Here is a 144,179-nt window from a genome sequence, read left to right as displayed (position 1 = left end):
CACATTAGTAACACTCTTCCCCATTATGTCAATGCAGACATAACTAATCAGTCACCATCTAGGCACAGTCTACCACTCTGAGCCCATCTCCACCTCTCCTGATATACTGGCCTTGCCTCTGTTCCTTGGACATGCTGACTTCCATCCTACCTTGCAATCTGCACATTTGCTGCAACCAGATCGTCTCATGACTAGACCTATTTTGTCATTCAGGTCTCAGCTCAAATACCACCTCCTCACAGAGGTTTTGGCTGACCCCCATATCTAAAGTAGCATCACTTTCTCTGATTTATCTTTTGTAATATCATCATCTTTTTTTTTTTAAGATTTTTTTTTGATGTGGACCGTTTTTAAAGTCTTTATTGAACTTGTTAAAATATTGCTTCTGTTTCATGTTTTTTTGGCTTTTTGGCCATGAGGCATGTGGGATCTTAGCTCCCCGACCAGGGATCGGACCCACACCCCCTGCACTGGAAAGTGAAGTCTTAACCACTACACCACCAGGGAGGTCCCTATCATCATCTTTTAAATGTGATGTATTTAGTTGTCTGTTTTTGTTATTATTGTTGCGGTTTCCTGAGAACAGAAGCCTCTTCTGATGTGTTCACCTATCCCCAGTGCCTAGAAAAGTCCTTGGTACTTAGTAGTTGCTCAATTAATAGTTGCTGAATGAGTTAGTTAATCAAGATGCATTTTTCTGCTGAGTCCAGGTATGGCATTAAAATCCTTCCCATCGCAGCATTATGGCCATTCGCTGCCAGCAATCAGAATTGAGACAAGGGATGAAAACTTTTTTCTATGCCTAACTTCTTTGATCCCCCATTTTACAGATGGGGAAACTGAGGCCCAAAACAAGAGACATTCCTTTCCCAAAGCCACAGAATGAGGGAGGGGCAGAGCTGGGACTGGTACCGGCTCCTTCCAACACTTTATCCTACCCACCCCTCCCCAGCACATAGCCATGCTGGAAAGAGTTTCATAAACCATCAACCACAAAGCAGAAGAGCAGGCCCAATGTGCTCCAGGAGCTTGCCTATGAATTATGCACCTAATTACCAGCTGCCTTTTTTTCCCATTCTGTGGGTAAAAGTCTGATCACATATAAGATTCTCCCTGTGTTTCCGTGGCTACAAAGCGATCCTAATTTCAAACTCCCTTGTAAATGGCAAATGAGTGAACTTAATTTTAATAAAAACAAGGAAAATCATACGTGTGAATTTAATAAAATCTAATTTGGGCAATTTGGAGCTCATAAAATAAAACCTTTATATAAAAACTAGCAATTAGCTTTATGAAACAATACAGTGAATCTTTGGCATTGGGGAGGGTTGGGAGCCAGAAGACTCCAGAGATAAGGAAACGTGACAATAATATGGGAAAGCTAAAGAGGCAGGGGTACATGGTTCTCAGTGTCGGATGATTCAAGTTCAAGACCCCAAATTACCACTTTACTCTGTATCCTTGAGCAAGTCACTTTCCCTCTTTAGACCCTGGTGTCCTCATTTTTAAAATGGGGTTAATGAAACCTACTTTACCTAGTAGGATGGTTGTACACACAAATAAGAAAATGAATGGGCAAGAGCTCTGCAAAAATGTTTAACAATTGTTATATCATCATCTCACCCATCTACATTCTTCCCAGCGAGGAGGGGAAAGGAGGTTCATGGACGTTATAACCTGGGTCAGGGGATACGGGTGAAGTGGGCTGGAAGGCAGGTGTGTAACCCTCCACATTCACCTTGCTTTAAGGTGTCAGGGACCTAGGACAGGCTGAGGGGGCAACTCCCAGAGGTGGTTTACAGGAACCAGAAGCAAATCCAGAAGTCAGACTGAGCCTGGGGGATGTCTTGTCTCCTGATAAGCAGTCACCAAGGCCCCACACATCTGTGCCTCTGACAGATCCCCTTCACATACAGTTCTTTGCCAGCAAGCTATATCATTCCCATTTTACAGATGAGAAAAATGAACCTCTGGGAGGTGCTGTGGTTAAACTCAGGTCCCACAACTAGGTGACCCAGTCCAGAAACCATAAACAAGACGAAAAGACAACCCTCAGAATGGGAGAAAATATTTGCAAACGAAGCAACTGACAAAGGATTAATCTCCAAAATTTACAAGCAGCTCATGCAGCTCAATATCAAAAAAACAAACAACCCAATCCAAAAATGAGCAGAAGACCTAAATAGACATTTCTCCAAAGAAGATATACAGATGGCCAACAAACACATGAAAGGATGCTCAACATCACTAATTATTAGAGAAATGCAAATCAAAACTACAAGGTATCACCTCACTCCGGTCAGAATGGCCATCATCAAAAAATCTACAAACAGTAAATGCTGGCGAGGGTGTGGAGAAAAGGGAACCCTCTTGCACTGTTGGTGGGAATGTAAATTGATACAGCCCCTATGGAGAACAGTATGGAGGTTCCTTGAAAAACTAAAAATAGAACTACCATACGAGCCAGCAATCCCACTAATGGGCATATACCCTGAGAAAACCATAATTCAAAAAGAGTCATGTACCACAATGTTCACTGCAGCTCTATTTACAATAGCCAGGACATGGAAGCAACCTAAGTGTCCATCAACAGATGAATGGATAAAGAAGATGTGGCACATATACACAATGGAATATTACTCAGCCATAAAAAGAAACGAAATTGAGTTATTTGTAGTGAGGTGGATGGACCTAGAGTCTGTCATACAGAATGAAGCAAGCCAGGTTTTCTGATTTCACTCTCCAGGCTGTTCACCATCACCTCCCATGGCTACAAAAGCACCTGACGGTGAGACCAAGAACCTGGTCTCTGTTGTGTCCCTTCTTCTTCCCCAAGGGCACTTGCTGCTTCTATCAGAGCTGCTGGGAGCCACATCCCCAAAGCGTGTGGTCTTCATCACAGGGGCTCCAGCAAGCAGCAGCTTTTCCCAGTCCCTCTCCGCAGCAACCACCACTCCAGGCAGAAAGCAATTTTTTCCTAGTGCCTTCCCAGAAGCAAAGTGGGTAATTAATTGCACTGAATAACACATTAAATGTACTAATAATTGGGTAGTCACAGCAAAATGATTACTTTGAAGAAATATTACCAATTCCCTGTTGTACTTAACATTTCTCCTTATTTATCATTACCATTTTAATCAATAATAGTCACAATACTAATAAATCCATCTTAATTTTAATTGTGTTCAATTGGATGTACCAGTACTTGAGTATTCTGAGCATACTTCATTATTTATATTAACTTAAGATCACTTAAAGGCAAATTACAGAGTTTGTACTTTCAAGTGGGTAGGTAATTATGACAAAGTTTCTCCAGATTCAGCATTTTCAAACACTGAGGACGGTGAGGTGTCAGACACCTGTCCTTTTCTGTTAGCGCGAGGGTCAGAGATGGAGAAAGTGAAAGAAGACTCTCAAGCCCCCACTTGAATTAGCATATCCTGGTCTTTTTTTTTAAAGGCTGGGGTCTCTGAAAGTATGATTAATGGCTCAGCAGCTTTGCCTTTGCTTATGCTGTCTCGTCATGAACTCAGCACTCATCCATTCATCCACCAACGACAGGGTCAGCACCACGCCAGGCACCAGGAGACAGGGAGAGCAGAGTGAGACGAGGTAGAAAGTGTCCAGAGGCCCTGAAAGAGGTTCACATGAAGGGTGGCAGCGGTCAATAGGCAGATGAGGTTGATAACATGCAACTGAAGGACTCAGGGAGTACTTCTAGAGCAGGGGCATCTTTCTAGGTCCTGAAATGGCTGGGAATGGGGCAGCAGATTTCAGCTTTGACAAAGAGCCAGCTCCAAGGTTCTCAGCAGAATGAGGGTTTCCAGAGGTAACGCAGAGGTGGCAGTAGAGAATGGCCAGAAGAAGCATGGCAAGGGCAAAATTGTCCCTGGGACATGGCTCTGACTGGATGATTGGGGGTTAGTGATGCCAGAATGAAGAAGGAAAGCCAGGAGGAGGAAGCCAGGTGTAGGAGGTAAGAAGATGAGTTTTCTTAGGGACACGCCTGAGCTTGAGGGGCCAGGGAGCAGCCAGGTGGAAACACCTAGCAGGTAAAGCAGAGACGCTGGCTAAAGCCCAGAGGAGCAGCCAGCGCTAGAGAGAGAGGTCTGGGAATCCTCAGGAAGAGAGTCCCTTGGGAGAGAAGGGTGACACTGTGGGCCTCACTTCACAGGTAAGTACATGTTAATGTCCACAGCCCCACAGTCTGTGAGCCCCCTTGGAGCGCCCAGCCTAGGAAGCTCCTTCTCCCCTTCTCTGCCCAGGGCCTAGCATAGAGGGCATATCTTTTGAGTCAAGCTGTATTGAATTGAAACTACACAACAGCTGTTTTGTCATAAGCCCCCTTCTGTGAGGACATCCTGGTGTCTGAGGGAGTGGGTGCAGGGGTTACATGCCCTGAGCAGTGGTTCAGAGAGCTGGGGTCTGTGTGGGCTGTGTCTCCATGGCCACTCTGCATAGCGGGGGCCTTGAAGCCCTGGCACCTGCAACAATTTGCTAGGGTGGTTGCAGCTGATGCTAATGATTTCTAGAAACCTAGATCTTGTAGAAGGAGAGGAATTCAATGGGAAAGAGGCTCCACCTCCTGGTAATAATTCAAAACCAACATTTCCTCAGCGCTTTACAGTTTATAAGCTGTCAGCCTTTAAAATCTCATTTAGCTCTAAATCTTGATCTGGGTGATAGTTACCTGAGTATATACATATATGGAAAGAAAAATTATCAAGCTTACAGTTAAGTTTCAGGGCACTTTATTCTGTTAGTTTTATGGCAATAAAAAACTCTAAACATATAAGTGGATAAATAAATAACATCTCATTTCATCCTTGTAACCATCCTATGCAGTCAGCATCTTTGTTATCCACAAGTGAAAGAACCTGAGGGTGGGTGACTCACTCTAGATCGAGGGCTGGTGTGCGGGGTGACGGCGAAGCTGGAATTGACTGGCACGAATCCCTCTGGCCTGATTTGGATGCTGGGAAAGATACCGACATGACCAAGGCTTGGAAGGGCTGAGGAGGGAGCACTCTTGGTGCCAAAAAGCCCTGTGGAGGTCTTTGGGACTGAAATCTGTCTCCAGCAAACCCTTTCTCTCTCTCATACCCAGGTTTGGCCTGGGAAGATATTTCTTCTGCGTACACATTTCTGTTTGGATAGAAACTCAGGATGGGCAAAATTCCAGGAGTCTCAGCATCTCACGAGTCCTCCAAGTTGCTCCCCACTGGTCTCTCAAAGCTCCCTCAGGAGTTTGTACGAAATGAATAATACAAAAGAAAATCAACCTGAGGTTGCCAAAAGGTTAGACATCACGCCTTAATTGTTCATTCAAAAGGGAGCAACAACCAAGCATCAGAATCTACCAGGTCCTTGGACTTCTGGAAGGGAATAGGGCTGGCTACTTCCTTCTCTGCCTAGTGTGGGAAACAGACCCTTAAAACAAACAAAGGCAATAGAATATGAGAAGTTGAAGAATATGCAAAGTGCTGTGGGAATCTTGAGCAGAAAGTATCCAGTTCTGCCAGGGAGAGTGCAAGGGGTGTGGCTTGAGCTGGGCTTCTAAGTATAAATAAAAGTTTCGTGGGCAGGAAGGAAGGATGTGCATAATAAGCACATCCTTGCTTGGGCAGAGCATAAGCAAATACCCAGAGGTCAAAGAGCATCAGATGAGGTTGAGGAGAGAGGAGCTGGGGGGAGGGTGGAAAGGAAAGGAGGGCGTCAGTCAAGAAGGGCCCAGGAGTCTGGTTCCTCTGCCTCTATCTATGAGGACCCACTCAGGGTACCCCTGTGCCTCCCAGAGGCTGGAAAAGAAGTGCCTATGGTCTCAGTGGACCCTTAAAAATGTCTGCAATCCAGATGTGGCAGGCTTCTGTTCTTGTCTTCATGCCAACAGCCAAGCCATGTCTTGCCACACACCGACGTGGAGCTGTCTAATAGCGCTGTTCATGCGGTTTATGGTGCTGCCTTTGATACTGGGGAACTTTTCCCTCTGGAGTCTGAAAAAATTAGTCCACTTCATTTCTCTCCAAGTTTCTAGCCTCATGATGGGATTGGATCTCTGTCGGGTAACAGCTTTCAGTGTGATGAATGGGCTCTTGGTTTCTGTCTACATGTCTGGAAGGTCCAGGTTCCCAGCTGGGGCAACTGATCCACCTGGGGAAAATGGCGTTTGACAGACATGAGGGACAGAGACTGACCCATAGCTCCCCGGGGATTGGGATGCAGTTGGGGCTCTGACAACAAGAAAAAAAAATTAACATCTTTTTGCTAAAACTAGATGCTCTTGTTTTCTCCTGGAGAAACAATATTCTCCAGGCTCGACAGACCAGGGATTTATTAAGATATCAGCAACTGACTGAAATAAATCACATTCATAGCTTTATGTTCTTTCTCACTCATGCTTCTCCACCCGCCTTCACCCAGCCTACCTCTCTCCCAGCTTAACCTGATGCACACCAGGTAGGGCAGAGAAAACTCCAGACCTCTATGCTGAAGATCAGAGTTCAAGTCTCCTGTCTGCCAAGTTTAGTATGAGGTCTTAGGCAAGACTCCCTGAGGGGCCTGTCTCCTACCTGCAAAATGGATGTGAAAGCAGCGCCCCCCCCCCCGGGGTTGATTGATATGTTATTCATCTAATTCACTGTATGCCTCCGTGCCACACCTGGTGTGGTAAATTACACCAGGGTGCAGCTTAGTTACCCATATTAATCCAGGGATCTGACACTCAAAATGCTTGCGGGAGAAAACCACAATCATGTTTAGGAGTAAGGGCTTTGGAGTTAAACGTGAGTCACTTACTAACTGACCAGCATAATACCCTTAAACTTTCTAGCATTGGTTTTTTCATCTATAAAAAAAAGAAAATGGGATCAATAATAGTTATTTTGGCTGAGGTTTGTTTGAAGGAGGAGTTGGAATAACGCACCTAAAGTAGTTTACAGAACTGGCTGGTACATCGTAAGCACCCAACAAATGTTAACATGATGATGAGCATTATTTTAAGAGCATAAGATCTAGCGCAGCTGCCTGAAACCACTTTCCTTACCCGGAAGGAGATGAGAGTCTGCGAGCTGGGCGTTGAGCAGTGCGCCTTGGGTGCCACGTGGTGACACGGGTTTCTCTGTTTATCCCTTGAGGCTTCCTTTCAGCGTCTTCTTCCCCAGCAGCTGCTCTGTCAACAGTCCATATGCCGCCTCAGCTACGGAGCAGCTTTCAACATAGAGCTGCCAACCCTGTAGGAGAACTTTGACGAGGAGTCCAGGGGCACGCGCGCACTGTCATCAATCACTCCGCCCCCTGCTCTTCCAGCCTCCGGAACCCCTCCTGGAAACGGAAGTGGGCAGGAGAGCTGCAAGCAGCTGGGCCTGGTTGCGGGCAGGGCGTGCGTGCACGTGGCAAGGAGGCCAGCTGGAGGAACAGGAGGGGACAGATGCCACGGGGGCCCAGATTTGTTCCTGCAGGAAGAATGCGAGGAGCTAATTGTCTCATCACCCTGTTGTGATCTCTCCATGGCCCTGCCGTGCCATGAGGAAAGAACTTCCCAGTGTGTGCGTGTCAGAGTTGATGGGTGGCCCTGGGAAGGAAGAGGAGGCTGGCCTGGGCCTGGATTTCTTCTAAGCGTGTGCTGTAGAGCAAGTTCTAGCACTGGGCCCCCAGGCCTTGGAAATACCGCTTCAAAAAATTCAACCACGGCTCCACATCCCTTCAGCTTAGCTGACCTCCCCGCTCATCACCCTTGACGTGAACACACACACACACCCCTCATACCCTGTCGCTGGTCATTTACCCTGAGTGGTGATCTGGTTTCCAGTCCATTCTTTAACACATGAAAGTACTTGGGTCCTGGCCTACCTCTTTTCTACACTGGTTCTCAGCCTTTGCTGTCCTGGCCCCCCAGCTCTGTACCCTCCTGTGTACTCAGCCTTCTGTGTCTATCCATCATGGTCAGCACCATCCTTCAGGGGCCAGTTCAAAATCTGCCTCTTCCTTAGACTTTCATTATATGTGTTTCCTGCCTTGCTACCTCTAATTTCAGACTGCCTGGTATTAAAAGAAAGTTAACTGACCTTCCTGCAGCTCCATAGCTTTTACAGATTTCCACCCACACGCTCCCATCTCCTCCTTCTCTGTGACAGCCCTGTGAAGTAGGCAAGAGGGTACGTTTCCCTCCACCTCACAATGCAATCAGATGGTAGATGCAAAGAATATTTACAACCCACTACAACATGCTGTCTGCTTTGGGGGAGCCCTTGAAACATAGGAGACTAGACCTTACGTATCTGCCAGCCCTTGCAGACATAATTCTGGAGTCCTGGCTGTTGACCACTGCTGGGATCACCCTTTCCAGGCTCCTACCACGCATTAAGAGAATTTTGGCTAATAATCTCACGTCCAAGGCACAGGTGAGTTCATCAGTAGGGATTGCATGTAAGAGAGACACAGTTACTGTGTGTTTAACCAAAGAGAAGGGACTAATTTCTTTCTTACTTAAGTCTGTATGTCCACCTCATTGCTACAAGACGGTGCTTCTAGTCTCACATTCACATTCTAGAAAGAAAGGGGTGGTGGGGGGAAGAAACAACCAGATGGAAGGGGTAGCACCAACATCAGGAAAGCAAAACTTTCCTGCAATACCCAACAGACTTCGTTACCTTTCAGTGGCCAGAACGTGTCACGTGACTATCCTCAGCTGCAGGGGAGCCTGGGAAATGTCATTGGTTAGTTGGACATATTGCCATGCCAAACAGTTTCAGAATTCTATTAACACAGAAAAAACGGAAATGACACAAATGTGTGATTGTGACTTAAGATGTGTCTTCCTTACTAGAGGACAGGCTCCACAAGGTCAGGGAGCCTGTGTGTCAGGCCCACAGTTGTGTTCCCAGAATCAAGTCTAGTGCCTGGCACACAGTGAGTGCTCCATAAATATGTGCTAATTGGTGGAATGACTGAAAGAAATGACTGCTGAAGTCATCATTTCTAAAGCCTTTTAAGATCTAGATGGGCTCAAATGCCAAGCCCCAGGTTGATTCCTGTCAACACTTCTATACATGCCATATTTGCCAGAGTTCAAAGGCCTCCTCCCCTCCAGGTTCTGACAGCATCCCCCTGTGTTCTCTGTGTGTCACCTGGATAACCTCTAATGCCCATTCTTAGATCACAATAAATCAAATCTGCAGCAGCTCATTCTGGGTTACCTGGAATATAGGCTGCATATTTTAGTTCATAAATTAATAGCTGATTATGAAGCACAAGATAAAGAGTACCCAACATTGGTACATATCATCTGTAACTACAAAGACAGGATCAGGTGTGTCTGTGCATAACAATTGACTGGAATTCAGGTTTTTAATGCAAGCATTTATTGCTAGATACATATCATTTTGAGGAAAGGCTGGTTTTATACCCCTTAATAGAAAAGACACCTGCGTAGATAAGAAATACCATCTTCATAAAATACTGCAAATTTGATAAATGAACAAAGGATAAAATTTAGCCAGAAGTGCTCTAAGATGAACAGGTTTCAAAATAGTTTCAAAAAATTTAATGGCAAAAAGAATAGGACATCAAATCAGATGTAGAGATCCTTTTTAAAGGATTAAGCTTTAGATGAACTGTTTTTAGGAAAGAAAAAAAAAAAACCCTGCTTTAGTGTAATTAACCAGAACCTCCAGGAACTGGTTGTGTGAACTCTAGAAGGCTAGGACAGCCCAGGCCAGAAGAGGTCGGGGTTTGATGGCCTCTTGGTTCTGCAGTGGACTGCAGTGTCTCCAGGAACAGGGTCGGAGCTGGGGAGTCTGTGTATTCTTCACAACACCTGGCAAGGTTGTTAACTTGACCCATTAACAGCACTTCATTACAATCCATTCAGGATTTCATTGATTCCTCAGACTCTTGCTCCTTTGAGATAACGGAAGTGCAGCCTTATTAGCCTTAATTTAGGAAGCTCAGTTTCTTATCTATACAATAAGAACAAAAGCAATCATCCTGTCAGCCTTTTCAGTGCATAAGGATCACATAAGAGGAAGAATGTGAAAACACAGTGTCGAAGGTAACACACTGTATCTGTGAGCAGGATTTTTAGGGTCAGTAATGATTTTCATGGGGAACATCCTCAGTAGGATTGTTTAGTTGGGCGATTACATTCCCAGTACTGAACATGGGACATCCAGTAGATATCAGTGGCATGCAGGTTTATATTCATTCAGGGTCAAATAAGAAAGGACCATTGTCCACTAACAGAGGCTATGTGACGCCCAGGAGTCTGGAAATCTGAGCTCTCATTCTGCATCTGACACTCTCTTGCTCTGTGACTTTGAACTAGTTGTTTCCATCCTGTAAACCTAAGTCTGCTCATCTGAACAATGGAACTAACTGATCTCTGAGGACTCTTCCAGCTCTACTTAGTACTTCTGATGCTGCAGAATCCAGAATCCCAGCATGGGGTGGGATTGGGAATGGTTCAGATGTACATTCACCCCGAGACACTCTGAGGCCCTTTTCCACTGCCCCTGCCTTGCCTATGTCAATGTTTCTCCAGTGATTTTCTCTAGCATCTCAGCACTACTCCTCTGATTAAGAACCTTCCAGAGCCCCTGGGACAGAGCTGAAATGCCACCTTTGTCTCAAGCTGTGTGGGAAGGTTACTGCCCACAAACAGCATGACTGAGGGGTGTCAAGGCGACATTCAGGACTTCATCAAAGCAGTTCCAAGAGTGTGCAGACAGGTGCTGGCTTGTTAAGAGAAATAATTTCTGTGTCTCCCCACTCTGACCACATTAGTCATTCAAGTGCTGAGGAACAATATAAATTCCTGTCATCCTGGTTTATGTGACCACTAAGATTTATTTCAAGTGACAGGTCATTAAGGTTTCTTCTCTATTTTTTTCTTGGATTCACTGAAAACTCATATTTCTGCTCCATGTTATGGACTGCTAACAGCTCTGTTTTTGGTCAGGGAGTTAGCAATAAATCTGAATTTAATAAACTGACAAAACGTCACTATCCCAGAGACAGTGTGAGCCCCTATTCCTTGTCTCCTTTTATAAAATGCTACTGTATTGAGACATCTTCCACATAAAAGTCACATTTGCCATCTAAATAGTCACCTCCCCCGGTAGATGTTTTGCTGTCCCAAGGCTGACCACATAATTACAGGTTGTTAGGGTCAGAGGCCTAATAACAGTCAAGGTGGGGAGGGATCTGCCCGTCCCCAACTGTGTGACCTTGGCATGTCAGTAAATCTGAGTTTCCTCATCTATAGAACAGAAATCATAATCTTCATCCTGTCTACTTCTTGGGGTACTGAGAAGATTAGATTCAAAGGAGGGCAGGATGGGAACCACAAAACTCTATGCAGCTGGGGACGATTGTAACTGCTTTGTTAGTTTTAAATTTTCAACTTGTTAGTGCTGGGAACATCTTAGCGTCTTCAATTTCCCCTAAAAAAATTGAGTTATCAGCAAACGGACATCTACCCCCAGGGACCCGATTCCCCTTTCTGGTGTTCTTTCAGCTACACCACACTGCGCCCCCAAGTCCCTCCTGCTTGCTCTAGATGCAGGGTTTAGTGGAAGCATTCTCTGAAGTTTTCTGGGAAGCCTTAACCTGCTGCAGACTGCTTGGCCACAGGGAGGCTCTAAGAACTTTCCGGCTGGGACTTGAGCCCTCACCACCCTGTCTTCGTCCACCCCCTATCCAGTCGTGAGTGCCTGAAATGCAGTCCTTCCATAGAGTAGGCATTTAAGAATGGCTATTTGAGTGAATTTCAAATTAATCCATGGGGGCTGATGTTCTGGCTAAACTCCAGCGAGCATTCTGGGTGGCTGGGAGGTATCTGTCCAAAAATCCTAGCATCCCTTCCAGAAGCAGAAGCACTATCCTAGGAGATGAAGGTCTAACCCCTTTCTTACTGGGGCTTTCAAATATACCCTCAGAACTTGAACAACTCCACTTCCAAAATTGTGGAGCAGAAAAATAACTTTTAGAAGATAAGCATGCAAACAAATACTCAAGTTCTCTATGAACTTCTGTCTTCAAACCATCTATAAACTGCTGCCTTCTAGCCCTCTGTAAACTCCTGTCTGGATTTGTAAATAACAACCATATAAGGATTCTCCAGTAAACACTGGAGGCAGAAATGTAGAGACATTTCCGAGAGCCTGTTTCTGCCTAGTTGAGCAAAGCTTATAAAAGTTATACTGTGTGCTCTGTCACCCTTCTGATTGTTTTGTAACCTCAGCCATAAACCCAGAACAATCCTTATTTACCAGCTCTTTCCCTGCATGTTTCTGTAGTCTCCAACCAAAATTTGATGCAAATGGTAGAATTAATTGTACTGCATACAATTAGAAAGTTCTAAAAATAGAGCTGTCTTTAAAAATAGAATAAGCTGCCCTGAGCAACAGTGAGTTGAGTCTCCCAGCACTGGAGGTATGCAAGCAGAGACTAAAAGAGTATCTTCTGAATGATCTGAAAAGGAATTCTTGAAATCAGGTGGGGAATTGGGTTAGACAACTCTCAAGTCCCTCCAAATCAGAAATTCCGGGAATCGAAGATGTCCGTTCACTCAAAGCTCTTCTGAAGGCCTAGTCTGTGCCAGACTGTGTCCTGGGGAGAGATGAAGTAAACCCAGCCCCTGGGAACTCTGGGTGACATCCCAGATTTATAAGAAGACAGACAAGCCAGCAACTAACTCAAGTGCAAGGCAAGGTGATGCCAAGTGTTAAAGGGAGGTGACCAACAGCCGGCAGAGGTGGCTGAGATGAAGAACCACCTGGGATTGGAGAAAGTTCCGCATAGCCTGCTTCCCTGGGCTGGAGGGCTCTGGCTGTGGGGAAACTGTCCACATATAATAATATATTTTATTGAGCACTTATTTGGTGCTGGGCACTTAACAAGATGCCAGTTAATCTGTATAACAGTCCAATGAAGTAGGCACTATTGTTTTCCCCCATTTTATGTATGAGGATATGAAGAGTAGAGAGGTTAAGTGATGTGCCCAAGGTCACACATCCTAGGAAGAGGCCAGGCCCCAACATGAAGCCAGGTGTCTGCTTCCAGACGTTGCTCTTAATGCTGTTCTGTTCCCTGGGCTAGTTCCCATCATTCTCCAGGGTTCAGTGTCCCTATAAGAACAATGAAGGGTTGCACTAGGCCCTGTGTCATGCCCAGTATCCTGGAAACACCAGGAATGACCTACATTCCCCTTCCAGGATGGGACTGGGAGGGAAGAAGGGCTTCCTTGGCCAGGTCAATGCTGCATCCAGTCTCTTAGGTAAGAACTCCTGGGCCTTGAGCTCCATGGTAGCTCAGAGAGGCTCCTCACACATGGCTTCAGCTTCCTAAAACTGCCCATGAATCCGGAACAGAGAAGAGAGCCTTGCTCCATGAGAGTCAGATACCACCAGGAGTTGTCCATAAATTCCTCTGACTTCCAACTGGAATCAGGTCTGGTTTCCCAGAGCCAGGTCACAACAGGAATGATAGCTTCACAAGCCCTGGGAGGGAGGGCCAAGCTGAGAGTGCCTGGTGCCTGTGGGGAAGAGGTTCCCACTAATGCAGGCAGGCACTGGGCCAGGTGAGGAGCTGCAGGTGAGCTATGAGGCCACCGGGCAGCCTGTGGCCCTGGGTCAGTGACTGAGCTGCAGCCTCAAAGGGAATAGAGGTTTACAATGTCAGTTTAGCTGAGCTGGAACTGTGTTTCCTAGAATTCACTCCTCTGTGTAGTTCCTGGTCAGCTTTGGTCACAGGAACATTTTCCCTGAGATTTGGAAGGTGGAAAGGAAGTAGCAGCCACATTCTTTCTTATGCTTAGAAGGGCAGGGCACAAGGCCTCACCCACCTTGTCGCTGTCCTGCGGGCTCACCGGGGTGGCGTGGGACAGCATCCAGACCCACAGTGCAGCCCTCCACACCTGCTCGTCCTGCCCATTTTAATTCCTGATTCCCTGGGCCAGCTGAGGGTTGTGTTCCACAGGGAAAAGCAAAACTTTTCCTGTAAGTCACCCCTGTCGTCAAAGTCGGAGTCTTGAAGGAAGTGAGACACCAAGTGGATTCCAGCCCATTCCTGCAGGTTCCAATTTGTCCTTGATTCCCTACTTCCTTCCCATCATTCCCTCCCACCTCTCTGCGCTGCTGACTTGAGGCTCCAGCACCAGACACAGAAGTGACAGCCTCCCTTAGACTGACCGGTTCCCATGATTAGGTAAGGTCAAATCCCTATACTTAATCCCTTATTGCATACATTTTGCTAGTGGCTCTGCTTCTCTGACTGAACCCCAAATGATATGCAGGGGGACAGGTAAGAGGAAAACAAGGCTGGGCCCTGGAGGGACTGAGGGAGGGACGGGCTTGATGCCAGGATCAGAGCAGAAGTCAGGTTCCCAGAAGCAGGGCATGGTTAAGCCCCTGAGCTCCTGAATGTGGGCTAACTGGCTACCTCGTAGAAATAGAGATCTCAGGACTTGAAGAAAACTGAGCCCATCAAGGAACAAGTGGCTTCAGTTGTGGGGAGGGCTGGACAAGCTGGGGTCACAGCAGGGCCTTGTATGGCTTAGATACGGCCCTATAACTGCTATAGATGCACACGCACGTGCTCGTGCATAAATACGCAGCATGTATAGTCTTCCCTAGCCAAGCAGTACTTTCAGAGCTTTCTTTTATTCCTCCCTCCCTTTTCCCTCCAGTCAATGCTGGAAACTTTAATGATATTTTTAAGCCCTAAAATATAATATATATTGAGACTGAGATTCTAGCGAGGCAGCCTCTGGATAAAAGACTCTCACTCCCTTTCCCTCTCGCTCCCTTTCTGGAGAAAGGCAACAGCAGGGCAGTGAGGCGGGAGGAGACCGGACAGGGCACCTGAGGCCACCAGCTCACACGTGGAGGATGGCTTGTGCACCTGGAGGGGCCCAGCGTGTGTGGTCCTGGGAGGGCCGGGCCGATCCTCCTGGCCTCAGAGGACCTGCAGGGGAGCAGGAAGCAGGATGACTACTCCTGGTCCCTGAGGCAGAGGGGCTGCTCCATGGTCCTGGAGAGAGGTTTGCTCAGAAGCTCCCTTCTTCTGCTCAGGATAAGCTACAAAGCTTGGCCATTGTGTTCCCCACTGCTTAATGAGACCAGAACCGCCTAGGCCTTGCCAGCAGGAGACAGATTCCAGTGATTTTACCCAACAGTTGATCCAGCGAAATCATGAACGGGCTAAAGAAAAGAGTAACTATTTTAACCAGCATTCAGTAACCAGAACAAAGTAGACAAAGCAGAGCCTGAAGAGCAGGGGCCCCACTGGAGCAGAATCAAGTGTGACAATTAAACAGCTGTAAGAAGAACTCTTAAGGAGATCCAGTTAGAGAATAAAAAAAGACTGTCTGGGTCTAAAAGTATAGCTTTCTCATTGAAACTTTTAACACATAAACTGAAAGAAAAGATAGTTTTTCTGAAAACAAATTTAGTAGCCTGTACAAGAAGTATCTCACAACAGAGCAACAAATTCAAAAAAATGAAAACCATGAAGGGAAAAGATATAAGACTCTTGGAGGACAGGTACAGGAGACCTAACTGGCAAGTAAGGCAAGTTCCAGAAGGAGAGAAAGGTGTTTTTATCTTAAGAAAGATAAATTTCAAAATTAAAAGAGGTTTTCATGTCTCAGACACAATTTTTTCCAGTTTTATTAAAGTATATTTGACAAATAAAAACTATATATATATATATATCTAAGGTGTACAGTGCAATGTTTTGATTTACATATACATTGTGAAATGACTGCCGCAATCAACCTAATGTATCCATCACCTCACATAGTTACAATTTTTTTGTAGTGAGAATACTTAAGATCTATGCTCTTAGCAAATTTCAGGGATTCTATACTGTATTATTATCTATAGTTACCCTGCTGTGTAGTAGATCTCTAGAACGTATTCACCCTGCATAACTGAAATTGTGTACCCTTTGACTAACATCTTCCCATTTCCTCCACCCGCAGCCCCCAGACACAATTGACTAAAGAAAGAAATAGACTTTGACATAGCTTGGTTTAAAAAAACCTGAGTTTCAGTTTCTCCACGGTTAACTACTGTCTTTTGCCGTGCAACTGACAGAAAGGAGAAATTAGATAAAAAAGGAAGGAGAACTAAAACCAGACTAGAATCAGATTTTTCAATCACAAATAACGAGCTAGAAGAATAACACCTACATGGTAAATAAAGGTATTTGAAGCTATGCAAGAATTCTGAGGGTGTCACCTGTCTGAGGAACATACTTAAGAAACTGTGCTAACCAAATGGCAGCTCCAGGAGAAAGATAAAAAAGAGGGAAAATGGTGGTGGGCAACACTGGTAACCATGCTTGTTCATGGCTGCTATCAATTCTGCTAGGTTGTTAAATATTTTTAATACAACCTGTATATATGTATGAATGTATGTATAGGTAAATAAATAGCATGAGTGGAGTTTGTTTTTTTTTTTTTCGTACAGCAGCACCATAAAGCCTTTTAAATTTTATTTATTTATTTATGGCTGTGTTGGGTCTTTGTTTCTGTGCGAGGGCTTTCTCCAGCTGTGGTGAGTGGGGGCCACTCTTCATCGCGGTGCGCGGGCCTCTCACTGTCGTGGCCTCTCTTGTTGCGGAGCACAGGCTCCAGACGCGCAGGCTCAGTGATTGTGGCTCATGGGCCCAGTTGCTCCGCGGCATGTGGGATCCTCCCGGACCAGGGCTCGAACCAGTGTCCCCTGCATTGGCTGGCGGATTCTCAACCAGTGCACCACCAGGGAAGCCCCCTGTGAGTGGAGGTTTTTATCGAAAGTTTTAAGTGAAGAATTTTAGAACAGGTAAAGCTAAACCTAATAATAGCCTTGACCAAGTGTTTAAAAATCACTTGAGCAAAACCTAGAAATGAAAAATAAAGAGAAAGTTGCAAGTAAAGAAACAAAACCTTTCTAAATATTTCCTTTCATTTTGCTATGAGGAGAGAGGCATAGGTAAATAAAGCAATTTGGTGGAAGCAAGTTGATAATTACTATCATAGTCAGATATGAGGTAATATATGAAATGATGATTCTTGGGATGAAAAAGTAACCACTTGCAGAATTGAAAAGCAGAGAAATGCTTCCAAATTAGCAAAAAGGAAAAAGGGAATGAATAAAAACTTGCTCCAGCAAGTTAATTAATTGGTTAAAGAGAAACAGAAAGCAGTAGCAAAGTAAAACACATAGAAAACATAAGATTACATGGAAGGGTATTTCTTATTACCCTAAATGTAAATAGACTGAATTCCTCCATTAAAGTACAATTAAAAAATAAGAAACACAGTTAAAGAGATAGGGAAAGAGTTAAAATGAAGGGAAACCAGGCAAATTCAAATAAAATGAAAGCAAAAGTAGCAATATTGTATCACAAAAGTACATTTAAAGTCAAAACATTAAACAGGATAAAGTAATGAAACTTTCTGCCCTCCAAAATATTGCAGCTAAATATAAGGCAAAAACTAATAGAAATACAAAGAGAATTTGATTTTTAAAATGTAACTTTTGTGAGAGATTTTAATATGCCATTTTCAGAAACTGATATACTGGGAGTAAATGAAACAAAATACAACAATAAAAGACCTAGCAAACATGACTACAACCAACAATATACATCAGCAATTCAAATTATGCCATAGATAGAAAACTCATACTTCTACAAATAGAAACAACACATTATCTCTTGAACACTGAAGTATTTCTAAAAATCAACCATATAGTTGACCAAAAAGAAAACCTTAATAAAATTCTAAAAGTAGAAATTTTATAAGCCACACTCTCTGACTGCACACAAATATAAAGATAATGAAAATTTCTTAACTACTTGGACATTGTAAAATGTACTTCTAAACAATGACTGCATCAAAGAAAGTCTGAATTATCTGGAAAGTAGTAAATAATTACAGTATTTCACACCAAAACCTGTAAGACTCAGTTGAAGCTATATCCTGATGGAAATATATAGCCTTAAATATCTTTAAAAACCTTTTCTGAAATAATTTTAAACTTAAAAAAGAGTTTCACAAAGAGGAAAAAGAACATCCATAAACCCTTTATCCAGGTTCATCTATCATCACCATTTTTGATTTATCATTCTCTCTCTCTCACACACACGCCTACACACACACAATTTTTTTCTGACACTCTTCACAGTAAGTTGCATACATCAGGGATATTTACCCTAAATGACCAATAAGAAATGATGCTTAACCTCAAAAATAGTCAAGGAAATGCAAAACAAAGCAATAACACTATGCCATTTTTTCACTGGTAAAACTGGAAAACATTTTAAATTAAAATGCCAACTTCTGGTGAAAATATGGGGAAATTGACACATTTATACATTGATGGTGAGAATATGAATTACCACATCCCTCTCAGAAAATAATCTGCCAATATTTACTCATATTTAAAACATATCTGTTTATTGACCCAGCAGAAAGTTTTCCTAAAGAATCACATAGTACATACAAGGATGTTTTGTGCAGCGTTATTTGTAGTGGGGGAAAACTAAAAATAGGCAGTCATTAAAAAGAATGAATGACTTCTGTATCCATTGACCTGAAGGGTTGACCAAGAGGTATTATTAAATTTAAAAAAAAAGAATTTATAGAGAGATGTCTTTAATAAGGATCCAGTTTTATAAAAAGGAAACAACAAAAAATCCTATATATGGATATATGTCTTTGCACAGGGTTATATGAGAATAGAGAAATGTATGAAAGGATATATACCAGGTCATTTCCATTGGCTGCCTTAGGGAGGAGAGGGAATTCAGAAGATGCCATGAGAGAAGAGAGGAGATGGGGAAGAAAAAAAAGTCTGTAGCAAAATAAAGTCTGCCAATGTAATGATGTTGAATATACCTGTATGATTTTGTGTGTATTTGTGTTTATATATTTTGCTCTTTTAGTGGATTAAGCTTATCAGAGATTTGTTTATTTTAGAAAAATCCGTTCGTAGATTTTGTTTCCTAATTCATTAATATCTACTTTTAACTCTTTTATTTACCTCCTGCTATTATATTTAGTTTAATATTTATCATTTTAAGAAGGTATAAAATTGCAATTTTCTCCATATCTGAAAATATTTATTTTTACAGCTACACCTATTTAGAATATTTTATTTATTATTATTTCAATTAGAAATAGCACTGGAAGGAACATCTTTGAGTAATTATTTCAGAGGAAGTATGTATGGTATACTTTCTGAGACCTGTTATACAACTTAATATTTCCAGTTTCTTCATGCATGAACATCTTGACGGAGTTTAATTCTTGGGTCACAATATTTTTCTTTCAAGCATTACATGTATTAGTTCATTGTCATCTAGGAAAGTGTTTCCCAAATATTTTTGAAGGAACACTGGTTTTACATAATGTTTCTGAGAAAAAGAGTCTGACAGTCAAAAATATTTGGGAAGTGCTTCTTGTGTGGTACCATGAAACATGTTCTAGTTCAAATTCTAGTATTCGAACATTTGGCATGAATGCAAGAAAATCTGAGAACCGCTGACCTGGGACTTACATCTGGGAAATCCTCACCTTTTGGAGTGCATCACACTTCCCATCACCAGTCTCGTTTCATCTGTAACTGTGTCATTGTCAGACTGTAATTAGATGAAGGGAAGGAGATTCTGGGGTCTGCCCTGGATGCCTTCTTTTTTTTTTTTTTTTTAAGTTTTTTATTTATTTATTTATTTTTGGCTGCATTGGGTCTTTGTTGCTGCGCGCAGGCTTTCTCTAGCTGCGGCGAGCAGGGCTACCCTTCACTGCGGTGCGTGGGCTTCTCATTGCGGTGGCTTCTCTTGTTGCGGAGCACGGGCTCTAGGCGCACGGGCTTCAGTAGTTGTGGCTCACGGGCTCTAGAGCGCAGGCTCAGTAGTTGAGGCAAACGGGCTTAGTTGCTCCGCGGCATATGGGATCTTCCTGGACCAGGGATCAAACTTGTGTCCTCTGCACTGGCAGGCGGATTCTTAACCACTGCGCCACCGGGGAAGCCCTGGTGGACTTCTTTTGGAAATTTCATTTCTTAGTCTGAGAGGTTCTACCCTGAGGAATAGTGTATACCTCAGAAACCACTGCAGTGTCTTTAGGAGAAATGACACTATAAATGCCTGGAGTATAACACAATGAATGATAATTTGGTTTATATACCTCAATTTTAAATTCCAATGTATTTAAAGTTCCAAATATATCTCAAGTAAATATGCCAAACTCTACTAAAAGTTTGATCACCTTTTAAATTCACACAGTTGGTCTTTTCTCTGGCATTTCAAAAACAGGGCAAATGATAGTCAATGATGAACCTCACATAAAACAGGAGAACTTTGTTATCCACATTTAATTTTTTATAAAGCAAAGCAAATAACTTGATGCTTCTACCCAATTTTGTTAATAAAAAATTACTACCCAATTTTGTTAATAAAAAATTACTATCTTGATAGCAAGATTAAAATCCTTTCATAAATTGTTTATCAATAAAGTCAACATATATCCTAAAAGCAGATGAAAATTTTAAAGTTTTTTCCATTAAAAAAAAAGTCTAATTTCAGACCCAGCATTGCTGGTTCACCATCAGGACACACTAAAAAATTTTTTCCCAATTTAGTTCATTAACTTCAAATAATTTTGACACAGCTCGAAAGACATCATCAACTTCGATGATGGTCTCCAAGTCTTTAATTTAAAAAGTAGCACATCTTATTCAAATGTATCTCTAACCGTGCATTAGGAAATATACTCAATTCCTGTCCTCTGTGGATTCATCACAACTAAAAGCAAAATAATTTAAGATCAGCTCTTTTGCAAAGCTTGAAGTTTGATATCTTCAACAATACATCAGTTTGATTCTTGACTATAGAACAGAATAGAAAAAATATCCCAGTATTTTATCTACTAATAATTCTTGGCAGTATCCCAAATGCAAAATTGAGGAGAGTGTCTTCATTAGAGGAATAGTTTTTAAAGTTAGTCTTTGTGATTAAATGAGCTATTTCATACAACAATTTCACTTTTGTGCATTCCTAATGCAATATTATATGTTACAGGGAAATCCAATTTGTAGAAAAATCCACTGCCTTTTTAATTATGTCAGTATGATTTTACTTGAGTGTTATTCAGTTTGAGAGATTCTCAAGGCATACCTGCTCTTCATTTTTACACTACTGATGCTAAGGAAGCTGGACTTCTCTTTTTCAATATATAAGAATCCATATGTATTAATTATCTATTGCTGCATAACAAAACAAAAAAACCAATTCTAATTCTCTTGCACTTGTACATCTTTTGATCTTTTTGTTTATTGGCCTTAAGGACTTTTCTTTATGTTTAAAGTTTAATAGTTACACTAGAATATGTCATAGAATTGATCCTTATGAGTAAATTTTCCCAGGTACCTAGTGGACCCTTTCAATATGTAGATCCTGATCTTCTTTCATTTCCAGAAAGTCTCCTTGAATTATCCTCATCAGTGACTCCAATTATATATATATTGTTTCTTTTTTGCATTTCAGTCTACCATTTCAACTACTTTCTCCCTAACCCTTTTTGCTTCTTTATCTTCTTTTCATTCTCTTATATGTTTTCCTGCCTTTCTTCAATTTCTCTAATTAAAATTTCATTTTAGTCTATTCTTTCTTGGGCACCTTGTAAAAGGGCACTTAATCTTTTCTTTTCCAATTTCTTTTTTTTTTAATTGAAGTATAGTTGATGTACAGTATTATATAAGTTACAGGTGTACAATATAGTGATTCACAATTTTTGAAAGTTACATTCCATTTATAGCTATTAAAGAATATTGGCTATATTCCCTGCGTTGTACAATGTATCCATGTAGTTATTTTATACATAGTAGTTTGTACCTCTTAATCCCCTACCCCTGTGTTGCGCCTCCCCACTACTCTCTCCACACTGGTAACCACTAGTTTGTTCACTATAACTGTGAGTCTGTTTCTTGTTTTGTTATATTCACTAGTTTGTTGTATTTTTAAGATTCCACATGTAAGTGATATCATACAGTATTTGTCCTTCTCTGTCTGACTTATTTCACTTAACATAATGCCCTCCAAGTCCATCCATGTTGTTACAAATGGCAAAATTTCCTTCTGTTTGTGGCTGAGTAGTATTCCATTATAGTAGTATAGTAGTATTCCAATATATATATTGCACAACTTCTTTATCCATTCATCTGTTGATAGACACAGGTTGCTTTCATATCTTGGCTCCAAGTTCTCGAGGGGAATTTATTTTTATCATCCCATATTCTCTATTCAGTGCGTCTATAAAGGCATAATTAATCATTCTTGTAAATTCCTGGCAAATGTTGGATGTGACAGTAGATCAAGCTAGATATTTAATTGAAGACCTTTCCAGGCATGCCTTGACCTCTCATTTCTATAACTCATTCAGACATTTTTTTTACTTGCTGACTTGTTTTGTTATCTATCTCATATGTATCTCTTGCTTTCCTAGGAAGATAGTAAATTTCCTTTTTTTTTTTAAACAACTTTATTGGAGTATAATTGCTTTACAATGGTGTGTTAGTTTCTGCTGTATAACACAGTGAATCAGCTATACATATACATATATCCCCACTTTTCCTCCCTCTTGCGTCTCCCTCCCACTCTCCCTATCCCACCCCTTTAGGTGGACACAAAGCACTGAGCTGATCTCCCTGTGCCATGCGGCTGCTTCCCACTAGCTATCTGTTTTACATTTGGTAGTGTATATATGTCCATGCAACTCTCTCACTTCGTCCCAGCTTACCCTTCCCCCTCCCCATGTCCTCAAGTCTATTCTCTACATCTGTGTCTTTATTCCTGTCCTGCCCCTAGGTTCTTCAGAACCATTTTTTTTTTTAGATTCCATATATATGTGTTAGCAAACGGTATTTGTTTTTCTCTTTCTGACTTACTTCACTCTGTATGACAGTCTCTAGTTCCATCCACCTCACTATAAATAACTCAATTTCATTTATTTTTATGGCTGAGCAATATTCCATTGTATATATGTGCCACATCTTCTTTATCCATTCATCTGTTGATGGACACTTAGGTTGTTTCCATGTCTTGGCTATTGTAAATAGTGCTGCAATGAACATTGTGGTACATGACGCTTTTTGAATTATGGTTTCCTCAGGGTATATGCCCAGTAGTGGGATTGCTGGGTCATATGGTAGTTCTATTTTTAGTTTTTTGAGGAACCTCCATACTGTTCTCCATAGTGGCTGTATCAATTTACATTCCCACCAACAGTGCAAGAGGGTTCCCATTTCTCCACACCCTCTCCAGCATTTATTGTTTGTAGATTTTTTGATGATGGCCATTCTGACCAGTGTGAGGTAATACCTCATTGTAGTTTTGATTTGCATTTCTCTAATGATTAGTGATGTTGAGCATCCTTTCATGTGTTTGTTGGCCATCTGTATATCTTCTTTGGAGAAATGTCTATTTAGGTCTTCTGCCCATTTTTGGATTGGGTTGTTTGTTTTTTTGATATTGAGCTGCATGAGCTGCTTGTATATTTTGGAGATTAACCCTTGATCAGTTGCTTCGTTTGCAAATATTTTCTCCCATTCTGAGGGTTGTCTTTTCCTCTTGTGTATGGTTTCCTCTGCTGTGCAAAAGCTTTTAAGTTTCATTAGGTCCCATTTGTTTATTTTTGTTTTTATTTCCATTTCTCTAGGAGATGGGTCTAAAAGGATTTTGCTGTGATTTATGTCATAGAGTGTTCTGCCTATGTTTTCCTCTAAGAGTTTGATAGTGTCTGGCCTTACACTTAGATCTTTAATCCATTTTGAGTTTATTTTTGTGTATGGTGTTAGGGAGTTCTAATTTCATTCTTTTTCATGTAGCTGTCCAGTTTTTCCAGCACCACTTATTGAAGAGGCTGTCTTTTCTCCATTGTATATTCTTGCCTCCTTTATCAAAGATAAGGTGACCATAGGTGCGTGGGTTTATCTCTGGGCTTTCTATCCTGTTCCATTGATCTATATTTCTGTTTTTCTGCCAGTACCATACTGTCTTGATTACTGAAGCTTTGTAGTATAGTTTGAAGTCTGGGAGCCTGACTCCTCCAGCTCCGTTTTTCTTTCTCAAGATTGCTTTGGCTATTTGGGGTCTTTTGTGTTTCCATACAAATTGTGGAATTTTTTGTTCTAGTTCTGTGAAAAATGCCATTGGTAGTTTGGTAGGGATTACATTGAATCTGTAGATTGCTTTGGGTAGTATAGTCATTTTCACAATGTTGATTCTTCCAATCCAAGAACATGGTATATCTCTCCATCTGTTTGTATCATCTTTAATTTCTTTCATCAGTGTCTTATAGTTTTCTGCATACAGGTCTTTTGTCTCCTTAGGTAGGTTTATTCCTAGGTATTTTATTCTTTTTGTTGCAGTGGTAAATGAGAGTGTTTCCTTAATTTCTCTTTCAGATTTTTCATCCTTAGTGTATAGGATGCAAGAGATTTCTGTGCATTAATTTTGTATCCTGCTACTTTACCAAATTCATTGATTAGCTCTAGGAGTTTTCTGGTAGCATCTTTAGGATTCTCTATGTATAGTATCATGTCATCTGCAAACAGTGACAGTTTTATGTCTTCTTTTCCAATTTGGATTCCTTTTATTTCTTTTTTCTTCTCTGCTGTGGCTAAAACTTCCAAAACTATGTTGAATAATATTGGTGAGAGTGGGCAACTTTGTCTTGTTCCTGATCTTAGTGGAAATGGTTTCAGTTTTTCACCATTGAGAATGATGTTTGCTGTGTGTTTGTCATATATGGCCTTTATTATGTTGAGGTAAGTTCCCTCTATGCAGGACACTTAATCTTGATTTCTGATATGATTTTGTCTTTGTTTACATTTCTTTTCCGTTTTCAACCAATTCTCTTTAATTCCTAATACAAGGGTGCCCTTTTTATGTCCATGTGTCAGTGCAGAATATCTTTAAAAGGTGGCTTTTATTTTTTGTGGTTGAGGAAGGAATTGCGTGTCCTTCAGTTTTTTGGTTCTCTCTTATTTGCAAGACTCAAAAATGTTCCCTTTGCTTCTTTTCCCCATCACCACCATATCTGTAAAAACCATCTCTCCTGGCCTTTTCACATTCTCTTCCCTCAGAAGCAGTGCCTTTTTAAAACTGCTACCTCAAATAACATATGTTTTTATATTCCTTCCTTATAGCAGGTACTGTGGTATACCAGGACTCTTTTTCAGAATTTTCCCAACTCAGAGTAGACTTTGTCTTTCTAGGAGTGATTTTAGATCAAGCCTGGGCCTGTCACTATCTACCCTCTTCACTCTTCCATGTAGCATTTCCCCTACCACCCTTGGTCTTCGTGGATGCTAGTGGGCAAAGCATGAAAAATAATTTCCTGGCATTTGGAGTTTTTATCTACTTGGGGATAAATCTGAAATTTGTACATTCTCTTTCTCCTGGTTATGCTGAAGACATGGATTTTGTGGTTGTATTTATCCTTCTTGTTGTTCTCTATTATTTTTGAGAGATTCAGGTTTTTGTGGCCATCATCTCAGCTACCCCTAGGGCTAAGTTAGAAAGGTTTCTTATATCTTTTATATGACCCTATCAACCATAAAGATTTCATTGAGCTTTACTTCTTACAGTTTTCTCTAAGAATATATTAGCTATTTTTTGTTTTCCAGACATAAAATTATATGATAATATTGAATATGTTCTCAAACTACATGCCCCTCAGCCCATAGATTCTAATATTATCCTCCCCCAGGAGACATGCTTCACTCTCCCCACTCCTTATTTTCTGAGAATCACTATTCCAACTATTATACTTAAATCTGTATAATGCAGAATCTGTAGGTGATATGTTACAGGGACCCTGGAGTAACCAACAGAGAAACTCCTCAGAATGACATGCCCTAGAACAAAAGGATTTCATAAACCTTCCTGATTTTAGGCAGGAAAAATAATAACACTCTATGAATGTGGGGAAAAGGATGCATCAGATCAAATCCACACCCACTCTTCCCAGCCCCTGAGGGTATTAACATCAGGACATGACTGTTTACATATTGCTATGAGAGAAATAAAAGCAGAGGTAATTTTAAAAATTGAAAGTGGTAAGAAAATAATGAGTATTTCACTTTGGATATATGTACGGAATAAGTCAAAAAATGCCATGTGTATCTTTCATTGTTATATACTATAACTTTACATCAGTGTATACACATTAATAACTGGTAGAAAGTCATTTTAGACTTAGCAACAAATAGATTCATGAGCAGTTGTGCAAAATCCAAATTTTTTTGTTGATGGAGGAGCTTCTGGATCCAGTTTAGTCTGTGAGAATTTTCTCCATTTTTCAACCATCTATCTCTATACCTTTTCTGATGATCTCTTATCATGAAAGGTTTTTTTTTCAAACACTATAGAAGAGATCAAAAGGATTTTTGGAACATTGGGCTACAGGTTAAGCCTACAGACTATCAGGCAAAGTCCTATTATATAGCTGTTTCAGACCCACTTCATTTGGCTTGTACTTGTTCTCTTTACCCCAGAACCAAATATTATGAATCATACCTTTGACTCCTCTTCAACCAGACCCAGCAATTAGCTATTGGAATCGATAACTCTGCAAATTAAAATCCCACTGTCAAACACTGAGGTTTTGTTGGTAGTGATGGTGTTGGTGGTGGTTGCTTTGGTTTTGTTTTGGTTTCTCTTTGCTTCTGAAATTAAAAATCATGGTTATGGAACTGGACTTATGATCCTCAGGTATGAGGGTAGAAAAATAAGGCATCCACTGGGACATTGTTACTCTGTCTCCAGTCTCCTTGTTTGTATTTTAAACAAATAGCTCTTGTCTTTTGACACCCTAGCCCAGAGCAGCACTGAAGCATCCTTCCTACATGACAGGTGTAATTTATCATCTGCCAGGGTCTGGTGCAAATTATTACTCACCAGCCCTAAATGAGACAGAGCGGACTGTTGAGGGAGGGGCAGCAGGGAATAATGAGAAAATAAAGCATTGGAAGGCAGGAGGCTGGATCATAACCTCAGCTCTACCTCTGGCTCATTGTTTAACCTGGGGCAAGTCCCTGCCCTGCTCTTGAGCCTCAGATTTCCCATCTGAACTGGATGCTGTCTGGAGAGACTAGCAGCTCAGAAGAGCGCAGCCCTCTTCTAAAAGAGACTTTGGTTAGAAATTGCCCTCATGGCCTCCAAGAGCTTTGTAGGTCTTGTGGAGTAGTGCCTACACAAGCAGGAGAAAGGAGTGGTCCAAGACAATGGAGGCCTGACCCCTCACCCCACAGCTTAGACAGGTGAGAGAGGATGAGAGAACACTCTCTATCACCTAGTTATCTAGCCCCTGCCATATCATTCACGCCAAGGGGCCAACCAGTCTCTCTTTGTATACCACCACCAATGATGAGTTCACTTCCTGGCAAAGTAGCCCCTTTCCTTTTGCATTTTTAACGCAGTAGAGATGGAGAGAAGTGGGTACTTTCAAGAGATATTCACAGGATAAAAGTAACAGGAGGGAAGTGTCAAAGATGAAGCCTAGTTTTCTGACTTGTGAAAGTACATGGACGGGCAGTGCATTCACTTATATAGGAGCAGATTAAGGGTACGTAGAAGAAGATCATGAATTCAGTCTTTGACATGTGACTTTGAGGAGCCATTGAGACATCCAAGCAAAAGCAAGTGACCAGTAGGATATTCAGATCCAGAGCTCAAAGGAGACATCCAGACTGAAGACAAATAAATTAGAGTCGTTTTCCTAAAGACTGATAGAGGTAGTTATTGAGGAAGACAGTATGGAATGAAAAGGAGAAAAGGGACCTTAGATAAGAACTTGAGGAATACCAATGTTGAAAGTGTGGATGCATGGGGAATTGATGGGCAACCAGAGAGGTGAGGGGAGAACCAGGAAGGTGGCACTTTGGAAATCACTAGAGGAGAGTTTCAAGAAAGACCAAGTTGTCAATAGTGTCAAGAACTGCTAAGAAGTCAAGTAAAATAAAGACTAAAAACAGCCATTGAATGCAATGAAGTAGTGATGCTTGATGACTCTATTAAGAACGATTTTGGTAGACTTATGGGGCCAGAAGTTAGGGTAGAGGGTTGAGGACTGAGTGGGAGGTGAGGAAATGAGGCAGCAAGTGTAGACAATTCTGCGAAGGCATTTAGCTGTGAAAGGAGAGGAGAGAAATGGGCAGTACTGGGGTGGGATGTGGAGCATTAGATGCTTTCTTAAATGGGAAAGGATTTATCATGGTTCCATGTCAATGGGATGATCCAGTTGAAATAGAATGATTGACTGCACAGGAGAGAAAAGGTTACTGATAGTTCCTTAGAAGACAGGAGGGGATGGGATCCAAAGAACAGAGGGAGGGGTTGCTTCATCAGTGTTTCAAAATTCTTACAGCCGGGTTTCTACCAGGGCTGTAAAGTAAATAACTGGTCTTTGGTTTCATTTTATTTGTAGTACTAGGTCAATTTTTTTAAATTACAATTTTACATGTGTATCGTCCTCTTTTTGCTCTCTTCACATCTCAAAAGTATTCAATTCCTATGAAACATGTTTAAAATGAAATAAACATCTGCAGAAGTTATGATAGCTAAAAAAATGTTATATTTATTCAGAGAAATGAAATTCAAATATCTTAGAGAAAATTCACAGAACTGTATTTCAGTATACTTTGTGAGAATATTCTCCAATCTCATCTTCTAATTGACTGAAGGAAATCTAAATGGAAAATAAGACATCAATAATTTGTGTGATTATCACTTAGCCATCTTTTTCTTCAGAGAAGAAGCATTGGGCCAACAGTGATCCAGACTGCTCTGATCCCTGGTCAGCACCCATGTGGCCACCCCAACCGTCTGACTCCCTGCAAAACCCCTGACTAGTAGTCTTTTACCCCTCATACACAGGCAGTTTATGGACCCTCATATAGATTCAGAGCCATTCTCATCTCAACTCAAAAGAGAAAAAGTCTCTCCATGGGAATCATCACTCAGAAGAAGTACTCACCTTTCAAGGTCAAGCACCACAAAGCCACTGAGGACCTCTTTCTTTCCTACTGGGGACTGCGACACATTTCTTCACAGCCCGTTCATTTAGAAATTCCTTCTCTATTCATATTTCCTGAGACCCTTCATGCAACTCATAGAGAAAAAGACCACAGGGGCAAGTGGATAATGCAGATGAACACAGCCCTTCACCAGTTAAGTCTTAGATTCATAGATTCCAAGAAGATTCTAAGAAACCATGGGTTAGTGGGGATCATCTAGTCCAGTCTCTCACCTGTGGGGGTTCCCTTTTCAGCTTCTCTAACAATGGCACTGTGGCCTCCATTTGAACCCCTCAAGTGACAGGGTTCTACCCCGTGAAGCGGATACAAGAGAGAATATAACTAACACAACATTGTAAAGCAGCTATACTCCAATAAAAATTTTAAAAACAAAAAATAAAAAAATAGGGCTTCCCTGGTGGCGCAGTGGTTGAGAATCTGCCTGCTAATGCAGGGGACACGGGTTCGAGCCCTGGTCTGGGAAGATCCCACATGCCGCGGAGCGACTAGGCCCGTGAGCCACAACTACTGAGCCTGCGTGTCCGGAGCCTGTGCTCCGCAACAAGAGAGGCCACGATAGTGAGAGACCCACGCACCGCGATGAAGAGTGGCCCCCACTTGCCGCAACTAGAGGAAGCCCTCGCGCAGAAACGAAGACCCAACACAGCCATAAATAAATAAATAAAGTTAAAAAAAAAATGCGTTGATACAACCATGTCTCACTTTAAAAAAAAAATAAAAAATAAAAAAATAAAATAAAAAAATAAAAGACCTATATCAAGTGAAAAAGAGAGAGAGAAAGAGAGAGAGATAGGACACTCTCTTTGAGTTTCTAAAGGGTTCTCCTTAGGAAGAGGGGCCTGACCTCCAGGAACCTAGGATAGAACCTCAAAAAAAGCAGATTTCAACTTCATACGTGGCAGAAGACCTTGAGAGAAAGAGTTGTCCAAACTGAGTTCATGGTCTCATCCTCAGTTGTTCTCTCTCCTTCCTTCTGATACAGAGGGTCCTCCTGCCTAACCACCTACAATCCACTATTTTTGTTGGGAAAGACTTCCTGGTATGGAGCCACAAGTCCTCAGGGAGCTTCTTCTGGTTTGTCCTTTTTTATGCTCATGGAGAAATAGTGGCCATCCCGTTCTTTTAATAAGAAGAAACCTTCAGAATTTGCTAATGGGGTCATGTCTTACTTTAAACCAGATTAACAAGAAAAGGGAGTCCCACATCCACCCAGCAGACTAAAGAGAGAAAGAATCCTTAGTCAAGAGCCCTCCCCTGACAGTGATGGGTTAAAAGCAGAGGATGCTGGTAACCGGGGCTGCCTCTCAGCTCTGCCAGCAGTCATGCTGCTTAGCCTCCATCAACAGGGCCCCCACCCATCCAAGCAGAGGCACACAGCTTGATTGCAGGGGTCATGGTTTTGTTTATATAAATGGATCAGACATCACCTAAAGTCCTGCAACTTGCTTTTTTTTTTTAATTTTATTGAAGTAAAGTTGATTTGCAATGTTGTGTTAATTTCTGCTGTACAGCAAAGTGATTCAGTTATACATATGTATATATTCTTTTTCATATTCTTTTCCATTATGGTTTATCACAGCATATTAAATATAGTTCCCTGTGCTATATAGTAAGACCTTGTTATTTATCCATCCTATATATAATAGTTTGCATCTGCTAATCCCAAACTCCCAATCCTTCCCTCCCTTACCCTCCTCCCCCTGGGCAACCACAAATCCGTTCTCTATGTCTGTGAGTCTGATTCTGTTTCATAGATATGTTCGTGCAACTTGCTTTTTTAAGTAATGGTTATGGTATTATTCATTTTTTATTATTATGAACATCTTTATCTGTACATATAGGCCTATCTCATTCATTTTACAGGCTGAGTAGTAGTCTATGAAGCGGATACACATAATTTATTTACATAATCTGCTTTTATTGGACATCTGAGATATTTCCAAGTCCTTCCAAAACTACAGTGACAATTCTATGCATACATACATTTGTGTGCACTTCTGTTAGCATTCTCTAAAATATGTGAATATCTTTTCCTTCACTTTTTACTACAATAAACAGTTAGAACCTTTTTACATACATCTCTGGGCACAAGTGTAGTATTTCTAAGAATATATCCTCCAAAGCAGAATTTGGATCGGAGAATTCCGAATATTCAGAGGGGATGAATATTTTTAAAATTTACTGCCAAATTGCCCTCCTAAAGATCTTACCAATTTATATACTTTCACGAGTAAGAGTATGAAAGTGTCTGCATCCCTCATATACACTACAACTCTGGTTATTTTTAACTTCTTAAATTTTGCTGATTTGTTAGGTAGAAAGGTGACTTTTTAAAAAAAGAATTGCATTTCCCTGGTCATTGGTGAGGTTGAGCATTTTTTAATATCTTTGTTGATATTTTTACTTCTTCTTCAGTGATTTGCCTGTTCAGAGACTTAGCTGGTTTTTCTTTGTCTTTTGTAATATTGATTTACAGGAGCTCTTTAAACAATTAATGCTTTCTTAATACTTTATCTGTTTTATATGCTATAAAAATTTTCTCCTGGTCTGTCACTTATCTTTTAATTTTGCTTATCTTTGCCCATTTTTCTGTTGACTTATTTAGATTTTCCCATTGATTTGTAAAGACTTTTTCTATCCTAAGAATATCCATCTTTGTCATAAATCTTGCAAATATGTTTGTTTTCTTTTCTGTTTTAGACTTTCTTGAGTGGAGGAGATGTTTTATGTTTGTTTTGGCACATATAACTTTGTATATCATAAGTCTTTAGAAAGATTTTCTCCACCCTGAGATGCGATATTCACCAATATCTTCTTTAGGTTTTCCTAGCTGTGATTCTTTAATCCATCTGGAATTGATTTTGTTGTGCGATATGCCATAGGAATCTCATTTTTTTCTTCCAAAATAGTTGGTCAAATTTCCCAATATCTTTCATCAAATTAGTCATCCTTTCCTCTCTGGTTTGTAATCCCAACTTAGTCATATATTTTTTATTTGGACTTGAAAGAGGTAGAAATTTTTATTATCAGCAATCTTGACTTCATTTACAAGGGAGAGATGAATTATTTGTTTTGCATGGGAAAGGAGAGTGTGGTGGCGGATAAAATCAGGAGAAGGCAGTTAAGATAGTCATGGAATTTATTGTGAAAAAGGAAAGTCTGAGGAAAAAATGGGGAAAGAGAAAACTACTGAGTCATAGAAGGAATGTGTTATCAAAACAGCAATGGCCACAGGGAAGGAATGTTCGTGAGCGTCTCACAAAGAGAAGGATGCAAGCAGAACTGAGTTGGCTGTCCTGGGCTCCCAGCTGAAGGGAAAGGTCGTCAGTCAGCTCCCCTTGCCACATGACCTAAGTGGCTCTCACTAAGCCTGGCATAGAGTGCGTGTTAAGTCAGGGCTCTTAATTAATTAACAACTATGAAGAACTGGCATTGGGGCTATATATTTAACATATATGTGAAGGTTGTCCTGTAACATTTACATTATGTGTAAAATACATATAAAGCTTTACTTTAACGCTGAAAGCTATTTAAACTTTAAAGCAATACATGTCCGTTATTAAAGAGAGAGAGAGAGAAAATAGAGGACAGAATAATGCTAGGGTTAGGATTAGCTTTTTTGAGCACCTACTAGGGTCCAGAACGTTATTAGCTGCTTTACATATATTTTATTTCATAAAGAAGAAAATTAAAACTCCTGTAATCCCACGACTTGAGATTAACCACCATTAACACTCTGCTGTATTTCCGTCCAGTCTGGTTCTTCTGATAAATGTTTTATAACAATATCTAACATTTATTGAGCTGTTACATGCCAGAACTAATAAAAAACGCTTTACTAAACCTCATGACAATCCTAAGAGATAGACACTATTATTATTTTAATTTTATAGATAAGGAAATGGAGACTAGTGAGGTTAAATAATGGACCCTGGTTCTGTATAACCAGTTTTGTAGATTACTTTTTATCACTTATGCTTATATCAGGAATTTTTTCCCACATTAACTATCCCACAGAAGAGATCACTTAATAGCTACGTAATATTTCTGTTCAATCGTTAGTGATTTTTTAATAGAATAAATACTGCTGGTGGTGCTCATTTTGAAATGTATAGAAATATTGAATCACTATGTTGTGTGCCAGGAACTAACATAGTGTTGTAGGTCAATTATACTTCAAAAACAAACAAACAAACAAACTCAGAAAAAGAGATCAGATTTATAGTTATCGGAGGCTGGGGTGGGGAGGGGAGAAATTGGATGAAGATGGTCAAAAGGTACAAACTTCCAGTAATAAGATAAATAAATGCTATGGATATAATGTACGACATGATTAATATAATTAGCATGTCATATGTTGTATATGCAAAATGATAAGAAAGTAAATCCTAAGAGTTTTCATCACCAGGAAAAAATTTTTTTTTCCTTTTTTAAAATTTTATATCTCTAAGAGATGATGGATGGTCACTAAACTTGTTGTGGTAATTCTTTCAGGACGTATGTAAGTCAAATCTTTATGCTGTACACCTTAAACTTGGGCAGTGCTGTATGTCAGTTATATCTCAATAACACTGGAAGAAAATAAAAGTAAAATAAAATAAAAGAATAAATACTGCTGTTAGGAACAACCTTGTACTTAAAACTTTGTGCGTATCTGAGCGCTCAGATTAAAAAAAAAATAAGTGGAATTACTGAGTCAACTTTTTTTCAGGCTCTTTCTACATATTGTCAAATTGCCTTCCAGAAAACTTCAACCATTTTACACTCCACCAGCAATAAATGAAAGTACCCATTTAACGCCCTAGCCAACACTAAGTATTATTAATTTTAAATTCTAACCAATTTAAATGGGTAAGCAATTATAAATCATCATTTCAGGTTTCTTATCATAAAGGAAAAACAAAACAGGATTTTGTTTCTTTCAAAATTTTAATTAAACCTCTCTCATATGCCAGGCACTCTTCTGGGGGCTAAGGATGGGACAGTGAACAGGACAAACCCTACCCCTGCCTTCGTGGGACTCAAACCTAACATAGAGGTACATTCAACAGGTAATGAATAAATTCCAGGTGTTAGCTCTATAATAAGTACTTAGAAGCACTTAGTGTTTATCGGCCCCTTCTAAAGTAAAGCACTAAGAACTCATTTGATCCTCACAACAATTCTTTTGGGTAGGTACTATTATTACCCCCATTTTACAGATGAGGAAACTGAATCACCAAGAGGTCAAGTAACTTGCCCAAGGTCATACAACAAGTAGCAAAGGCAAGATTCAGACCCAGGCAACCCCGATTCAGTGGCCTTTACCTCTGCTATCCCTCTATTGAAGGACAGAGTATAGGGCATGCTGAGACACTGAAGAGTAGAAAGAAGATAAACGAAAATAGAAAAATTAAAACAAAGTGGATTCAAATAAACGGTAAAAGGATCAGAAATGGAAGTCCACTTGAGTCAGAAATATTACTGTGAGGTTCTGAACTGTGTCTTTGCCCTCCTTTATTCAGAGGAGTAGGTGAGAATGACACGTGGCAGAAACCTGCAGATCCTGCACACATGGGACAATAAACCTGGAACAGTCCAAAGACAGAGGAAAGGAATGGTCTAAATTCTCCTGCTATGAGGCAGCAGAGGAGGGAAGAAGGGAGCAGCCCCTGCCTTCCTAGACCTTCAGGAATGGGAAAGATAAAGGGCTCAATCCCAGCAGCATTCAAAACTGAACAGATGAGGAGAAAATAGAAACTTGTACATTTCCTGGGCTTCTGGCTAAGTGATCTCCCAGCTTGGCCTGAGGCTACCACCCCCACTGGCAGGACCTGTGGTTTTGAAGGAGACCTTGGGGTGACGCTGCTGTGGGATGCAGCGCCATCTAGCAGATGTGACAGTGAAATGGCACCAGAACCACTCGGCCGTTCTGAAGTCCCTCGAAAGACAAGTACTGTACCCCACTGTGCTAGGTGCTGAGGTTGCCACAATGAATAAACAAGCCTCTGTCCTTGAGAAGGTCACTGTTCATCTGAGGAGACCATCGCAGGTTCTAGAGCAGAGATCTATGCAAGTGTTTAGGGAACAGGGGCTAAGGAGGCTGACCTTCCCTGCGGTTCAAGGAAAGCTACACAGAAGAAGCAATATTCAAACCAGGTCTCAAAAGATGAGGAATTATTTGTCAAGCAGTAGACAATAGAAGGAACTTCCAGGCAGTGGGACCAGAAGTTCAAAGGCCCAGAGATGTGAAAGAGTTCAATGCATTCAGGAAAGGTTGGAACATTCAAACCACAAGCCACTGTCAACCTTACAGACCAGCTAGTTCCATGTTTAATGGATGAAGTTACGAAGATTCAGGCAAGGAGGGGACCTCATGCAGATTCACACCCAAGTTAGGAGTGTCCACACTGGAACCCATGTCTCCTGGCCACAGGAGATCAAGGCCTGCTACCAGCTCTCTGGAGAAGTCATGGTCACCTGGCAGGGCCCAGCAGTAAGGCTGGGCACCTGGAAATTTGACCTTGAACTCAAGAAGAACTGCTTGCATTCAGAACCTACCTCTACCCCTAGCTAGGTGAGGTTTTCAAGTTACTTATTCTTTTCAAGTCTCAGTTTTCTTATCTGTCAGATGGGAACCATCATAGTCCTCACCTCATATGGTTGTTGTGAGACTAGAAAGAGTTAATCCATGTTAAGTGCTTGACACGATGCCTAGTATATGCTGAATGCTTGGGGATCAGATACTAAGTCTGCAATTTTAATATTGTCACTTTTTATTGCAGTATTATGATATTTTTATTATTTGAAAGCATTTATTATTATTAATTGATTGTTTACTATTTATTATTTTTACTGTTTCTTATTATGTACTAAGAACTTACTGAAGGAGCTGGAGCTATTCTGTGTGAATAAGGGTAAACACAGAAGCCACAGTCCTGTTTTCAAAACTTGAAGGGTTGTGCTAGAACAAAAGGAGTAGAAATCATCAGAGGGGCCCCGGGGGCCCAAGCCAGGCACAGCGGTTGAGAGCTTCAGGAAGGCAGACTTTAGTGTAGTGTAAAGAACTTTCCTACCCTTCAAGTGGCCCTGGGCGGAAGTTATTTACTTGTTGGAAATGTTCAGTCTGAGACCAGATGACTATTGATCGCTACCATGCCCCACCTTGCATGGGGCAGGAAGTCATCTAGCCCATTTCACTATCTGATGCCTTAAACATCTAATTGAGCTCTGCTTTCCAGGGGAATATGATTTGGTAGGTCATCTGGGAAGACAGCTGTCTATGTTTATAAATTTCAAAGTCATGAGCAATGCTCAAAGAAGTCAGGATCCAAAATGTATAACCCTGTTTTTCAGAGTAATTCATTAGATTTAAGCTAAATGTGAGGAAAGGCTGAGATGCCCATGTCAGCCTGGAGACAGGGGGAATGGGCCAGAGAAACTGAAGGCAGCTCAGCCTTATTCCCCAAGTGCTGCCTGGAGAATGTGTCTTCATTCTGAGGAGATGGGAAGGGCTCTTACGATCCTGACAGCCATAGAGGGTGCAGAGGTATCGCCTCAAATCATTAAATAACAGAACACATCAAATGCTCACTATTCAAACATTTATGCAGGGTCTGCTACGTGCAAGCACTTGGAATATAAAAGTGAATTCAAAAACCAGAGTCTAGATGAGGCCAGGAGGGTACAGTCTAGGAAGGTAATAAGACCTGGGCACAGAATAATTTCAGTCCACAATGGAAAGGACTAGTGTTAATAGACAGGCCCGTGGGGTCACATGACTCTCACAGGAGGCAGCAGTGGAGGAAGTGATATTTGAGCTAGGCCTTGAATAACACGTAGGATTTGAACCCAAAATGATGAGAGGGAAGAGCTTCTCAGAGGACACAGCAATGTAGGCAAAAGCGTGGGGGGCCTAAAAGCACGGCTTAGGGGTGGATAGAGCCCCACTGTGGCTGGAGTTTAGGGAGTGTAAGGGGTAGTGCAGGATATAAGATCAGAGAAGGCATCATACAGCAATTCACCTCCCTGGTGTGTACCCAAGAGAACTGAAAACATGCCTCCACGTAAAAAACATGTACACTAATGCTCATAGCAGTATTACTCAATAACAGCTGAAAAATGGAAACAACCCAAATATAGTGTAGTATATCTACACAATGCAATGTTATTCAGCATTCAGCAAAAAGAAAAAAGGAATGAAATAGTGATACATGCTACAGCATGGATGAAACTTGGAAATGTGCTAAATGAAAGAAGCCAGGCACAAAAAAAACACCTGTCATATGATTCCATTTACATGAAAGACCCAGAATAGGGAAATCTATAGAGATAGAAAGATTGGTGATTGCCTTGGGCTGGGGCGGTTAGGAGTTGATGGCTAAAGGGCATGGGGTTTCTTTTGGGGATGATGAAAATGTTCTAAAATTGGTTATGGTGATGGTTGCACAACTCCATGAATATACTAAAAACCATTGAATTGTACCCTTTAAATGGGGGAATCGTGTGGTATGTGAACTCTGTCTTAGTACAGCTATAACAAGCAAGCAAACCAAATGGTCCTTCCCAGAGTCAGCGTGAGAATCAGTGGGATAGACCACAGAAAACACCTAATCGACCTCCCCCCATGGTACAGAAGGGGACATTAAGGCCCAGAGAAGGGAAGGATTCACCCAGGGTCTCACAGTGAGTCAGTGACAGAGCTGGAACTAGACCGCACGGCTCTGCTGCCTGACTCAGGTTCCCTGCTATGCCCAGCGCTATTCTCCTTACTTTTCCACTCCTAGAAATGCAACCCTCAAGCAGAATTCATAGCCACGGCTGCCTGACAGTCTACCTGGAGAAACAGGGAAAGAGCAGCAGAATCATAAGATTTGTTTCCTAACTCAGGGTTGGAAGAAAGGCCATAGATGAGGTTGATATCCCCTTTGTAATATTCTCACCAGCTGATCATCCTGCAACCTTTGAACATCCTGGGTGACAGGGAAATTGGTACCTCCAAAATATCCTCTTTCCATCTTTGAACAGCTTTGTGGTAAATAGAATGCCATCTCCCTTTACTCCATGTATAGGGAGGTCTAAGGGGTGTACTTTAGCCAGACTTCTGTGGGAGGCCTTAAAATGAACTGCGATTGTGTTTGCATCTCTTTCCCTCACTTGGTCAGATGTTTCTAAGGGCAGGGGCTGGGTCTGAGTTTATATCCCAATGTCCCAAAATAGAGCCAGCACAGAGAAGGCAGTTCTGAATGTTTGGTGAAAGAATGAGTGAACCAAAAAGAGGAACCATAGGGTTTGATGCTCTCTAACCAAGCCCTTCCCCTGCAGAGTTTCTCTTTCCTTGGTTTCAGTGACGTGACCCAATCTTGATGCTCCATGCATTTTGGGGCCCCTCCACTGCCTTCAACCCTGTCTTCTGCTCATGAATCATAGCATTTTTCAAAGGGTACACTTCAGATTTTCTGGCTCTTCCCACTGTTAGAGAATTCCTCTACTCTCTCAGCTCACTCCAGGATGCTCAGCCAGACTCACCACTTGGGTGAACTTGGGTGGCCACCAGACATCCCCATTGAATGACCCTCATCACCACAGATGTCCAAACTGATTCATCATACCTTTGCCAAGAGACGTACCCTCCCAAGGTTTTCCTGCCTCTTATTAGTACCAAATACAGCAGAAAAATATTTCCTTACATTAGCAAGTACAGTTGCATTCTCATTTTTTTTAATGCACAGCGCTTCTCCCATTAAAACAAAATCAGGAAGCTAAGACATTCAGGACTTACTGCCTCAGAACAAATCCGGCATAGCTGAAATGTAAAGGGAAAGCAAAGAATCAAATTCTTGGCTTTTGACATTCATAGCAAGAAGAGTCTTAAAAGCCAAGATTCTGGTTTGAAAGAGCCAGGCTTTTTCAGATAGACTAGAGCTCTGTCTTGTAGAAGCATGATTTGGGGCATAAAAAGCAGAGTTTAAGGAATTGGGACTTTAAATTCCAGCCATTCATGGCTTTTCCTCCTCCCTTTAAATATCAGCTAAGCTACTCTCCCATCTTCACTCCCTCTCAACTGCACTGCTCCAAGCTGAGCCCTCCCAACTCCAGGCCTGGGATATTGTAACTGCTCCTTACCGAGCACAATGGCTCTACCCCATGCTCCCCCATCCACCTTACACAGTCTACTGCAGTGGTCCTTACACATCCTACCTCAGACCCTTCCAATGTCTCCTCTTTGCCCTCTAGAAACAATTTACATCAATTCAATAAATACTTACCGAACAGGATAAGTATTCTTATCAATCTAGCAGAGATTGGGGTTAGCCAATTAAAACCCCTGGACCAAATCAGGCCCACCAACTGGTTTTGTAAATAAAATTTTATTGGAACACAGCCCCACTCACTCATTTACATATTGTCTATGGCAGCTTTTGTGCTAAGAAGACAGCGTCAAGTAGCTGTAACAGAGGGAGTATGGCCCAAAACACCTCAAATATTCACTACCAGGCCCTTTACAGAAAATGTTTACTGACCCATGTGCTAGATGCTGAGGATTCCACAGTGGATGAAATACACATGGTCCCCTGCTGCTTATAGATGAGGGTGTCCCACCCCAGGCCCTTGCCTACCACTTCTGCCCTGTCTCCCACCGCCCTCTATCCAAGTCCTCTGAGAGTACACCGGTTCCTAGATTTTGGAATTCACAGATCAATGAAAACAATTTTTTTAATCACAGAGGATTAACATAGGATTATCAGATAGGTACATTTTTAAAAACCAACTACCATCTAATATCACCATCCTTTTATAAGGAAAAAACATTTTAACATTAAAAAGCAGCAAGGATATCTCTAAAAATAAAGAAGAATTCCACAAGCTACATTAGTTTTACAAAATTCATTCTGTGGACTTAATTTTCCCCATTGCTATGAATGATGACCCTTCTTCACTAATCATCACAGGTCTGTGGGCAGTCATATGGGACCTTTGATCTAGTCTAGGCAAACTGGTTTACTTTGTATTACCCAAATTTGCTATGGCTCTTCCCATGCAATTTTGCATCGGGAAAGCTCTTCCTCCTATTCTGCTCATTGTTCAAAGCCCAGCTCATTAGCAGCAGAAGCATAAGCTTCCCTCCAGCAGCAATCTAGAGACCCAGCTGGGCAAAGTTGCACGCAGGCTGTCAGCAGCGCGGATGAGTGATATGGCTGGGGTAGCTGTATCGGCCACAGAGCAGGGTGACAGGAGGGCCAGGAGGGCCACCTGGAGTGTGGCCCTTCCACTGGCACAAGCAGGTGAAGCCATTTGACACAGGCATGCTGACAGCTCCACAGCGAAGGCTCGCAAATGCCCGAGAGGTGAACACCAGCCTCCCGACAAGTCTCTCACGAGGGCCCCAGGCAGCAGCCAGCTCCCGATCAGCAGGTGGTGGCAGCAGACACTGAGGGAGGTCGCCTTACTGGCAGGCAGCCCCAGGATACTGGGTACTCACTGCTCACGTGAAGCTTCTGGAATCCCCTTATACAATCCTGAGGTCTGTGGAAAACAGATTATGGCTCTGTGATGAAGATAATCCCAGCAAGGCCTGGTGCCAAGCATACTTTCCTGCCTGACTTTCCTTCAGGGACAAACATTCTCCAGCCTCCCCTGATGTGTCTGTGTGTGATCACTTTTGCAAACCCTCCACCGTGGGTGAGATATGAACGGTAAGCACCCCATCTCTTTTTACCAACCGGAGTGGGGCTGCATTTCTCTAACTGCTCTCCACAATAGGGTGAGAGGTCTCCTTGTCCTTCTGAGACGGTTTATAGCCAAGTTGTTTTGCTTCTCAGTCATTTAATCCATTTGAGACAAACAGGAAAAAAAAAAGGTTAAATTTCCAAGGGGAAATTAGAGACCCTGAGGCAAAACTGGAAAGAAGTCTTGGGATCACCTGGCTCAAACACCTCCCACTACAAAGAAGGAAACTGAGGCCCAGACAGGGAAGAGAGTTGCTCAAGACCTCACAGGGAGACCTGGCACTAGAAATAAAACCTCCTTGGTCAGCCCAAACCTCTTCAACTAGACGCTGAAATGTCTAGATTGTCATTCCCTATAATCTAGAATTAAGGTAGTATTCCTTCTAGAAAACAGGAGAATAGGTACCAGCTCAGATTAGGACGTGGTAAGGAAAGGGAAGGCTCGGTGCAGAGGGAGAATGTCCCAGGCAGCACATAATGACATGTCAGACACTCACCCTTCGTAGTAGCATTTCTGCTAAAGGCTGGAGGAACAGGGTCCCCAGATTTTAAGTAAAGACACCACAAAATCTGTTCTCTTAAGACCTTCATATTCAGCCCAGAGGGGGAAGCCAAGGTCTGAAGAGGGGGGCAGGAATCAAGTGAAGGTCACACACCACCAAGTGGAGGGTGGAATTAGGAGCTTGGCCTCAGAGGGTCTGGTGCAGCTCTCTCCTTGGCAGTTGGTCAGACTATCAGCCATCCCTGTCCTGGGGCTACCGGCCAGTCTTGAACTTGGGACTTCATCTCAGCTTTCCCTACACAGAGTCAGCTGTTCTTTCGGGCCAGTTGGTGCCAGGCTGATATCGCATTCCTCTCCTTGGCCCCCGAGCCAGGGACACGCTTTCCTGCAGCCCGATGCCATCCCCCATGGCGTGATTTCTGTGTGGTGGCCCAGGGAACAGCTGGTTGGAGGGTGGCAGGCTGAGGCTCTGAGTCAGGCCTGGCTAGCTCTATGAAGATCACCTGCCCACCAGGAGGGCTTGGGTTTTACTGCCCTCTGGCCATGTGTCACAGCAAGACATGCTAAACTCTCCCTGTGACTTGAGGACATGGCTTGGGCGGTCTGGGGCAGGTGGGGCAAGGACACTGAAAGCAATCCAGGCAGCACCCCTTTCCTGGGGGTGTTGTCGGGCAACGCAGCAAGGGGGTACTGGTCCTGGCGCCTGCCCTCATGCAAGGGGAACAGTCTTGACCTCAGAACGCCCATTCCAGACCCGTGTCCAGCATTGCCAGGCCTGTCTAGGAAACCAGCAGACCAGCTCGGCAAAGGGTAGAGAGGAGAGAGGTTCCTTTCCCTAAAGAAAGAGTCCAGAGCATCAGAAAGTAGCACCCTGGCCCATGGCCCAGATCCCCCAGCTTCTGTGGGCCAAAGGACCTCAAAGATCTTCTAGCCCAAGTCCTTCATGGAACAGGAAAGAAAACAGAGGCCCAGAGAGGGGAAGGAGTTTTCCCTGGGTCACACAGCAACTTACAGCCAGGACTGAAATCCAGCCCTGCTGTTCAGTCCAGTTCTCAACCCACAAATGCTTTCAGAGCGTGGAGGTGACAGATCTCACTCTGGCCCCCAAAGGGTCATGAGGGAAACATTGCTAAGAGCCACAGGTGCCCTCACGGGGTGAGTACTAAGTGTAGTTGCCCTGTACAGAGTTGGGATTGCACAAAGCATATATATGCATTGCCTTTTTTAATATGTTCAGCAATCCTATAAGGTAAGTGTAATTATTATCATCATTTACTTGAAAATTAACCAAGAGGCCTTCATTGGACCCTCTCTAGTCATCCCTTGTCCTTGTTATCCCCTCACTGTCACGTCCAGTCAATGGACCAGTAAAGCCAGCCATCTCTAGAGCACCCCGGGAACAGAAGGGAAGGGAGCTGTAAACAGAATTCCAGGTGCCCAAGGTCTCAAGGACCACAATACGGACTCTCTGCTAAACATCATTCGGAACTCTGCTCCGACCACTGAAGCAGAGCAGCCTGGGAGCATCCAGCGCTCCCCCCCGGGGGGATCACCCTACAACCAGCACAGGACCTGGTGGGCTCACCTGAACCAGAGTCTCCCTGCGAACATGTGCTGGGAAGAAGCTTGGCCCACAGTAACCCCAGCCCCTCTATTTTTGTTCCATCACACACGCCAGGGTTCTCTTTGCCTCTCCTCCCCTGCCCCCGCCCCCGCTCTCTGCCTGACAGCCAGCTGCCTGTCCATTTGAGGAAGCTGCAGTTAGAGCCTCTGCAGTCTTTCTCCCTGCCAGCCCAGCGATGCTCTGTTATGGGTGTGCTCTCCCTGTGACTCAGACCCAGCCAATAGACAAACTGGAGGGAGGGAGGTGGCCTGGAGAGGGAGGTCTCTAGAAAAGCAGTGGAGGAAGTTGAAGGCACTGGTGCCATACAGCCTGAGGAAAAAAACTCAGGGAAACACATGCACATCCCTGGAAGGGTGTTAGGAGCAGAGAGAACAGATTCACTCTGAAGGCCTCCAGAGGCAAGAGTGGGAGGGTGGACACACAGGACCTATTTTAGCTCAAAACATGAAAAAGCTTCTTGACTATCCTAAGACTGCCCAGGGTACATTAAATCAAATGGCAAGCGCATCATACTTGGAGTCAGGGAAGCCCAGATTGGAGCCTCAGCTCCCCGCTGTGCCTCAGCGAGCAAGATACTCAGCATTCACTATCTCTAAAATAATCTCAAGAGGTGTCTCTCAGAGACGCTCAGAACTCCTCGTAACACATCCAAAGGCAAACTTCAAATTCCCCAAGAGAAAAGAGGCTCAGCCTCCACACACAGAGGCTGTGATCCCACCCAGGGCAGCCACAAAGAGCCAAGCCCACCAGGGCAGTGGGCACAGAGAAAGGAGTCCTGGTCAGAAGCCACACTAACCTGGGCTCAAGTCCTAGCTCTGCCTCTTACCATCTTGACCTCTAGCAAGACACTCAGCCTGAGTCTCTGAGTCTCAGTTTTCTTACCTGTAAAGTGGAGCTGTAAACCCCGCCCTACCTCCCTTATAGGGTTGGGGTAAGGATCAAACGAAGGAGAAGAACAAGCACCTTGGAGGCTATACGTTACTAATACAAAAAGCAATGGTGTATTGAGAATTTCTGACTACAGTTATTTTTATCCCAGGAAGAACATGGATGACACAACAATTGCATTCAATGACAAATGTCCGTTCAACAAACATTCACTGGGCACCTACTGTGCCAGATTCTGAAGATGCAAACAAGAAGACAAAACTCTATGTCCTCCAAGACAAACTAAATGGGACAAGAAACATGTAAATTACTCAGGATAGCAGAATGTGGGACACAGAGGTGTATCCATGTTATGGTGAGAGCACAGAGGAGAGTGACCCTGCCCCTGGGGGGGAGGCAGGGGTGAGGGTACCCAAGGAGGGAGTGTTTGGATAGAGGCTTAAGAATGAGGAGGAACATTTACACACCCAATAACAGACCATCAAGGTGTATGAGGCAAAAACTGACAAAGAATTGAAGGGAGAAATAGACAATTCTACAATAAAAGTTGGAGACTTCAATACCCCACTCTCGATGGAATGGATAGAATAACCAGACAGAAGACAAGTAAGGAACTAGAGGACTGGAACAACTGAATAAACCAACTAGATCTAACAGACATAACTCAGAACACTCTGCCCAACAACAGCGGCATATACATTCTTCTTGAGTGCACATGGGATATTCTCCAGGACAGACCATATGTTAGGCCACAGATCATGTCTCAATAGCCAAAAGATGGAATCAACCCAGTGTCCATCAACAGATGAATGGATAAACAAAATGTGATGTATACATACAATGGAATACTATTCAGCCTTAAAAAAGAAGGAAATTCTGACACATGCAATAGCATGGATGAATCTTGAAGACATTATGCTAGGTGCAATGTCAGTCACAAAAGGACAAACACTGTATGATTCCACCCCTATGAGTTACCTAAAGTAGTCAAATTCATAGAGACAGAAAGTAGAACAGTGGTTGCCAGGGGCTGGGGGAAGGAATGGGGAATTATTAAGTGATGCAGAGTTTCAGTTCTGGAGATGGATGGTGGTGATGGTTGCACAACCATGTGAATGTTCTTAATGCCACCAAACCGTCACTAAAAAAAAAAAAAGTGGTTAAAATGTTAAACTTTATGTTATGTATATTTTACCCAATTTTTAAAGATAAATAACTATAAAAAATAAAAGAATGAGAAGGGAGTGTTCTAAGCAGTCCAGGTTGGAGAGAAAAGTCTAAACAGAAGAGACATCTTGTACTAAAGCACAGACGTACGAAAGCAACTGGTGTTCTCTGGAAATAGCGAAAGTGCCCCCAACATGTGAGACACACAGAGGTAGCCTCAGTGGGCTGGAGAGGTTCCTGAATGTCCTGGAACATTTGCATGCCACTCCGTGGGCTCCAGGGAAGACAGGGTCACAGCATGGCTGAGAGCAATCAGACTGGGAGGAGCCTGGGAAGGGCAGGCAGGACTACCTCTAGAGAGACACTAAAAGAGAAACTGCCTTCCAGACAGCCCCAGCTCCCCAGACCTGTGGTCACCCTCTGTGGTCACCAGCCCAGTGCTGCTGCCAGAGTGACTCAAGACCTTTGCCTCCCAGGGCCACCAGCTGAAGACAGGAGGGATTCCCCTGAAAAACGAAACAAGGAGGCACTGGTGGGGGCCCTGTGTGGGAAGCTCCTCTCTGCCATGTCATTCTCCCTGCGCTGTGCAGTCTGTTTGGGTGCCAGCATAGTGATGATGGGGACCTTATCTCCCTGAAGGCTCACCCTGTGGTTTTCACCAGCCCACAGAGAGGCAAGTTCCGTAGCTTGAATGTGCATTTGGGCAGGAGGAGTGGGAGGGGGCCTCTGTGAAGCCTGAATCAAGTGAATTTGGGAAATCCCAAGTCTGCAACTTATGAACAGTGACCTCGAGCAGGCCTGTGTCTATATGGGTCTCAGCTTGTCCATCTATAAAATAAGGGAGTTAGACCTATAAGTCCATTGTTATGCCTCTAACATTAAGAAGGACAGGACATTACTGGACATGTTTTAGTAATTCAGCAATCAAGTATGCACACACACACACACACGGATGGGGCAAAATGTTCTTTCCTTTTCCCCTTGAGTCTTTCTCATCTACGTTAGTCTACGTTTGACAACATTGAGTGAGTTTCCTCTGTGATTTCCATCTCTCTCTCTCCCTCTCTCTAGTTCCCTTGGTTTCTTCCTCTTAAGTTGTCTTCCTTGTAACAGTAGGGGGAGCATGAGAGGGGGCTTGGCGTCCTGTGAATGGAAGGAAAAGAATGGAGGCAAGTCCTTCCTCATCTAACCACAGGGTAAAAAAAAATCTATAAAATATGCAAATCTTTGAGTAAAATCAGCTCTTAGCTAAAACTGGTGTGTTATTCTACTCAAAACACCACTTGGTCTTTCCAAAGGAAGCAAGCCAAAGTTATTCATATATATATATACCCTCAAGGAAGAATTTGCTGGAAATTGGATTGTCAAAGGTCAATTTACCAAATGATCAAGTCACTTTATTACTGAAAATGTTCTTAACATAACGTTGTAGTTTCACCACCATGATAGCAAAAATTGTTCATGCCCTAGTTAGGTGGGCTAGTTCCCAGATATTGCAGGCTCTGCCATTGTCACCTGCTGACTCCAGGGGTCTCCATTCCAACCAACTGGAAGGGGAGAAGCATGTGCATTAGCCCGTGTGGGAGGTGAACATCACTGGCACTCACATTCTGTGGCCTGCCTCTAAGCCGCATGTCCACCTATAAAGGGGACTGGGAATGTAGTCCCTAAGCAGGCAGCCTCTCCACAGTGACTTTCCTGGGACCCAAATAAGACTTCTAGAGATGAAAACTATGTCTGAGATTTTAAAATACACCGATTGGATTAACAGTGGATTAGACAGTGCAGAAAAAAAGATTACTGAACTTGAGAAAATAGAACTTTTGAAAATAAGAAGAGCATCAGTGAACTGTGGGACAACTTCACGTGAAGATGGACCAGCTTGCCTTGAGCTTTCACTCTTCCAACCCTCCCCTCTCAGAACCTCAAAGCCGGAGGATTACAACCAAGGGTGGTTTTGTCTGCCCACTGGTGCTTCGACTGAAAGGGTTTTTAAGGGGTATGAGTGTGTGTGTGTGTGTGTGTGTGTGTTTTACACTTTTTAAATGTTTCATTTAAAGTGAAATACACCTATAGATAATTACACATATCATGAGTGTCCAGCTCACTTATTATCAAAAATATTTATAAAAATCTTTTATTTTGGAATAATGTTAGATTTGCAGAAAAGTTTCAGCAATAGTACAATAATGTTAGACTTGCAGAAAAGTTTCTTGTACTCCCTTTCCCTTCACCCAGTTTCTACTCATGTTAATGTCTTACATAACTGCAGTACAATTAACATGGGTACATCACTATTAACAAAACTACATTCAGATTTTGCCAGGCTTTTTCTATTATTGTCCTTATTCTTTTCCAAGATCCAATCCAAGATACTGTGTTGCATCTTGTCCTGAAAGGTTTAAAGTTGAAACCCTGAACCAAAGGGTTGCCTTATGAGGAGTTAGCAATCAGGTGTGATCAATAGTGGCCCTGTGGTTACACTATCCACAACCCACACTTTATATTCACAGGGACAGATGGAGACTAGAACTCTCTGTTGGAAATCCCCCAATATACATTACCAGAGTAGCATGAGCTCACTGGGAAAAAAAAATAGACATCTGAAAAGAAAGACTACAGAACAAAATTACAATAAAAATGGCAAATGGAACACTGTGGACTATATGAAACAGAAGAATAGACCAAGAATTTAAAATAAACATAATAAATATTTGGATAATGAGACAAGGACAACAAATCATTTTAAAACCAGGCGGAAATATTCACATTAGATCAGATAAATGCAGATAAATGATAGGACAGATTTAGCTGAAGAATATATTAGTGAACTGAAAGATCAAAATGAGGAATTCTTCCAGATGGCAACAGAAAAAAAATTTTTTTAAAGAAACACAAAAGAAAAAAAATCTAAGAAATAAAGAGATTAGATGTAAAAATTTCAACATCCAAATAATAGGAGTTCTAACGAGCGAGGAAAACAAAAATAGAAAGGTGAAAATATTTGAACAAATAAATGGACATTAATTTTCTAGAATCAAGGAAAGATGAAAGACATCACATTGAAAGTAGACAGAGAATGAAAACCCATACTTAGATTGTAGTAATATTTTTTTTTAATTGTCCCAAAGACAAAGGTAAAATTTGAAAAGACTTCCAAGGGTAGAGAATACCTACCTAGACAAAGCAGAGAAATACCTAAAGAAAGAGTAGATTATCTACAGAGAAGCATTAGTCTTTGCAAAAGAAGTGTTGGATACAAGAAGATGAAAGTAATTTTTTTTTAATTGAAAGAAAATAATCTGGAAGGTAGAACTTTATATCCAAAAATTGGCATTAACATATGAGGGGTAGTAAAAAACATTCTCAGGCATACAAGGTACCAAAAGGGTTACCACACATTGAAAATAATTTTGGAAAAAGTACTCAAAATTTTAGAGACATAAATCTAGGAAGGTAATAAAAAAAATCTAGCATGATTGAAAAAGAAAGAAAAATCATTTTCATATAATGATGGCATAGGAAGGGGGTGGGGAAGAAACTGAAGGACATGAGAGCAGACTAGAGTATTTGTCTTTTTAGGGGAAAGACATAAATATTGACAAGTTTAACAGATTAATAGGGGAAATTTTTTAAATATATATTAGTCTTAAGTTTAAAGCAATCATCAGATGCACAAAATAGAGTATAACTTTTAAACCAGCAGAAGAAAATTCAATACATCCAGTGAAGCAAGAATAAAAAGAAATAAAAGAAGACATATAAAAGGAAAATATGAAAAAAGATGGCAACTAAGTTTAAATATATAAAGTAAATATAAATGGGCTAACTGTCCCAATTAGAAGAGAAAAAGAGTCAGACTGCACTTTAAAAAAATAAAATCCAACAGTATGTTATCTGCAAAAGACAATGGTACAAAAAGTTGAAAATAGAAGAATGAAACCCTCCACAGTAATAAATTTGAAAACCTACATTAAACTGATAAATTGTAAAATATGGAAAATGCAATATTGATACAAAAAGAACTTGAATAGACCAAAGAATGTTACAGAAATGGAAATGGTAGCTAAAGGCTTTCTCTCTACTTTTCTCCCAAATACACCAGGCATATTGTATATGTACTATCTTATTTGTCTATTGTCTGAGTCTCCATCTTTGAATGTAAGCCTCATGAGGGCATGGACTTGTTTGTTCATTGCTATATCCCTAGTGCTTTAGAATAATGTTGAGAATGTAGACACCCAGTAAATAGACACTGAATGGACGGATGGATGGATGAGTAAATGGTTGGATGAAGTGAGTTGAAAATTCAATTCTTAAACTCTTCATCTATACTGAGAATAGAAAAGCTCTGAGATTCAAGGAGATAGAGGATAGGTACTGGGGATTGATTAGGTGAGCACAGCCTAATCAGCCATAGACAATATATAAATGAATTGCATGGCTGTGTTCCAATAAAACTTTATTTACAAAAACAAAAAGCTGCTGCATTTGGCTCACAGGCCATAGTTTGTCTACCCCAATGTAAAGTACCATATTTGCCATTACTAACTTGAGAAGAAATGGAAAACCCAATTGTTTTTATAACAAAATAAGAACTTGAATTAATAGTTTTTCAATTTTCCCACAAAAAAATTATACGTTACAGATGGCTCTCCAGGTGGATCCTCTAAACTTTCATAGAACAGATAATTCCAATTATATATAAATTCTTCCAGACAGTAAATAAAGATGAAACTCCTCAACTTATTTTATGAAGCCAATATAGTCTAGATAACAAACCAGACAGGGGGGAAATATGTACAGGCCCCCCACTTCAAACATGTACCCAAATACAAGAAATTTTTAAATAGATACATAGACAGATAGCAGACAGACAGGATAGCAAACTTAATTGAGCAATGTATAAAAAGAAATACATCATGATCAAATAGAGGACGGTCCTCTATCTTATCTTTTCCTTAAAAATATAGAATACTTTAACATTAGGAAATCTACTGATGTAATTTACTAAATTGGGAAATTAGAAGGAGAAAATTATATAATCATGTCAATAGGTTCAGAAAAAGAAACATAATGAAGTCAGTCATGAATGGACTTTGGGAAAAAACACCTTGGGCAAAATAGTACTAGGAGGTAGGTTCCTTAACCTGGTAAAAAGGTAACTACCAAAAACCTACCACAAGCATCATACCTAAATGCAAACCTTAAAATCTCTTTTAAATCAGAAAAACAACAAGAAAATAATCCCCACTTGAACTCCTAGCCAACATTATACTAAAAATAGAAATAAGAGATTTAGGGATATAAAGTAAGAAACAAAACTGTCATTATTCCAGGTGAGTTTATTATCTTCAAAGAAAATCCAATATACAAAGCATTAGGACTATTAAGAGTAATATCATATATCATTATAGAAATGTCATACAACAAAATACTATCTTAACAGATAAAATGAATGAACTAAATCTACATTATTAATATCAATAAATCTCGCTGTTAGGTGAAAATTAAAAGCCAGTTGAAAACGGATACAAGCAGTATGGTGATGTTACTGAATTAGACGTGAGACCCCCCCTCTTGGTGCCCTAGCTGAACCTAAGCTCTCCCTTCCCCCAACCCCCTATCAGACAGGGAGTTCTTTCCCACTCAGTTTCGAGCTCCCAATAATGAAATTGAGTTTGGTGCAAGCAAAACAGGCTTTTACTCAAAGGCCAGAGAATGGAGAAGGGAAGCTCAAGCTCTAAAAGCACCTTCTCCCCAAAGAGAGGGGAGTAAGGGAATTTTAGGGTTACGAGGCAGAGGGTCATCAGGGCTCTAGAAAAGGGGTGGCGATTTCCAGGGGCAGCCAGGTCATGCGCAGTCTTCCACGCTCCTTTGCACGTGGAACAAATTGTGCCTAGCAGAGCACAAATCCCCGCTTTGGGCGGAGATGTTAGCAAGGTAATGAAGCAAAGGTAATGCTGGGACAGCCCCCTGGTTTCATCTGCGCAGGCGTGTCCCCGTCGTGGTCAGAGCTGGTTTGGGATGGTTGACCACTGTGTATCTCTCAAAGTACAGCCCGCGAAGCATCTCTGCCAAACACCAGGTACTTCTGAAACAAACACAGAGATAAATCAGGGTAAGTACCTTTCAGCTCTCAGGGGTTGGTATGGAAACACAGAGATAAATCAAGGCAAGGAAAGCAGTGACCTTTAGCCTACTTTGCCCGCCATCTTGGACCTAGCTGGTTCAGTCTGGTTTTGTCTCTGGCCTTCGTGGCTTCCTGTTGATAAAAAACAACTAACCTGTATGATTGAAAAAAAAAAACAGTTTCCGCTCCTGGAGCCTTGGCTGCATAGCGTGGGTAACAATACTGCTTATGAAATGTTTTAAGTACACAAGACAATACTATATATTGGTGTTTACCCACGTGAAAACAAAGTAATATTGAGCACCGAGAAGCTGCGTACTAACTTGAGAGTTACCTCTGGAGAGAGAGGGAGGGCAATGGGGTTTCAACTTTATCTGTAGTTTTACTTTCTTTCTAAAAGGATCTAAGGCTAATGTTAACATTTCTTCCATCTAGTGATGGGTACATTGGTGCTTATGACATTTTTATCTATAACTTTCTGTAAGCTTAACGTCTTTCCTAATTGAAATTATTTTTAATGGAAAAGAAAAGGAGCCATGATCAAACCTGTCTTATCTTAGAGTCGGCTCTGGCTGCACCTGTGAGTGTAGAGAGGCCACCCCGCCCACCCCCGTGTCCCCAGGACAGAGGCTCACCTTTCACCATCTGGGAGTTCAGAGTGACATGGTCCTCTGTACCCTGAGGCTTACTGCTCTGCCGCCGGCTTTGCAGGCTCCTTGGGAGGACAGGCTTGTGTGGGTCAGGGTCACCGTTAGTAAGGGCGGCAGTCCGTTCCGTATTGATCTCCTGTTACCCCATCCCACAGATTTGAACTCCTGTTTCCCACCTAGTGTCGTCTGAGGCTCAGTTTGAAATTCTCTTCCATGAAATGGAAATCATGAGAATCTTAAGACAGTAGATTTGTTTATCCTTGGGATGAATTACAAGCACATGGGGACAATCATCCTCTTAATCCTTTCATCTGAAGGTCAAGAAGGGTCATAATTTGAGGAGAAATCACTGTTTCCACTGGCTCCTACAGTGGTTCAAGACTTCAACTTTTAACATTGGGTGGTATCCACCAATTCTCAAAATACAGTGAGTTTAAGGCTGGGGCAGTGAAAATACGAGAAAAATGTGGAACACCTTTTTGTGCCAAGTAAGGATAGGCTCATGGACTTATGGGAACATGTCAAGAGGACCCAGGAGCCAGAATGAAGGGGTTCCCACTGAACAAGCACAGTCTGGTCATCGAAACCCATGGAATAAAACAAAAACTCATTGAATAAAATAAGAATCCATGAGACTATAGTGATATAAATTAGTAAAAGAGTACACAAATAGATGGAGAAGAGAGGAAAGTCTTCTTTGTAGTAGAACAACCACTACTAAATACAGATGGAATGAAAAAAATGCTTGTGGGTAAGCTTTAAAAGCATGAAAGGCAAAGAGTAAGAAGGATCTAGTGAGCATGCTGATTGAAAAACAAAACGTACACCCTGCTATCAGAAGAAAGAAGATGACTACTTCCCCATCTCCGCCTCACCGAGAAAGTCCATTTTCTTATTGACTGCCCTGAGTCATCATAGTGTTTTCAGCTGTTCCCCCTCCCAATGACTAGCACCACTGCACCCCAATTGAAACAAAAAATTGGTGGATGGACCGCCACTTTGGGGAGAGAAGGCAACATGGGACTGTGGAATTCATATTACCTAGACTGAGAAATGGAAACTGGCTTTGTGCCTTTCTTGCCGTGTGACCTTGAAAATCCCACATTCTTTATGCTCCAGTTATCTCATCTGTACAACAGGGATTCAAATGATTTCTCTACTTCACTGGGTGGTGATTAGGACCTAATTATTCACCACGTGAGAAGGTGCTTGTAAACCACCATGCCAGCAGACACTTAGGGTATCACAGAATAAAGGGAACTTCTTAAGAAAGGGCAGGGGACGGGCAGCATCGTCCATCTGCTGGAGACAGGCTAAGGTCCAAATTATTATTTTTTCAACTTGAATAATGCACTGAACCCTTTTTAGAAAAGTCTCAGACTGCAAGCACCGACTTCAGTGACTCTTACTATTTCTTATACACAAAGGAACGTAAAACTAGGTTTTGATGTCTTATGTTTCCTATGTAATTTATAGTGAGAGCATCATTTAGGAGCAGTGAGCTAGGACGTTCTGGATTGAAGGCCTGAGGAAAAGAGTGAAAGGGGAAGAGCAGGCTGTAGAAGGAGAGTGTCTGACCTCATCCTTGTTTTTCTTTCTCCCACGGAGAATATAACTAGCTGTATTAAGATCAACGCAACTGCTATGGGCTGAATGGTGCCTCCCCCAAAATTCATGTTTTGAAGTCCTAACCCCTAGTACCTCAGACCATGACCATATTTGGAAACAGGGCCTTGAAACAGGTGATTAAGGTAAACTGTGGCCATTGGGATGGGTCCTAATCTAATCTGACTGGGGTCTTTAAAGAGAAGATTAGGAAACAGAGATGGACAGAGGGAATACGATGAGAAGACAGAGGAGAAGGAAACGTGAGGAAACAGGGAGAAGGCAGCCCTTTGTAAGCCAGAGAGAAGCTTCAGTGGAAACCAAACCTACTGACTCCTTGATCCTGGACTTCCAACCTCCAGGTCTATGAGAAAAAATACATTTCTGTTGTTTAAGCCACCCAGTCTGTGGTACTTTTTTATTAGCCTGGGCTGACTAATGAAATTACATGAAGTTCATGATTTTTTTTTTAGAAGCTGCTTTGTGCTTTGCTTCTTCAGAAAGAATACTATGTCAGGACAGAAGATATTGTTGTAAATATTTATGATTTGCATATGTGAATATTAATGGGTTAACTTTCTATGGACACAGGGTGGGGTCAGGGGAGTGGCAGCAGGAGTTGGGGTGTTTCACTTGTTTCTGTCCTGTGACGACTGCCTGATGGGTACAAGGCTTGGGTGCCAACACAGGCCAAACAGTGATGATCACATTTAAAACGTTTCTTTCTAGTGTGGGCCATGCCACGCTGCAGTATATTCATAAAATTGAATACAGCCATTAAAATGAACAAACCACAGCCACGTGACACAACATGGCTAATCTCCTAAACGTAACGGTAAAAAATACAAGTCACAGAAGAAGACAAACAGTATGATTTCATTCATATAAAGTTCACAAACAGGTGGCTCAACTCTACCATACTGGGACGGATACCTAGGTCATAAAACCAGAAAAGCAAGCAAGAAAGTGAGTCTCCCAAAAGTGGGGATAGTGATGACCTGGAACTGGGGGGGAAGACATAGCTGTCAGGGAGGGGACACAGAAGATAACAAGGTGCTTACAGGGTTCATTTGTTGCCCACAGGGGTTTGCTTTATAATTATTCATTGAATTATGCAAATTTTTACAATTTTTTTCTTGTATAAATCACATTAAAAAAACGAGGAGAGGGCTTCCCTGGTGGCGCAGTGGTTGGGAGTCTGCCTGCCAATGCAGGGGACACGGGTTCGAGCCCTGATCCGGGAAGATCCCACATGCCGCGGATCTGCCTGCGCGTCTGGAGCCTGTGCTCCACAACAAGAGAGGCCGCGATAGTGAGAGGCCCGCGCACTGCGATGAAGGGTGGCCCCTGCTCGCCACAACTGGAGAAGGCCCTTGCACAGGAATGAAGACCCAACACAGCCAAAAATTAATTAATTAATTAATTAATTAAACCCTTAAAAAAAAAAAAACGAGAAGAGCTGAAGCGAATATGGCTAATTAACTTCTCAGTCCTGGTGGATCTGTGTTATGTCATTAATTATACTTCTCTGTAAGTTGTGAGGTTTGTTGGCATTTTTTTGTTTTTTTTTTTTGTTTTTATATTATTATACCAAGTGAATGAAGCTAAACAAAAAAGAGCACATACATCGTACATGTTTTTATGGAATTTTATATTCCATTTGTATAAAATTCAAGAAAATGCAAAGGAATCTAGAGTGGCAGAAAGCAGATCGGTTGATTCCTGGCAGGAAGGGGGTTGGCCAGGAAGGGGCAGGAGGGAGGGAGTGTGAGGAAACTTTTGGGGGTGATGGATGTATTCATTATGTTGATGGTAGTGATGGATTCATGGGTATATACTTATGTCAAAATATATAAAATTACACACTTGAAATGTGCACAGTTTATGATATGTCAATTATATATCAATAAAGCAGGTTTTTAAGAAAAACTTCCTTGTGCCTTTTCATATGGTTCACATAGTCTTCAGTATACATATATTGCTTAAAAATGAGGGAGATATTTTTTAAATAATCAGAGAACCCTGAGCAAAGAACTTTGATGCTGTCTCCCAGGTAGCTGTATATGTGTTTGGGTCAGACATAGGATTCAATTATGTCAATATATTTTTGTTCTGCCTTTGATAGAAAAGGGGCCTCCACTCTTCTCTCTCCCCATTTCCCTTCTCCCTTCCCCCCTCCCCCTCACTCTTTCTCTCCTTTCCTCTTTGGCTCTCACTCTTGCTCTCTCTCAGAAAATCCTTTTCTTCAGCCGAGCACACGGCTTTAGAAGACGTGACAACACTCATAATAATGATAAACGATCATTTCTGTTGCTGAATAGTGTTTTATAGTTTATAACATGCTGTCTCATATCTGTCTTTTGATTCTCACAACAATCCTTGGGTGTAGCAATAGGAAAATAAAAGGCAACTGTAACCGCTTCTGCCTTCTAAGGAGGGTGGTAAATTTCGTATCACTGGGCAAATAAATCTCTTTGTTGCCATCCACTTTCAGAGACTGTCAGTGGAGACAGCAGATGAAAGATTCAGCCATTTCTTTTACTCCAGCTCCCTCCCTTCAGCCTTGTGATGGCTTCTTAGGTTTAATAGAATAATGAGTCACTGGGATGCAAAGATAGGTCCAGACCTGAGTTGGGGGTTGTGGCAGACATTCTGGTTGCCTACCCAAAATTTATTCTTCTCTTCTTACTTACACAGGGCCCTGTGTTGGAGGTAGCAATGTGCCAACTGAAAAATTAGATTTCTCAGGCTCCCCTCCAGAGAAGAGTGCCCATGAGAGTAACTTCTGGCCAATTGAATGAAAGAATAACTATAGTATGAGACTTCTGGGAATGCTCCCTGAAAAGGGGGCACTGACTCTGTTGGCAGGCCCCTTATTGGCCTTCCCTCTTCCTCTACCTGAAACATGGATGTAATGACTTGTGCTGCAGCAGTCATTTTGCAGTCCTGAGGTGATCTTGCTTGAGGACAGTAGGCTTGTGCTAAGGATGGCAAAATGGAAAGATGAGAGGAGGTTAGGACATTGATGAGATTGTGGCACTACCTTACCAGCCCTAGAATGCCTACCTCCAGACTTCTTTTACATGAGAGAAAAATCATAAACCTTATTTAAGGCATTGTTTTACAGGTCTCTGTTGCAACAAAACACAGTCCTGAGTGAAAGGGAATTGATGAGCTGCGTTATTCAGTGTTTTGAAGTGGGGGAATTTCTGGGATGAATCCTACAGAAGGGTGCTCTAAAAAGAAGGGGAAACGAGCAACATGGTTTTCTCGACACAAACCTCTTTCCTCAAGTCTCATATAAAGCCTGCTGTACATATGTAGATGCCGTGTGTGCATGTGAGGGGAGGTTAAGGAGAGGGGGTTGTGGTTCCTCTTCAGTGTGGCATGCAAAGGGATAGCAGCTGTGAGCAGGCAAGTTGATCCACCAGGCTCATTCCAAATAAACAGGATCTTGGAGCTAGAGGATGAGGAAACATTCACACTTCCCTTTTATGCCAGAGAGACTGCTAAAGAAGCTTACCTCACGGCACGTGGGGTGAGTTTTGAACCAATACCATCTGAATTTTTAAAACCTAGATTTGAATCCCAGCCCTACACTTATTACTACCTGTGTGATTTGGGGAAAAACCTTTAACCTCTCTGGCCTCATTTTTTTCATCTGTAACAGGAGGAATTGGTCAAATTAAGTTCTAAGGTCCAATCCAAACCTTCTAGGAGTCCATTTAAAATATATCATTGGGGCTTCCCTGGTGGCGTAGTGGTTAAGAATCCGCCTGCCAATGCAGGGGACACGGGTTTGAGCCCTGGTCCGGGAAGATCCCACATGCCACGGAGCAACTAAGCCCGTGTGCCACAACTACTGAGCCTGTGCTCTAGAGCCTGTGAGCCACAACTATTGAGCCTGCGAGCCACAACTACTGAAGCCCGCACGCCTAGAGCCCGTGCTCCACAACAAGAGAAGCCACCGCAATGAGAAGTCCGCGCACCTCAACGAAGAGTAGCCCCCGCTCACCGCAACTAGAGAAAGCCCGCACAGAGCAACGAAGACCCACCGCAGCCAAAAATAAATAAGTAAAATAAATTTATACCAAAAAAAAGAAATAAAATATATCATTAAGGTAAAATTAAATCTATTAAGCACTAAATAAAAATTAATTCAGCTTTATACAAATATGTACTTCCTAACAATGAGTATCCACCGTCTCTCAAACCACAGTTCACAGGAGAACAGGATCTCCAGTTAGATGAGCTATGAATGCCTAATACAGTTCCTATGCTGTAATCCTTCCCTTACTTCTGGCTCCTCACACCTAGGTGCATAGGTACATTTACATTAGAAAATCTGCTTTAAACCTTGAAATTCATTTCCTTTAAATAAAAATGAAATAGACACAATGGGATATTTAAATACGTTCTGGCACCATCCCAATAGCACAAGAATGTGCGACATGAAGCTGGTAACAGCAGGACCGTGGGAGGACTTTATTAGGCAAATCGGGTAGTTTATTAAACACCCCAGGGCCTTCTCATCATAAATGCAGCTAAGCGGCCCAGGAGTAATGGGGATGGAGCCCCTCCTGAGCTCTAAGCTCTTTATTCTGACGTTTAATGAGCATGAATAACCAGGGATGGATGGTATTGTTTATGAGTCCTCGTGAACCCAGGAAAAGAGTGACTTCAAAGGTTCCTTTGGGATTTTTGAGGCCTTGTCTATAAAACGTGTCTGAATTAACTGGGTTCTACCTCATCCTCAGGACCTTATCTTCAGCTGGACTGGACCCCCCAGGAACTGGGTAAGCGGAGAGTCTAGAGCCTGAATCCTTCACCTGTGAGTATGTCATTGAGTTATTTGCTGAATTATCCTCCAAATGATCATTTGTGTCCTGTTCTCTGGCAGCCTACATTATTGTAGTTGAATAGGGGACAGCTTCCTGTTCCCTGCAACTGGAAAGCAGTTTAAATGCATCACACCTGTAAACAGAGCTAATTGACGTCTATAGAGTAACCCAAAGAAGGCAGGGATTCCCCAAGAGCAGTGCTCTCCATCCCAGGAGGTATCCAAGCAGAGTCAGAGACCAAATAGAAATTTCATAATCAAATGGGTGGGGAGATAAGAGGGCTTAAAGGACTTCAGTTTTCTTTTCAGTCCTAAGAGATGGGGATTCTGTGACATATAGGAGCAAATGCTACTCAGTGTGAGTAATACTACTTGTTGTTTAAGGCTAATTACGCACCAAGCACTGTGCTGAATACTTTACTTCAGTTCTTTCATTTAATCCTGACATATAAGAAAAGGCAGCCCTGTACCCCTTTCACATGGTACTACATCTGAATATCTGCAGACGAGGGAACTGAGGCTTGGGGCATTGGAGAAACAAGATGCCACAGCCTGTATGTGCCAGGCTGGGTCTGAGGGCCCCAGAGCCTGTGCTTTGTACCTCTGCGGGGTACTTCACCCACACAGGGGCATAGGATGCAGCAACTAGCTCATACAGGGAGCTGACTTGGCCCCACCCAGAACCGTGTATCCTCCTCTAGCCACCGTTTTTCAAGGGTCTGTGCACAAAGACAGAGGAGAGTCTGGGGTGATGGAGCTGGGAAAACAGGAGTTTGAGGCTGAAAGGTCAAAAGGCTGCTGTACTGAGACCGTGAGAAAGGTCATCAGAGGGTAGAGCACTGAAGCTTTGGTTTCCTAAGAGGGGCGTTCCGGGGAAGGGAAGTTCTAGCCGAAAGTATTTCTGTTCCTTTGAGTCGCAGCCTTAGTTCCTCTGAGACACCTTGGCTGGGTGCGATGCTTGAGGCCAGAGCCAGCCCCTATTCCCCTCCACACCATCCCAAACCCCTCCTGGCAGGGAACCATCACCTCTGAAAACTGAGCTGTGCCCCTGGAGCCCCTCCCCACCCCCCCACCCCTCCGCCAGCCTGTTCAAGAACCTGCCTGAGTCACCTGGGGCTCTCTGGCTACTTACAGACCCTGAGATTAGACTCAGTAGAAGGTGGGAGAAAAATTCAAGAGACTTGGCATCCCCCCCACCGCCCCACCCTCTCTCTCTCTCTCTCTCAAGGCAGCCCCCAGCGGTGTTTGTTCTCAGAGAGGCCCTGGGAAGAAGGATGGTCACTTTCCTTTTTCCCACAGATAATTGAAGAGAAGTAAGAAAGTACCTGTGTTTGAAGGCAAAATGACGACAATTAATCTCTAAGCATAGGGCCTCACTGTTAAATTCGTTGGAGAAACAACTTCAGGAGTTTAACGACAATCGAGAGAATGAAATTTAATTAAGAGAAATAGTAATTAAATCGGGAAAGAAGTTTTTGCAAAGGGGATGGTGCAGGAAATTAAAACCAGTAATGCTGAAAAATGCGGTGGGCAGAGATGGGGGGTGCACTTGGTGGAGAAGAGGAAAGAGCAGACAGAGCAAGGCGGGTTGGGAGGTGCAGAGTGTTTGGCACTAAGGCAAGGTCTTTGGAAATTGGTCTCCTTGAGAGACCAGGTGTCTGGCTCTTCCAATTTGGGCCTAAATAGGCCACCTCCTAATGGGGACAAGCTCTCCCTCAGGAAAATAGAAGTATCTAGTTGGATAAAGTATTAAAAAAGCCGTGGACTTGAAGTAGGGTGACCAGGTGTCCTGATTTTGCCCAGGACCGTCGCAGTTTTAGTACTCAGAGTGCCATGCTCCAGGAAACCCTCAGTCGAGGGCAAACTGGGACTGCTGGTCACACTAACATCGCGGCAGATAGCCCCGGTTCCCAGCTCTGCTGTGCAGTCAGGAGCTCCACGATGCTGGGTGAGTCACTCCATCTCTGTGGGCCTCAGCTTTCTCACCTATAAAATGAGCTGTCCCGGGCACCTCAGAAGATTCAAGAAGTTGCTATATGTCAATGTCTAGAACAATGTGCATGAAGAAAAGCTTGATAAATGGGAGTTGAACTGAACAATATCAATAAAGAAAACATAAAATATTAGCAAACACAACCCAACAACACATTAAAAAGTAAAACACCGTGACTCTTTCAGGGATTCCCCAAGACCACCCGCATGTTCGTTGATTTTCTAGAATGACTCACAGGACTCGGCACATAGTTGTACTCACAGCACGGCTAAGGTTTATTACAGTGAAACGATACAAAATAGGATCATGGAAGGAAAAAGACACAGGTGAGTTCTGGAGAAATCCATGCAGGCTTCCTATACTCTTTCCCTCCTGTGAGGGACACATCAAGCATGATCCTTTCTCTAGCAGTGAAGAATGCAACCATGTGTGCGATGTTTCTGCCCAGAAAGCCCGTTAAAGACACAGTGCCCAAAGATTTTATTGGCAGTGGTTGCCTAGGCACAACTACCAAAATTCCAGACTCTCAGAAGGAAAGCTCGGGTACAGGAGAAATCACATCATCAATCAGCCTTAAATGCCAGGTCTGCAGACCACCAGCCAGGGGCCAACCTTGAAAACTGACCTCTCTAAAAATAGCAGTGTTCGGCCTGCTATGTTAACTCTTTTCATCACAGTGACAGAGTGGAGCTCATTCTAGGAATGCAAGGATAATACACATAAGTGAAAACTTGAATCTGGACACCAAGCTGCTGTATATACCCTCAAATCCTGGCTGGGTGTGCCAGGCCGTCGCTGGTCCAGGCTTATGCTTACTGTATGAATGCCATCCACTCTGCTAAACAAGCTCTGATCACTACCAAATTCCCTGCCAAGAATTTACCACCAACCAAGGTCTTCTTGGTCTTGAGTCAGAACACTGGGGTTTTCTCAGTTCACCATGACATAAACAAGTCTCTGGACTAAACAATCCAAATAGAAATCGTGCTCACCTTGTGCATGAAATAGGCCATATTTGCATTTACATTAAGGCTGTCCACTTCCAGTGACCCAAAATGCTTGTGTTTCCAATTTGGGGCACCACCTTTCTCAAGGTTAAGTTACCAGAGCAATGAATCAAAGTTTGCTGATTTCTTGCTCCGCAGGAGAGGTGTTAGAAAAATAGAAGTCATTCAAGCTAGTGGTGGGGAAGGGTTTCTGGAGTTTAGAGATCAAGAGGTTCCACAGCTGCTGCAGATGTGAGAGAACTAGGAAGACAGGAGGGAGGGTGGTGGTTAAAAACATCGCTGAGAATTACAGACTGGCTTCCCCTTTAGTATGTATTGGTTTGCTAGGGCTGCCATAACAAATACCACAAACAGGGTAGCTTAAATGATAGAAACATATTGTCTCACAGTTCTGAAGGCTAGAAGTCCAAAGTCGAGGTGCTGACAGGTTTGGTTCCGTCTGAAGGCTGTGAGGGAAAGAACCTGTTCCAGGCCTCTCTTCTTGGCTTGTAGATGGATGTCCTCAAGTTCACGAGGTGTTCTCCCTGTATGGCTGCCTGTGTCCAAACTTCTCCTTCTTAGGAGGATGCAGTTCATATCAGATTAGGGACCATGCTAATGTCTCAGTTTAACTTAATTACCTCTGTAAAGACCTCATCTCCAAATGAGGTCACATCCTGAGGTATTAGGGGTTAGGACTTCAATATATAAATTTTGGAGCACACAATTCAACCCATAGCAACTTGGGAAAATGTAAGTGAAAACCAGAATTACTTTTAAATAACTTTCATTGGAGGATTGTGTTTCTTTGCACACTTTATTGTATTTGTACAAACAATAGCCCAGGAATATTCGAGCTGTGTGGAACAGAAGAGAGTAATGGGAGGGTAGAAGGGAAGGGGAGGGTCAAGGGAAGAGGAGAAAAGAAAACGAAAAGAAAAGGAGGAGGAGGGGAATGGGAAGGAGGAAAAGAGGAAGAGCAGTGAGCAAGGTCAGACCACCAAGCCTGCACCAGCTTCAGAGATCGGTGAGAGTGACAGCTCACCACTCACCTAAATTTGCTTTAATTTCGGTTTACTAAACGCACCAAAAAGAAGTGCAGAGGATACGCACACATCACTACAAATGTTTGCTGGCCCCTCCCACCATCGCTTATGTCTCATGGAAGTGTTCGCAAGTGTGGTGGACCCGACAGCTCTCCCACAGTGGGACATGTGCCGGCTAGAGCCTTTTACACCATCCGGATGGACAGACGTGGGGGAGTGCCAAGCCAGTATCTAATGGCCCACCCAGTAAGGGAATCCCTGCCAGCACAGTCATGAAAGACTTGCAGCACCTTTCATGTTTTTATTGCCTCCTGGAGCTGACTGAAGGTTTCAGTGCAGCAAGGCTACTGCAAAAGGAAGTCTGACAAGAGTTTGTTTTGCTCATTCAGGCAGCACATGCTCTCTGAAAAGAGGTACTGCCTTGAGTCAAAGAGAACTGAAGGGAGAACCAGGACTCTGCAGGCTCTCGGGGCCTTCCACTCCACTGCCAGCTGACCGTGCGTACCACCAGGTCACAAATACACAAAACGCAAAGCCACCCAAGGCAGGTGGATTTCCCCAGATGCAGTGCAGAGACTGCAGGACAAATAGCACCATAGTTAAAGATTGAAAGAGAAAGGGGGACAAAATTAACACACTTGTACCTGCGATGGGCCTGGAATAAACCCCACCGTGTGCCTCGTGTTTTAGAGAGCCGGGACGCCCAGTCCGGGATAGCCAGATCTGCCCTGGAGCTGAAGCAGATGCCCCCGAGGGAATTCAGTGCGTGCTGAACTTTGAGAGCCCCTGTTTAAAGTCTACAGCCCAAACCAGTTTAGACAGGGCCCTGGGAGAATGAGCTTCCGTTTTCTTCCCAGCAACTACTGTCTATTAGAACAGCTTGAGACCATAGGGGCAGGCAAGAACAGGATTTACCACCTGCATCGCCTATGACCAGCGTCGATAGGGAGAAAGACAAGTACTTGGCAGGGCTAATTTAACCCTCTTACATGTAATTCAAGTTCTTCTCGTGTCTTCATTTGCTTTGTGAGGTACAAACTTCCAGCCCTTTACCCAAATGGAGTGATCTAGACTGTGTATGACTACACCTGTGATTTCTATTTAGTTAATTTGCATGTTGTATTTTATCTTTAGCATGGGAAGGAGACCTAGTTGCCAGAGCGGCCAGGAATAGTATTTAAAAGTTTAGCCTTTACTTTAACCCTAGTTGGTCAATCTCGCTGTGTTCTTGGCTCACCTAACATTTGTGGTCACAAGAATGCAAAACAGTGCAGTTCTGCTGGCTGCTTCTCCCTATTTTGTCTCTCCGTCAAGTCTTATGAACTTGTTGACTTTCTCCTAAATTTACTAACATTATTCATATTATTTTTACTAGCTAACCTTGCTGCTTTTACTCCTCTCCCTTTGATTAACATTGCCCACTGAGCAAAGCCCACCACTTGGTTTACCTCGTTCCAGAGTCTAGCCTCCAGAGATGTCTGCTGGCTTATGCAGAGGCCCCAAATAGGGCTCAGAGTGCAGTTCGGAGGTGGAGCCCTGGCCTGGAAACAGGAAGCCTGGTTCTGGCCTCTGCTCTACTACAGACTTGCTGCACAGTCTTGGGCAAGCCCCTCCTCTCTGGGGCCCCAGAACTCTGTTGTACAATGGGGAGAACACAGTCAGTCAACTCTCAGCCCTTCCAGCTAGAGTATCCCAGGGTTTCCCAGTCTTCCCTCTGTTATACAAGTGGCCATGCAGTATAGATTTCCTGGAAGGTAGCTCCAGTTTTGCAATCCCTGGCACCGTTGCCCACACACCATGAGCATACTGGTTCTTACTCTGTGGTCCCAACTACTGATTTCGCCAGTAGCTGAGGGGCCCTTGAGGGTGTCCCTGCCTGGTGTCTCCACAATCACAGTTACGTAGGACTTGTAGCCCTGGCAGCCCCGAGTGGGACTAGGATCCGAACACCCAAATGCCTAGCCTTTTGAGCATGAGTCACCTCACCAGGGCATTTCTAAAACCCCAGTAGAAAGGCATATCACACAGTAATCAGTGTTTGTTGAATGAATAAACAACTACACTTTCTCTACAAACACAAGAGTTCCATAGACTGAACAAAGCTCAGGACTGAAATAGAGAAACCAATTCCTTCTGCAGAGCCAAAACCTCAAACTGAAGCTATGTAATGCCTGGAGTACACCAAATGATGGCGCTTTCTTGGAATTGTGTTATATTTAAAGCTCTGTGTGCAAGCTCTATTGTTGTGATACCCTTCCCTGGCCCTCAACCCAAATACTTAATAATCCTATCTATGTGACTGCAGTGGGTAAGTCAGAGATCTGGAGTTAAATCCCAGCCCTTCCACTTACAAGCTGAGTGGTTTAAACTTCAGTTTCCTCTTGTGTAAAATGGGGCAAATAGTAAATTCCTCATTAGGTTGTTGATTTAATAAGAAACCTACATCTCCAAAATTACTGAGAATAAGCATGTGTTAACTGTTAGCTAATTAACAAAGCAACTCTTGGATCTTTCTTCTCATTCAGTCTTCCTGTTTGGTGGGAATTATCATATCTATAGTCATTTACAGCTAAGGAAAATGAGACCCAAAAAACAGAGGTGAGACACCCATGATCCCACAACTGGTAAATGGCAGGGCAGCAGCTGAACCCAGGTCAGAAACACTTCCAAGCCTGGAAGATGGGGTCGTAAGCGCAGTAAGTTTAGACCTTCTAGTAGAGTCAAACAAACTTGGTCCTGGCCAGAACCCTCCTCCTGCAGCACTTGAGGGGAGGGGCAGTGCAGCTCTGGAGTTCCTGTGCATAGGAACACCACATACTGTACAGTATTTCCTGTTGAATGAAGCCAGCTTTGTAGACATTTTCATCCATTTTAACTTGATGCCAACATTTGCATTTCAGAAGGTTTTTTTCAATTCTTCCTATGAGGACATAAGCACCTGGAAAAAAAAGTGGAGTCTAGACTAGGACAGGTGTGAAAACAGAAGGTATATAACGTGTTTCGCCTCTCCCAGGGATAGATCTTTTCTCGTCTACTCTTTTACTGGAATGTGTTCAAGGCACTGTTGGGCCCAGAGATCTTAGTCTTTCCATCCCTCACTAGCCTCAGGGACTCTTGGGCGCTTTCCCCAATATGGTTGTTCCCCGGTGACTTAAAAGGCTCAGCTCAAATTGCAGTTATAATGTAATTCACTTTCCCAGTTTTAATCACTTAGAGCTTCTATTCAGCATGTGCTGGCTGTGTCCATTCAGTAATGGCTAGATTTTAGCCCATAGTCAAGGGAGCTTGAGGATTCTTTGGGCCAAGGTAGCCTCAATGCAGGTCAAGGTCTAATTTGTTAAGTTTTTGAAATTACTATAAATGACTCATGATCCCCTAGGACTCAAGAAATAACAGTCTAGGAATCCCTATTTAAAAAGAAAGGAACATAAAATGTGATATATACATAAGTGGAATATTATTCAGCCTTAAAAAGGAAGGAAATTCTGACATATGCTAAAATGTAGATGAATCTTGAGGACATTATGCTAAGTGGAATGAGTCAGTCACAAAAGGAAAAATATATGATTCCACTCATATGAGGTACTTAGAAAGTCAAATTCATAGAGACAGAAAGTAGAATGGTGGTTGCCAGGGGCTGAGGGGAAGGGGGAGGGGGAGTAGAGTTATTATTTACTGGGCTTAGAGTTTCAGTTTTGCAAGATGAAAAAGAGTTCTGGAGATGGACAGTGGTGATGGCTGCACAAAAATCTGAATGTATTCAATACCACTGACTTGCACAGTTTAAAAACTGCCAATGTGGTACTTTTTATGTTATGTGTATTTTACCACAATTTTTAAAAATTGGAAAAAAAGAAAAAGAGAGGAAAAAGGAACAGCTTGAACACTAAGACTCTCAGCTATGGTATTAGCATTGTCTCATCAGAGCCAAAAACAGCTATATAATAAATGTTGTACATTTTTATGCCCAACCCCCAATTTTCCTTCTGCTGAATGAAGCATCTTGCTCTGCCACTGAAAACTAGCATTTTCTCCTAAACCACTAGCTCAGAAAAGTCAGTGACTTTCAGCAGTCAGTCCACTAGAGACCACTGCTAAGCAGAGGAGGCTAACAGCAGCACTGTGCAGTGAAGAGAGTGCACCCCTTACAACCAAATAGCTCCCCCAGGTGGCTTCAGCTTCTCCCCCAAAGAAAAACAGACCCCCTCCCGCAGAGGAGCAGATTTCTTTCCCAAATTAAATGTGTAACTTTTAACTGTTATTAGTATTGTCAACATGAAAAAAATATATATATCAGAAAAAAAAAAATTCCATTATAGATACTATCATCTTTAATTTCTTCCAAATGAAATTGAGACTTTTTCCTCTGACTTTCAAAATGAAGATACTTATTTCATGCAATAATCAATTCCCAAGATCAAAGGGAACCAGTTTTGCATCATTTTTTTCCCCAATAATTTGCCATCTGTTGTTAGGATTTACAAGAGCACACTCACCCATATATCGCCCCAGGAAATCATTTTTAAAGATACATACTTTCACCACTTAAATTTGGCACTTTGGACCTAAAATTACTTTTCAGCCAGGATTTAAGAAAAACACTTATGAAACTGTTCTAGAATTTTTTTTTAATAGGCTTAGAGAAAGATGTTTTCCAAATTATCGATTTTTTAAACTAATACACCTCTTCATCATTTTGTGATTCTGCTGGACAACTAGAGCGTTTTACATGGATCTCAATCTTTAGAAATTGTGGCTTAGAGTCCTAGACTCCTGGAGTGCACACCTTTGAGCTATTCTTGGTATTTCCTATGGTCTACCAGAAAGTGAATGCTCATATCCAGAAGGCAGCATAAGCTAAGTGAAACTTCAAAAATTTTTATTTTTGGTTGGAATTATATCAACTCAGTTTAGAAATGGTATCTCACACTGATTATTAAGGTCTTTAATTTTCAAAATGAAAACAAAATTTTATATAAGAAATCCAATTTATCAAATGAATTCTTTCAAAAGGGGTTTAGCAACAAGTGATAAATAGATTGAAACCCCTCATCTACACCCACAGAATTAAGAACTGATAGAAAGAAGAGGCAAAAATATTATGTATGGTTTTAGAGACAAAGAACAGAATGAGCAAACATTTCATCCAAGATTTCTGGATGATTTCTATGACGATTCTGCTGGGTACCAGCTGCCTTTGAACACAGATCTGCCTGATGGAGTCATAGGCACACTCCTTGAAAACCACAGAACACCCAAAATAACAAGGACCAAGACAGAGATACCTAGAAGAAAACAAGCCAGGGCCACTGACAGTATCGTGCATTTGAATGACTACATGGTCATATAAGAAACTGTCAATCCAACCAAAAAAACAATCTCCATAAAACGCTTTCTACATATTTACTTGTAAATCTAAAGGCAGAGAGACTAAGGGCCCTAGCAGCCAGGCATAAGCAATGAGACTTGGTATATGAATTAAAAAGTTTATTAGCCATAGGAAAAAAATGATTCCTTAAAATCAGTTTTCATTAAGTTCCCTGTAAAACAGTAAGCTTACAGAAAATTTCTTTCTCATGAACAGAAAATCACTATGCTTTTGGTCCAAGATATGTTGGGTTTTTTTCCTTTCTTCTTCACATGACAGACAGATGGATGTAGCCGAATCTATGAACGAGTGTACTTGCCCCAAATGTGCAACATAAATACAGAAGCGATGAACAGAAGACTCATAACCAATACTGGAACAGGGCCACTGGAAATAAGAAAAGGCAGGCTTAGTTTCAGTAATAATACATTATTATATTTGTAATATTAAAGACTGCCTAGGGGAAAAGGGAGGGGAAAGCACCTAAGATCCATAGAAGAATATTATTTACATCATTTAAAAACATTCCGAAAATTATTACTGTGGATAGTTTGAGGTTGTGGTGACAGCATTGCGGTTATTTAGAAAGGAGGAATCCTTATCTTTTAATGAAACATACTAAAATATATACAAAAAAAGGATCTAATGTCTTAGAGACACTAGTCTCTTTAATTTCGTGCATTTGATATTCTCCATAATAAAAAGTAATTTTAAAAATTCCCCAAACTCTTTAAGTGCAAATGATCCAATTACCAAACTATTATTTCAAATTAATATTTAAAGACAACCTTCATCGTCTAACTACAATAAACTAGGCATAACAAAGATGAATATCACATTATAAGTTATGAAGCATTTTCAAATATATGATCCCATATGATTAACAAACTGAAGACACAGGCGAAACAAATATTAATCTTATGAAATAAGAACACAGAGCCTAAGAACACAGAGCCAGAATGGAAAGGAGGGATCTGAACTCAGGTTTTCTGCTTCCACACATAGTGCTCATTTTACTGCTTTAAGGTTCCCATATTTACGGGAGCAAACATTCTAGGCAACATTAATTAAGTTTGATTTATATTTAGTTTACTGTAGAAAGGAAGTAGATTTTACTCATCAGCCCTTCCCTACATCAAATGCTTTCCAGGTTGAGAATTAGTACACGGGTTTCTTAAAGGTAGAACTCCTTGATTTTACACAACCTGTCAATGCTGATGTCAGTCAAAGGCCTCGTCTTTTTGACTCTTCTTGCCAACAACAGTTTTGAAGAATTCAAGATGTCCCTTCACCTCCCAGATACACCTGGGGGTGGACACAGGAAAAGAGCCCAGGAGTCTTTATAATTAGGGCAGTAGAGTAACCCAGCGGAGCAGCAGGTAGCAAGAGTCCACTAGTGGACGACGATCAGTGCACGGAGATCCAAGTCCTTGCTGCACTAGTGTGTTCTTCCAAATGTGTACAATTATGGGAGTAAACACACTTAAAAGTACCTAGGAAGAGATCGTCATCACGATGCACTGGATCACACTGCCTTACTTTACAGCGCCATTAGGTAACATCAGCCATAAAGCTGAGAGTGCCGTGCTTAGAGTCCAAGCGCTGGAGTCTAGAAACCAACTCTGTCCCTCACAAGCTGTGACTGTGGCCCTGTGACTCACCTGCTCCAAACATCATTTTCCTCATCTGTAAAGTGGGGATAATCACAGCACCTCTCTCATAGGGTTGCTGAGGTAGTAAATATATTAACACACACACGGTGCAGGCTTCTAGTAAGCTCTCAGGAAATGCTACTATTATCAACCTGAAAAAGAATTCTAACTCCCAGGAAGAGCCAACAGCAAGCTCCAAGATGGTACCTGACTGCTCCAAGATGTGGATTTGAGGATACAATTTCCCAACTGTGTCCTTTCACCATAAACCTCTCTCTCTGGTATGATGAGACTGTGGTTTATGACACTGCAAAGGAATAGCTTCTGTCGATTCCTAGGACTCACAACAGCAGCAAGCAAGCCTGGCTGCACAACAGCCCAAAGCGAACAAGCCAGATTCACCCACAAGAGGACAGTTGTTTCACCACCTCGATAAGGGTTTAAAATGTTGTCCCCTGGATACCCTGAAGAGCAAGGGGCTTCAAAATCTGTCTCTGAAATACTCAGAAGAATTACCTCTAACAAGGACCAAAACGCTGCCAACTCACACATCCCCAACCCCAAGAATTACTTCCTGAAATACATTCTCACCTTGTAAGTCTTCGTCATAACAGGGAAATAAATAAGTAAATAAATAAATAAGTAAATAAGTAAATAAATAAGTAAGTAAATAAGTAAATAAAACAAAACCTCAAGAATTCTAGGGAAGTCTTTCTAAATTAAATTTGTGATCTAAGTCAAGCTAGTGGTCAAAAGTTAATTAAACTAATCCAAATAAATCTGATTTTGTCTCTGTTACCAAACAGGCAGAATGGAAAGAGCATGGAATTTAACAGTCCCAGAATATCTGGTTCCAGCTCTTGCTGGCTGTTTGTCTTTGACAAGTAGCTTTGCCTTTCTGAATCTGAACTTCTGAACCTGAGGTGCTATACGAATGAGAGCTGCTGTCATTTTTCCAATTCGTCATCCACTGGATTCAGTCAGGAAACAGCTGTAAGCAGTGGTGTCCTGGAGCCTACCTGGTCAGAAACCTGTGGGATTAGGTTTCACAGTACCAGAAAGCGAGGTGAGGCATGGGGACAGGGGTTCCCCCAGATGCCCATATCCTATCACCTAATGAGCGTTCCCAGGCCTAGAACTTGGGAAGTGATAGGGGTCCAGTCACCACCCACCAACGGCAAGGAGGCCAAAGAACTTTTGGTAACACAGCCTAATGCAGAAACTCCCATTAGACTGCAATAATATCAGCTTATGCCTCCAGGAGAGCTTTGACAAATCACCTAGCTCCTATTCAAATGGTTACTCCTGTTTCTCAGTGTCGGACAAGAACACCAAATGAAGAGCAATTTCACCTAATTAAACCATTTTCCCTCCAGTTCTCTCTATTCCCATCATTTATTCTGACAGAGCTACATGAAGATGTTCCCTTGCTTTCACTCAAACCATGAACAGATGTCACTCCAGGCCCTAAACTAATTGGCTGCTATATGGACAAACCAAACCCCGCCCACCTGGCACAAAGGAAGCTGCTGTGTATTACAAATCTCATCAAAGCAAACACCACTGGTGGCAAAGAGAGAGTGCTGCCAAAGGGCTCTGTGATTCTGGACAGAAGCACAAGGTCTGCTCCCAGGACTTACACTTTGAGCCCCGGTGAATCTTCTGTGTAGAATCGCCACATCCCCCCAGTGCCTGCTGAGGTCGTGCGGCCTGCGCTCCTCGTTCCGCAGCTGGCATTTTTCCTGTTGAGAGAAAAAATGTTACAAATGGCCTTTTCTTGGAAACCCTTATCAGAGCATTATAACATATGCTACCATTACACTGGTAAAGAACCAAAAAATTAACTTTTTCTTTGCTAATACCTCCTTGCTTTTGCTTGCTTTTACTCCACTGATCATAAGCACTAAGAACTGAGTACCCGCCATACACTGATGCATACAGTAACCCAGAGAAGTAGTTACCATCTCCATTTTATAAATGAGGAAAATGAGGCTCATAAAAGGTTAGGCAAAGTGCCAAAGACCACATAGCCAGCAGGCAGCCACGCGCGGCTGTGGACCCAGTTCTGACTTGAGCCCATCCACTTGCTCACACATATGGGCACCGCATTTGGACAATGCACTTCAGTTTCACTTCACATGTATTTTTGTGAAGTCAAGTAAAAAACTCCTGCTTAAAAATACCCTGAATCCATATTATCTGATTTTTAAATGACTACTTTAAAATGTTTTAAAATTACTGTATTTTCTACAAAAAAGACAAAAAACGTAAGTTGTAATTGTAATCCAAGTGTCAAAACAGAGTATATATTTTATGAAAAATTATTTTACAATCTGTTTTCACTATTTTGATATACTGACTATAGATCTTGGACAGAGGTAGGACGTGAAAAAATGCAGGAAACACCCAACCAGAACTTGTCCCTCACAAGGGGATCAAGGCTTGTGAAGTGAGCTGTGTGGTGCAGGCAGCCCTGGCACACAGAAGCAGCGAACAGCACTAATGCCGCTGACCAGGAAGGAAGCCAGGGAATCCTTTCCCTCCTCTCCTCGGTCACTGGGAATCCCTCCCCAACAGCTATTCTCCCACACAGCACTCCTCCAATCCCACTTCTCATCGCCCCTCAGTGCGAAACTGGTACCACGTAAAAATAAGTAGTAAGTTTGAGACAGGTCAGAAGAAACCTTCTTCAGCCCATTTATCACCAACTCAGAAATTCTAGGGAAGGGGAAAGGAAGAGAGAGAGAAAGCCCTGTCCCATCACCACCCCTCGCCATTAACCAAATCCCAAGACACCCTCCCTCAAAATCCCATTCCAGTTATCCGTGGACTGCTGGTTCTGGATTTTTGAAAAAAGACAGGCATACAGGGAGAAACCAAAAGTGAATACCCTATCCCCACCATCTCTTCTTGCCTCCCAACTCTGGTTCCTAATCCCCACCTCACCCTACCAGACTTTATTCCACACTCTGAATGCAAGAAGCACTGGTCTAGAGCTCAGGGAGCTTGCCCTGCTGCATGGAGTGGGAGAGTGGAGTCCTGGTTCCAGTGTGGGCTCCAGCAAAAAGCGCTGTGTTCATGCTAGCAATCTAAAAACAATTAGTGTCAAACGATGATTTCGATGTACTGTACTAAAAAGATTACATTTCAGACACATTAATTATGGGCTACATGGTCACCTGGGAACTTCTAACTCCATCTGTATGTTTCTATAGGAAAACTGATTGTAAACTGTACAGGGACTTACAGAGTAATTCATACACTTACAAGAGCTTTCACACACAGATACACATCATCTAATTGGTGGAGTAGATACGTGAAATTTTCCTCGTTCATAAAAAGGAACTTGAGCTAGATGATAAACCCAGTGTGGACATAATAAGTCATCGGCTGAGCCAAGACTAGGACCCAGGTACTTTCTACTATTCCCACACCCACCCAACTCCAGTTCCTGTCTTCAAAGTCTTCAGGAGCCCCCAAGGAATCAGTCTGTGCTCTTTGAAGATTTCTTACATCTGCTGGCACACGGGACATAGCAGAGGATTCAGGGCACCTAGAAATACCAAAAATGTACTCAAAATACCTCCCATCCCCCCTACTGGGAAGCTAGGTAGAAGTTAACAGAGCCCATTTTAATCTCCTAAATTTCTTTTTGGGGTCTATTTTACCCTTTCTTTCTGGCCACTGTGTAACTGCCTCCCTCTTCCTATACCCTAACGCAATGGTTTTCATAACCAACCTTTAACACACTTTGTTCTAACATGGTGGTCTTCTGGCTGTTCCTCAAAGAAGCCAAGCTCATTCCCATCTCAGAGTCTTTACACTTAACTATTCCTCTTGTCTAGGAAGCCTATTCCTCCCCAGACCATTGCATAATTTGCTCCCTTGTCTCCTTTAGGTCTCTACTCACCTGTCACCTACTCTGAACACCCTATCCTCACCCACCCTCTAGTCTCCATACAACTTTATTTTTCTTCTTGGCCTTACTGCCTGAAATTATCTATTTATTTGCCTTGTTTATGGTCTCTTACATTGGAATATAAGGTTCATGAGGTCAAACCCTGACTAGCTTGTCCACAGATACAGCCTCATGACTGGAACAGTGCCTGGCATGTACCCTCAATAACTATTTGATGACTTCCTTAAAACCCCAGCTAGTCCATCACCTTACTATGCCTGATTCCCATTAATCCTGAACACTAGAGACTGTCATACAGAGTGAAGTCAGAAAGAGAAAAACAAATATCGTATATTAATGCATATATGTGGAATCTAGAAAAATGGTGCAGATGAGCCAGTCTGCAAGGCAGAAATAGAGACACAGAAGTAGAAAACAAACGTACGGACACCAAAGGGGGAAAGCATGGGGGGTGGGGGGGATGAACTGGGACACTGGGATTGACCTATATACACTGATATGTATAAAACAGATAACTAATAAGAACCCGCTGTATTAAAAAAAAAATTCAAAAAAAAAAAATCCTGAACACTGCAGCATTTTAAGGCTTTACAGTTTACAATGTGTTATCGCTCCTTTTCATCCTAGCAACTTCCTTTTATACTGTAGTAACAGAGCAAGGACGCCAACCCTGGCCTGACCTTAAATCCCATAGTTACTTCTCAAGGTTCTACTTCTATTACCTCATTGAACATGGAGACAGAATGCAAATCTGTGGACTACATAATCCACAGCACTATTATTAACTGTTAGCTTCAACTTTTTCTTACAGACTCACAAAGAGGGAATATATTCTTGAACAGTCAATACCTATTACATTACACTCATGAAGTAACACTTAGAAGAGTACCAAGATTCTAGAAGGGAACTCTGTAGGGTCTCTCAGTACATACAACCATGGTCTGTTGAGTTACACTGGCCCCAGCAGTAGTGAATTCTAAAAGATGACATCAACACCCCCAACTTGATAAGCTGCATCTGTCCTCAAATGTTTGTGTCTCCATTTCACTTGTGCAGCAGTTATTTCAATTTTATTTATTAAGTAAATAGTTATTTCATTTATTTGATAAACACATGATCTCTCTTTTTTTAAGAGTTTTCAGATGGCTAAACTTCTCTGCCACAGTGTTACCAATTCTCCTTAACTAGACCCACTCCCCAAGGAACTGTACCTACAGGACAGGTTTTCCATTCCAGCACAAAGAATCTTTGAAATCCAGGGTGGGAACAAGACAGCACCCCAAGCCCAAATAACCTACACCACAGCCTGACACACTTTCCAGCTGGTCCATCCCAGCCTTACCTTGAACATCTTGATGACAGGGAACTCAGAATCATTCAGGGTCATCTTAGCATTTCTCATAGTTCTACTGGAATTTTTTTTGCTCTAAGATGAAATCTGTCTCATCTAAGTTCAAATCATCAGTTTTAGATTTACCTACTGTAGCCAACAAGAGAAGTCTCATCCCTCTTCACATCCCTGAGAATAGTTTTCGTGTATCTCTTCAAGGTCTTTTCCTCTCTAGATAAAACCCCCACTGGTTCCTTCAAAAAAATCCCAAGATTACAGGGTAGCTTGATTCCTTCCCTCACTCATCATTTATTGTGTCAGCCTTATGGTAGGATAGAGCTGATGGGCAGTTTTTGTCAAAGTCTAATGAAGGAGATAAACATGGAAACAGAAATGCTATTAGAAGGGTATGAACAAAATGCTTGGGAGTAAAAGAGAAGACTAGTAGCTACTGCTGCCTTTGGAGTCAGGGAAGGCCTCAAGAGGAAATAACCCCTGAGCCTAGTCTTGGAGAATATACACAAATGGCTGGAGGGGTGGGGGTGGGGGTGTCTAGTGAGTTTAGAAAACAGTAATAAGCTCACTGTTGCTGGATCACAGGAGAGAGAAGAGAAGCGATTAGGCGGGGGCGGGGGGGGGGAACCCACCACCAAGAGCCTTGGTAACCCTCTCCCCCTGCCCACCGTGTTTAAGTTCAGCAACAAGAAACTAACCAGCAGTGTGCCAGAATCAGAGCAGAAGATGCATTAGAGTGGAAATGATCTGGAGAGGAGGCGAGTTACGTAGAAAATTCTCTAGATGTGAGAAACTGAGAGCTAAACTGAGGCAGTAGAAATGGAGAAGGAAAGAACGGATGAGGAGTTCTTCATGTACAGTATAAACGTACTGGATAAAGACAGCATTAAAAAAAATCCAAGATGACGCTGAAGTTCTGGCTTTGGGTGAACGAGTTTACAGCAGTGCTTTATGGACATAGGGAGATATAATTGGGGGCGGGAGCTGAGGTGAAAGGAAAGACTGAGCTGCGCGTTAGACGAGTCATGTTAGACCGAGTGTGTATGGGACTTCCAGATAGAAATGTGAGTGGAGAGCTCAGGTCTAAAGACACCAGTTTAATGACGTCGGTTTTCTTAATGCTGTCTATGACCTTACTCCACTTTAACTTTCCTTTTTCAAGAGTGGTACTCAAAGCTGAGCAATGCGAAGAAAATATTGCCTCCCTCTCGAGACCCAGAAGACCAAGAAGTCTTTAATTACCCCTACGGCCACATCACAGGCAGCTCGTTTTGCCCTTATAAATCTTAACATCCCAGGATCTCCTTCTCAGAACCAACGAATTCTTGGGCCCTATCCCTCGAAGCCCACAGCCGAGAGGGTCGTAGGATCCTTACCTCTGCCGGACTGTGGATCCCGCCGCCCGGGCGGCCACTGCTTTGCTGGGAGAGCGCCCTGAGGAGCCCACGTTAGTGCCACTGGGGGTCGGACCAGGCTGTAGAGGGAGACAAGGACAGAGACTGGTGAGCGCCGCCGGCCGGCCCCCAGACCCCAGGCTCTGACGGCCGAGACCGGGACATGCACGGGGGGCTGGGGAAAACAAGGGAGCCGCGGAAGCAGGACAAAGCGTAAGGCAGGAATCTCGGTGCCTGGGAGAAGCCGGGACAAGGAGGGACGGCTGGGGCCACAAACCATGCTGAAAACAGGAAGGTGGCAAGAAGCTGAAGTGAACGGCGGGGAAGCGGTGGAGCCCGGCGGCCGGAGGGAGTGACTCAGGTCCCGCCCCCAGACCTGCTGGCAGGGTCCTCGCTGACTCCAGGGACGCCTGGGCTGTCCTATGATATGCCTGTAGGAATTTTGCAAGAGGAGACCTGGTGAGCTGCTGTATGGGAATTACAGACCTCATGTATTTTTCCTTTGGATCACAGCGTCCTTCCTAGAGTCCAGTCTCAACCAATGGGAGGATCTAGCCATGGTGAGACGAGAAATTTCCTCCGGCAGTTACTAGGCACCCACAGATTTGCGCTGACGTGACCTAACCGACGCACGCGCCGCGGGGCGTGGTCGGTCCCCGTCTAGGGCCAGCTGGGAAGCTGGAGGAAGGAGCATGCGCGGAAGCCCTTAAGCGTGGGAGGTGAAGGAACGGTTCCCGGGCTATGGCGGAGGAGCAGGGCCAAGATGAGGACCTGGGTCCTAAACCGTCCGTGCTGTTTCTGCACCCGGACCTGGGTGTGGGCGGCGCCGAGCGGCTGGTTGTGGACGCAGCGCTGGCGCTGCGGGCGCGCAGATGTAGCGTGAAGATCTGGACGGCGCACTACGACCCCGGCCACTGTTTCGCGGAGAGCCGCGAGCTGCCAGTGCGCTGCGCCGGGGACTGGCTGCCTCGCAGCCTGGGCTGGGGCGGCCGCGGCGCCGCGATCTGCGCCTACGTGCGCATGATCTTCCTGGCTCTGTACGTGCTGTTCCTTGGCGACGAGGAGTTCGACGTGGTAGTGTGCGACCAGGTGAGGTGGCCACGACCGGCCCTCGCCGCTCCTCTTTTTCTCACTACGGAGGGCGCGCCGCATGACCTCTGCTGATCTCTCCCTGTCTGTGGTTCGGAAAGATCGGAACTGATCTGGAGAGATCAAAGTGGGAGTGAGACTGTGGTTCTCAAACTTTAGTGTGGACCCGTTAAAGTGGCAGATTGCTTGGCCCCACCCTCAGGTGTTTTCATCCTGGGCCCCTGAGGTGGGGCCCCGAAATCTGCATTTTCACTGGATCATCGGGAGATTCTGAAGCATATGGGCCTTGGTGCTCGCTCTAAGAAACGCAAGCATTAGAAGTCAGCCTTCAGTCATGTTTTGTATGTCTTCCCTGTTTTGCACTATTCTTCTTGACACTAGTTCCAAGCCACATGCATCCCACTGTAGCATTTGCTGTCAGGCCACTCCGTTCCTCAGCAGTGTCATGTGTTTAATAAAGCCCTAAGCTAAACATGTCATGTCCGTATTAAAACTTTAACATGGCTCCCCATTAGTCTCTGGAGAAAAATCCAGGCTCTTTACCTTGGTAGGTAATGTCCACCTGGATCTGGGCTCTAGCTATTCTAGACTCTCTGTGGTTTTTTTTTTCCCCAAAAAATATTTATTTTAAAAAGTAACACCTACTCAGGACTAAAAATTCAAATAATAAGAAAGGCTAGAATGTAAAAGCCCCATTCCAATTCCACTCCATAAAGACAGCCACTTGTTAACAGTTTCTTCTGTATGCTTTCAGAAATTGTCTGTGGCTATACCAGCATATGATGTCTGTTCATAGACACATCTTATTTGTAATAATTAGGATTATGACACACCTACTATTGGACAGCTTGCTCTTTTTCACCAAAAATTTTTACTTGGGACATCCTTACATATCAATATTAGAGATTCACTTCATTCTTCATAGTGGCTGGAAAATTTGCTTTTGTTTGACTGTACCGTAATTTATACATTCTCTGCTAAAGGACAGTATCAGCGTGACCAGTTTTTTGTGAATAGATCAGTGTTGTAATGAACATCTTTATGCCTTTTTTTTTTGTACTTCTGCAAGCATGGCCTTTGAAATTCATAGAAATAAAATTGGTAGGTCAAAATTGGTAGGTCAAAGAGTTGTACATCTTAAATGTCAATAGCTTTTGCCAAATTTGCCTTCCAAAGAGGTTCTGTCATTCTACTCTCCCACAGTGATAGAGCCTGTTACTCCATGCTTTTGTGCACATTGGATGATATCAGCATTTTAATCTTTGCTAAACTAATAGGTGGAAATGGCATCACGTTTGTATTTGTATTCTTTAATTATTACTTCTGAGTTACTTTTGATCATCCTTGCTTGTGTACAAGCTATTTCTTTTTGAGAAACGTGGGCATTTACCAAATATCCTGCATGTGTAAAACTAGTCAGTAAGTATGAGGCAACTGAGACTGTAGTGGCTAGAGAAAAAACCGAGCTTGGAAGTGGGAGACCTGGATTCAAGTTCCATATCAGCTACTTTCTAAGTAGCTTTGGATAAATCACTCAATATCCCTAAAGCTCACCTTTTTCAGGTATTAAGTGAGCCAGAGATTGACTTGTAAAGATTACCCAACAGGAAAGTCTCTAGTAATGATTATGGTTAACATTTCAATAAATACTGAGCACATAGTGTGTGCTAAATTCTTACACGTTTTACATGCACCAGTGCATTTAATAATGACAAAAACTATATGGGTTTTTTTTTTAAACTGGAATTGTCACCAATTTACAGAAGAAACTTAGGCCCAGAGAGAGAGGTATATAACTTGGTCATGGTCACACAGCTAGCTAGTAGAGCTGAAATTCAAACCCTGCCAATCTTGATTCCAGAGCCTACACTCTAAACTACTGTAGTTCATTCATTCACTTCCTTAGGATGAGGAAGATCCTGGAGTGGCTCTGTCCAGTGTGGTAGCCACTAGCCATAGGTGGCTATTGAGCACTTGAAATGTGGCTAGTCTGAACTGAGATGTGCTGTAAGTGTAAAATACACATCTGATTTTAAAGATTTAATGTGAAAAAGAAAAAAAGAATAGAAGATCTCATTAACTTTTTAAGTATTAATTACATTTTGAAGTGATAGTATTTTAGATAAAATACATTAAAATTAATTTAACCTTTAAAAAGTTGTTAGTGTAGTTAGTAGATTTTTATTTCCATTGGACAGTGCTGTTCTAGAGGAAACCACTGGACTTGCAGCTTTAAATATTTAGCACATATCCAGAAACTGTCTACCAGCCTTCTGTACACCAGGCATTGTACCAGGTGAGAGTCTGGGGGCACACAAAGAAGAACCAGACATTGCCCATGAAGGGCCCACAGACTAGCAGGCAGGGTAGGTATCTGTTTCTTTGATTTGGTTGAAGTTTAGTCGACCAGTCACTTCATCTGCTGTTGATTTTTGCTTTGGCTAGGTGTCTGCCTGTATCCCAGTGTTCAAGCTGGCCAGACGGCGTAAGAAAATCCTGTTTTACTGTCACTTCCCAGATCTGCTTCTCACCAGGAGAGATTCTTTTATTAAACGCCTATACAGGGCCCCAATTGACTGGGTAGAGGAGTACACCACAGGCATGGCAGACTGCATCTTGGTCAACAGCCGGTTCACAGCTGCCATTTTTAAGGAAACGTTCAAGTCCCTGTCTCACATAGACCCCGATGTCCTCTACCCATCTCTGAATATCACCAGCTTTGATTCAGCTGTTCTTGAAAAGCTTGATGACATAGTTCCCAAGGAGAAAAAATTCATACTCCTCTCCATCAACAGATATGAAAGGAAGAAAAATCTGACTTTGGCACTAGAAGCCCTAGTAAAGCTGCGTGGAAGATTGTCATCCCAAGATTGGGACAAAGTTCATCTGATCATTGCAGGTGGTTATGATGAGAGAGTCCTGGAGAATGTACAACACTACCAGGAATTGAAGAAAATGGTCCAGCAGTCTGACCTAGGCCAGTATGTGACTTTCCTTCGGTCTTGCTCGGACAAACAGAAAATCTCACTCCTCCACGGCTGCACATGTGTGCTTTACACACCAAGCAATGAGCACTTTGGCATCGTTCCCTTGGAGGCCATGTACATGCAGTGCCCAGTCATTGCTGTTAATTCAGGCGGGCCCTTGGAGTCCATTGTCCACAGCGTCACAGGGTTTCTGTGTGAGCCTGACCCAGTTGACTTCTCAGAAGCAATAGAAAGGTTCATCCATGAACCTTCCTTAAAGGCCACAATGGGACTGGCCGGAAGAGCCAGGGTGAAAGAGAAGTTTTCCCCTGAAGCATTTACAGAACAGCTTTACCAATATGTCACCAAACTGCTGGTATAATCAGATTTTTTTCAGGTCTTTATGCTGTATTCATTAACATCACATTTGTAGATTGTTGACCCAGTTTTGAAACCAAAGAAAAAAAGCCTAGTATCTAGGGCAGAAGAGATTTTTTTTTTAACATACTTGAATCTTGAATCTGAATCACCTTCCTGTACCCCATATCTCCCAGTCTGCTTTTTTAGAAAAAAATAGTATCTTTTAGACTATAATAATTCTGAGTCTTACCAGTGTTGATTAAGATGTAAATATGGTACAATTTCACATTCAGCAGAATATTTTAATTATATGTTCTCTAGATTGTTGCTCTACTTATAAATTTTGAGTTATATTGTGCCTTATTTGGTTTTAACACTTTAAGTGTGTCATCATCAAAGTTGATTAATTTGGCTTCATAGTGTAATGAGAAGACACTTACTGTAGTTTCCAGAATCAGTCCACCTCAGTGTTCATTGAACTCTGTTAGGAAATTTTTGTTAGTCATACCTTTGCCTGAATCCATAGCAATAATGCTTTGTTGTTTTTTTTTTAACAAAGATGATTTGTTGTGTTTTTGCACACAGACATGACAATAAATGATGTTTATCATAGGAAAAGACAAAATACTAGATTTTGGCCTCTGTGATCTATTGTGGTGGCGTTAGGACTATAGACAGCCAAGCCTGAATCAGAAACTAGAGTTAACTGGATATTGGAATGAATGGCTATTGTCACGTGTGCAGTGTGCATCTTGGTTAGGGTTTATCTCCTAGTGTTATCTGAGTCATCGGCTTCATTAATATTTGTGTTTTATTAAGTAAGCGCCTGCTAAGTGTAAGACACAAGTGCTTTTTATCCTTCAAGGCCTGCCTCATGCCACTGCTATGAAGCTTTCCTTGACCCTCTACCCAGCTCCTGAACTGGAAGTGACCTTCCCCTTCCACGTTCTCTGACCTTCTGGTGGCACTGACCAGTCTTAGAGTTCATTATTTACCTATTGGTCTAAGTACAAATAAACATAAAGCACTTTCCCACATATCCTTAAAGCTAAATTCATTTTCAGAAATAGCAAAAATCACTAGCCAAAGGTTCCACATTAATCAACTCTAAGAGCACAGACTTGAGAGCCTAACAGCCTGTGTGACTTTGGGCAAATTGCTTAATCTCTGGGCCTCAGCTTCTTCATCTGTAAAGTGGAGTAACTACTCTTGTACTTTCCTCATAGGGTGGTTGTGATGGATTACCATAATATATGTAAAGTACTTAAAATAGTAGTTGGCACATAGTATGGGGTATATAAATACTAGCTATTTTGCAATTTAGGGATATCAAAAATTACTGTCGAAGTTCCGTGTGGTTTGGTGCTGCATTACTATATTGTTCTTTGGGGTTCTTTAGAGCATGAAGTTTCAGGTTGTGATTTATCACGTCGGTCTATACCCCAGGAGTATTTTATTTTATTTTATTTTATTTTATTTTATTTTATTTTATTAATGTTTAAATCACTACCAAATTTAATGTTGTCAGACTTAGTATTCATTAACATTTCATTACATTTGAAAAGACTGGATTCTCACAGGAGCATTTTAATGAAATGAAATGACTGTACCAGTAAGGAGTTCTCTAAAATGAGAGTGTCAGGTTTATTGAGTCTTTTATGGAATGAAAAGTTCAGTTGAGTTCTCTTTCCTTTGGCGTTGTGAAAGCTTGCCATCCAGTAAAGTACGTCATCCCATCTTTTGTGGCTTGGTGCATGTATTTCCCAGGGAACTGCAGCCTTTCCAGAAAGACCCGATGGCTCTGACCACTGGGTTTAGGACAGACAGACTTAGTCATGCGCTGAGCCATAACTGATGCTTACCCATTCCAAGCACTAAAACTTTTGCCTATTTGACCATTTTTATGCAGATCTTTCCAAAATGGGCTACCTGGGTTCATGGGCCTTAAGTTTAACTTCCCTTCATTGTCTGAAGTCCCAGCAGGTGACAGTAAGACCACAGATCTGGAAAGGATGCAAAGCCCTGCCTGAGCTTCCAGCCTCTGGTGCATCTTGGACCTAGGATGGAGCTTTGCCCATAGGAGGTATTCACAGCTTCCAGAACTAAGGAGAAGTTAGGGGAAATAGAAGCATGGAAGACTGAAGAGAACTGTCCAGGACCTTAACAGTAGTAACTCTTCTGGCACTTAACTGTGGGCCATGAGACACATATCAGACAACTCATTTAATCCTAACAGTTCTATGAGGTGTCGGTACTCTTCCCTTTCGAGATGAGTGTGGTTAAGCAGTTGCCTGTGTCACACAGCCTGGAAGGATGGGCAGCATCTCAAGGCTTTCTGATTCCAAAGTCCAACCACTTTACCGTTCTTCAGTCTGCCTCCACCCTGACCAAGCTCCTTGTGTGTGTATTCAGTCAGAAGTCCTCTACCCGACTGCAGGCACACCTGTTCAGGTCCTCAGGTTTAGAAAGACTTTGTTATTCATTTTCCCTTTTCATCTTCAGAGCAGTCTTGTGAGGTGGGTATGATTGTCCCTCATTTTATACACAAAGAAGCTCAGAGAGATGAAAGACTTGCTCAAGGGCACAATTGAAAAGTGAGTGAACCAGGATTCAACCCACAGTTACCTGATCCATCCAGGATGGCACATTCCAGAATTTCTCAGCCAGCTCCCCTTTGACAATCATAAATATCACATGTCCTTCAATATTTATGAAATTCAACATAAATATAGCATTCTTTGAGTCAAATCAAAGCTGGGGGACAGGACACTTTTCTGTCTTCAAATTAGTGCTCTGACCCTAAAAGAGGTGCTGATGTCCCACATCCACCCCATTGCCCTATCCCAACCCCGTGAGAATCGCTGCTTGGAGGCCATGCCACCTGCCCTCACTGTAGCAGACATTGGGTCATTCAAAGTACTAGTGGAGTTATCAGGGTCATTTCCTTGCACAAAGCAGAAATGCAAGCTGATGTAACTCAAAAGGTTTTAAGAGTTGGGTGTTTGAAAAAATCCACACCAGAAAATACTGTCACGTCCCCACCCCCATCCAAGGATGGGTGAGCTGGAGATGGAAGCTTCTTTCTCATGCACTCTCTTTCAAAGGGGTCACTGTTTACCTGTGACGGCTCGCTCACCTGTGCACATGGATGCAACCCCTGACCCTTAACACACACACACACACACACACACACACACACACAAGATGGAGGTGGGGCTGGAGGCATGTACTTAGAAAAGACATCCACTCACTCAGCTGATGGGGAGCAGTATTGTGGTGCTTCCTGTTTGGAAAGGATCTAATGACTAATGATACTGAAGCCCTATTTGGACAGCCTTTAGAGTTGGCAAAGCCCTTTCCAGGTTGTATCATTTGCCCTTCACAGCATCATTCCAGGCAATTATTGTAGCCATGCTTACTGTTGAAAAACTGAGGCTTACAGCCAGGAAGCCCTGGACCAAGTCAACAGTTCTTTCAGTTGTACTACAGATGCCTCATCAGTAAATGCCTCACCACCTTCTAACAGGCCAGTATGCCAGTTTCACTTTTACTGTCTTCTCCTTCCATAAAGAAAATGAGGCACCTGGACACTCCCCCATCCCTGTTCATGACCATCAGCCCTTCTCTGTCCACCTCTGCCAACATCACTAACTGTCCTGTGACCTCTTTTCTTTGCATTTCCAACTCCCAGAATCAAGTAGACTCAGAGCTGACTAGGACCCCAGAGATCACGCAACCTAATTTGCTCTTACACAGATGGGAAAACAGGCCCAAAAAGAGAAAGGGACCTGCCTGAGGTCACACAGAGGGACAATTGCTGCCCTCCTCTAACTTCATTCTGAAGCCCCTCACTCCACCTCCACTTTGTCCAAAACCCCTTATATCCTGCGACTTCCTTTGAACTTCTTACTCCTTCATTCCTAACCTCAGTCCCCTGCAGCTCTGTCCCCAGCAGCCTGTGACGGTGCCACCACCCAGACACCAGTGCTCTCCTGCCTGCTAGCTGAGGGGTGGGGAGCTTTCTCAGTGACAACTGTCCTCTGATTAAACAGCAACCCTTGGCAGGGGAGATAGGGAGAGATTTTACCACGCTGCCTCCGAGCCAAGGGGCTGCTAGAGCCAGCACTGTGTCCTTGTCCAGCGGACTGGGGATTGCGTGGGGCTCACAGTAAGGGTTAACTGGTCTTGTGACCCAGAAACAGGACCACAAGCAAATGCTGAACTGTCTTGTAGGAAGCACTATCACTAGGCTAGCCACTGATGTCATTTGAGACAAATATAGCCTGAAGTCTCTCAGGGGTTGTGTGTATGTATGTGTGTGTATATGTATGTGTGTGTGTCTGTGTGTGTTGGGGTTTTGGGGGGGGCACAGGTGTAGCACAGGTGTGACTTACCTTTGTGACCTGCCACTCACCCAAGAAATTTACAGGCAGAATTAGAGCAGACTGCTAAGTTGATGAAGTCAGATCGGCCTTTGCTTTTCTGTGTTACTTAAACTAGAATTTCAGGGTTCCACAACTATTGAGAAGGTGTCCTGATGGTGATAATTCTAAAGTCTAGGTTTCCTTATCTATAAAATGGGTATAATCAGGTCTAAGTAGCCCACCCCATAGGGTGGTTGTGAAGAGAGTGAGTGAGGGGACTGAATCAGTATATGAGTGAGACAGAGGATGTGAAGCTGATGTGTAAACTGTAGAGTGCCATGAGCTTCTTAGGGATGAAGGCCGTCTTTCACAGGTCAGGATGAATTGCCCCTGTCTGTTGGGATCCCAGTAAGAGTAGTATTGGAAGTCTACCTTCGCCAGGGAAACTCACACCATGGGGAGATGGGCAGAATGTTTAAGCAACCCCAACAAGTAGTATTCCCCTCTCAATTTGTCGATTGCATAACTCAATATCAGGTTTCCCAGCAGTCAGGACAGTGTGGTACTGAAGTAAGGATGCACAAATAGATCAATCCAACAGAATAGAGTTCTAAAATAAATCTGCACCTATGTGGGCAGTTGATTTTTGCCAAAGGTGCCGAGGTAATTGAATGGGGAAAAGATAGTCTTTTCAAGAAATGGTGCTAGAACAATTGGATATCTGTATGAAAAAAAAAAAAAAGAACCTCAACCTTTGCGTCACAGTATATACAAAAATGAACTTGAAGTGTATCATAGGCCTAAACGTAAAAGCTAGACTGCAGAAGTTAGAAAAGAAAATGGAAGAAAATCTCCACAACCTTGGGGGTAGGCAAAGATTTCTTTGATAGGACACAAAAAGCACAAAGCATAAAGGGGAAAATTGGTAGGTTGATTTCATCAAAATTAAACACTGCTCTTCAAAGAAAAGTAATTTTTTTTAAAAAATTAAAGAAAAAGTCACAGCCTGGGAGAAAATATTTAATATATCTGGTAAAGATCTGCATCCAGGATATGTAAAGAAGTCTTACAACTCAATAGTTAAAGAACAAACAACCCACATTTTTTAATGGGCGGAGATTTGAATGGCCATTTCACAGAAGCTATACAAATGGCCAATAAGCACATGAAGATGTTCAACATCACTGGTCATTAAGGAAATGCAAATTAAAACCACAGTGAGATATCTGTGCACACCCATAAAATGAAAGACTCAGTAAAAATGTTGGTGAGACTGTAGAGCACCTGGAATTCTCACACGTTGCTGATAGGAATCGAAAATGGAATAAACTCTTTGAAAAACAGTTTGACAGTTTCTTACAAAATTAAATGTGACACTTACCACACGACCCAGCAATTCCACTTCTAGATATTTTGCCTAAAATAAGTGGAAACATACATCTAAACAAAGACTTATTCAAATATTCATAGCAGCTTTTTCCATTAATAGTCAAAAACTGAAAATCTAAGTGACCATCAACAGGTGAATGGATAAACAAATTGTGGTACATTCATACGATGGGATACTTCTCAGCAATAAAAAGGAATGAAATGCTGATAAGCACAACGATGTAGATGAATCTCAAAAACATGCTGAGTGAAAGAAGTCAGACACAAAATAGTTCATATTGTATGATTCCATGGATGTGAAACCTTAAGGAAAGAAAAAGCAAAGCTAATCTATAGTGACAGAAAGCTGATCACTGTTTGCCTGTGGCCCAGGGTGAGAGAGAGATTGCCTAGGAAAGGGCACAAAGGAACTTTTTGACATGATAGAAATGTCCTATATCTTTATCATGGTGGTGGTTATAAGGGTGTATAAATTTGTCAGAACTAATCAAATGTATGCTTAAAATGAGTGCATGTTATTGCATGTAAATTATACCTCATTAAGTTTTTTTTAAGAAAAGCACAAGTGATGTAGTCCCATTTTTATAGAAAAGGTTTTCTAAATGAATAAATGTGAGAATATATATATATATAATTATAAAAGTTTCTAATTGAATATACGCCAAGGTGATAACATTGGTTGTGCCCAGGTAGCATTGGTTGTCCCCAGGTGGGTGTGATTAATCCATAGGCATTAAAATTTTCTTTTGTTTGCTTGTATTTTCTGATACGCCATAAGCTGATTTTTCTCATAAGGTAAAAAAATTCAAACATAAAAGAAAGCATAAGATAATCTTATTGGTCACTTATATTCTTACAGTGTATTTTTAGACATTTGTGTTACCAACTATTGCCCTATTTGGGAAGTATCGTCTGTTCTAATTAATCCCTTATTATTATATATTATGATTGCTCCAACTGTTTGCTACTACAAGCAACCTAGCAGAAAAATAATTGACTTTAAATTCTAAAAGTAAATATTTAAAATTTTAAAAAGCAAATTTAAAAAGTAAAGACAAGGAAAAAATCAGAAAAAAGTAGACATATGAAAAGGTTGCAAAACTGCCTAGCAATACACCAAAAAAAATAGTAATTTTCAAAAAAAGTCACTAACTGATGATGTTTATTTTCAAACCAAATTACCATGTTGTCCAGCTTGCTTTCAGCCAAATTATATGCTCCCTTTTATTGTGGGACCTGGAAACCTAACTTGAACACTTCAATTCAGTAGACTAACACAATATCATATGTCAGGACATACCACTATTTTAAAACTTTAAGAAGGTAACTGTATTAGCCAGAACTCTTTTGGTTGCAAGTGACAGAAACCCAATTGTAGCTAATGCAGAAAAGGGAAATTTTTTGGAAGCTACAGGGATAGATGATTCAAGGATAAGTTACATAACTGAAACAGGGGAAGTGCAGGTATATAGCTAGGCCTGAGGTTCAAATGGAACCAGGAATTCACATGCCACTAGGAAACTATTTTTTAAAATATATGACGTCACTGTCTTTCATTATAGACTAGTTTCTTTCTCGTGGTAGGAAACATGACCACCAATAGCAGCCGAGAACCTCCATCTTACTTTTCCATCATCAAAGAGGAACCAGCCTTTTTCAGCGTTAAAAAAGACATCATTGAAGACATCACCTTCTTGGTTCAGGTGCCTTCCCTGAAAGTAAGGAAGCAAGTCAGGAGGCAAGGTACTGTGGTTTGCCAGGCTCAGGTTGGCTCCCATCAACTGTGGGTAGGATCCAGGATCACACAGCAGCAGGAATCGTATAGCTGGGAGAAAGGAGTCCAGGGTGTACAGAGGAAGGAGCAGGAAGCAGATCCCAGAAGGTGAGTTGGGAAGATAAAATAGGTGTCCTCTCTAGTTAAAAAATGATCTTACACTCAAGGGGCCCTGGCAGGCAAGCCATCCCTTCCCATGTACATTTTGCCCATTACTTCCACTTCCGCAATACATCTTGCTAATATCTATTTACAAGCTTCCTTGTGCAAGGGCCTGGAGATAAAGGAATGAAGTTAACAGTTTCATACTCTTTGACTTGTATAGCTCTGCATTGCTTGATATTAATGTTGCCAGACCTGACTTTCTTTATGTTCACATTTGAATAATTACATTTTACTCCTATTTTAATTTTTGAATATTTCATTTTATTTTTGTTTGTCTAATAAGCAGAGAAACCTTGGATTTAAGGGGTTTTTTCCTCATATCTAAGAGTATTGGCCTTTAATGATTTATTAGATTTTTTTAAAGTCTTTGTTAAAGATGACTGTGGTTGTTCTTATTATACCTTTATTAAACAGAAGTGTATCCTTTCTACCTTCCTTTTCTTTTTCTTAAAAAGACACTTGCTTTTCCTTTCCCCTTCTTCATTCTTTTGATCTGCATTGATGTATGCCAATAGCCCATGATTTCAGTATAATAATTTATTTCAAATATTTTAATCTTTTGATGTCAGTTTTGACAAGATACTTGCTGCAGTTGTTTAGACTTATTTCAATACAATCAACTGGTCTCACTGCTTCCTACAAGTTGTTGCCTGCTGTTCTTGAGTTCGTCCTTCAGAGCCATCATCCTCTTCCTATGGACACACGTTGAGTACCATTTTCTCAGAAAGAATACATGTATTTGCATAATTAATTCCCATTGCCTTCACATATGTATAGCTTGGTCGTATATAAAATTCCTGAATCACCTTTTTCTTTCAAACCTTTGCAACTGTTGTGTTATCATCTTCTAGGTAGATTTTCCTGTAGTATGTTCTAGGCAAAATAAGGTGTGAAAGATGCTCCAGAGAAAAGGCCTTCATGGTCAAATAAGTGTGGGAAATGTTCCATACAATTGTAAATGTACTAGGCAGAGTAGCATGGTAAAGGCCAGGAGACATCCTGAGATAACAAAAGTGGTTTAATTTTATTTCCAGTGTATCCAACCTATTGGACCGCAGTAATCTCAAGAGAAAGCAAGTGACCAATAATATGTTTATAGTTAATATTTGTTGAACACTTACTATGAGCCAGGCAATGTTCTAGGACTTATTCTATGGATATCAATTCACTGTGTCCTCATGGCAGCTCTATATGGCTGATAGAATTTTTCAACCCATTTTAATAGATGAGAAAACTGAGGCAAAACGAGCTTAAGAAAATACGCTCAAAAATGGCCAATTCAAACCCAGGCAGTCAGTTCCACATTACTCACAGCCCTAACAGTTGGCAAGTGAGGACACAATAAAGGCAACTTCTATAACTGTCCCAAGTCTGAAAAGCATAACAAAATATCTAATTGCACCAAAAAGGAAAAAAACTTTCCACCAAACAGCCTCTGTAACAGAATTTGCCACTGAATTACTGCAAAGGCACTTTGGGGGGTAATCTGATTATCTTCGGCGCAAGTGCTCAAACTCTGCTGTTGGCCAACGTCCAGGACCCATCATTGAATACTCATCACCTCATCAATTCAGCCTGCTAGACTGACGGGCAAAACAACATCCAAATATTCATTGCACATCTGTGCCGGGCAGATTATACATTAGCAATTCAAATCTGGCCAGTGTACCGGCCATTCCTGCAAATGCGTCTGTTTGGGTGAGATGCCTTGTTGTCTGGGACAGATAATAAGGCAACTCGGTCTAATCTTGAAGAACAATCAACCCATCTTGTGAAGGTGACTGGCTGTGTGTGTTCTTGCCCTGGCAGCATTGGAACAATGGCCCCATGATGCACTCGACTCAGCTGGCAGTGAAGTCCCATCCTGATTAGTAGCCGTGGCTGGTGTCAATCACCACGGGATGCACCATTGTCCTCTGGTCCCCTACACAGTTTATTTACAGGAAAACAAAAGCTTTGGGGGGGCTATGGCTGCTTCCCAGAGATTGCAAAATAGATTGAGCTGTCAAGCACACAAAGTAGATGAAGATTAATGAGTTGTGCAGACAATAAATATGAAGAGATGACCATGAATATGCTAATGGGCATTATCCATATACACCGTAATTGCTACCAAAATTAAAAGGTGGCATGAAGAAGATGGGTCACAAGGTGACAGGGAGATAATCTTAGTTGCTTGAGACGCTCAACCCAGATAAGACCCTCTACAGGTTTCCTTTCCCCCGATTAAACCATCCTGAAGCAGCATTGTTCACAAGCTGTCTGAATAGGCTTCTTTTATACAGGGATGTAAGGAGTGGGGTGAGGGGGGAAGCTGGAAAAGTTACTTTAGGGAAAGGTGTAATTAGAATAAGAAAGGTGTTTATCAAAGGCAAGAAGTGATCAGTTGTCAGGCTCTCTTCTCATCCCCAGGGACAGAACTGATAAGGATGTCACTTCACACTTTAGCCTCCCACACCTCCCCACCACCACTACCGCAGAGCCACAAGGACTATTATAACTATGAGAATGTTAGTTAGATCACCTTTAAAGGAGGAGTGAGTGATTTTTCAGAGTATTCCAATACTCTGATGACTTTTAAAAAATAAACCTAATAGAGACATTTGAAGTACAAAATGTTTAAAGGCGAATGTTTCCTTGAATGATTTGATTTTGGAAATCTATATCGTGTAGAACTGTGGCATGGCTCTGGCATGGCTGATTCCCACCCAGCCTCGCAGCCTGTCCTCACAGTCTTCCATGTGGCAGGATGGTGTCCTCTGACCCTGTCCGCCCCCTGTCTTCCTTTCCATCCTTCTGTCTGTGGATGGCAGTTACGTTAGCATAAGAGCATACTGAAGTAATGCGATCGGAGTGTGTATGAACATTAGAGAAAGTTTTTCTTGTTTTCTAGTTTCTCTCCTCTGGAGGACCTGGGACCAGGTTCTCATCCCCCAGAGGTCTGTGGAGCATCAACACCAATTGTAAGAACACACCTTTGTTCCTTCAAGATAGAAACCAAATGTTTATTTCTTGGCCCACACCAGGTAAAGGGGAGCAGGATGAAACCAGGGTCCAAGAAGAGGGCAGAAGGGTGGAAGAGAGGAAGGGAAGTCAGTAGAAAGAAAGGGTCCCAGAGACTGTCTGAGGCTGACTCTACATGGACTGAAATCTGCCTACCAGGGAGAAAAGGGAATTTTGTACAAATGTATGAAACAACCTCACTGAAAGGGGTGGGAGAAAAAGGTGCCACCCTAGGTAACTCTGGAAATCAGTGGAGTCTACAAAACTAAAGACACACAAACACTTTACTCTAGTTGACAAAGTTGTTACCATGGGTGGGCGGGTTAACAATTCTGAAACCACTGGAACTGAACAAGTCAGTATGGATGGCAGATGGTGGAGCCAGGTGTCTCCTTGTTGGAGTGGGAGTTTTCACATAAGCAAAAGGAGATGGCTTAGAATGATCAATGTGGTGATGTGGTTGGGTTGGAGATATCAGTATGAATTCATGTTTAACTTAATATAGACGCAGATGGTTAACACAAAGAAATATTTATAGATTTGTGTCTATACATAGGTTAGTGTACACACATGTATTTCCTTGCCTTCTCACCTGAAAGGGGCTACAAAATGGCAACAATGACTCGGTAGCGAAAAGCAAACCTAGCACCAACTCTTGGTTTCTAATACCATACTCCAGTAAAAGAAAGCATTCACAGGGAAATGGCTGAGCCTAGAATGGTGCAGGAAATATACAAGGTGAGCCTAGAGCTTCTTGTAATGCCCAAAAGTAAGAAATTGCTAAAAAAAATTTAAAAACCCACATCGATGGGGGGTATGTCAATGGGACATAGGAGCAACAAAATAAATAAAGTAGTATTGGATCATAACCCAAAATATAAAACAAATACCCATGAAGTCCATACTGATATAAATAAATGATTGGATAAATAAATAAATGGGGGAAAATAGAATAGACAAATTACCCACGTAGAAGAATTCCAAATAATTTATGTAGACATCCCACCCTCAAGAGGTGGAGTGTTAACTCCCTCCTTGCTAATTTCGGGGCCTCGCATAGTTACTTCCTTCCAAAGGGTACAGTATGAAAAAGGAGAAGAAGAGTAACTTGACAGTGGACAAATCTGAGAAACACTACCTCAACCGACTGATCAAGGTCAACATCAACAGTGATAAGTCATGTTGCTAGGGTGTACCCTTGATATGATGTGATGAGATTGGCAATTTGCTTCTACAGCCTTCCTCCCCAAAACCCATAACCTCAGTCTAATCAAGAAAAAATATATCAGACAAATTTCAATAGAAAGACATTCTACAAAACACCTGACCAGTACTCCTCAAAACTGATCATCAAAAACAAGCGACACTCTAATGTAATATGTCAATTACATCTCAATTTTTTTAAACTACAAATTAAAAAAAAACAAGGAAAGTCTGAGAAACTGTCACAGCCAAGAGGAGCCTAAGGAGACATGGTGACCAAATATAATGTATCCTGGATGGGATCCTGGAACAGAAAATGGACCCTGGTTTAAATGGGTAAAAACTAAGGAAATCAAAACAATTAAGATTATTAATGGACTTAACTTAATGGACTTAAGTTAATAATAATGTATCAATAATGGTTTATTAACTGTGACAACTGTACCATGCTAATATAAGATGTTAATAATAGAGGCAATTGGGTATGAAATATACAAGAACTCTCTTTGCTATCTTTGCAGTTTTTCTGTATGTCTAAAATCATTCTAAAATAAGAAGTTTATTTTTTTAAAAAGGAGGTTAGCAGCATCTTTTGTGCTTAGTAGGAAGCTAGTAGTAAGACTACTCCTTCTGATGTCAGGCAGGCATCAGCCAGACTTCTCAGTTGCAAGTGACAGAAATTTACTCTAATTTACACAGACAAGGAATTTGTGATAGGACATTGGGTAGCACACAGAGTTTATGAAAGGGCCCAAACCCCACCAGGGAGGCCATGCAACTGCAGAACTGGCCTGGTGGAGACTCCACTGCTGGTGTCATGGACCCACACTCCACAGTTTACATGGTCAGCCTTCTGATGTTAGATTCAGATGTAGCCACCAGATCGGCCAGCCCCTTGCCAGAATGGCTTCTGTGGGGTCCCTCCTCTGCTTCACTAGCTTGCAGTTCAAAGTGATGAGTCAGCCTGGCTGAGCCGGGGTCATGGTCCAGCTTGGTGCAAAGGATATGGGGCAGTGAGTATCTGGTGTTTTCAGCTCCTACAGTAGGAGGATTCAAGGAGGGGACTTCAGGAAGAAACTGAGAACTGATCTGGGTTTTTTTCTCCAAGTTGTGATAAGTTGGCACTTCCTTTCACTGGGTCTGCAGACATAGCCAAGTGGAAACTCAATTAAGAGGAGAAGAAATGCTCAGCATTGAAGAAAATAAGTAGGATGTGGATGATCCAAATGGCTGTCTACTCTGTGCTGAGCCAATTTAGATGGGACCAAAACTTTTGTTTTTTAGTAAAAACACTGGACAGGTCTTATGGACTGAATTGTGTTCTCCCAAAATCCACATGCTGAAGCCTAAGCCCCACTGTGACTGTACTTGGAAGTAGGGCCTTTAAGGAGGTAATTAAGGTTATATGAGGCCATAACAGTGGGGACCTAATCCAATAGGATTGGTGTCCTTATAAAAAGAGGAAGAGACACTAGAGACCTCTCCCTCTCTCTCTCTCTTTCCTCCCTCCCTTCCTTCCTTCCCCACCACCACCTCGAGTGTGCACACAGGAAAGGCCATGTGAGGATACAGTGATAGGGCGGCTGTCTGCAAGCCAGGAAGAGAGGCCTCACCGTAAACCAGCCCTGCTGGCACCTTGATCATGGACTTCCAGCCTCCAGAACTGTGAGAAAAAAATGTCTGTTGTTTAAGCCACGCAGTCCGTGGTATTTTGTTATGGCAGCCAGAGCTGACCAATACAATAGGTTTTTCAGGGGCAATTATTCTGGAGATGCTTTTACTTTCAGTGCTTTTGTTTTCTTTAAGCTCTTGTCATGGTTTTTGTGGAATGCTACGAGAAGAATCACCACCATTGAGAAACCACCTGCCCTGCCCTGGGGACCATTTCTTGCTTAAGTGTCAGAGTTACTCACTGCACGGCTGAAGTCACAGGGGGAGGGGGGCAGAGTTCTGGCTTGGTGATTAGTCGGCTTAGGTTTTGAGTCTCTGCTCTGCCACCTTCTAACTGGTGATATCGGTCAAGGTACATTTCTGAGCCTTAGCTGTTCGTGCTTCTGTTCATCTGCTCTCTGGAGCACTTACCACTCTGTACTGGAATCATCTGTTAATGAACTCACTGGCCTGTGTCCTCCTCATTCATCTCTGGCCCCCTGGTGTTCAGCCCAGGGTTGGCACACAGTAAGAACTCAGAGATTTTGAATAGATGCATGCAGGAGGACGGTGACAGAGTTATGTGCCTTGTAGAGTACCCTCTGTCAATAAGAATTGCTTTCTGAAAAACTTTTGTGAACTTGAATCAAAGAAATGTGGGTTCAAATCCTTGGTCACTTATTAGCAGTGGGACCTTTAGTCAAGTACTGTGCCCAGTTTTTCTTTTGTAAAAGTGAGGCCAGTAATGAGGCAGACGCTGTTAAATGGCCGCCCAAAGGCCATTCCTAACTCCTTTCTCTCTTCTCACCACCACAGAGGCTAAAAGTGCTAACCACTCAGTTTACTTGTGGTAGAAGTGGCCATATAACTCGCTTTAGGGCAGTGAGTTGAGAGGGGCAAGTTTTCAGGTGAGCTCCTGGGAAAGCCATTGTCTCGCGAAACATAAGCGCAAGAAAATAAAGGCTCTCACAGCCATGGCCTCTGTCCTGCTTCCTGCCTTTGAACATAGAAGTGGGACCCAATAGCCATCTTGAGATCATGAAGGAATAAGCCCAAGGAAGGATGGCAGAGCAGGCTGGACTCCTGATGCCACCATCTGAACTAAGATGACATCCTCCTACAGACATTCTGTTAAGGAGAGGATAAATGTCCTCATGGTCCATGCCACTGTTGGTTGAATTTCTTTTTACTTACAGCCTAAGGCATCATAACCAATAATATTGCTTCACAGGATTAGGTGAGGGCTAATTAGAAGCATCTGTGTGCCTGGTATGCAGTGAGCACTCAATAAATGGGAATTTACTGTTATGACTATGGACCATGGCCCCATCCCCAGGAGCTCAGTGTGGTTGAGAAGACAGACGGGAAGGAGAAGGAGGAGGAAGGGATGAGGGAGGGAAGAGCAGGGGAGAGGAGGGCAGGAGGGGTGAGGTGGGGGTTGGAGAAAGGCAGAGCCAGGGGGAAAAAGAGGGGGAGGAAGAGAGAAAGGTTGGAGAGAGGGAAGGAGGAAAGAGGGCAGCGAAGGAGGACCCCAGTGATAACTGAAGCAGAAAGGTAAAATAATCATGGTAAAAGAACTCAGAGAGTCCAAAGTTGATTTAAAGGAAATAAAGAATAATAATATTTCTTGTACACCTGGGTTTCTGAGCTGAGACTCGTAACCACTATACTGCTCTGCAGAGTTTCTGTGAACATTTAACAGTGTAATACATGTGAAAGGGCCAGTGCATGACAGACACTTAATAAATGTTTGCCAAATTGAATGGTATCAGTTTGAAACTGGCAACCGCAGAAGGGGTCAAAGAACCTACTTTGTTGCAGCCCATTCATCCTCCCTGAGTGGATATTCCATGCTCCAGGAGATAGAAGCCTAAGGTCTTCCTAGATACAGTTGGAAAGAGGAATTGGAAAGGGGCCAGCTCTCCTTATAAGCCTCAGTAATTGACGTTACTTAACAAGAGCGTGCAGGGCGAGCCCTGCAAAGTCTGGTGACTTCCTTTCACAAAGGACCCTGCAGTGCAAGCAAATGCTGTGTGATGAACAGAAATGCCAATTACTACACTAATCAAATGTTGGTTTTCCTCCAGGTAATTCAAAAAAACCGCCACCACCACAACAGAGTAGATTAAAACAAAACAGCTATAAAATCCATTTTAGAGACATTTGAATATAGACTTGATGTTAGATGATATTAGAGGATTATTATTAATTTTCTTAGTAATAATGGTATATGGTGATAGAGGAGTGTGTTATTCTTAGGAGAGTTGTGCTACAATACATAGGGATGAAGAGTTATGATGCCTGGAATTACTTTCTAATAGTTTTGAAAAAAAAATTTAAGAAATAGATAAAGCAAATATGGGAAAACATTAAAGTAGATAATAAGCTCATTGAAATTGGTGACCTCGATTTATTCATTTTTGTGTTTCTCTTCATCCATTCACTACTCCATGCCCAAATCCATTCTCTGCTCTGCCTGGCACGTGGTGGACACTCAGTATATTTGGTGAATTCATATTAAAGATAAAATTCTCTTTACCTGCAAACATCTGCATAACTAAGTAAAGACACGGTTTCAAGCCATTTGCAAGGAAATATCCACAGCTAATTACTTTCTTAAGTAAACACAATCTGTTTAAAATCACAATTGAACACTGATTTTTCCTCCCAGTCTAGCATCAAGCAAAAACCTACCTGCCCTCTGTCCCAAGAGGCCCCTGCCTGCCCCACCGTTCCCCAGAAGGCAGCTCCCCACCCCCAGCACACCCTCACCAAGTGCTGCGCGCCTGCTGCCCTTACTCGGAGCTGGGTTCAGATTTGCTCCACATGATTCCATAGTCTCCTTGGAACAGCAGCTGCCAAAGACACATTCTTCATGTGGAAAGTCAAAGACGCACTAGAGAATATAAAAAAGACATTGCCTCTTAAGGCCTTGGCTCTTCCTTTCACATGTCACTGGTCTAAACAAGTCCCCTGGCCAAGTCCAAAACCAGTGAGGCAGGGAAATATATTCTATTATTCTGTGTACCAGGAGGTCACCAGACAGAGGGAGAGGGCGGTGTTCAGGGTTTACTAGAAAGTTGGAGGAGGAGAAACTATCCTTGAGAAGTCTTCAGGGACAAGATGACCTTCATGGTGTTTTTAAAAATCAGCAGTTGTTTACCAAATGGCTCAAAAGGATAGACATCTGGGCAGACATTGCAGGTTGAGGGACCAAGAAGTGGAGAGCATGCACTGAGTTCATAAAGCCTGGTGTGATGGGAAATGAGCCTGGAGAGAGAGGCAGTCAAATCACAGGTTTTATAAGCCAGGCTAAGGATTCTGAGGATTGGACTTTGTTCTAGAAGCCATGGAGAGTCTGTGATAGGTTTTTTTTAATCAATTTTTTTTAATTGAAGTATAGTTGATTTACAATGTTGTGTTAATTTCTGCTGTACAGCAAAGTGATTCAGTTATACATATATACATTCTTTTTTTATATTCTTTTCCATTATTATTTATCATAGGATACTGAATATAGTTCTCTGTGCTATACAGTAGGACCTTGTTGTTTATCCATTCTGTATATAATAGCTTACGTCTGCTAACCCCAAGCTCCCACTCCATCCCTCCCCCAAACCCCACCCCCTTGGCAACCACCAGTCTGTTCTCTATGTCCATAAGTCTGTTTCTGTTTCATAAATATGTTCATTTGTGTCATATTTTAGTTTCCACATATAAGTGATATCATATGGTATTTGTCTTTCTCTTTCTGACTTAATTCACTAAGTATGATCATCTCTAGTTGCATCCATGTTGCTGCAAATGGCATTATTTCATTCTTTTTTATGGCTGAGTAGTATTCCATTGTGTAGTATGTATATATATATATATATATATATAGACCACATTTTCTTTATCCATTCATCTGTCAATGGACATTTAGGTTGTTTCCATGTCATGGCTATTGTGAATAGTGCTGCTATGAACATAGGGGTGCATGTGTTTTTTTGAATTATAGTTTTGTCTGGATATATGCCCAGGAGTGGGATTGCTGGACCATATGGTAATTCTATTTTTAGTTTTCTGAGGAGCCTCCATACTGTTTTCCACAGTGGCTACACCAACTTACATTCCCACCAACAGTGTAGGAGAGTTCCCTTTTCTCCACACCTTCTCCGGCATTTGTTATTTGTAGACCTCTTAGTGATGGCCATTCTGACCAGTGTGAGGTGGTACTTCATTTTAGTTTTGATTTGCATCTCTCTAATAATTAGTGATGTTGAGCATCTTTTCATGTGCCTATTGGCCGTCTGTATTTCTTCTCTGGAGAAATCTCTATTTAGGTCTTCTACCCATTTTTTGATTGGTTTGTTTTTTTGTTGTTGAGTTGTATGAGCTGTTTGTATATTTTGGAAATTAAGCCCTTGTCAGTCACATCATTTGCAAATATTTTCTCCCAGCCCATAGGTTGTCTTTTCATTTTGTTTATGGTTTCCTTTGCTAAGCAAAAGCTTGTAAGTTTGATTAGGTCCCATTTGTTTATTTTTCTTATTTCTACTGCCTTGGGAGACTGACCTAAGAAAATATTGATACGATTTATGTTAGAGAATGTTTTGCCTATGATCTCTTCTAGTTTTATGATGTTATGTCTTATATTTTAGTCTTTAGGCCATTTTGAGTTTATTTTTGTGCATGGTGTGAGGGTGTGTTCTAACTTCACTGATTTACATGAGGCTGTCCAACTTTCCCAATACCACTTGCTGAAGAGGACTGTCTTGCTTCCTTTGTCAAAGATTAATTGACCATGGTGTGTGTTTATTTCTGGGCTCTCTATTCTGTTCCATTGATCCATATGTCTGTTTTTGTGCCAATACCATTGCTGTTTTGATTACTGTAGCTTTGTAGTATTGTCTGAAGTCTGGGAGGTTTATGCCTCCTGCTTTGTTCTTTTTCTTCAGGATTGCTTTGGCAATTCTGGGTCTTTTATGGTTCCATATGAATTTTAGGATTATTTATTCTAGTTCTGTTAAAAATGTCATGAGTAATTTGATAGGGATCGCATTAAATCTGTAGATTGCTTTGGGTAGTGTGGCCATTTTAACAATATTGATTCTTCCAATCCAAGAGCATGGGATATCTTTCCATTTCTTTGAATCATCTTCAATTTCCTTTGTTAATGTTATATAGTTCTCAGTGTATAAGTCTTTCACTTCCTTGGTCAGGCTTATTCCTAAGTATTTTATTTTTGGGCGTTTGATTTTAAAAGGTATTTTTTTTTAGCATTCCCTTTCTGATATTTCATTGTTGGTGTAAAGAAATGCAACCAATTTCTGTATGTTAATCTTGTATCCTGCTGCCTTGCTGAATTCGTTTATCAGTTCTAGTAGTTTTTGTGTGGAGTCCTTAGGGTTTTCTATGTATAGTATCATATGTGATGGGTTTTAAACAAGGAAGAGGCCTGATCAAGGCTAACAAGTGGGAAGCAAACATGGGTCTTCTCATTCCCAAGCAATGCCCCCCATGAGGACCCCCCACCCTACTTCCAGTCATGCAGACCCCCAAATGCCAATATGTCTTCCTCTGCCCCTCTCGTGTCGAGTATCACCGATAGCTCCTCACCTGAACAGTGAAAGAAGGGTGAGGGGGCCTCTTTTGACGATCCTAGAAAAAAGAACTGCATCATTTCATATGACCTACTTACAAACCTGGGTGGCTGTAGACCATCGATATAAATTCCTAGTTTCTATCATATTTATTTTAGTTGGTGACTATGAATGTTTGAACAGCATACAAATTTATGGTCAGAAAATATTAGCTCCTAAACACTGCAACCCTGCCCCCCAGTCACCTCTTTAAATTCAAATTGTTTCCCCATTCCATCATTTGCGATCAGAGTTTTCATCGCGGGCAGATTTGTACAGGTCGGCCCTAGACCTGGGATTTATTTGTGCCCATAAACAAAACCCCAATATTAGTCACAAACTATTTCTGATTCTCAGTTAACATTCTTAAACATCTTGTATCCCAGGGGACTCTTTGCCCTGTCATATGAAGATGATGTTTCAAGATTTATATTTCCCCAAAGAAGCAAGTAGATCATAAAACCTAATGTATTCCGTGGTTTGGAATGATAATTTCACAAAGAGGTGAAGGAATATTTCACTGTGGATCATTACAACATCAATGTAAATTGTTAATATACTACTTACTACTTCCCTTTAAATATTCATCCAGCTCCTGTTTATGGAACGGCTTCTATGTCCCCCAGTATGGGCTGTAGGTGGATCATGTAATGGGGATGGGGGCAAAGCTGGGGACAGCTCCCTGACTGGAGTGGGAGGGCTGTGGATGGAGACAGAAGAGAAGCTGGCAGAGGCAAAATGACCAGTCGGCAGCATGCTGGAGACCACGAGGGGGGAGAGCTTTGGCAAGGAGAAAGGGCAACAGCAGAGTCCAGGCATGATGCTGTACATGGCCACAAGGATGTCTGTCCCTGGAGACTTGGCCGTGATGGGCAGAGGTATACACAGAGTCCAAATGCAGAGAGGATGAGGAAGAGGGTAAGAAAAAGAGGTATGCGATACCGGGAAACTACTGGAACAGAGGAGGATTCAATTTAACCAATGTTTTCTGAGTATCTTTGCCTTGATCTCATGCTTGAGTTGTTTCCAATCTAGTAATGGAGCAGAGAGGCACACGGCAAAGTGTCTTTCAAGGAGGACCATAATAAGAAAACCTGGAGGCAAAGATGAAGGAACTTTGAATTCTGTCCCTTAGGAGTAATCTCAGAAAGCTTCTCAAAATGATGAGGTGGATTGTACTGTGATAAGGGGTAGTCTTTGAAAACAGGATTCAAATCTCAGCACCATCCCTTCCTAACTAAGTGACCTTGGGCCTGGGTCACTTCTCAGTGCCTCAATTCTCCCATCTGCAAAATGTGGATAATAATATGACCCACCTCTTAAGATGGTTATGAGGATGAAGTAGAATAGCATACATACAGCACTTAGTGAAGAGCCTTATGCAGAGTGAGAGTGCAATGAATGTTAGTCTTTGCTATTATTCTAAGTGGTAACAGCCTAAGGACAGTGACGCTGGCTGAAGGCAAATAGGAGCCACCCTTATCTTTAGGCAAGAGAGTGATGGGATCCAGTCTTCATTTTAGAAAGGAGCCTAGAGGAGGTTAATGCTGGTCTCACAGCTAGGGAAGAGGGAAGCCAGATTGTGTCCTGATATAAGCACAGCAGCAAAGGAAGGCTTGTTTGAAACTGGGAAGAACTGTACCTGTATGCAGCAAAGAGGAGGGAGAGGGTAGAAATGCAGATCTTGGGAGGAGAGGGGGGAGGTAATCCCAGTTCCAAGTGGGGAGTTTTTAGATGGATTGTCCTTTCCTACACTCTGTAAACTTCAGTTTGCTTTAAATTTGCACTGGAATTTAAAAATCAATGGAGGGACCTCCTCAGTGGTTAAGAATCCGCCTGCCAATGCAGGGGACACAGGTTCCATCCCTGGTCCAGGAAGATCCCACATGCCACGGAGCAACTAAGCCCGTGTGAAACAACTACTGAGCCTGCGCTCTAGAGCCCACGAGCCACAACTACTGAAGCGCACGTGCCTAGAGCCCATGCTCTGCAACAAGAGAAGCCACCGCAATGAGAGGCCCGTCCACCTCAACAAAGAGTAGTCCCTGCTCACCACAACTAGAGAAAGCCCGCGCAGCAACAAAGGCCCTACGCAGCCACAAAGGCCCTACGCAGCCACAAATAAATTAATTAATTAAATAAATTTAGAAAAATAAACTGTGTGCATTTAAACTACAAGATGCACAATTAAAATAAAAAGTATGAAAGAGAAAAAGATGAAGTAACAAAGTTTTTAAAAATCAGTGGAAAGCATTAGAAGATAAAACTGAAGAAATATGGGCCACACAACGTAACAATGTTCCACGGGCCACTGGAGCCACAAAAGGACCAGGTGCCAACATGGAGTTGACAGAGCCTCAGTGTGCTGGAGATGAGGACACCAGAGACTGGACAAAGGGTAACTACGGCCACAGCTTGAAGGTGGAGCTTAGCATCCAGGCCCTGGAGCATCAGGAGGGCAACCAGACCGTGGTTCTCACCACCATCCTGTTAGCCCATCGTCTGGTTGGACTAAGTGTTCTATCATTTTACCTCTGATGATAGTGGGGGGAAGGGCCACATGTGCACATGGTAATGTTCTCCAACTGTCGTTTAGCTGGGACACGTTAGGGGTGCTGTAGAGGTCAGGAACAGTCCAAGGGCAAAGTGTTTGTTTGCTTGTTTGTTTGTTTTTCTAATGGAATCAGAATCAGGGCATTTTAGTATCCACATGGATTCTATGTGTATTTATTGAGACAGGTTAGGGGGAGACAATGGTTAGAGATCAACTAGTCCAATCTGCCGATTCCATAGATGAGAAGATCAAGGCCCAGAGAAAAAGAGTCCCAAGGTTCCCTGTGCATCGGGGCTACGCTTCAGCCCCTCCCCTCCAGCTCCCCGGATCAGCAATCTCTCTCTCCCTGCCATTGCCTCCCATGTCATAACAGCTCAGGGGACACTGAAGGGTGGGAGCTACTTGGAAAGGCAGAGCTGGAAGGGCACAGAGAGATCCCATCTCCTGCCCACTGTACAGATCGAGAGACTTGCCTTAGGTAACGCAGCGAGGCAGGGTCGGACCCTCCCCGTGACAGGAAGGATGCTGGCAACGAACAAAGCAGCTTTGATCAAAATCTCTTGCCTTCACAAATCCATCCTTCAGAGCTCCTTAACTTCTTTGTCTCATTTAAACCTCATGACCGCTTGGTAAGATAGGCACGACAAGCAGTGTTATCCCCATTTTACAGATGAGGCAACTAAGGCTGGGGGTGAACACAGTCTGTGAGCATCAGAGCTGGGGTCTGAACCCAGTTCTCTTGTGTTCTGCCAGATCAAGTGTTTTTGTACCTCAGGAGCCATTGTTAAACTAGACTGCTGTCTAAGATTGGAATACATCCCACCCTTAAAGGTTTTTTAAAGCTCTGAGGGTGTGGAAGTCCCTATCATCTTCCCCAGATCGACCAGGCAGTTGCGACACCCTGCCCCTCACCCCCACTTCGCCACAGGAATATCCGATGTGTGAACTACCGTCGCCCTCTGGTGGCCGATGGACAAAGAGCTCCATAGTTGTAACTCCGAGAACAAAGACCTGCCTCCTCTCACTGGCCAAGCGAGAAGTGGTGGTGGCAGTTCTTTTATTCTGGGGGCCCTGGCCTTGGCTGCCTCAGCTTGACTGACTAATGAGATGCATATCAGCTCAGGAAAGAGCTGTTGAGTGCCAGGCTGAAGGGCCGAGGAACTGAGGTGAAAATGTGACTTCTGTCGGTTGCTTTGGCAGGCATTTGGCTAAGTCATCAGCCACCAGAGTTGCTCCAGTGCTCATGAGGGCAACGCATGCATGTCGGTTCCCTCTTAGGACCCCCCTCAGCCCACCCCTCGGCTGTCACTGAGATCCAGCTTCAAGGCCCAGATCCTCCAGGAAACCTCGCTCACTCCCTCCTGCTCCCCCAAAGCAGGGACAGCTTGCACGCTGGCTACCAGCCCACACCTCCACATGTCAGGGCCAGCAGGACTGTGGCAGATATCTGCTCAACTCTTACATTTCTGAAGGCGGGGGCTGGTCTTGTTCAGCTCCTGGAATAAGGCCAGGCCCGGCCTGGAGCCACTGAGTGAGTTTGTTGAAAGAGAGAAAATTCAGCCCAGCCATCATCTCCCAGGCCTACTCGGGGAATGAGACCACTCTGGAGAAAGGCAGGCTTTGCAGCTGTCGTACCTGTCAGTGCTTTGCTACAGGTTTGAAGATGAGGCCACAGAAAGAGTTTCTAGGGAGAATGGGGTGGACCGAACATCTGACCTGCAACGCTTATTTCTTCACCCGTTTTTGCAGCCTCCGCTTCTCCAAGGCACATCTTTTGGGCAAGCCCCCAGGGAGGAGCGAGTCCGCGGGACCTGGGGTTGATTCTGGGGGAGTTATCCTGGTGCTTCTTTTTCTCATTTAGACAATAAGAGCAAATAATATTGATTGACGGAGGTTTCAGACATTAAATGAGAACTGATGAAGAGCTGTTAGTATCACGGTCAGTCTTCTGGAAATTTCTGGGCTCTGAGCGCTGGGTAGGCATTTCCTCCCAAATGATTCATTCAGTCACTGCTGCAACAGTACAGCATAGTGACCCAGAGTCTGGGCACTGGCGCCGGACTGCCTGAGTTTGAGATCTTGCTCTGACGCTTCCCAGCTCGGTCACCGTATGTGTGTTACGTGACTCACACGGCCCATCTAGAAAAGGGTGATGGCAGCAGCACTCACACCGTAGGGGTGTTGTGAGCATTAAATACATGAATACACGTAAAGAGATGAGAACAGTGCCTGGCACTTAGGAAATGCTCAGAAAAGTGAGCTCTTACTGCATTATTATGTAGAAGCCGCTTGTCATGAGGTTGGCTCAGCCTGGAATGGTGTACCTCAAAGTTGGAGCTGAGCTGCCTTTTACATAAAAATTGATCTTTCTAATGCACATATTTGGTATAAGCTTCTTCACCCTGTGGTCAACATGCCACTGATGTGAGAGGGAAAGTAAAGGAGGCCTTAAAGGCATTTGCTGGTCTAATATTTATTGAATTAATTAATGGGGGGGTTTTCTACATAGATTTGCACTACATGTGTGGATTTGTAAATGAGAAAATGGTAACCTACAACTGAAATATTGGGTGTGATCTCGAACCTGTAACTGCACCAAGCAGAGGCCAGTGGCAGATATGGAAGCCATACATCTACTGAGAACCCTGAAGACCTTCGTACCAACCCAGGACCATTTAATATTTTCATTAATGACTTGAAGGATGGAATCGAGACCCAGCTAATCAGATCTCTGCATGATACGAAGCTGGAAGGGATCTTAGCTACTTTGGAGGACAAGATTAAAATACAATCCAAGCTTGACGAATTGCAGAGAAGGACCTAAATCAATAAAGAGACTGGCAATAAAGATAAATGCAAGCCACTCTGAACAGAGCTGAGAAAATTAGCCAAATACCGAACGGTGATGAGAGAAATGAGTTTTGAGGGGGCTGGGAGGAGCCACCTGGATGTAAATTCATCAAGTTGTACTCTTCGTAAAGTGAAGGCTCAGCTCTGTCATCTAGTGGATCTCAAACTTCAGTGAGTATGAGAATTACCCAGAAACCTTGGGAGAATGCAGATTTCCAGGCCACAGCCCTGAGATTGTGATTCAGTGGGTCTGAAATGAGGCTAAGCTGGTTCTGACGCAGGCGTTCCATGGGCAGCGCTTTGAGAAAGCTAGAGCCCAGCAGATAAGGAGGCAGCCTCTGCCCACACCACTATTGCCCAAATATTTACTCTGGACACATCCCGTGGGACACTCTGCAAGAAGTGACTTCCATCTCTACAAGCTTGGGGATGCTGTCTTTTAGAAGGAAAAGTAAAAAATCACAAGATGAGCATATTAATGACTCCAACATTTTCTGCAGCAAAATAAACAGCTTCACTTGGTTTAATCAAGAGTTTCCCAAACTTTGTGACCTGGGAGCCATTTCTTCATGTAACATCCAACAGCATCTTGTGGAGCACACTTCAGAAAATGTGATGCCCTTCAAGCCCCTCCCCCACCAGATTCTCCAGGATTTCTCAGTCCTTTCACTGCCCTGTGTTAAAACTTATCCAGGGGGCTGGAACTTGAAATCCTTTTAGATTCTGCTGTATCTCCTCAACTTCCCTGGGTCTGAACTTTCCTCTTACATTTTAGGAGAAGACGTGTTACCGAGTCCAAGCTCCCTCTGCTCACCACACGACAGGCCAATAAATGAGAGACGAGGTGTTGAGGGAAGGAAGACGACTTTATTCAGAAAGCCGGCAGACCGAGAAGATGGCAGACTAAAGTCTCAAAATAACCATCTTATCGGGGTTTGGATGCCAGTTTCTTTTATAGTACAGAGAGGGGGTGGAGATGAGGAAGTAAAGTAAAAAGGCCATAAGTTTTGCAAATATCACCTGGAATGGCCAGCCTTGGTGGGGGGGGGATGTGTTAATTTCTTCTTTCTTGTAGCCATCCACAGGTGGACAGGGTCCGGATGTTTGCCTGAACAAAGGCACTTTGGTTAACATTCAGGCAGAGGGGCAGGGTTCTCCGAGGCAGGCCATTATGTATAGACAGTATCCTTTTAATGAACAAAAGCAGCGGAAAGCAAAGGTTAAAGTAAAAGAAACAGATCCAACATGTAGTCAGATTTGGCTCTTCCCTGTTACAGATGGAAGCAAATTAGTTAGAGCTTCCAGTCTTGGGCTTTCTCTTGCCTAGTAACAGTGCACCACGCATCGCAGGTTGAGGAGGAGAGGGGGAGCGCTTTGCCTTCTTTGTTCATTGTCTTCCTTGAGCTTGTGTCACAAACTGCTACTTGCCTGGTCATGGTCTATCCTCTCCTCTCCCTTGGTAACAGAATCCCCCTCATGGCTGAATGCGGCCACATGCCACGCTACAAAACGCCATGTCTCAGCCTCCTTTGCAGATGAGGTGGTCCATCAAAAGTACACAGAAGTCACTGGGGGGGGGTGGTTTCTGGGGAATTACTTTAAAGGGGGCCGACACATTTGGAAGGCACCCTTTGTGCTCTTCCCCACATCCTTCTTCTTCCCAGCAGGAGCACTGGCAGCTACCTTGGGCCATGAGGTGAACTTGCAGAGGGAATCCACTTACGAAGGATGGCAGAGCAGAAAGATAGAAGGTTGTGATAACATGGTGAGGCCGCCAGAGCAACCCTGCACTGCCCAAGAGGAAAAAGCGCACTCCTGTTTCATTTAAGCTGCTGTATCTCAGGTCACTGCTATCAGCAGTTAAATGCAATTTTGAACTCACATGGAGCAGAACCAGCAAAATTTTGGTTCTTTTCCACAAATCTCAGCCACAGTGGGCTACCATCCTGACCATGTCCCTACGTGCCCTTGCTGCACCTCCTGCGTGTCTGTGTGCACGTGTGTTCTTACTGCATCTTTGGCATAGAGCGGTTATGTTTCTCGAGGCTGGCACCATTTCCTGCACAGCCATGCCTGGGCCTTTAGCTGCCTCTCTCTTTTCTCCTTTATTGGAATTAACTACGGAATAGAATTAACTCAGAATGACAGTTTTGAGAGCTTCACATCCCTCTATAATGAACTTCTCTTTTGAAATATGTCTTTAGAACAGTCTTTTTCCTAAAATTTTATAACCTACGTTCCTGTCTGAAACCAGTAAGCAACTCCTAAGAAGAAGTGGGTTGAGTGGAAACTTCCCCTCAAGAATTCCCTTTATATCACCCATGAGACTTGCTAAAAAGGAAAGAAAAATCATGTAATTATAAAGAAAAACAAGAAATGAATGTAATCAAGAGTCAGAAGGATACACATGATTCACTGCAGTGATGCATCAGAGGGCAGAATGGTCCTCTCTGCAGCCACTGCCCTCACTCCCACCTGGCTGCCTCCCAGCTCCAGGGCTCCTTGGAGCTCTGGTCTGGGATGCTCCCCTCTGTTAGAGGTCCCACCCAGCCTGGGGCCTGAATTTGGCCATTTAGGTACCTGCCACAGGACAACAGGAGATGTTGCAGTTCCCTTCTGCTTCTGACCACAAGGCCTCCAAGCAACGCAAAGGTCTGAACTTCTCTCCTGTTCTTTGACTGGGAAGCCCGCTTGCAAGGAGCTTTTTTCCAAGTTCAGAGCTAGTGAGGCTGTTGCATTTCTGAGAGCTTCAAATGGGAGCTCTCCTGGGAGAAGGAACTAGCGTCCACTGAATGCCTGTGGGCTGACCGGCAGCTACTCATCACTGTTCGCCTTCAGTTAAGCCCACTCTCATCCTCTTCCTGATCCCTGAACCGGCTTCACTGACTTTGCCACCTGGTCTCTGCAGGTATTCATGTTGTAAATCCGGATGTACGTAACACAAACGCTCGCAAAGCACCTATTTTCGCCCAGTAATACAGGCGGCATGTACGCTAAAACGGCATGCTGCTTAAAACGGGCAGGAGCCTCATATCATGCATTGTACATCCCCATCGCCTCCTGGTGATCGAATGGATGAATGAACAAACAAATGAATGCTGAATAAATATTGAACAAATTAAATACTTATAAACATGTACAAACCGTGTTACTCCCATAGGGAAGAAGTTTAAGGTGAAACTCAAAAGGTTTCACTGGAGGATAATCAGACTCTCTCTCCCTGATACTCAAAACAAAAACTACCCTGTTCTTTCCTGAGTAGCTCCCAGATGATATCCTCTCCTTGTAAATTAATCTGTTCCCTCTAAAAACTTCATGAAATAGAAGAGGTGGGTGTCTCTGAAATGTCAAGTCATTTTTTCAATATACTCACTGGGTTGCTTATCAGATACCTTGTGCTTCATCTTCAGCATCCTTTGGCCAAATAAACCAGTCAGTGCTCAATTCTCCAATTGACTGGATAGCCCAGGGAACAAACCCTCAAATCTGATTACAGGAAAATTCATTACTTTAAGTCCTCCCTCAGGGTTCGGAGCTCATAAAAGAAACCTCCAGAGGCCCTGGCTTAGGGGAAGAGAGGCCCCTGGGCTGCAAATCTACAGATTGGCAATAATTAACCTGAACTAATTATGGTCAAGCCCCAGGTCAGTCTTCCCAGATCAAGGCTTCCTCCTGACAAGTGGGCTTTCAGAGCAAGAACTTTTCACTCAAACACAAAAGGATCATTCAGCAGATTTTAATATAAAAGAGCATGACCCAAAGGCATCCTCTACCAGGCAGAGACCAGCCGGGTAGGAGGCTCAGGGGCAGGGACACAGAGCCCCCAAAGGCAGATGTGCAAGAATGCTTTCCCTGGCCCTGGTTATGAGATTCCTAAGGATTTTAAAACAAATACTACCACAAATATCAACACAGAAAGACAAACAGCAGGCTACGAAAGGAATGTACTTTATATTTAATATATTAAAGGATCACATGGAAAAATAAGAAAAAAAAATTTTCCTAAAGAAAAAATGTTAAATTATTCGGAGAGATAGTTCGCTACGGAAACAATAGCCAATCAACACAATCAACGTGGTATTTTTAATGTTCAACTTTACTCTAGTAACAAAATCAAACAATGAAAGAACTTTTTGTCTTAATAAATTATTAAATTATGGATATAATGCTCATATCCATAGAGTAGTAAATTGGGCACGCTCATACAGTGTTAGTGGGAGTATAAAGTGATAAATCCTGCAACTTTTAGAAGGTGATTTGGCAGTAGATAACAAAAGTCTTAAAATACGCATATCATTTAAACTTTTGATTTAAGAAATTTATCCTTAGGGCAGTGGTTCTGAAGCAAGGGCAATTTTCCCACCCAGGGGACATTTGGCCATCTGGAGATATTGATTGTCAGGACACTGGGGGAGGGATGCGCTACTGATACTGACATCTAGTGGGTAGAGGCCAGGTAAGCTGCTCAACATTCTACAAAGCATTCTGCAATGAACAGCCCCCCAGGGATAAGAATTATTGGTCCAAAACATCAACAGTGTCATTGTTGAGAAACCCTGACTTAGGGGGGAAAACTCAAGTACACAGGATATATATACAAGGATATTTAATGTAGCATTTTACAAAAAGTTAAAAATTAGAAACAGTGATCAATAGAGGACTAATAAAATAAATCACACTCCCTGCATACACTAGAATACCATAGAGCCACTAAAAGTTAAATAAATCTGTGTTGATTGATATAGAAATACATTCATATAGTGCTAAGTAAAAATATCTGGTTTCAGAATCACATGCCTAATATGATAATATTTTTGTATGCATGTATATGTATAGAAAAAGTCTGAGTGCTTTCAACCACCATATCACACATTTGACAGTGGTTTTCTCTAGGTGGAAACATGATGGGTGATTTTAACTGTTTATTTTAGCTTATCAGTGTTTTCTATTTTTCTTCCAATAGCATGGCTAATGGGGACCTTATAATGTTTAGGAGCAAGGACTTTATGATCAGACACCAAGAATTCTGGCTCAGTCCTTTCCCAGCAATATGAATACCCGAAAGATCTGGTACCAAGGAGCCCACAGCCCACATGCCAACAAGCAGCTGGGGCTGCCCCCCCAGAGAGCTTCATCCCAATCCCCATAAAGTCACGTCATGACATGATGTCAACTAACCCCTTTTCTCTTCCTGGAAATCATCCAATGGCAACAATTTTTATTGAAACTGGAGACAAATAAAACTTAAAATTATGGAAGGGCTGCCCAAAGCAGTGGAAATAGAGCAGGAGAATGAACAGGGGAAACGTATGGGGAGGTGGAGAGGCGGCAGACCTCCAGGAAAGCCAGCGAACATAATTCTGAAAATGCACACCCCATGACATGCAAAACTGGAGTAGCTTGTTTATTGCTGTGGGAAGGTAGGGGTTATCAGCTAGCATGAGGACGCTTTCTGGACATGGTTTGGTTTTAAGAAGCGGGTGGGGGGCAGGGGAAGGAATCTAAGCGAGAGATCACCCAAACTTGCTGTATTTGCAGGAAGCAGTCTTCCTCAAGCAACCAAGGAGAAGAGGGAATTTGCATGGCAAAAACAAAACAAAAAAACAAAACAAAACAAAACAAAAAACCCACTGCTCCCCCACAAAAACAAATGAAAACCAGCTTCTTATCTCCATTGGCTTGGGAGCAATAAAGGCTGAACAAACTTATGTGCAATACCTTGTATCGTTTAAAAAAAAAAAATCATTGTGTTGGGGACATGGTGGCGAAGCAATCAAGCATGCTCCCCATCTTTGCAGAGCTCACAGTCTGGTGGCGGAGCCAGAAGTTAGTAAAATAATTCCACAAATTGCAAATGTGACATGGTGGGCAAGAGCTTGGACTTTGGAGGTGGACACAAGTCGCCCGCGTAGCCTCTCACAGAGTCGTTGCTCATGTGCCAAATGGACACGTGTAACAGCCCTGCCTCGCAGGGCTGCTGTAAGGCATGCAAGACGCTTAGCGCCATGCCCAGCATAGAGTGGGCGCTCACTAGATGTTTGCTGTTGTTATTAGTAGTACGACTGACAGTAGCAGCAGCAGCAGTAGTAAGAGCACAATGAAGGGAAGACGAAATTTGTGGGGTGGGGCTGAGGGAGGTCTCATTTAGATGGTGGGTCGTGAATGCTTCTTTGGGGAAGAGCTAGAGGGGACAAAAAGAACACTAGTCTCCAGGAATTTACAAAAACCTTGGGAATGATTCAGATTCCGCTCGTGCGTGGCACCAATGTCCTAGCCGAGCTTAGCTGGATCTCAGGGGCCGGGAGACCCCCAGCCAACATGACATCTGAGCCATATGATAAAGCAGAGACCCCCTCACCCACCCTGTTCTGCCTCTCTGTCAGCAGGTGCAAGCAGCCTGGCAGGAACTAATGAAATGTTTACTGAAAAGATTAGCTTGTCAGTGGAGCTGGACAGATGGCTATTGATGCCCTGCTCGTCCATCATCCCTACCCCATCTGAGACTAGGTGTGGGAGCAGTTCTCTCTGACCCAGAACTCAGGGTAGGGGCTCAGGCCCCAGGTACAGTGAACACAGGAAATGATGTCTGCAACGTGAGAAGGTCTCTTAGATCTGTGACATGGTCAGAGTGGTCTCTGAGTCACTGGAAGACCCCCTTCTCTGCTCCCTTGGATTGTTGAGCTCTGGGATCATGGGAAGAGTGTGAGAAGTCTCAGGCAGGAGTTCACATCCTGCCTTAATTATTTTGTGACCTCAGACTCTGTGAGTTTCAATTATTCTCATCTGTTAAATGGGGCAATAGTGCCTACCTCATGGAAGTGTTTCATGCCTTAAACCAAGAAATGGATATCAAAGTTCTAAGAACCAACATTGCTGAAGGGATGTTCGTTTGATTTTTAAAAATGAGAAAATTGAGGCCGAGATGCGAACTCTTGTCCTAATCCATGGGTTTTTCCAATGTGTAGTCTGGCTTGTAGGGTGTTCTAAAGAGCTTGACCCTTGACCTGGGGGCAGTGCTGAGCTACTGAAGTGTGCCATTTGATAAAATATGGGTTTAGCAAGATCACTCTAGCGGTAGGGAGGTAAGACTGGAATTTGTCACAGTTCAAGTCATGGCAGTGGGAATAGAGAGGCCCCTTGGAGACTGAATGTATAGGACTTGAGGATTAATTGATTGACTGATTGGAAAGGAGAGATGGGGGGAGGGATGACTCCCATGTGCATGGGAAGCCCTAGGGGGGAAGCAGACAAAGGGAAGATAATGAGCTCATTTTGAACATGGTGAGTGTGAGATGCTTATAAAACTCCCGAGTGAGATGTCTGCCAGGTGGCTGGAGATGAGCCTGACGCTCAGGAGCCGATCTGGACTCCGTATAATTCAAGAGGCATCGTCGTTATCACCCGTCACCACCGCCAGCAGCAGCGTCATCTAGTTGGTAACGGACGCCATCACCTAGAGTGGGTGGGGCTGCCCGTGGAGAATGCTTGAGGAGGAGACAGACAGAAAGGGATGGCTGGAAAATGAAGAGTGGTTCCATGGAAGCCAAGGGACAGTGAGTTTCAGGAAGGAGGGAGGGAGTCATCAACCATAGAAAATTCTAAAAAAAAAGGGTCATATTTTTTTTAAAAACCCAAACCGAAAACATGTCTCCTGGATTTAGTAACAAGGAGCTTATTTTGAATTTAGGAAAGACCGTCTCTGTGGGGCAACTGAGAGTGGGTGGGAGGTTGAGAGTATACAATGAGTGTAGATGGCTCAACACAAAAGAGGAAGAGGGAGGGAGGGAGGGAGGGAGGCTACAGCTGGAGGAGGGGGGCTGGGGAAGCAGTGCCCTTTTAAGATGGGAGTCACTTGAGAGTCTTCCACTGTGTGGGAAGAATGGAGGAGAGAGTGAGATGGTCAAGTCAGAGAGGAGCAAGGTCCCTGAGGAGGCACAGACTCAGAGCCCGGGTCGGGGACCCAGGACACCTCTGCAACTAAAGGGCAGCCCTGTAGGCAGGGCAGGCCCAGTCCCAGCAGGAAGGAAGGGAACTAAGCAGAGCCCCTCCCCCATGGTGTCTACTTTCTTGGGGAGGGAGGTGAGGTTATCTGATACGGACGTGGAGGGATGGGTGAAGGGCTTGAGGCATGTCAGGAAACTGTGAAACAGCCGCTGGGGGGAATGGAAGAGAGAGAGAGGTGACCTCGGGCACTGCCAGGCCAGGAGGAGGCCCAGCTGGGATGGAGACCAGGAACGTGTGCAGGAAGAGAAGAGCTGGGTTTGAGTGATGCCCAGGATTCAAACGGGCAGGACGTGGGAACTGATGGCAGGCGGGGGTGAGGGAGAAGTGTCTGCCATGACCCTCGGATTGCTGGGCTGCAGGGTGTAGGTGCCATTCAACCCACGGCGCACCTGGGGAGGGGCCGGGAGCGAGCCTGGAAGGGCGTTTTAGAGCAGGCTTCCCGGAGACACTGCGCCTGCTGCCCACCCTCCTCATGCCCTCCGAGAAGCCTCTTGCTTCTCACCCTTCATCAGTCAGCATGAAAGCTGACAAACCTGATCGTCTGGCACCTGGGGACCAGAGAGGGTGCTGCCTCTAGATTCAGACCACCGCCAGTGCACAGCGCAGCGAAGAGAAGCCCGGCCAGGGAGGCAGCCAGCTGCTGTCGGAACCTGCGACTCCGGGCAGTTCTCTCCTCTCTTCTCCACCTCAGTTTCCCCATCTAGACAATAAGAAGATTGTTCCCAGAAATCTGTAAGGACGCCGGTCAGTGTGGACATTCTTCAAAGTGAAGTTTCACTTACGAGTGTGTTTTTTATAACCTGAGGTGCTGGAGGGGATGGAGGGGGGAGCGCAGAGCCGAGTTCAGAAACACAAACCCACGGTTATCGGCGAACCGTCTAAACAAGATCTGAATGTGCAACGTTTCCCATTAATTAATGGCTTCTTTTGAGGTTATTAAGTTAGACTGGGTAGGTGTGTGGCCTTTCTTTCTACTGCCCTTCCAATTAACAGGCAGTTTTCTTGGTAAATGTTAATGTAGAGTAATTGGGCGTGCAGATGAGGGACATGTGGGGGGAGTGGGGGGGTGGGGGGGTGGGGGGTGGGCAATTCTCCCTTTAGTGTAGGTTAATTGCTAGTAAGTGTTGTTCCTGCAGCCCTGGTCCCCAATGATTAATGGCCCGGGAGTCCAGGCTGAAACCCCTGAGGGTCTGCAGAGGCTTAACCCCTCAATGACCGAGATGAAGGCAGAGAAAAATCCCAGCGGGTCTTTCGGGGTTTACGAACAAGCCGGTGGTGTGCTCCTCACCTGTGAGACCAGCCAGTCAGCTCTCTCTTCCCACTGGTCTGTTCTGAGAGTCAGCTGTCCATGGAGATGTGCTGGCCATCTGCAGCAACAGGGATGGACCTAGAGATTATCATACTAAGTGAAGTCAGTCAGAGGAAGACAACTATATGATATCCCATGTGGAATCTAAAAAAAGGATACGAATGAACCTATTTACAAAACAGAAGTAGACTCACAGAGGTAGAAAACAAACTTTCAGTCACCAAAGGTGAAAGGAGGGGGAGGGATAAATTAGGACTCTGGGTTAACAGATACACACTGCTATAAATGAAATAAACAAGCAGCCCCCTGTTGATCACCTCTCTGCTCTGAGAGTGATCTCATCCACCCCTCCCCCTTCCCAACACACACACCTTTTCCCTTTCCCCACCAACCCAGGTGGATTCCTGGCTTCTCTCTTCTTTTTAGAAAGTGTAGAAAATTCAGAGGAGATGCTGTCCAGTCCCCAGTGCTTTCCCTCACAAGATCAATTCAGGGCACTGGAATCCAGCATGGGGACATGACAGTGGGGGAGGGGAAAATGGGCAGAGAGTGGACAGACCATTCAAGGAGCATTCAACAATCTGCTTCATTCTTCAGCTGTGACATCTGCATTCAGAGCTTCCACAGACAGCACCAGGTTTGGGCTAATGGATGAGACCACTGGGCAGCCACTGGAGCCCAAACCCTATCATACAAAGGCCCCAGAAAGATACAAGATGGGAGAAAAAGTGAATTCACTGGAACTCCACACAGATTATTCTGTGTGGTTGCAACATTTCAATAAATCTTTCTTTTTAGGGAGAAAGGAATAACGAGTCCTCTGAGGAACATGCTTGTAAGAAACCATCACAAAGCAGGGTGAGCTGAGCTTTGGTTTTGTGGGGGATGGTATGCACGTTTGGAGACAGAGCTCAAATTGTCAGCACCGAAGAGGAAAAGTTGAGCTGAGGGCTGTCACCAGCAATACTCCTTCTCAAACAGAGCTTGGCCTCTTCTCTAAAGAACAGCTTTTTGGTACAGCACCATTTACGTAAAAATAGAGAGGGGCTACATGTGTGTATGTACGTTTATGTATGTATGCGTGCACTCATGCATGTATGTATTAGTCTATGCATGAAATATCCCTGGAAGGATCCAGCAATATGTTCACACTGGTTGCTTCCAGGGAGGAGAACTGAATAGCCCAGGGACTGTCTCAGTTAGGAGATAGGATAGGCTGCTGCAAAAAGTGACCCCAGAATACAAGGCTTAAACAAGACAGCATTTCATTTCTCTCTCACAGACCAGGGCTGGTATAACAGTGATGAAGTGTCAGGGACTCCCCAGGCTCCTTGCATCTGTTACTCTAACCGTCCCTACAGCGTCGCCCTCCCCTGCATAGATGAGGGCGGCTCCCCACTTTGTCTGCATTCCAGCCAAGAGCAAAGAGGAAATCAAAGAAGCAGAGGCACACCCATGCCCTTTAGAGGAGCCAGAGCGAGACTGAGCAGCTGCTCTGCTCACCTGCCATTGGCCAGAACTCAATCACTTGGCCACACCCAGGAAGTGTCCTCCTTAGCTGAGCAGTCACGAGCCCAGCTAAGATTTGGAGCTTTGTTTCTAAAGGAAGAAGGGGAGAGAAGATATAAGGGGACAGTTAGTAGTCTTTATCTGGAACAGGATGAAAGGGATATTTCCACTTTATATATCTGTCTTATACCTTTTGAATCTCATAAATTAAGAAAGACTCTTAAGTTTGAAAAACTTATTATATCAGAAGTTACAAATTGAGTACATGCCTTAACCACTCCACCATACCATGCCCATATAAGGTATTTTTTAAAGAATTATATCAGTGCTAGAAAATAAGAGAGGGTGCCAGCAGATCAGGAAGTCTGAGAAAATGCAGGAAGCTGGAAAGCAGATGGGATCGGGCTGACAGACAAAGAGCAAAGGTAAACCATAGCCCGGAACACCAGGACCAAGAACTTCCCTTCTCAAGGGAGTTCCAAAGAAACTCCCAACTCAGAGCCAAGAACTAGAAAACAGAAACACAGGGCCTCGTCAGAATAACTGAGCAAAGAACTGCATACACAGTACCTGGGCCAGTTTGGGCTCCCACATTTCTCCTTCCCCCTACCCCCCAACATACTCTCAATCCATAAAAAGCAACTAGTAGTAGAAATTTTGTCTCTTGGGTCCCTAGGATCCAAGAATTATTACCCCCAAAAAATGTGGGTGATCTATCCAGAAAGGGATCTTAATATGGGTGTCAAAACTCAAGAGAGGAGCAGAAGAGAGCTTAGCATCGCTCTAGACATCCGCAATAGACATGTACATCAAGTGGGGGAGGGTGTTTCTCTGCCCAAGAAGAAACCATAGTGAAGTGCTCCAGCGCATTCTTTAAACCTGTCCGTACACTGGCAAGTGTGGGGAGCCCCAGGTAAAGCCTGCTGATGATGTGGCCCAACCACTGATGAGCCTGCAGCCAGCCCTTCCTTCAAGGGAGAGGCCCCCTGGGGAAACAGGCCTTACCAGCTATCTAGACAGATTAATCTAGCCCTTCATTTATGAAAGTGGATGAACAGCCATGGGCTGCCACACATTTCAGGGAAACCAAGAGCATGAAAGAGCTAAACAAAGATGAACAAACAGAAGTTATCTTGGAAAAAAACAAGACATAGTAGGGAATGTTCAAGAAGAAAATTCTATCTTTGGAGAGATTTGACAGAATGTTAAATCTCTAAAACAAGAACTAACTGCCATTAAAAAGGGAGGCATCAGAGAAGGAGAAATCATTTGTGGAAATTTAAAATTATTGTCAAAATTTTAGAAAATCCAGCAAACAGAGGAATAGTAGAATGGTCAAGACTGAAAACCTGACCAGTTATCTGAAAGTCAATGGAATCTCCTAGAACACAGGAAAAACACAAAGCAGTGAAAAATGAAAGAAAAGTCCAGAGACAAAGGAAAGATCTAGGAAGTCAGCAGTCATTCATTCAATACGAGTTTGAGAAAGAACCAAAAAAAAAGGGGGGGCTGGGAAGCAGAACCATAGACATAATAGAAAATTTTTCTGAGCTAGGGGAAAACACAAATCTTCAGATTGAAAGAGCCCACCAGGTACCAAGCAGGATAAATAAAAACAAGACCCATACCTAGACACTCGTAGAAATTTCGGAACCCCAAGGACAGTGATAAAGTCTTAAAAGCTTCCAGACGGGGAAAAAAAAAGGGTCAGCTACAAAGGAATAAGAATCTGACTAACATCAGACTTTCCATCACAAACACTTTTAAACCATGTCTTTAAAATTCCAAGGGAATATGAATTTAAGCCTAAAAACTCCAGGCCAAGCTAACAATCAGTGGGGGAAAGATATTTTCAGCTCTGCAGAGAAAGCTTATAACAGATGTACTAAAATTTACGAATTACTCAGGGAGGTACTTGAGCAAAGCAAAAGGGAAAAAAGAATGAGATTTCAAGAAACATGAGATTCAACAAACTAATAAAAAACAGTGACAGCTGAGTAAAAGTGAGGAAAATAAAAGTGAAATTAAAAAACAGCTTTGAATCTTGACAATTTTATGGTATGGGTTAAGTACATGTGATTTTCTTTTCTTCTCTGTAGATCTGATCACTTTTTGTTCTGCAGTGATTAATATTTACATAACCACAATATGGTAAATGCTATTTTTATTGGGTTTAAGTATTCAGAAGTTCAAGCCTAGAAGACTTGACTATAGTTCCAGAACAGAATGTAAATGTCATAAACCATGAAAGTGGGAAGAGTGAAGATCGTACGTATTGACATGGAGGAACACACACTATGTAAATAAGCAAATGTGAGTTGTAGAATAATATGAATAGTATGACCCCATGAATATAGGTAATGTTATATATATATTTTATATGCATAGTAAAACACCTGAAAAACTTTCATTCACTTTTACTTTCTACATTTCTGTGTCTTTTGAATTTTTACAACCATGTCTAACTTTTGTAATTAAAACATTTTAAATAGAATACTAGTTTGAAGATTTACTTAATTATTAGTCTGCCCAAGGGACTTAGGGTTTTTGGTAGGGCCCTGAACAAAAAAGACTGATTGAGTAAAAAGAACTACATTTTGTGGAACCCACAATCTAAGCTAGACAGAAACCTCAGCTGTTCTAAATCTTATAGAAACAAAGCAAAACAAAAACAACAAAAAACACCCCTAAGACCAAAAACCGGTGAAAGAGCAACACTGCCATCTACTGAGTATGTTTGGAGAATAGGTTGCATTGGAAGGCTTTTAGTTTTGTTTTATAAATATCATTACCTTTTGAGACCCGCACAGACCTGAAATCTGGTTTATCTTCTCCAGGAGTGTGGATTAGTAGCAATATAGTAAGAAATCAGGATCATACAGAGAGACGCTTGGGAAAGCATGAACAGCAGTTTCAGAAGTGCAGTTTGTTCACCGGAGCAAAGAGCTGACACGAGGGACATGGTCTTGATTTCTGACACGGCTGTCCCGGGGCAAAGGCTTGATGTGTGGGACCAATGAAAAGGAGTGGTAGTGTACCAGAAAGACCTTTTAATAAGTATTACTTCCCAAAAATCACATATTGTCCCATGAAATAGGGGATGCACCCCTGGTCACTGAAAGTGGGTACCCCAGAAAGGCAGGCGAAGCCTCTATCCTGGAAAGTAGCAAAAGAGTGTCTGCATGTCTGAGAGAAGTTAGAGCACGTGGCCTTGGCAGGCAGGCATCCAACAAATACTTTTCGAGTGTCTATTATATGTCACATACTGTGCAAGTCCCCTTACTCCCTGAGTCACAGATCCACGGCCTGACTTATGGAATGACTCAGACATAGCCAAGGAACCAAAGGGTCCAAGAGGAATCAAACTATATCTGGAGAGCCATCCTGCCAAATCCAACCTGTATTTAGCAAGCGCTGGATTTCCATATCACGCTTACCCACACCTAGGACACATTCCTTAGAAACCCAGGTTCTGCAGTCTAATAAACTGAACTCCTGTTGCTTTTTAAAGTAAAGATTGAAAATATTAACATCCCAATAAGATCAAAGCAGACTTCATTCACTTACTGGTTTAAGAAAGAAAAAAAGTAAAACCTATATTAGAATCACAAAATATTAGAGCTGGAAAGGCTTCCAAAATCATCTGGTTCACTAAACTCATAAGCTGGACTGAGGTTGGGAATGTTATAAATAAGAATTCCGGGTGCTTTTTAATTTGGTAGGGCAGTACAAGAAAAGAAATAGAAGGTGAATAATAGGTACAGGACTTGTTTTATATAGTCTATGCTCAATAAGTATTTATTGAGCATGTAAAAATATTCTTTCACTTTAAATAATTTAAGTCAAAAAACTCCAAGGTGCTGTGTTCTAAGGAGGGCCCACTGTTTTTTTTTTAATATCAAGTATGAGAAAAATAGTATCGACAAGAAAAGGATGATGGAAGTCGTTGATGGAATAAGTAAACAGAATAGCAAGAGGGAGGCCATCCAGAGGCTGATGGGGTGATGAGTAAGGACAGTAAGAAAGGTCTTCTCTAGGACTTCCCTGGTGGCGCAGTGGTTAAGAATCCTCCTGCCAATGCAGGGGACACGGGTTTGATCCCTGGTCCGGGAAGATCCCACATGCTGCAGAGCAACTAAGCCCATGTGCTACAGCTACTGAGCCTGTGCTCTAGAGCCTGTGAGCCACAGCTACTGAACCTGTGTGCCACAACTACTGAAGCCCATGCGCCTAGAGCCCGTGCTCTGCAACAAGAGAAGCCACCGCAATGAGAAGCCCGCGCACTGCATCAAAGAGTGGGCCCCACTCTCCCCCACTCAGTAACGAAGACCCAATGCAGCCAAAAATAAATAAATAAATAAAAATTTTAAAAGCCCTGGGGGCTGGAATGTCTATAAAAAGCTGGCAGGCCCTCCATTTGGGGATCACCAGAGTGAAGGACTTTGCTTTTGTAAAGTAAATATCCAGCTCCATAGCTGGATTCTGTCAGATCAGTTATATTCTTTTAGGATTCCTTTAACTGGATGTTCATTCATTCACCAAAGTCTTCTTGGGACCTGCTCGGCTCTGGGCTAGGCAAGAGGTTCAAATGGATGAGACACGTCCTCGTTCTTGAGGTATTCCTATCTAGCTGACAGAGATATACCTCGGAACCACTTAAGGACACAAAATTTATACAAGAGCTTAAAGGGCAGAGTGTGTACATATGACATGGCTTCATAAACAGTGTGGTGGGGACACAGAGATGACACCCCCAGAAGCGGTACCGTGATTGACAGGGCAAGTCAAACTCAGGACAGGCTCCCTGAAAAGCCAAAGGTCCAGCAGAGTTAGCATCCAAGTAATCCTGGAACCTATTTTGTTAGTCCTGATGTTAGGTGCTTGGAAAGGGAAAAGTGTGAAAACCATCTGCTTCCTTCAAGGTGAAGAGGAAAAGAGTTCTAAAAATCCCCAAGGGGGTTAAATCAGGACTGAAGCACAATTAGAATTTGAGGCAAGTGACTTGGAAATACTGCCGGGAATCAGTGATCTACCAACAGGCAGCATGAGTGAAGGTGGAGAAAATGACATTTGAGCAAGGCAGAGGAAAGGGCACATGTGGTCCCAGCAGCCAGCAGAGCGTGAGCACAGAGGCAAGAAGCAGGGTATGCTAGGGGACATAAGGATGATTTCATAGGACTGGCACATAAAGTATGCTGGGGCCAGGAAGAGTGGCAGAAGAGAGGTTTTGTGTGTGTTTTTTTTTTAACAGATTTATTGAGGTGTAATTTACACAGTATATAATCACCCATTATATGTGTATAATTAATGATTTTTTATTGAAGTTATAGAGTAGTGAATTGATTCCCAAAATTCAGTTTTAGAACATTCCCCTCATTGCAAAAAAGTCCCCTGGTTTCCACCTGCAGTCTTTTGGTCATGCTTATTTCACTAGCCATGATGGTGTTGAGGTCCATCCATGTTGCATCGTGTACGAGCAGTTCATCCCTTTTGATCACTGAATAGTAAGCCATTGAATAAATATAGCACTTTAAAAAAAAATCAATTTATCAGCTGGTAGACATTTTGATTGCTTCCATTTTTGGCTATGATGAACAATGCTGCTGTGAACATTCACCGGCAACTCTTCGTGTGGATGTCTTCCATTTTCTTGAATTAGGGTCGCCATGCTTAGCAAGTAAAGGCAGATACCTGAAACTACGGGTTAAATCCATTTCACCTGCCTTCTCTAATCAAGGTCATTTAAAGACTTGAATGTTCTCCAAGTGGCAGGCAGTCCAAACAATAGGATGCTTGCCTCAGTTATTTTCTAGGAACTTGCGGCCAGCTGCGTCTAGTTCAAGCTAAGCCAGTTAAGACTAGATAGGACCACCAACCCTTCAACTGGGCATGCGCGAGTGTGACGTTTTTGACTGCGCAGAGGCTTGTAGCCTGGTTACGCCTGCGCAGAATGACATAACTGCTCCCAAGCCTCAGACCACCCTGCTGCTTTCTTAGTCATCCCACGAACACCCGAGGCCCTTGCCTTGAGAAAGGCAGATTTGAGATTTGTCCTCTGATCTCCTCGCTTGGCTGCCTTGTGAATAAGCCCTCTCTTTGCTGCAAGCCTGGGTATCTCAGCGTTTTGGCTTCCTGTGTGTCCGGCAAGACGAGCCAGCTAGGAGGTAAGTCCAAATGGAGCTTTTGCCCGTGGTTCGTGGGCCCCTCGCCGGTACTGAGAGCCTGTGCATGAGTCCAAGCAGCTGCCTGGTCCATTAGTTCCAGGGACCATCCCTTGGATTTCCCAGGTGAGATGCCACTGACCTTCGGCACTTACGTTTTGTTTTGCAATGAAAAAACGGTTTGGGGGGGTTTGGGTTTGGAAGACGCCTTCTGGGTAACCTCGTTAAAGAAACGCACCTGTGCACAGGTTGTTTGTGCGATCCTGACCGAGTCGTGGGTTGGAGACCCAGCTGGTGGGATGTGGGCTGACAATATAAAAGGTTACAGCTGCTGAGGTACCTGGGTTAAAGGCCCAGGACTTCTTTTTTTTTTTTTTTTTTTTTGGTCTTTTTTGTTCTGCTTTTGTTTGCCCTTGTCTGTCTAGGTCTGATTGTCTTAATTGTTAGGAATTGGCTATTGGGGATTGAGCTTCTTGGTGCCCAAGAAGCACCAAGCAGAGAGAACCTGTAGAGAGGTTTCGTTGATGCAACTGGAAGCAAAGCCCCTTCAAAATGGGCAATGTTGATTCGGTTCCCTCTTGCAGCCCTCTAGCCTGCATTCTCCAAAAGTAGATGACTTTGAGTTATGAATCCATAGAAGAGAAAGAAAAAGATGGTATTTTTTGTAACACTGTATAGCCACACTATCCTTTAGACTCCAGAGCAAAATGGCCTGAAAATGGATCCTTAAATTACAATAAAATCTTGCAACTAGATTTATTTTGTAAATGGGAAGGAAAATGCTATGAAATACCTTTTGTACAGTCTTTTATGTTATTGTGTCATAAAATGCAAGATAAAATGTAAGATTATGGCCCAACAGGAAGGGAAGGCAAAGAAACTTGTTTCACTTGATTGTAAAGCAAAGGAGGAGGACTTGCTGTTAATTCAAACACTTCGACTGCTCCTCTCCCATCCCCACACGCTGGTGCTGCTGCTGCTTCAGGCTCGTCCCACCCCCGTCCTGCCCCCCCTGGTCTCTGAGGGTAGAGAAACAGGAAATAGGACCCGTCTTCCCCTCTCATACCTGCCAGGGTACTCGATTTGGCCAGGGAGCTACCCAAACTCAAGTGGGGCAAAATCCCTTAAGGCAGGTCCCCACTGGAGGTGTGATTGCTGAAATGGGGCAGCCGATGGGATTGACCTGGGTCCATTCTCCTTTTTCAACTTAAGATTTATTTAATTGCAAGAACAATATGCCAACTTATAGAGATGACCCAAAAAGAATGGAAAACTTTCTTTCATCGATTTCTTGCAACCCACAACCCAACCTGGGCCGGTGTTCAAAATTTATTCACCCCCCTCCTCATTTCAGAAGCATGTAGAATGGTGCTGGATAGAGCTGGGGAGGAGGCAGGTGAGCTTCATTCAGAAACCCCTGGCGGCCCGATACAGGATGCTGCCAGCACAGCTGAACCAACAGTGCATCCTAACTGGGATGTGATGCTGGGGATAGGCCCAAACTTGGACATTATCGAGACTGCATTCTTGCAGGATTGTGAAGAGGGGGCCAAAACAAAGAAGCCTTAATAAAGCACAGAAGGAAATACAGAAACGGAATGAGGAGCCTTCAGAATTTCTAGAGAGGATCTTTAAAGCCTATAGGCATATACAGATACAGTCCCTAAGGCCCCAGAGAATTTAAAGATGGTTACTATGACTTTTATTGGTCAGAGCATCCCTGACAGAGGAAAGTGCAAAAGGTGGAAGGGGCTTTAGGAATGCTTATGTCTCAACTTTTGAAATTGCCTCCAAAATTTTTAACAGCAGGGACCAGGATCTTTTCTACATATCCTCTCCAACATTTGTTATTTGTAGACTTTTTGATGATGGCCATGCTGACAAATGCGAGGTGATACCTCATTGTGGTTTTAATTTGCATTTCTCTAATTAGTAATGTTGGGAATCTTTTCATGTGCTTGTTAGCTATCTGCATGTCTTTGGAAAAATGTCTATTCAAGTCTTCTGCCCATTTTTTGATTGGATTGTTTTGTTTTTGTTTTTTAAGATTTTTTTTATTCAAACAGAAGGTCACAAAAATTATAATCATCCTCATCAGTTCACTCAGTCCCATGTAATTTTTTTTTCATCTTGATCTTTTGTTAGCACTTTTATGAATTCATCAGTTTTCCATTAGAGTTCTGAAAATGCTTATTCATTCAGTTCAGCAGTATAGTCAGTTACCAGAAACCTGTACTTGTCAGAGTCTTTTCCATGAATTCCTTAAAGATGAAACCCTTTTATAGGAACATATTTGCAAAAGCATCAGAGTACACCCAGAACTGTCTGTAAATGACAAAAGACTTAAAAATGACCACGGTTAAAGATTTGATGAAAGTTCATAATAATGCAATTGACAAGGAAATTTAGTTATTTCTGAGATATACATTTTAAAGTAATAAGTAGAATTATGACTTATAACATTATACCAGAACATATAAGATTTTTAGAAATTTCGTGTAATGTCTGAAACATTTATATTAACATATTTCCATACAAATAACCCAAAGAAAGTTTAGTATTAGTTGTTTTGTTTGTTTGTTTGTTTTTTTATACTGCAGGTTCTTATTAGTCATCAATTTTATACACATCAGTGTATACATGTCAATCCCAATCACCCAATTCAGCACACCACCATCCCCACCCCACCACGGTTTTCCCCCCTTGGTGTCCATACGTTTGTCCTCTACATCTGTGTCTCAACTTCTGCCCTGCAAACTGATTCATCTACACCATTTTTCTAGGTTCCACATATATGCGTTAATATGCGATATTTGTTTTTCTCTTTCTGACTTACTTCACTCTGTATGAGAGTCTCTAGATCCATCCACGTCTCAACAAATGACTCAATTTCATTCCTTTTTATGGCTGAGTAATATTCCATTGTATATATGTACCACAACTTCTTTATCCATTCGTCTGTTGATGGGCATTTTTTTTTAAACTTACACATTAATTCAAATATTTATTTATTTTTGGCTGTGTTGGGTCTTCGTTTCTGTGGGAGGGCTTTCTCTAGTTGTGGCAAGCGGGGGCCACTCTTCATCGCGGTGCACGGGCCTCTCACTATCGCGGCCTCTCTTGTTGCGGAGCACAGGCTCCAGACGCGCAGGCTCAGTAGTTGTGGCTCACGGGTCTAGTTGATCCGCGTCGATGGGCATTTTTGATTGGATTGTTTTTTGATATTGAGCTGTATGAGCTACTTGTATATTTTGGAAATTAACCCCTTGTCAGTTGCATCATTTGCAAATATTTACTCCCATTCCGTAGGTTGTCTTTTCACTTTGATGGTTTCCTTTGCTGTGCAGAAGCTTTAATCTAGTCCTATTTGTTTGGTTTTGCCTTTATTTCTTTTGCCTCAGACTGATCCAAGAAAATATTGCTATGATTTATGTCAAAGAGTGTTCCGCCTGTGTTCTCTTCTAGGAGTTTTATGCTTTCAGGTCTTACATTTAGGCCTTTAAACCGTTTTGAGTTTATTTTTGTATGTTGTGTGAGGGAGTGTTCTAATTTCATTGTTTTACATGTAGCTGTCCAGTTTTCCCAGCACCACTGCTTGAAAGAGTGTCTTTTCTCCATTGTATATTCTTACTTCCTTTGTCTTAGATTGATTGACCATAGGTGTGTGGTATTTCTGGGCTCTCTTTTCTGTTCCATCGATCTGTATGCCTCTTTTTGTACCAACACCATGCCATTTTGATTACTGTAGCTTTGTAGTATAGTCTGAAGTCTGGGAGATTATGCTTCCGGCTTTATTCTTTGTTTCTGAGGATTGCTTTGGAAATTTGGGGTCTTTCGTGGTTCCATACGAATTTTCGGATTATTTGTTCTAGTTCTGTGAAAAATGTCCTGGGTATTTTGATAGGGATTACATTAAATCTGTATATTGCTTTGTGTAGTGTGGCCATTTTAATATTCTTCCAACCCAAGAGCACAGGATATCTTTCCATTTTTTTGAATCATCTTCAATTTCCTTTATCAGTGTTTTATAGTTTTCAGGGTATGGGTCTTTCACCTCCTTGGTTAAGTTTATTCCTGGGTTTTTTTAAAGCAATTTTTAAATGGCATTGTTTCATTTTCTCTTATTTTATTATTAGTGTATAGAAATGCAACAGATTTCTGTATATTAACTGTGTATCCTGAAACCTTGCTGAATTCATTTATTCTAATAGTTTTGGGGTTGGAAACTTTAAGGTTCTCTATATAAAGTATTATTGCATCTGCAAATAGTGACAGTTTTACCTCTTCCTTCCTGTTTGGGTGTGTTTTATTTTTTTCTCATCTGACTGCTGTGGCTAGGACTTCCCGTACTACATTAAATAGAAATCATGAGAGTGGGCATCCTTGTCTTGTTCCTTAATTTAGTGGGAAGGCTTTTAGCTTTTCACCATTGAGTATTATGTTGATGTGGGTTTGTTGTAAACGGCCTTTATTACGTTGATCCCTCTATACCAACTTTGAGAGTTTTTATCATGAATGGATATTGAATTTTGTCAAATGCTTTCTCTGCATCTATTGAGATGATCATATGATTTTTATCCTTTTGTTTATGTGGTGTGTCACATAGTTTTTGTTTGTTTTTCTTGTGTGTGTGTGATTGTTTTTTTTTGTTTTTTTAAACATCTTTATTGGAGTATAATTGCTTTACAATGGTGTGTTAGTTTCTGCTTTATAACAAAGTAAATCAGTTATACATATACATATATCCCTATATCTCTTCCCTCTTGCATCTCCCTCCCTCCCACCATGAATTCCTTGAAGATGAAACCTATCCCACCCCTATCCCACCCCTCTAGGTGGTCACAAAGCACCAAACTGATCTCCCTATGCTATGCGGCTGCTTCCCACTAGCTATCTATTTTACATTTGATAGTGTATATATGTCCATGCCACTCTCTCACTTTGTCCCATCTTACCCTTCCCCCTCCCCATATCCTCAAGTCCATTCTCTAGTAGGTCTGTGTCTTTATTCCCATCTTGCCCCTAGGTTCTTCATGACCATTTTTTTTTTCAGATTCCATATATATGTGTTACTATACGGTATTTGTTTTTCTCTTTCTTACTTACTTCACTCTGTATGACAGACTCTAGGTCCATCCACCTCACTACAAATAATTCAATTTCGTTTCTTTTTATGTCTGAATAATATTCCATTGTATATATGTGCCACATCTTCTTTATCCATTCATCTGTTGATGGACACTTAGGTTGCTTCCATGTCCTGGCTACTGTAAATAGAGCTGCCATGAACATTGTGGTACATGACTCTTTTTGAATTATGGTTTTCTCAGGGTATATGCCCAGTAGTGGGATTGCTGGGTTTTATGGTAGTTCTATTTTTAGTTTTTTAAGGAACCTCCATACTGTTCTCCATAGTGGCTGTAACAATTTACATTCCCACTAACAGTGCAAGAGTGTTCCCTTTTCTCTACACCCTCTCCAGCATTTATTGTCTGTAGATTTTTTGATGATGGTTATTCTGACTGGTGTGAGATGATATCTCATTGTAGTTTTGATTTGCATTTCTCTGATGATTAGTGATGTTGAGCATCCTTTCACGCATTTGTTGCCAATCTGTATATCTTCTTTGGAGAAATGTCTGTTTAGGTCTTCTGCCCATTTTTGGATTGGGTTGTTTGTTTTTTTGATATTGAGCTGCATGAGCTGCTTGTAAATTTTGGAGATTAATCCTTTTCAGTTGCTTCATTTGCAAATATTTTCTCCCATTCTGAGGGTTGTCTTTTCGTCTTGTTTTTGGTTTCCTTTGCTGTGCGAAAGATTTTAAGTTTCATTAGGTCCCATTTGTTTATTTTTGTTTTTATTTCCATTTCTCTAGGAGGTGGGTCAAAAAGGATCTTGCTGTGATTTATGTTATGGAGTGTTCTGCCTATGTTTTCCTCTAAGAGTTTAATACTGTCTGGCCTTACATTTAGGTCTTTAATCCATTTTAAGTTTATTTTTGTGTATGGTGTTAGGAAGTGTTCTAATTTCATTCTTTTACATGTAACTGTCCAGTTTTCCCAGCACCACTTATTGAAGAGGCTATATTTTCTCCACTGTATATTCTTGCCTCCTTTATCAAAGATAAGGTGGCCATATGTGCGTGGGTTTATCTCTGGGCTTTCTATCCTGTTCCATTGATCTGTATTTCTGTTTTTGTGCCAGTACCATACTGTCTTGATTACTGTAGCTTTGTAGTATAGTCTGAAGTCAGGGACCCTGATTCCTCCAGCTCCGTTTTTCTTTCTCAAGATTGCTTTGGCTATTCGGAGTCTTTTGTGTTTCCATACAAATTGTGGAATTTTTTGTTCTAGTTCTGTGAAAAATGCCAGTGGTAGTTTGATAGTGATTGCATTGAATCTGTAGATTGCTTTGGGTAGTACAGTCATCTTCAAGATGTTGATTCTTCCAATCCAAGAACATGGTATATCTTTCCATCTATTTGTATCATCTTTAGTTTCTTTCATCAGTGTCTTATAGTTGTCTGCATACAGGGCTTTTGTCTCCTTAGATAAGTTTATTCCTAGATATTTTATTCTTTTTGTTGCAATCGTAAATGGGAGTGTTTTCTTAATTTCACTTTCAGGTTTTTCATCGTTAGTGTATAGGAATGCAAGAGATTTCTGTGCATTAATTTTGTATCCTGCTACTTTACCAAATTCATTGATTAGCTCTAGTAGTTTTCTGGTAGCATCTTTAGGATTCTCTATGTATAGTATCATGTCATCTGCAAATAGTGACAGCTTTACTTCTTCTTTTCCAATTTGGATTCCTTTTATTTCTTCTTCTCTGATTGCTGTGGCTAAAACTTCCAAAACTGTGCTGAATTATAGTGGTGAGAGTGGGCAACCTTGTCTTGTTCCTGATCTTAGTGGAAATGTTTTCAGGTTTTCACCATTGAGGATGATGTTGGCTGTGGGTTTGTCATGTATGGCCTTTATTATGTTGAGGTAAGTTCGCTCTATGCCTACTTTCTGGAGGGGTTTTTCATAAATGGGTGTTGAATTTTGTCGAAAGCTTTCTCTGCATCTATTGAGATGATCATATGGTTTTTATCCTTCAATTTGTTAATATGGTGTATCAGATTGATTGATTTGCATATATTGAAGAATCCTTGCATTCCTGTGATAAACCCCACTTGATCATGGTGTATAATCCTTTTAGTGTGCTGTTGGATTCTGTTTGCCAGTATTTTGTTGAGGAATTTTGCATCTATGTTCATCAGTGATACTGGCCTATAGTTTTCTTTCTTTGTGACATCTTTGTCTGGCTTTGGTATCAGGGTGATGGTGGCCTCGTAGAATGAGTTTGGGAGTGTTCCTCCCTCTGATATATTTTGGAAGAGTTTGAGAAGGATAGGTGTTAGCTTTTCTCTAAATGTTTTATAGAATTCGCCTGTGAAGCCATCTGGTCCTGGGCTTTTGTTTGTTGGAAGATTTTTAATCACAGTTTCAATTTCAGTGCTTGTGATTGGTCTGTTCATATTTTCTATTTCTTCCTGGTTCATTCTCGGAAGGTTGTGCATTTCTAAGAATTTGTCCATTTCTTCCAGGTTGTCCATTTTATTGGCATATAGTTGCTTGTAGTAATCTCTCATGATCCTTTGTATTTCTGCAGTGTCAGTTGTTCTCCTTTTTCATTTCTAATTCTATTGATTTGGGTCTTCTCCCTTTTTTTCTTGATGAGTCTGGCTAATGGTTTATCAATTTTGTTTATCTTCTCAAAGAACCAGCTTTTAGTTTTATTGATCTTTGCTATCGTTTCCTTCATTTCTTTTTCATTTATTTCTGATCTGATCTTTATGATTTCTTTCCTTCTGCTAACTTTGGGGGTTTTTTGTTCTTCTTTCTCTAATTGCTTTAGGTGTAAGGTTAGGTTGTTTATTTGAGATGTTTCTTGTTTCTTAAGGTAGGATTGTATTGCTATAAACTTCCCTCTTAGAACTGCTTTTGCTGCATCCCATAGGTTTTGGGTCATCGTGTTTTCATTGTCATTTGTTTCTAGGTAATTTTTGATATCCTCTTTGATTTCTTCAGTGATCTCTTGGTTAAGTAGTGTATTGTTTAGCCTCCATGTGTTTGTATTTTTTACAGATTTTTCCCTGTAATTGATATCTAGTCTCATATTGTTGTGGTCAGAACAGATACTTGATACGATTTAAAGTTTCTTAAATTTACCAAGGCTTGATTTGTGAACCAAGATATGATCTATCCTGCAGAATGTTCCATGAGCACTTGAGAAGAAAGTGTATTCTGTTGTTTTTGGCTGGAATGTCCTATAAATGTCAATTAAGTCCATCTTGTTTAATGTATCATTTAAAGCTTGTGTTTCCTTATTTATTTTCATTTTGGATGATCTGTCCATTGGTGGAAGTGAGGTGTTAAAGTCCCTTACTATGATTGTGTTACTGACGATTTCCCGTTTTATGGCTGTTAGTATTTGCCTTATGTACTGAGGTGCTCCTATGTTGGGTGGATAAATATTTACAATTGTTATATCTTCTTCTTGGATTGATCCCTTGATCATTATGTAGTGTCCTTCTTTGCCTCTTGTAATAGTTTTTGTTTTAAAGTCTATTTTGTGTGATATGAGAATTGCTACTGCAGCTTTCTTTTGATTTCCATTTGCATGGAATATCTTTTTCCATCCCCTCACTTTCAGTCTGTATGTGTCCCTAGGTCTGAAGTGGGTCTCTTGTAGACAGCATACATACAGGTCTTGTTTTTGTATCCATTCAGCCAGTCTATCTCTTTTGGCTGGAGAATTTAATCCATTTACATTTAAGGTAATTATTGATATGTATGTCCCTATTACCATTTTCTTAATTGTTTTGGGTTTGTTACTGTAGGTCTTTTCCTTCTCTTGTGTTCCCTGCCTAGAGAAGTTCGTTTAGTATTTGCTGTAAAGCTGGTTTGGTGTTGCTGAATTTTCTCAGCTTTTGCTTGTCTGTAAAGGTTTTAATTTCTCCGTCAAAACTGAATGAGATCCTTGCTGGATAGAGTAATCTTGGTTGTAGGTTTTTCCCTTTCATCACTTTAAATATGTCCTGTGACTCCCTTCTGGCTTGCAGAGTTTCTGCTGAAAGATCAGCTGTTAACCTTATGGGGATTCCCTTGTATGTTATTTGTTGTTTTTCCCTTGCTGCTTTTAATATTTTTTCTTTGTATTTAATTTTTGATAGTTTGATTAATATGTGTCTTGATGTGTTTCTCCTTGGATTTATCCTGTATGGCACTCTCTGTGCTTCCTGGACTTGATTAACTACTTCCTTTCCCATATTAGGGAAGTTTTCAACTATAATCTCTTCAAATATTTTCTCAGTCCCTTTCTTTTCTTCTTCTGGGACCCCTATAATTTGAATGTTGGTGCGTTTAATGTTGTCCCAGAGGTCTCTGAGACTGTCCTCAATTCTTTTCATTCTTTTTTCTTTATTCTGGTCTGCAGTAGTTATTTCCACTATTTTATCTTCCAGGTCACTTATCCGTTTTTCTGCCTCAGTTATTCTGCTATTGATACCTTGTAGAGAATTTTTAATTTCATTTATTGTGTTGTTCATCACTGTTTGTTTGCTCTTTAGTTCTTCTAGGTCCTTGTTAAACGTTTCTTGTATTTTCTCCATTCTATTTCCAAGATTTTGGATCATATTTACTATCATTACTCTGAATTCTTTTTCAGGTAGACTGCTTATTTCCTCTTCATTTGTTACGTCTGGTGGGTTTTTACCTTGCTCCTTCATCTGCTGTGTGTTTCTCTGTCTTCTCATTTTGCTTAACTTACTGTGTTTGGGGTCTCCTTTTCACCAGCTGCAGGTTCGTACTTCCCGTTGTTTTTGGTGTCTGCTCCCAGTGGGTAAGCTTGGTTCAGTGGGTTGTGTAGGCTTCCTGGTGGAGGGGACTAGTTCCTGTGTTCTGGTGGATGAGGCTGGATCTTGTCTTTCTGGTGGGCAGGTCCACGTCTGGTGGTGTGTTTGGGGTGTCTGTGGCCTTATTATGATTTAGGCAGCCTCTCTGCTAATGGGTGGGGTTGTGTTCCTGTCTTGCTAGTTGTTTGGCATAGGGTGTCCAGCACTGGAGCTTGCTGGTCATTGAGTGGAGCTGGGTCTTGGCGTTGAGGTGGAGATCTCTGGGAGATTTTCACCATTTGATATTACATGGAGCTGGGAGGTCTCTTGTGGACCAGTGACGTGAACTTGGCTCTCCCACCTCAGAGGCACAGCCCTGACGCCTGGCTGGAGCACCAAGAGCCTGTCATCCATACGGCTCGGAATAAAAGGGAGGAAAAAAAAAGAAATAAAGAAAGAAGAAGACAAAATAAAATAAAGGTTATTAAAATAAAAAATAATTATTAAAAAAAATTTTCTAACTAATAAAAAAAAGAAAAAGAAAGAAGAGAGCAACCAAACGAAAAAACAAACCCACCAATGATAACAAGCGCTAAAAAGTATACTAAAACAAAAAACAAAAAACACCCGGGCAGACAGAACCCTAGGACAAATGGTAAAAGCAAAGCTATACAGACAAAATCACACACAGAAGCATACACATACACACTCACAAAAAAAGAAGAAGGGAAAAAAATATATATATCATTGCTCCCAAAGTTCATCTCCTCAATTTGGGATGATTCATTGTCTCTTCAGTTATTCCACAGCTGCAGGGTACATCAAGTTGACCGTGGAGATTTAATCCACTGCTCCTGAGGCTGCTGGGAGAGATTTCCCTTTCTCTTCTTTGTTAGCTCAGCTTCTGGGGTTCAGCTTTGGATCTGGCCCCACCTCTGTGTGTAGGTCACCTGAGGGCGTCTGTTCTTCGCTCAGACAGGATGGGGTTAAAGTAGCAGCTGATTCGGGGTCTCTGGCTCACTCAGGCTGGGGGTAGGGAGGGGTACGGATGTGGGGCGAGCCTGTGGCGGCAGAGGCCGGCATGTCATTGCACTAGCCTGAGGCACGCCGTGCATTCTCCTGGGGATGTTGTTCCTGGATCACGGGACCCTGGCAGTGGTGGGCTGCACAGGCTCCTGGGAGGGGAGGTGTGGAGAGTGACCTGTGCTTGCACACAGGCTTCTTGGTGGCTGCAGAAGCAGCCTTAGCGTCTCATGCCCGTCTCTGGGGTCCTTGCTGATAGCTGCGGCTCACGTCTGTCTCTGGAGTTCCTTTAAGTGGCGCTCTTAATCCCCTCTCCTCGCGCACCAGGAAACAAAGAGGCAAGAAAAAGTCTCTTGCCTCTTCAGCAGCTCCAGACTTTTTCCCAGACTCCCTCCCGGGTAGCTGTGGTGCACTAGCCCCCTTCAGGCTGTTTTCCCCGCAGCTAACCCCAGTCCTCTCCCTGAAATCCAACCGAAGCCCAAGCCTCAGCTCCCAGCCCCTGCCCGCCCCGGCGGGTGAGCAGACAAGCCTCTCGGGCTGGTGAGTGCTGGTCGGCACTGCTCCTCTGTGCGGGAATCTCTCCGCTTTGCCCTCCGCACCCCTGTGGCTGCGCTCTCCTCCATGGCTCCGAAGCTTCCCCCCTCCTCCACCCGCGGTCTCCGCCCACGAAGGGGCTTCCTAGTGTGTGGAAACCTTTCCTCCTCCACAGCTCCCTCCCACTGGTGCAGGTCCCGTCCCTGTTCTTTTGTCTCTGTTATTTCTTTTTTCTTTTGCCCTACCCAGGTACATGGGGAGTTTCTTACCTTTTCGGAGGTCTGAGGTCTTCTGCCAGCATTCAGTAGGTGTTCTGTAGGAGTTGTTCCACATGTAGATGTATTTCTCATTTATTTGTGGGGAGGAAGGTGATCACCACGTCTTACTCTTTCGCCATCTTGAAGCTCCCCTGTGTGTGTGAGTGTTGATTGATCCTCGTGACCCTGAACTAAATCCAACTCAATGATGGTATGTGAATCTTTTTATGTATTGTTGGAGTCAATATGTTAATATTAATATTTTGAGAACTTTTGCATCTATATTCATCAAGGATATTGGCCTGTAATATTTTTTGTAGTGTCTTTGGTTTTGGTATCAGGGTAATGGTGACCTTATATAATGAATTTGGGAATATTCTCTCCTCCTCAATTTTTTTTGAAATAGTTTGAGAAGGATAGGTATAAGTTCGCCATATGTTTGGTAGAATTCCCCAGTGAAGCAGTCCAGTCTTGGACTTTTGTTTGCAGAGAGCTTTGTTGTTGTTGTTGTTGTTGTTTTGGGGTTTTTTTGGTTTTGTTTTTATTACAGATTCTATTCCACTTCCAGTGATTGGTCTGTTCATATTGTTTGTTTCTTCTTGACTCAGTCTTGGCAGGCTGTGTGTTTCTAGAAATTTGTCCATTTCTTCTAGGTTGTCCATTTTGTTGGCATATAACTGTTCATAATATTTACTTATGATTGTTTTTGAATTGCTATGGTATTCGTTATTCCTCCTCATTAATTTCTTATTTATTTGGGTCTTCTCTCTTCTTGGTGAGCCTGGCTAAAGGTTTATCAATTTTGTTTATCTTTTAAAAAAAACTTTAGCCCTTGAAACTAGTTCTTGGTTTCATCTTTTCTTGGTTTTCATCTTATCTCTATTTTATTTCCTCTGTGATCTTTCCTTCTGCTGACTTTGGGCTTTGTTCCCTTTCTAGTTCTTTTAGGTTTAGATTGTTTGAGAATTTTCCTGTTTCTTGAGAAAGAACTGTACCACTATGAACTCCCTCTTAGAACTGCTTTTGCTGCTCCCATAGATTTTCGGAAAGTTGTGTTTTCATTTTCATTTGTCTCGAGGTATGTTCTGATTTCCTCTTTGATTTCATTGTTGACCCATTGGTTTTTTTAGCAGTATGTTGTTTAGTCTGTACATGTTTGTTCTTTCCTTGTCTTTCTTTCTGTAGTTGATTTCTAGTTTCATGCCATTGTGGTCGGAAAAGATGCTTGATATAATTACTATCCTCTTAAATTTATTGAGGCTTCTTTTGTGACCTAGTATGTGATCTATCCTAGAGAATGTTTCATGCACTCTTGAAAAGAATGTGTATTCTTTTTTTGCTTATAGTTTTCTGTAGATATCAATTAAGTCCAATTAGTCTGTTGTGTCACTTAGGATCTCTGTTGCCTTATTGCTTTTTGTCTGGATGGTCTGTCCATTAATGTCAATGGGGTGTTAAAGTCGCCTATTACTGTATTCATTTCTTCCTTTAGCCTGTTAGTATTTGCTTTACGTATTTAGGTGCTCCTGTATTGGGTGCATATATGTTAATGAGTGTAATAGCCTCTTCTTGTATTGATCCCTTTATCATTATATAATGCCCTTCTTTGTCTTTTCTATAGCCTTTGTTTTAAAGTCTATTTGGTCTGATACGAGTATTGCTATCCCAGCTTTCTTGTTGTTTCCATTTGCGTGAAATACCTTTTTCCATCCCCTCACTTTTAGTCTGTGTCTGTGTTCCACCCTAAATCAAATCTCTTATAGGCAGCATATTGAAGGGTCTTTTTTAATCCAGTCAGCCACCCTGTGACTTTTGACTGAGCATTTAGTCCATTGACACTTAAATTATAGGTATGTACTTACTGCCATTTTACTCCTTATTTTCCAGTTGTTTTTGTTCATTTCTTTTTTGTTTTTCCTATTGTGGTTTGATTTTTTTCTGTAATATGCTTGAGTTCCTTTCTTTTTGGTTTTTCTGTATCTATTGTAGGTTTTTGATTTTGTGGTTACCATGGGGTTCATATATTTTGATCCATAGTTATATCTACTTGCTTTAAACTGTTAGTCACTTAAGTTCAAACACATTCTAAAAGGTCTACATTTTCTATTCCCTTCCCCAACATTGTTTTTGATGCCATATCTTACATCTTCATGCCTATCCCTTTACTGTTTATTGCAGTTATAGTTGCTTTTACAGTTTTTTGTTTGTTTTTTAATCAATGTACTAACTTATTTAAGTGATCTTCAATCCTTACTATATACTGGCCTTTCTTATTGGGATTTTCCCTTTCCTATAGATTTTTCCATTTTCCATTCAACATTTCTTTTAGGGTATGTTTAGTATTGCTGAATTCTTTTTAGTTTTTGCTTATCTGAGAAATTCTTTATCTCCCCCTCTATTCTAAATGATGATCTTCCAGATAGAACATCCTAGGTTGCAGGTTTTTCCCTTTCAGGACTCTGGTCCGCAAATTTCTTCAGAGAAATCAGCTGTTAGACTTATGGGGGTTCCCTTGTAATTAACTTTGTTTTTCTCTTGCTGTCTTTAGAATCCTCTCTTTATCTTTAACTTCTGTCATTTTAATTATGATGTCTTGGTGTGGGCCTGTTTGGGTTCATCTTGTTTGAGACCTTCTGTGCTTCCAGTACCAGATACCTGTTTGCTTCTTGAGGTTTGGGAAATTTTCAGCTGTGATTTCTTCAGATACATTTTCTATCTCCTTCTCTCTCTCTTCACCTTCTGGAACTCCTGTTATGCATATGTTGGCACATTTTATATTATCCCATAGATCTCATATGTTACTTTCATGTTTTTTTTCATTTGTTTGTCTACTGTTATTATTGGGCGATTTTCCTTTATTCTGTCTTCCAGCTTACTTGTTCATTCTTCTGTGTCACTGAGTCAGCTATTCATTGCTTCTAGAGTGCTTTTATCTCAAAAATTGAATAATCTATTTTTGATTAGGTGTTTATAGTTTCTAGTTCCTTGTTAAAATGACCAGTGTTTATATCAATACTCTTAATTCAGTTAGCATTTTTATTACTAATTTTTAAACTCAGTGTCTGGTAGACTGATTACCTCTGTTTCATTGTTTGTCACGGGTTTTCTCTTGCTTTTTCAACTGGGAGTACTTCCTCTGCCTTTTCATTTTACTTTTTCTATGAATTTAGATGAAACAGTTCTCTATTGCCGTCTTGAAGGGGTGTTTTTATGTGGGAATATCCCTGTATAGATGGTATGTGTCTAATGTCTTTGGTGTGAGGGCTGTATTTAATGTGGACACCAGCCACATCTTTCTTCAGGGTCTGCTGGCCACTATCACTTTGATAGAGAGTATGGCTAGTATTGGAGGAGCTAAATCCTGTGCAGGGTGTGAGGTGGGATTTCTTCTCTGCTCAGTATCTGCCACAGCCCTGCCAGGGCTTGGGGTCAGCTCCCAAGTCGCTGGAGCAGAAGCCCTCAGGGTCAGACTCAAACAGGCTCTGTTCCTTTTAAGTGCTTTTCCTTCTTCCCACACTGGGGTTTTTGGCCCAGAGGAGGGGAGCAATGAATTAAGTGACTTGCGTGCTTACAGAGGTCTGATGTGCTGCCTGTGTAGGCATCTTAGGCTCTGCTCAGTCACAGCCCAAGGTTGTGTCTTTTCCTGTTGTGGTTGTCCCAGATCTAGTGCAAGGTTGTGGCATGGAGTGAGCAGGGCCAGAGCATTTACTAGGCTGGGACTGAGGCTTGGGGCATGTGGTTGCAAGAATTAAAGTGGCTGCACTGCTGTGGAGGTCAGCGCTGCTTTCCTGACGCTGTTTGAGTAAGTGCCAACAATGGCCAACAATGGCCCCACCTGGACTACAGCCCAGCCCACCTCTGTGTCACTAGATGAAGTCTTTTCCCAGGACCTGGCTGCCCTAGATCCTGTGCCAAGCCATATATGGAGTGGGTAGGGCCAGGGTGTTTGCCCAGCTTGGACTGGGGAATGAAGTGAAGGAGCAGCCACTAGGGCGGGCCTCTCTCCACCCTATCTGTTGGCAAGCCAGCATCCATGCACTCCTAGCAAGTGGAGTCTAGGCTTCTCCAACCTTTATGTCTGTCCCAGTGGTTCTCTCAGCAGCCAAGGATGCTTGTCTCCTCCGTGTAGGACCCCAGGACTGGGACACCCAGTCTGTGGCTCAGCCCATTCACTCCCCAGAGCAAGAGTCTACCTGCACAGTCTTTCTTTTCCTCTTAGACCCCTTTTGGAAGCACAAGTCCCAACCCAGTGCTTTTTTTCCTGTCCTACCTGGTTACTTGGGAATCTTTCTTTAAGCCTTGTTTGTATAGTTCTTCTTCCAGTTTCCAGGTAGTTTTCCATGAAAATTTTTCCACATGTAGATGTATTTTTGATGTGTTCATGGGGGAGGGTGAGCTCTACATCCTCTTACTCCATCTTGATCCCTGCCCCTTCGGTCTATATTTAACTTTGGAAGAAACTGTCCTTCAGAAAAGAAACTGTTTTCCAAAGGGACTGTACCATTTTACATTCCATCAATGTATGAAGAGTTTAGTTTCTCATCCTCACCAACACTTAGTATTGTTTTTTTAAAAAAATTATTACTATAGTCATTCTAGTATGGAGTAGTTGCTTATTATGGTTTTAATTTTATCAATAGTCTTAAGAAATTGTTTATTATCTATTCGTATATCTTGGCAAAATGTCTATAAAGCTTTCTGACCATTTTTAATTAGATCATTTGTCTTGAATTATAAGAATTCTCTGTGTATTCTAAATACAAGTCTTTTATCAGCTACATGATTTGTAAACTTTTTCTGTCAATCTTTGATTCATCTTTTCTCTTGAAAGTAATTTTTAACTTTTTTATTTCAGTTTAGTTGATTTACAATTTTGTGTTAGTTTCAGGTGTACAGCAAAGCAATTCAGTTATACATATATTCATTCTTTTTCAGATTCTTTTCCCATATAGGGTATTACATAATATTGAGTAGAGTTCCCTGTGCTATACAGTAGGTCCTGTTGGTTATCTATTTTATATATAGTAATGTGTATGTGTTAATCCCAACCTCCTAATTTATCCCTCCTCCTCCCACCCCCCCACCAATTTCCCCTTTGGTAACCATAAGTTTGTTTTCGAAATCTGTGAGTCTGCGTCTGTTTTGTAAATAAGTTCATTTGTATCATATTTTTAAATTAGATTACACATATGAGTGATATCATATGACATTTGTCTTTGTCTGACTTACTTCACTTAGTATGATAATCTCTAGGTCCATCCATGTTGCTGCAGATGGTATTATTGCTTTTTTTATGCCTGAGTAATATTCCATTGTACATATGTACCACATCTTTATCCATTCATCTGTTGATGGACATTTGGGTTGCTTCCATGTCTTGGCTATTGTAAATGTGCTGTAATGAACATTGGGGTGCATGTGTCTTTTCGAATTATGGTTTTCTCCAGATATATGCTCAGGAGTGGGATTGCTGGATCATATGGTAGTTCTACTTTTAGTTTTTTAAGGAACCTCCGTACTGTTCTCCATAGTGGTTGTATCAATTTACATTCCCACCAAAAGTGTAGGAGGGTTCCCTTTTCTCCACACCCTCTCCAGCATTTATTGTTTGTTGACTTTTTGATGGCCATTCTGACTGATGTGAGGTGATACCTCATTGTAGTTTAGATTTGCTTTTCTCATAATTAGTGATGTTGAGCACCTTTTCGTGTGCATTTTGGCCATCTGTATGTCTTCTTTGGGGAAGTGTCTATTTGGATCTTCTGCCCATTTTCAAATGGGTTGTTTGGGTTTTTTTTGCTTTTTTTGCTTTTTGGTATAGAGCTGCATGAGCTGTTTGTATATTTTGGAAATTAAGACCTTGTCGGTCACTTCATTTGCAAATATTTTCTCCCATTCTGTGGGTTGTCTTTTCGTTTTATGGTTTCCTTTGCTGTGCAAAAGCTTTTAAGTTTAATTAGGTCCCATTTGTTTATTTTTGTTTTTATTTTCATTACTCTAGGAGGTGGATCAAAAAAGATATTGCTGTGATTTATATCAAAGAGTGTTATGCCTATGTTTTCTTCTAAGAGTTTTATAGCATGCAGCCTTACATTTAGGCCTTTAATCCATTTTGAGTATATTTTTGTGTATGGTGTTAGACAATGTTCTAATTTCATTCTCTTACATGTAGCTGTCCAGTTTTCGCATCACCACTTATTGAGGAGGCTTCTTTTCTCCATTGTATATTCTTGCTTCCTTTGTCATAGATTAATTGACCATAGGAGCGTGGGTTCATTTCTGGGCATTCTGTCCTGTTCCATTGATCTATATTTCTGTTTTTGCGTCAGTACCATACTGTTTTGATTACTGTAGCTTTGATTATTGAAGTCAGTAAGCCTGATTCCTCCAGCTCCGTTTCTCTTTCTCAGGACTGCTTTGGCTATTCGGGGTCTTTTGTGTCTCCATACAAATTTTAAAAGTTTTTGTTCTAGTTCTGTGAAAAATGCCATTGGTACTTTGATAGGGATTGCATTGAATCTGTAGATTATCTTAGGTAGTATGGTCATTTTGATAATGTTGATTCTTCCAGTCCAAGAAAATGGTATATCTTTCCATCTGTTTGTGTCATCTTTGATTTCTTTCATCAGCATCTTATAGTTTTCAGAGTAGAGGTCTTTTGCCTCCTTAGGTAGGTTTACTCCTAGGTATTTTATTCTTTTTGATGTGATGGTAAATAGGATTGTTTCCTTAATTTCTCTTCCTGATCTTTCATTGTTAGTGTGTAAGAATGCTAGAGATTTCTGTGTATTAATTTTGTATCCTCCAACTTTACCAAATTCATTGAGCTCTAGTAGTTTTCTGGTAGCATCTTTAGGATTTTCTATGTATATTATCATGTCATCTACGAACAGTGACAGTTTTACTTCTTCTTTTCCAATTTGGATTCCTTTTATTTCTTTTTCATGTCTGATTGCCATGGCTAGGACTTCCAAAACTATGTTGAATAAAAGCGGCAAGAGTGGACATGCTTGTCTTGTTCCTGATCTTAGAGGGACTGCTTTCAGCTTTTCACTGTTGAGAATGGTGTTAGCTGTGGGTTTGTCATGTGTGGCCTTTATTATGTTGAGGTAAGTTCCCTCTATGCCCACTTTCTGGAGAGTTTTTATGATAAATGGGTGCTGAATTTTGTCAAATGCTTTTTCTGCGTCTACTGAGATGATCATACGGTTTTTATTCTTCAGTTTATTAATGTGGAATATCACACCGATTGATTTGTGTATATTGAAAAATCCTTGCATCCCTGGGATAAATCCCATTTGATCATGCTGTATGATCCTTTTAATGTATTGTTGGATTTGGTTTGCTATTGTTTTGTTGAGGATTTTTGTGTCTATGTTCATCAGCGATATTGGCCTGTAATTTTCTTTTTTTGTGGTGTCTTTGTCCGGTTTTGGTAGCCAGGTGATGGTGGCCTCATAGAATGAGCTTGGGAGTATTCCTTCCTCTGCAGTTTTTGGAGGAGTTTCAGAAGGATAGGTGTAACCCTTCTCTAAATGTTTGATAGAACTCACCTGTGAAGCCATCGGGTCCTGGAGTTTTGTTTGTTGGAAGTTTTTAAATCACTGTTTCAATTTCAGTACTTGTGATTGGTCTGTTCATATTTTCTATTTCTTCCTGGTTCAGTCTTGGACGTTTGTACCTTTCTGAGAATTTGTCCATTTCTTCTAGGTTGTCCATTTTATTGGCCCATAGCTGTTTGCAGTAGTCTCTTATGATCCTTTTTATTTCTGTGGTGTAAGTTGTAACTTCTCCTTTTTCATTTCTAATTTTATTGATTTGAGCCCTCTCCCTTTTTTTCTTGATGAGTCTGGCTAAAGGTTTATGAACTTTATCTTTTCAAAGACCCAGCTTTTAGTTTCATTGATCTTTTCTGTTGTTTTCTTCGTTTCTATTTCATTTATTTCTGCTCTGATCTTTATGATTTATTTCCTTCTAATTTTGGGTTTGGTTTGTTCTTCTTTCTGTAGTTGATTTAGGTGTGAAGTTAGGTTATTTGAGATTTTTCTTGTTTCCTGAGGTAAGATTGTATTGCTACAAACTTCCCTCTTAGAACTCTTACGCTGCATCCCATGGGTTTTGGATTGTCATGTTTTTGTTGTCATTTGTCTCTAGGTATTTTTTTTATTTCTTTTTGATTTCTTCAGTGATCCATTGGTTGTTTAGCAACATATTGTTTAGACTCCAAGTGTTTGTGTGTTTTACATTTTTTTTTCTTGTGGTTGATTTCTAATCTCACAGCGCTGTGGTCAGAACGGTGCTTGATATGACTTCAGTTTTCTTAAATTTACCGAGGCTTAGTTTCTGGCCCAAGATGGAATCTATCCTGGAGAATGTTCCATGTGCACTTGAGAAGAAAGTGTATTCTGCTGCTTTCAGATGGAACTTTCTATAAATATAAATTAAGTCCCTCTGGTCTAATGTGTCATTTTTTAAAAAATATTTATTTATTTATTTATTTTTAATTTTTGTCTGTGTTGGGTCTTCATTTCTGTGCGAGGGCTTTCTCTAGTTGCAGCAAGCAGGGGCCACTCTTCATCGCGGTGCGCGGGCCTCTCACTATCGCGGCCTCTCTTGTTGCAGAGCACAGGCTCCAGATGCACAGGCTCAGTAATTGTGGCTCACGGGCCTAGTTGCTCCGCGGCATATGGGATCTTCCCAGACCAGGGCTCGAACCCATGTCCCCTGCATTGGCAGGCAGATTCTCAACCACTGCGCCACCAGGGAAGCCCTAATGTGTCATTTAAGTCCTTGTTTCCTTATTGATTTTCTGTCTGGATGATCTGTCTATTGGTGAAAGTGGGGTGTTAAAGTCCCCCACTATTATTATGTTACTGTCGATTTCTCCTTTTATGGATGTTAGAATTTGCCTTAGATATTGAGGTGCTCCTATGTTGGGTGCATATATATTTACAATTGTTATATCTTTTTCTTGGATTGATCCTTTGATCATTATGTAGTGTCCTTCTTTGTCTCTAGTAACAGTCTTTATTTTAAAGTCTATTTTGTCAGCTGAGTATTGGTACTCCAGCTTTCTTTTGATTTCTATTTGCATGGAATAGCTTTTTCCATCCCCTCACTTTCAGTCTGTATATGTCCTTAGATCTGAAGTGGGTCTCTTGTAGACAGCATATATATAGGTTTTGTTTTTGTATCCATTTAGCCAGTCTCTGTCTTTTCATTTGAGCATTTAATCTATTTACATTTAAGGTAATTATTGATATGTATATTCTTATTACCATTTTGTTAATTGCTTTGAATTTGCTTTTGTAGGTCTTTTTTCTTCCCTTGTTTTGTTCTTTTCTCTTGTGATTTGTTGACTATCTTTAGTGTTGTGTTTGGATTGCTTTTTCTTTTTTGTGTATCTATTGTAGGTTTTCAGTTTGTGGTTCCTATGAGGTCTTGATATAGCAGTCTTTGTATATACACGACTGTTTTAAGTTGCTGGTCTCTTAATTTCCAATGCATTTCCAATATCCTGCATTTGTACTCTCTTCACAGTTGCTGGTTTTGATGTCATATTTGTGTGTGGATGATTTCCTACCTTTACTTTATGTTTGCCTTTACTGGTGAGCTTTCCCATTTGTAATTTTCTTGTTTCTACTTATGGCCTTTTCTGCCTAGAGAAGTTCCTTTAGGATTTGTTGTAAAGCTGGTCTGGTGGTGCTGAATTCTTTAGCTTTTGCTCGTCTGTAAAGCTTTTGATTTTTCTGTTGAATCTGAATGAGAGCCTTGCTGGGTAGAGTACTCTTGGTTGTAGGCTTTTACCTTTCATCACTTCACATATATTGTGCCACTCCCTTCTGGCCCCAGAGTTTCTGCTGAAAAATCAGCTGACAACCTTATGGGGATTCCCTTGTATGTTATTTGTCGATTTTTCCCTTGTTGCTTTTAATATTTTTTCTGTGTCTTTAGTTTTTGTGAGTTTGATATGTGTCTGGGTGTGTTCCTCCTTGGGTTTATCTTGTACAGTACTCTCTGCGCTTCCTGGACTTGAGTGTTTCCTCTCTCATGTTAGGGAAGTTTTTGGCTATAATCTCTTCAAATATTTTCTCAGGCCTTTCTCTCGCTCTTCTCCTTCTGGACCCCTATAATGTGAATGTTGGTGTGTTTTATGTTGTCCCAGAGGTCTCTGAGACTGTTCTCATTTCTTTTCATTCTTTTTTCTTTATTCTGTTCCACAGCAGTGATTTCCACCAGCCTGTCTTCCAGTTCACTTATTCATTGTTTTGCCTCATTTATTCTGGTATTGATTCCTTGTAGTGTATTTTTCATTTCAGTATTGTCCATTTATGTTTGTTTGTTCTTTAAATCTTCTGGCTCTTTGTTAAACTCTTTCAATCTTCTAGCTCTTTGTTAAACATTTCTTGTATCTTCTCGGTCTGTGTCTCCATTCTTTTTCCAAGATCCTGGATCATCTTTACTATTATTACTCTAAATTCTTTTTCCGGTAGATTGCCTACCTCCACTTCACCTAGTTGTTCTTTTGGGTTTGTATCTTGTTCCTTCATCTGGAGCATATTTCTCTGCCATCTAATTTTGTCCAATTTTCTGTGTTTGTGGTCTCC

The 144,179-nt window shown here is 42.2% G+C and overlaps 3 protein-coding genes and 1 long non-coding RNA gene across 8 annotated transcripts; 2 read left to right on the top strand and 2 right to left on the bottom strand.

Moving 5' to 3' along the window:
* Positions 1-29,792: 29,792 nt before the first annotated feature.
* LOC309634260 (uncharacterized protein) lies at positions 29,793-118,307 on the top strand. 5 transcript variants are annotated; one of them, XM_082404234.1, is made up of 4 exons: positions 29,793-34,135; positions 87,657-87,954; positions 115,007-115,066; positions 117,817-118,307. In XM_082404234.1, the coding sequence occupies exons 1-4, from the start codon at positions 34,033-34,035 to the stop codon at positions 117,845-117,847; spliced, it is 492 nt and encodes a 163-aa protein (XP_082260360.1). In that variant the 5' UTR covers positions 29,793-34,032; the 3' UTR covers positions 117,848-118,307. The 5 variants fall into 5 exon arrangements, 4 of the variants coding, with proteins under 4 accessions (XP_082260360.1, XP_082260359.1, XP_082260362.1 ...); XM_082404233.1 differs by lacking the exons at positions 115,007-115,066; positions 117,817-118,307 and adding exons at positions 90,905-90,974; positions 106,560-110,552; XM_082404236.1 differs by lacking the exons at positions 115,007-115,066; positions 117,817-118,307 and adding an exon at positions 106,563-110,552.
* LOC309634303 lies at positions 46,682-59,169 on the bottom strand. Its single transcript, XR_014247955.1, has 3 exons — positions 51,742-59,169; positions 51,166-51,238; positions 46,682-51,067 (listed from the first exon to the last, which is right to left on the bottom strand). It is a non-coding gene; the product is annotated as an uncharacterized lncRNA (long non-coding RNA).
* Positions 67,699-76,336, bottom strand: SEC61B (SEC61 translocon subunit beta). The gene is made up of 4 exons (XM_082404256.1): positions 76,182-76,336; positions 75,887-75,984; positions 70,887-70,988; positions 67,699-67,981 (listed from the first exon to the last, which is right to left on the bottom strand). The coding sequence occupies exons 1-4, from the start codon at positions 76,182-76,184 to the stop codon at positions 67,894-67,896; spliced, it is 291 nt and encodes a 96-aa protein (XP_082260382.1). The 5' UTR covers positions 76,185-76,336; the 3' UTR covers positions 67,699-67,893.
* ALG2 (ALG2 alpha-1,3/1,6-mannosyltransferase) lies at positions 76,583-85,465 on the top strand. The gene is made up of 2 exons (XM_082404114.1): positions 76,583-76,993; positions 79,439-85,465. The coding sequence occupies exons 1-2, from the start codon at positions 76,646-76,648 to the stop codon at positions 80,339-80,341; spliced, it is 1,251 nt and encodes a 416-aa protein (XP_082260240.1). The 5' UTR covers positions 76,583-76,645; the 3' UTR covers positions 80,342-85,465.
* Positions 118,308-144,179: the final 25,872 nt, after the last annotated feature.

Source organism: Balaenoptera borealis (assembly GCF_965194805.1).
Source record: "Balaenoptera borealis genome assembly, chromosome: 8".
Taxonomy (NCBI): domain Eukaryota; kingdom Metazoa; phylum Chordata; class Mammalia; order Artiodactyla; family Balaenopteridae; genus Balaenoptera; species Balaenoptera borealis.
This window is presented reverse-complemented; position numbering and strand designations above follow the sequence as displayed.

Coding starts and splice junctions, on each gene's coding strand:
- ALG2 (XM_082404114.1), top strand. CDS start 76,646: ATGGCGGAGGAGCAGGGCCAAGATGAGGACCTGGGTCCTAAACCGTCC. Junction 76,994..79,438: donor ACGTGGTAGTGTGCGACCAG/GTGAGGTGGCCA, acceptor TGCTTTGGCTAG/GTGTCTGCCTGTATCCCAGT.
- LOC309634260 (XM_082404233.1), top strand. CDS start 34,033: ATGCCAGGCACTCTTCTGGGGGCTAAGGATGGGACAGTGAACAGGACA. Junction 87,955..90,904: donor CAGGAAGCAGATCCCAGAAG/GTGAGTTGGGAA, acceptor CTTGTTTTCTAG/TTTCTCTCCTCTGGAGGACC. Junction 90,975..106,559: donor GTGGAGCATCAACACCAATT/GTAAGAACACAC, acceptor TCTTCTTCCCAG/CAGGAGCACTGGCAGCTACC.
- SEC61B (XM_082404256.1), bottom strand. Junction 70,989..75,886: donor GGATCCACAGTCCGGCAGAG/GTAAGGATCCTA, acceptor TTCTCTCAACAG/GAAAAATGCCAGCTGCGGAA. Junction 67,982..70,886: donor GATTCACCGGGGCTCAAAGT/GTAAGTCCTGGG, acceptor TCTTATTTCCAG/TGGCCCTGTTCCAGTATTGG.